General features: G+C 52.5%; 8 protein-coding genes and 1 non-coding gene across 20 annotated transcripts in view; 4 read left to right on the top strand and 5 right to left on the bottom strand.

Annotated features, from left to right (window-relative positions):
* Positions 1-20,358: 20,358 nt before the first annotated feature.
* On the bottom strand, positions 20,359-35,185 carry DHX38 (DEAH-box helicase 38). Of its 2 annotated transcripts, none has more exons than XM_068411026.1 (26): positions 34,617-35,185; positions 33,930-34,117; positions 33,668-33,772; positions 33,085-33,250; positions 32,855-32,973; positions 32,648-32,724; positions 32,354-32,509; positions 31,511-31,672; positions 31,318-31,425; positions 30,347-30,459; positions 30,107-30,244; positions 29,668-29,854; positions 29,400-29,585; positions 28,808-28,948; positions 28,516-28,626; positions 28,327-28,443; positions 27,978-28,085; positions 27,753-27,865; positions 27,046-27,254; positions 26,813-26,967; positions 26,578-26,733; positions 26,367-26,501; positions 26,164-26,289; positions 25,687-25,782; positions 25,414-25,535; positions 20,359-21,247 (listed from the first exon to the last, which is right to left on the bottom strand). In XM_068411026.1, exons 1-26 carry the CDS (start codon positions 34,943-34,945, stop codon positions 21,136-21,138), a joined length of 3,735 nt encoding a protein of 1,244 aa, XP_068267127.1. In that variant the 5' UTR covers positions 34,946-35,185; the 3' UTR covers positions 20,359-21,135. The 2 variants fall into 2 exon arrangements, with proteins under 2 accessions (XP_068267127.1, XP_068267128.1); XM_068411027.1 differs by lacking the exon at positions 20,359-21,247 and adding an exon at positions 24,982-25,269 and having other exon boundaries at positions 34,617-35,184.
* A 303-nt stretch (positions 35,186-35,488) lies between these two features.
* LOC137669369 (haptoglobin-like) lies at positions 35,489-39,685 on the bottom strand. Of its 2 annotated transcripts, none has more exons than XM_068411428.1 (5): positions 37,482-39,685; positions 37,075-37,136; positions 36,806-36,907; positions 36,492-36,566; positions 35,489-36,282 (listed from the first exon to the last, which is right to left on the bottom strand). In XM_068411428.1, the coding sequence occupies exons 1-5, from the start codon at positions 37,484-37,486 to the stop codon at positions 35,516-35,518; spliced, it is 1,011 nt and encodes a 336-aa protein (XP_068267529.1). In that variant the 5' UTR covers positions 37,487-39,685; the 3' UTR covers positions 35,489-35,515. The 2 variants fall into 2 exon arrangements, with proteins under 2 accessions (XP_068267529.1, XP_068267528.1); XM_068411427.1 differs by having other exon boundaries at positions 37,057-37,136.
* A 101-nt stretch (positions 39,686-39,786) lies between these two features.
* DHODH (dihydroorotate dehydrogenase (quinone)) lies at positions 39,787-43,871 on the bottom strand. Its single transcript, XM_068411617.1, has 9 exons — positions 43,662-43,871; positions 43,388-43,588; positions 42,791-42,990; positions 42,510-42,592; positions 41,780-41,967; positions 41,182-41,295; positions 40,707-40,860; positions 40,476-40,635; positions 39,787-40,330 (listed from the first exon to the last, which is right to left on the bottom strand). The coding sequence occupies exons 1-9, from the start codon at positions 43,869-43,871 to the stop codon at positions 40,276-40,278; spliced, it is 1,365 nt and encodes a 454-aa protein (XP_068267718.1). The 3' UTR covers positions 39,787-40,275.
* A 912-nt stretch (positions 43,872-44,783) lies between these two features.
* On the bottom strand, positions 44,784-53,762 carry IST1 (IST1 factor associated with ESCRT-III). 3 transcript variants are annotated; one of them, XM_068411524.1, is made up of 10 exons: positions 53,538-53,760; positions 51,450-51,549; positions 50,600-50,780; positions 50,251-50,338; positions 49,849-49,932; positions 49,341-49,451; positions 48,769-48,975; positions 47,567-47,659; positions 46,360-46,405; positions 44,784-45,224 (listed from the first exon to the last, which is right to left on the bottom strand). In XM_068411524.1, the coding sequence occupies exons 2-10, from the start codon at positions 51,535-51,537 to the stop codon at positions 45,025-45,027; spliced, it is 1,098 nt and encodes a 365-aa protein (XP_068267625.1). In that variant the 5' UTR covers positions 51,538-51,549; positions 53,538-53,760; the 3' UTR covers positions 44,784-45,024. The 3 variants fall into 3 exon arrangements, with proteins under 3 accessions (XP_068267625.1, XP_068267627.1, XP_068267626.1); XM_068411526.1 differs by lacking the exon at positions 53,538-53,760 and adding an exon at positions 53,212-53,422; XM_068411525.1 differs by lacking the exon at positions 47,567-47,659 and having other exon boundaries at positions 53,538-53,762.
* A 177-nt stretch (positions 53,763-53,939) lies between these two features.
* On the top strand, positions 53,940-66,849 carry ZNF821 (zinc finger protein 821). 5 transcript variants are annotated; one of them, XM_068411447.1, is made up of 8 exons: positions 53,940-54,093; positions 54,240-54,427; positions 55,822-55,913; positions 62,771-62,896; positions 63,418-63,560; positions 64,118-64,222; positions 65,075-65,241; positions 65,952-66,849. In XM_068411447.1, the coding sequence occupies exons 3-8, from the start codon at positions 55,874-55,876 to the stop codon at positions 66,604-66,606; spliced, it is 1,236 nt and encodes a 411-aa protein (XP_068267548.1). In that variant the 5' UTR covers positions 53,940-54,093; positions 54,240-54,427; positions 55,822-55,873; the 3' UTR covers positions 66,607-66,849. The 5 variants fall into 5 exon arrangements, 3 of the variants coding, with proteins under 3 accessions (XP_068267548.1, XP_068267549.1, XP_068267547.1); XM_068411448.1 differs by lacking the exons at positions 53,940-54,093; positions 54,240-54,427 and adding an exon at positions 54,612-54,697; XM_068411446.1 differs by lacking the exons at positions 53,940-54,093; positions 54,240-54,427; positions 55,822-55,913 and having other exon boundaries at positions 62,405-62,896.
* An 820-nt stretch (positions 66,850-67,669) lies between these two features.
* On the bottom strand, positions 67,670-74,585 carry ATXN1L (ataxin 1 like). Of its 2 annotated transcripts, XM_068411530.1 has the most exons (3): positions 74,535-74,585; positions 72,557-74,262; positions 72,279-72,449 (listed from the first exon to the last, which is right to left on the bottom strand). In XM_068411530.1, the coding sequence occupies exons 2-3, from the start codon at positions 74,150-74,152 to the stop codon at positions 72,378-72,380; spliced, it is 1,668 nt and encodes a 555-aa protein (XP_068267631.1). In that variant the 5' UTR covers positions 74,153-74,262; positions 74,535-74,585; the 3' UTR covers positions 72,279-72,377. The 2 variants fall into 2 exon arrangements, with proteins under 2 accessions (XP_068267630.1, XP_068267631.1); XM_068411529.1 differs by having other exon boundaries at positions 67,670-74,262.
* A 1,359-nt stretch (positions 74,586-75,944) lies between these two features.
* Positions 75,945-120,129, top strand: AP1G1 (adaptor related protein complex 1 subunit gamma 1). Its single transcript, XM_068411154.1, has 23 exons — positions 75,945-76,033; positions 87,812-88,015; positions 92,101-92,225; positions 94,681-94,822; positions 96,080-96,176; positions 98,016-98,092; positions 102,030-102,125; positions 102,630-102,710; positions 102,962-103,060; positions 103,475-103,530; positions 104,402-104,515; positions 107,646-107,786; positions 108,442-108,496; positions 110,126-110,248; positions 110,571-110,660; positions 111,152-111,279; positions 111,899-112,003; positions 113,676-113,817; positions 114,261-114,387; positions 114,847-114,942; positions 115,183-115,343; positions 116,373-116,471; positions 118,886-120,129. The coding sequence occupies exons 2-23, from the start codon at positions 87,815-87,817 to the stop codon at positions 118,985-118,987; spliced, it is 2,457 nt and encodes an 818-aa protein (XP_068267255.1). The 5' UTR covers positions 75,945-76,033; positions 87,812-87,814; the 3' UTR covers positions 118,988-120,129.
* Positions 105,894-105,980, top strand: LOC137669558 (small nucleolar RNA SNORD71). Its single transcript, XR_011049121.1, has one exon. It is a non-coding gene; the product is annotated as a small nucleolar RNA SNORD71 (small nucleolar RNA).
* A 4,638-nt stretch (positions 120,130-124,767) lies between the features above and the next one.
* Positions 124,768-136,514, top strand: part of PHLPP2 (PH domain and leucine rich repeat protein phosphatase 2) — a 35,003-nt gene continuing 23,256 nt past the window's right edge. Inside the window, exons 1-4 of one of the 3 annotated variants that reach the window (XM_068411119.1) lie at positions 124,768-124,905; positions 125,337-125,581; positions 131,640-131,773; positions 135,562-135,752. In XM_068411119.1, the coding sequence (XP_068267220.1) occupies positions 124,768-124,905; positions 125,337-125,581; positions 131,640-131,773; positions 135,562-135,752 (708 nt within the window). Of the gene's footprint in view, positions 124,906-125,336; positions 125,582-131,639; positions 131,774-135,561; positions 135,753-136,514 lie in introns of those variants that run through there. The other 2 variants (XM_068411120.1, XM_068411121.1) reach the window with 2 other exon arrangements.

Below are 136,514 nucleotides of genomic sequence, written 5' to 3' on the forward strand. Positions count from 1 at the left end.
CTCCCTAGCAAAGACTGTGCCGTTCCTGTGCCATCCCTGTGCTGTCCCTGTGCCATTCCTGTGCCATTCCTGGCCGTTCCTATGCCATTTGCCTGTGTGGCATCATGTGCCCCATACTAAGCGTGCGAACGCTTGGGCACGTAGGCACTGCCCATAGCAAGAGCGTTCTCCCCCGTTTCCACCCAAAGCAGCAGCAGGGTTCCCACCTCCTCAGGCCGATGCCAGTGATCACCTGCCCAGGCTGGATGAGCCCCTCTCCCTTCAGCTGCCGGCTCAGCACCCCCGGCTCTCGCGGCACTCCCTGCGCTGTGACTGCAGAGGTGTGGTCAGGATTTGCCCCTCCAGACGTGGTGGGCCCGGGTTTAGCTTGGATGGTTGTGCTCTGGCTGCAGCAGCCCATGCTGAGTGCAGGGCATGGGCTGTTTGCGTGCAGGAGAGCCGGGAGGGTGCAGCGAGTGCCCATGCTCCACAAAATGCGTGTGCTGCGGGCGTCTGCGGTGCCGCGCGTCGGTGGCCATGAGCAGAACGTCACGTGCCCACGCAGGGACCTGTCGGACTCGGGCGGCTTTAGGCAGCAGTTGGCCTCTGCCCCTCGTCCCAGCACCCTCCTGCCTGCACGGGTGCGTGAGCCTGGTACTCCCGCGGTTGGGTCCCTGTGCTGGTGCCGGCATCTTGCAGCTGAAGCGGAGTGCGGCAGAGACAACGTGCTCCAGCGGTCGGTCTGAGGGGAGTTTGGGGAGGGGGGCAGGGAAAAAGGCTGTTAGATCTATCGCTGGCAATTTAGATTCAGAGACATTTCATCTGCAGTTCCCTCAAGTGTTGAATTGAATAAAACCAGCAGCAGCAGTGGAGAAGGAGGTGGGGGAAGGGCTCTGAGCACTCTCGGCTAAACAAAAAGCGACAGGCAGCTCATAAAAAAAAAAAAATTGCATCCTTGGGCTGAAAATCCAGGTTCCCAAGGCAGGGCAGACGCATGGCAGGGAGGGCCCCGGCCAGGCGCTGCGGAGGGCTCTGGTGTTCCCGCAGCCTGAGCACATCACAGCATTTACTCCTGGGTTTCATGATTTTCTGTGGGTTTTTTGAAGCTCCGGTTGTAGAATCAAGCAGGAAGAGCAGAGTCCCAGGCTTTGTTTGCGGTTTAAAAAAAAATTCTGCTTCACTTTCCACTTCAGGAGAAAAGTGCAAAAGTGAAACCCTCAAGGGGCAAAAGCACAGAAGAAAAAGTACGTTAGCACCTAGGGTTTTGTAAACACTGGCTGTTTGGGGCCTGACTCGTAGTTCCCAAATGCAGTCATGGGATGGCAGAACTGTCCTTGTCATGAGGTGTTTCTGTTCATCTGCCTCAGAGAGGGAACTGATGCTGGTTTTTGTTCTGGCCATGCAGTGTGGTGTTTGTCTGTCTGTCACCCCCCAGGCACCAGGTGAGGACAGCTTCCCCAGAGCCCCTCGGCCCGGCGCATCGGGGAGGAAAGCGGCAGCCATTCGGGGGGGTGGGGTACAGCAGAAAACCCATCCTTGGGGTCTCTGTGCCCGGTGTGAGTGCGGTGCCCCAGCCCGTGGGAGGGAAGGGCCTGGGACAGGGGCTGTGGTGCCACGGGAGAGGACAGGACACACTGCCCCATCTCCATCTCAGCCAGCTCTCTGCCCCTCCTGCAGAGAAGACAGTTGCTTTTCACCCTACTCGAGCAGTCGGTTCCCTCCAGGCAGCCTCCCCAAAGCCCTGCCTCTCCTGTTGTCCTCCAGCAAGCGTCCTGGTGGCCGCGTGGGGAGCAGGGCTTCTCTTGACGTGCTACCCGACTGCTCCATCAGGCACTGCAGCGATTCAATCCAGCACAGCTGCACAGAAAACCTCCCTATGGCCAGGCCAGCGCAGCCCTTCCGCCAACGCTCACGCAGCAGCAGCGCGGCTGACAGCACCTATTCCGGCACAGGGCAGAGTCCCACCGTGTGCTCACCAACGTGCACGTGAAATACGAAGGCAGGAGCGGGGTGAGGAGTCGGGACTCCTCAGGGCAGGCACCGATACGTTCCTTTCAAGTCGTTTCAGCTGTAAAACAGGGGTCAGGATTCTGATCTACGTCACGAGGATTTGGGAGCCTGATTAGCTACAGCCTGTAAGAGGCTGAAGAAGTCTGGCTGCGAATCGAGGACCAAAGAGCAGAGGATGAGAAAGGCTGTCTTATGGGCTTGTGTTGTGCTGCCCTGATTTCCTCCCTGTGTTATCGATCCAGCAGCTTGCTAAGATACAGCCCTGCCTGCTGTGTGGTTTAATTCATTTTTAAGCATCGTTATTTTTCATGTTGTGCTCTTCCTCTGCTTGGGGTGCTTCTTGCTGCCCATCCCCAAAAGCGCCCGTTCCCGTCGGTGTTTCGGGGCGTGCGTGGCTCCCACATATGTGTGTGCACACCAGGGAGACAGAGAGGCAGCTTCAGCTACACTAAGCAATTAAACTCCGGTAGCTCAGGGATGAGCAGGAGGCCGTGATTTTCTTTTCCTTTGCAGTAATTGCCTCTGCAATCAGCTTTGATCACCCGAGAGCAGAGGAGATGAGTGCTGCAAGTTGACATCAGTGGGTTTAATGTATCCATTTACATACACAGGAGCAGTGCAGCATACAGCTTTCCATAGCGCCTCTGACCTGAAACCATCGCCGCTCCATAGACACCTCATTTAATTTAATACTTCACCGCCGCTGCAGAAGCCACAGGATGGGGATGGGAGGGAGGATAATCAAGCCCTCACTCTCCTGCTCTCTGTGAATGTCTGTAGAAATGACGTGAAAGTAATTGCTTTTGAAAAGCAAAGCAGAAATGGCACAATTGATTCCACTTAAATGAGGAGAGAAGGGCTGGGGGTGGGGGATGTTCACCCTAAACATGCCACCTTCTTCCCTGCTGCAAGCAAATCGCGCCGTGGGTCTGTGTGGGGACGAAGGAAGGGTGGGCAGGGGACAGAGGCCAGCTCAGACAGGCAACGCTGCTTTGAGCAGGGTCCCTCCTCAGCTAACTCGGGCCCAAAGACAGACGCTGCTTCATGCCATCCCCTGTTGTCACCGGCATTTCTGTTGCGGGGGAGCTGGTAGGGAGCCTCATTGCATTGACCATCCCGGAACTATTCTGCCTCCAAAACCCCCTCACCTGCCTTGCGGCTGGGGGAAGGGGTGGTTTATCCTGCACGCAGGAGACGTGTTGCTGCTCCTCGGGAGAACACGCACTCCCGAGGTGCTTCACCGCTTTGTCATCTCTTTGTTCTTCACCCTCTCGCACGGCAGCCTGTGCCCCACGCTCCAGCCGCAGCCAGCGTGTGGCTTTGCCGTGTTCCCGCTGCCAGGAATCTCCCTGGCTGTTCATCTGGCCCCTGCGAGCGGGCAGAGGGGTGCGGGCTGCTCTGGAAATGGTGTGCCTGGAGCTGGGAGGGATGGGGCACCTCAGCCCTGCGGCAGAGGAGGGGGAAGGGAGCCTTTTGTCCGTGCCAGCTGGATGAGGTGGCACGTCAGAACTCTGCCATGCCCTGGTGCTTGCTCTGTTCTCTGGCAAGCACAGGAGGAAACCACCGCACGGAGCCTTGGGGAGCCCTCCCTGACCGGGGAGACTCGGGCACGTTTGTGCCAAGGCAGAGCTGAGGACGCGCAGAACGTCTGTGCTCGGCCCGTGCTCCCGGCGCGGTGGCAGCGGCTGTGCTGCCCGCAGAGCAGGCTGGCAGCCGGGGCACGTCCTTGGCTCTTCAGAGCACGCAGCGGCCACTGCCGGATCCCGGAGTCAGCACAAAGACGGTCTCTGCTGTCGCAGCGTACAGGATCCACTTAGCATTTAAACATTTTGGGTGTTTCCTTTCGGTGGGCATTTTGCTGGGCAGCCGTAACCTTTTCCACCGCGTGTTTGAATGGCTGCACACATACAGAGTACAGCTGGGAGGAACGCAGGCTGCTGTGCTAACAACAACGTCTGCAATACATCTTTAATGTAGACATTAACGTCATTTTATGTTCATTACAAGCAAATTGATTATTAATGTATTTATTGAATGTTGACAGCTGGGTGACAGTCTTCAGTAAATATGTTTTACTAATCAGTTAGCATTTAATTAATATCGAAATTCTCTCTAGGTTTAGTAAGACAGTTAGTGAGCATTAATTAGGCCCCGCGGTTGCTGTGTACGTGGCAGGACGTCCCCGGTGCCACTGCCAGGGCTCGGCCGTGCTCGGCAGCTCTGGGGGGTGCCGGGGGGGCGGAGGGGCTGGAGCAGCGGCTCCAGACAGACGGACACGGGGGTTCTCAGGACCTCTGCTCTTCCTGCTTCTGGGAAGAGATGTGTAACCTATATGGGACCTGTAGAGAGGGGAGGAGAATACACTCGGTCTCTGCTAGAAATCTGTTCCCTCTACGTTCTGCCTTGTCCCCACACCCCCATGCAGCGGCTCAGGCACTGCTCCCACCCAGGCACGGCGAGATGTCTGCGGTGCCTGTGCCCTGCGCGTCACCTCGTCGGTGTTACCGGGACGCCCTGGAGAGCCCTTTCCCCACGAAACAAGGCTGCGCCCCGTCACTCCTGAGCAGTCACCGTGCTGCACGTAGGACCCTTGGTTATGGCAAGGCATCGCAGAGCCCCGGCCAGCAGCACAGAGGATTCCTTAATGCTGAATTTAAAACACCGAGCAGATCAATTCTTGGGCTACGTGGCCAGCATTTCCTCCTGACTCCCCGTCATGGATGGGGCAGGAGCCACGCAGAGCCCTTGCCCATCAGAGCAGCATCCCTGAGACACCCATTGCAGCGGCACTGGGGCTGGCCCGGGAGCTGCTCCACCAGGGGCTACAGCACTGCTAGCTCTAGCAGATCGATACCTGAGGCTTGTCATGCTAATTGCTCCTTGGCTGACAGGCAGGATCCTTTCCTGCTCCCTCCCTGCATAAACTCTGTACAGCTGGGACACCAAGAAGGGACCATGGCGAGCCCTCAAAGCCCGCTCCTGTTCAGGTAGGACGAGGGGGTGGGTGACCGAGCTGTGGGGCACCAGAGCTCCCGTCCCCTGAGCTCTGTGGCCGGCGGGCGCGGGGGAGATGCCTGAAGGGTCCTTAGTGCCGGACAGAGGAGCACAGAGCCCCAACACGCTGCTGGATGAGGAGCTGGTTATTCAGTTAGTGGTTAGAGTAACTTTGGGTTTGCTCAGGTGCTCTTTGCTTCCCTCACCCGGCCTGTCTGACACCCCCTCCGTGATACCCCGGCGTGGCAGAGGCTCTGCCTTCCCCGAGTCGGACACATCGCTGCTGCCGCGGGCACGTGTCGGAGCACACCTACCATATTGGCTTCCCGTCCCCACAACATCAGGGTTTGCAGCTCGTGTGCGGGGGGGTGTCTCCTCCCAACAATCCCCACCCCCAGCAGCATCAGGCCTGTGCTGGTCGGGGTTTTGTTAAGCCGTTTAGTATTAATTGATTTTTTTTTCCATTTTTTTCTTTCTTTCCCTGGGCGGGTCAATAGCTGGATGCTCAAGAGCAGAGGATCTATCAACTGCAGACCAAGCGGAGGGAGAGGCAGGCAGAACTGGAGCAGAGATGCAGCCAGATCCAGCCGCTCAGCCGGGACCTGGAGGCCAGCCGCCAGCGCCAGGAGGGAGCTCAGGGCAGGTAGGAGAAGATGCCGGGCCACTCTAGCCTGGCAGCCCAGGCTGGGAAGGGAACTTTATTTAATGCATTCACAGCAATAGTGGTAATCTACTGTTCTTGTTCACGTAGCAGCATAAGGAAGGACTAAGGATGCAGAAGCAGAGTCTGTCAACTCCCAGTGAGGAGGGGACGTCCAGGGAGACAGGGAGACAGCTACGGCTCTGCTGACTGTACATGGGGGCTGGGATTGCACTTGGTTTGAGGGGTGACGGCTGTAAAGCACACACGTCCTGGATGCTGCTCCTGCTGCTGACCTCCTTGGAGAGAAGGGAACAGGGTGGCTGAAGGAGCCGATGGCGCCCAGGACAGCGCTGTCCTAGCTGGTGGTAACAGTGACATGTAGGGAGCCAGGAGATGAGCCTTGTTCAGCTCTGCTCAGCTGTGCTGCTGGGGATGAAATCCTCCGTTTGCTCCAGGACACGCAGACAATTAGGACGGGAGTACCGGTACCCTCACCCATCGCCCTGCGGACTGGCAGGGGCCGTCGGGGCAGCACTCGTGCCAGCCCTCTCGGTGCCAGGTCTGCCCCTGCCCTGCTGCAGCTCCTCTCCGCCGAGCCCTCTATTTCAGAAGCTGCAGGAGCCGGAGTGTTTGCATGTGACCCTGCCTCGGGAGAGCGTGCTGCTGCCCTGACTCCTCAGCTGTAGGGCTCTCTGCCTGATGCCATGTGGGCACTGGTGGTGGGGAGTGGGCTTTGCCCGCAGGCTGGCAGCCAGAGCCGTAAGGCAGAGGTGAGGCGAGCCGATGCTGCACATCTGCGCAGCTGCTGCTGCTGCACACTGCCGGATTACTTGCTTAACCTGTGTCTGTCCTCTGTGGTACCCACTTCTAATCTCTTCCAGCACCACATAAGTGAGAAAAATTATGTCTATTTTAACAATGTGATAGTTAAATATTCTCAGTGTTCTGTAAGACTAAACCAGGTGCTCTCGATACTGGAGTATCAGGTACGAGCATGCTGGACAGCAGGACTGAGCTCAGCACGGCTGGTTTGCCTGAGCAGCAGCTTGGAGGGCAGCAGGTTAAAATCCAGGGCAGGGAGGAGGGGGTGTCCCCTTATTATTTAAAGTGGAAACATTTTGTTTCACTTAATTTGGTGATGATGACTGTGTTCAGATGAATATGAACATATATGAAATATATTATATATATATAAATATATATAGCGTCAGATGTGACTATAATGCAATGATTATGTTCATTGCATTTGAAGGACAATAAAGAGCTCCTGTTCTGTTCACTGCCAAGTCATCCGGGGGGGGGGGTGTGTGTGTGGAGCCGGCGCGGTGCACGGGCTGAACGGCGCAGGACACACGGATCAGTGTCAGCGCGTGCCTACGTTTGTTCTGTGTGTGTGTGTGTGTGTGTGTACAGTGACGGTGTATCGGTCAGGACAGCGTAGCGGGCGGGAATCACACTTCTCTTCTTATAGCTGCTCTGCCTTACTGCCATGCCATCCCTGCAGCCCTGGATGCTGAGCTCAGCCCAGCCTAGCTGCTTGGGTTGGGTGTGGAAGTGGCAGATAGAGCAGCCCAGCTCCAAACTGTCTCTTACAAAGCTCCCAATTAAAGTGCTGACCATCAAGCCCTGTTACATAAACATAATGCTGTGCTGGGTCAGAACCCAGCTCTGTGTCTGGCAGCAGCTTACGCCCATGCCCAGCAAAGACCTCTCTTCCCCTGGGAAAAACGGGCAGCGTGTGATCCTGCCCCAAGATGCTCGCCCACCTCCCTGAGCCCAAGCAGGAGTCCTGGTGTTTAACAGTCCTTGAGGAATTTTCGTCCATAACTTGTCAAACTATTTTTGTAACTAACTCAGATATTATCCGGCTTCTGCAAGGTCTTTCAGCAGCGAGTTCCAGTGCTCAGCCACACGGGGGATGCAGAGCCCCCTCCTTTGGTTTATTTTGAACCTGTCCCCTGACAATTTCTGTGGTTTTATTGGAAAAGACCATGAACAGTCATTCCTTAGTCCCCTTCCCTGCGACACGTCTGATGTTACGGACCTCTGTCATGTTTCCTTTCCATCATCCTTCTCCCACACAGAAGAGCCCCAATCTTTTAGTTTTTTGAGCCAGACATTGTTGCTGATAAATCTCCTGGCCTGGGGGCTCCGGGCTCCCGCGGCGGCAGTCCCAGGGTGCCTGCAGCAGGCTGCACATCCCAGAAGCCCTCTGCAAGGAGTGTCAGGTGTAATTTAGCGCCGGGAGCGTGAGTTATGGTCCTGCCCTTTAAGCAAAGGCCAGCAGCACAGCCCTGCCTGTCAGCCGAGTCCCCACCTGACCACGAGCGCTCCCGGTGAATGAATCAGGATCTGGCGTATCGGTGTTTAATGCAGCTCCCATGCTAATGTCTTTTTGAAATGAAACTGAGAAAGCTGTTAACCCCAGTTAGCCAGCTGTCCTCACCGTGACCCGGATAAATCATAGCGGGGGCTCCGGAGAGCACCGTGGTTGCTGCTTTGGCACGCGGAGCTGGAAGGGAAGGGCCGTGCTGCCGGCCCCTGCGGGAAGGCCCCTGTGCGGCGCGAGGACGGGCGCGCTCTCGTGCCAGGGACCCTGCCGGTGCTCCAGGCTGGGGGTCAGAGCGGGACAACGTGCTGTGTCTTGGGGGGAGAGGGTGGATTTCCACAGTGACCCCAGGGGCTGGCTCCTTCCGCCGCTCAGCCACCGGGCACGTCTCGCCATCAGCCCCTGCTCGTGACCACGCGCCTTTCCATGTCCGTGCAGCTGGAGGCTGGACGTGCTCCAGCGCCGCCTCCTTCACCACATCTGAAGGCAGCTAGCCTTGAGCTGCCTGCCTCTGTGGTGGGAAAGGATGGAGAGAGGACAGTTTGGTGGCTACCACAAGGAGATCTAGATCTACTGGGGCAGGGCGTTTCTCTCCGCAAAGCTGTTTTGGCTCCGGGAGCTGTTAGCTGTACAAAGGCCTCATTACTTTGTCTGTTCTCACAGGGCACTCGGAGCTGCTGTCTCCGTGTGGCAGAGCGTTCCACCAGGCAGGTTTTCTTTTGTTGTTTCTGATCTGGCTGTTTTGTTGGGTTGTTTTTTTTTTTTTCCCCTCCTACACGACCGAGGACAATCACACCACCAGCTGCATTCTGGAAAGAGGAACAAAGCCACCTGTTCTCCATGTCTGTGAAGGCACACACAAGAACTAATGGGCGTAGCCTGCACCAAGAAAGATTCCGGTTAGGAACAGTTTTCTAATGGGCAGGAGAATGAAGCACATGAACAGACTGCAAGGGCCTGAGGATTGTGCATCACGGGAGATCTTTAAGGACAGATAGATAAACAAAAGACAGGGCACTTGTAGGTTCCCCTGTCTTAGAACTGGAACATGGGGTAGGTTCACGCCAGCCTTGCTCATTTCCTAAATCTATCCTTGCTCATACCTTGAAACCCAGCTCTGCCTTCTTCAGAGCCCCCGCAGTCTCCTTCAGCATTCATGTGATAGCAACACATCCTTTCCCAGGCTGATTCCCCTTTCTAGCAAAGTGGCTGCACCTGAGTGTTGGACGTGTGCTCACACCCTACTGTGGTTCACCCCCTCTCCACAAGACTTAGTCCCAGCTTTGTGCTTCAGGGTGGTGTCGCGTCCCCAGTGGTGCTGGCCACGTCCCCGTGCTGGGTAGCAGTGTTGGTTCATGGGAGCATTCTTCCACCTCACTGTCATGCTCCTGCAGGCTTGTTCACAGGGCACTTGCTGGGGAGAACACACTAGTGTTTGCCCATCTAAATTCACCCTTATGTGTCCTCCTCATTAGCGATGTTCCTTCAGCTCTCTCAGGGAGCAGGGTTCTCTGTTCTGAGCGCCGTGGGCTGGAGGTGTCCGTATGCACAGAGGCACTCCCAGCCCTCGGGAAGGACAAGTGGCCCCTGATCTCCCACACTGGAGCCTTGGTGCTCACCTGAACATGCTGGGCTGATGCCTTGGTGCTCCTGCGCACGTCCCAGAGGAGCCTGCTGTCTGCGTGCTCCTGGGTGACGACGTGCTCCACGGGGTGAGCAGAGGCTGAGAACTGGTGCCGGGGCCCTGACTGGAGCAGACGAGGCTCAGGGAGCAGTGCTGCAGCGAGGGCCAGCACTGCCCACCCGCCAGCCTCTGCGCTGCTCCCTTCAGTAGCGCATCCCGCGACCTGCACGGCTTCGGCTGGAGCTGGTGGGTGCCCTGTCTGCTGAGCTGCGCACAGGAACCGCCATGGGGAAAGACCACTGGATTCTGCCCCTTTGACTACCTACTTCTCCGGTCACAGGTTACCCAGTAGCCAGAACATGTGTTTTAACGTATGCTGAAAAGAGCAAGCAAAGCCCGGAGATGTTAGTGGGTGATGAAGGCTCCGATACCACCATCTGCACGACACGTGCTGCTGCGCCTCAGGCTTTGGCCAGAGAGAGTAGATGAGGCAGAGATGGGAGCGTAGATTTGCTATCATCAGGACTTTTGGATTCAATTTCCATCTCAGCAGAATAGCTATGTGCAGTTCCTTACACGTGCTGTTTGCAGATGGGCTGTGCAGGACACGGCTGCCCATCAGAGACCACCTGGAGACCAGGGCACCGTGATGCCCCGCAGTTGTGCCGTGGGGCACGGCACTGCCCAGCACTGCCCCGGCCTGCGTCCTGCTACCTGAGCACCCTCACAGACCTCCAGCAGCCGGGGAGGTGTTGCCTGCACATCCCTGTGGGGGGGTTACCTGCTTTCTTCTCAGTCACCAGCGGGGTGCAGGGCCCAGCGAGACGCGTGCTGCCCACCCGCAGACTGCCCAGGAGCCCCCGCGCCAGCACGGAGCAGCACCCGCCGGGACTGGGGCCTCGGCAGGAGGGGGGGACGTACGCCACGTACGGTATAGCAGGACACAGAGAGCCCACCTCAGCAGACAGCCAGGGCTGGATGCACACAGCCACGACAGCCGGCGGGAGCGGCGAGGGACGGTGGCCTGTGTCGCTGGTGTCAAGGCTGGCGAGGAGCCCCACTGGGTCTGAGAGCCAGTTCTGCAACACAGACTTGAGGGGGGGTTAAAGAAAATAACAGAGCATTGGCTAAAATGGCTTGCAAGGCTGATTGCTCCCCGTGCAGGCTCTGAAGGAGCAGCCTCTGGGGCTGTGGAGAAGGAGGCAGCCTCCAGGCTGCGAGGCTAATGCAGAGCCACGGCTGTTTGTATAGCTGCAGAGCCTTTAAGAGAGACGGGGGAAAACTAGCTTGGATTCCAATGAATATTTACAATTACCCTGCTCCAAAGCTGAATCCAATCACAGCACTGCAGCACACAGGCTTTGTGCATCAAACGAAAACGAGAGGGAAGCAGGGAAGATGGAGTTGCCTTTGGAGAGACTTATAAACACAGAACGCCCTGCTTGTGGCAGAACTAAAATGCTTTATTTCTGATAGGAGCAATTTATTCTTCAGGCATTTTGCTCGATATTAGAAAGTGCCTGGCCGTTTTTTTGAAGTGAGAGTCTTCAGTAGATGGTCTTTAATTCAGAATGAAAGAAAGGAATGGGAAGTGTTGTGGTCGGTAATTTTGATACTGTACTAACAAACTCCAGAAACAGGGGAGCATTTCCAAACGGGAGCTGGGGCCCTCTACACTCACCGCGGTCTCGGGGACCACGTGGAAGCAGGCTGGGCAGAGCTACCCTTGTTAAAACCGTGCTTCTAATATGAGATTTGGCTGATCACCCTGCTCTGCCACTGAACAGGGTGATCTAACAGGGAAACAAAAGGGAAATGCTGCCTGGACACTCATTGCAGCTCAGCGTTGGCCCCTCTGGTTTTGCAGTGGCAGGCACACAAACATGATGGTGTAGGGAGATCACTGCACGCTGAAGAGCAGCCGAGGCAGCGTGTGCCAAAGCAGGGGCACCGCTTGCCATGACACGGGACCAGCACCGAGCAGCTCGCCCCGGGCGCTGCTCTGGGGGCCTGCCCCTGTTGCCGCTGAGCAACACACGGTGCTGAGGGAAATCACCTTGGAGTCTCTGCCTTGCACTCCTTGGTGGTTGGGAGAGCTGTGGGAAAGGTCTCGGCTACAGGGGCACCCAGCTGGATGCTTTAGGGAGACCTACAGTGAGTCCCATCCATCGGGAGCGTTCGGACACTCTGGGGCAGCTGCAGAAGAAGGTAGGTGTGAGGACAACCTGGATCATGGCACGAGCAATTATGCTCCTCACTGCGACACTGTGTGCACAGCACATCAGTCACACCAAAGCATGGCTGCAGCTCTGGTGGCTGCCCGCTGCTCTAACATACAGGGCTGTGAATAACCCGTGGCCTTGGTGTGGTCCTACAGCACCAAAACACCACTGCTCTTCATTAATTACAAATAGCTAACAAACATCCTCGCATTCCACCGGGCAGACATGCCCTAGCACCACGAGGCCACCTCGTCCCAGGGCCCGGCAGGCAGCGTGTCCCCACCCCGAGCGGCGGGCAGCACGCTGCTGTTCTCAGCCTGCTAATCCCTTCGTGTGGTTTGAAGATGATGCTGTTTCCTGGCGCATTTCACCTCGTGCCTGCACAGATCCCTTCTGCTGGATGGCAACCTCAAAGGATGCCGACGGGAAATCCCGGGAAGCGGGTCTCTGATCTGAGCCATGCTGCTGTCACAGGCAGGCATGGCACGGGGTGTTCCCTGCAGCTTGGCACATACTCAAGTCGATAGCCCTCAGCAGGAACTTGCGTTCAGTATTACACTGTCTAAGAGGCTTAAAATTGACTGTGAAGTTTCAGTATAGCTACAAAAAACCCTGTTCTCTGTTTCCCCAGTGGTAGCTTGCTCCAGAAAGCAACAGCACAATTTGGTGATTGATTCTCAGAATCTGGCTAGTGCATCTGTACTGGGGTATTCGGAACCACGTTGTGTGATATGAAAAACAGTCATCCCTTTAATTCATTTGAAGTTGTCTTGTGGGAATGGCAGCTGCCCAAACTCTACATGAAGATGAGGAATGAGACAGAGCGCCCAGTACTGCGTGAAGCAGAAATAAGAGAGCAGTTTTGCACCCACCAGGAAGCCACTGTGATCCATCCTGCTCTCCGCAGCTCGTTGTAGGTTCTGACACCAGTTCTTGACAGGCACCGGTTGCTGTGGCCAAAACCAGCACTCCAGTTGACCGAAGGAGGAATAGCAAGCTTGCACAAACCTGGTAAACCCACAGCCTGCTGGAAACTACCAAATAGCTGCTGGTGTTAGAGGCAGATTAAAGCTCAAAGCAGCAAATGCTGTTGGAGCAGGACTTGGCATGAGAGTCCACAGGAGCTGCGAGGGTCTCCTTTTGCCCCTACTGCGTCTCTCCTCCTCGAGTTGGCTGGGAGGTAAATGAGCTGCTGAGCTCAGTGGGGCTGGAGGGCAGACCTGGAGTGACAGCCGAGCCAACCCCCACCCTGCTGAGGGCAGGCAAAGCCCCGCATCACCTCGGGCCTCCCAGCTGAGCATCCAGGCGTGCAGGGACCGCACGGCAGCGTGTAGCCGTACAGCTCTGCCCGCGTCTTCCAGCTCTCCCCCTCCCCACTACCAGCCTCCCACGCCGTGTGGGGTACGGCTGCCTGCTCTTCAGGACAGGTCCCACACATATAAACTTTGGGAGCCCACCATATCCTGTGCAAAGCAGTCTGACACAACATTCAATATTGAAAAAAAAGAACTGTTTTTTGTTTTGTAGTTGTTACCTGCTAATTTATGGGGTGCTGCCGGTTCTTACACTGAAAGGACAATAAGAAATCACTGCAGACAACCTCTATATGCCAAACTTGATTTTATAATCCTCTTCAGTCATTTATTTTCCAGGCTAAAGAGACTATCTACTTTTTCCTCATATGGAAAATATTCTTTGTATTTGATCACCCTTGTTGCTCTTCTCTGAAACGCTTCCAACTCTGTTTTTCTTGAGAGAGGCAGGCCAGAGCTGCATATGGTCCTCACAATGCAGTTTCCACTGTGGATGTATGCAGTGGCCTAACTGTGATCTGCTCTCCATTATTTTCCTAATAATTCCTAACAGTCAGTTTGCCTCTTGGGCTGCTCCTGGGCACTGAGCAAATGTTTCCACAGAACCATCTCTCCATCTCTATCTGGTTTTATCTAGTGCAGCCCCAAGCCCTCACTGCTGAGGAGGGAATGGAGCTACAGCAGCTGGGACTGCACGTGAAAGCTTGTAAGAAAGAAAGTGCAGATGCCCCAGAACTTTAGCGGGGTTAAGACCACCTGGCTGCATCTCAAACCTTCAAGATCAGGAACAGCTGCTAAACATCTGAAAAACAAGAAATGATGAGTTAAGATCAGCCTCACGGCACTGCAGCCCTGTCCTCTTGCAGGCATGTGTTCTCGCATGCTTCGTGTTTTCCGTCTGCAGGTTCAGTGAGCAGGGAGGGATCGTGCTGTCTGACCTCTGTACCTGCAGTCGAGAAAATTTTGCCATGTTACTGCTGAATCCAGTAACTTGTGTGACAAAGGCAGCTTCAGAAGGGCATTCAACTGGACCTGAAGACACCAAGAGATGGCAAATGCAGTACTTCCTCACTTGGCAGTCAATCCCTTTGCATCACTCCTACTGACCTTTTTTTGGTGATTATTGCTGTGCCAGCGGGGCTAACGAAGCTTCCTGTGCAGCAGCAGTATGGTCTCAGCGTTGTTTCTCCTGGTTTTTATGCTTTATCTTAGAATACTCATTTCTTTTTGGCCAGAGACTTAAGGTTCGCCATAAGGAAAGGGCGGGCACAAGGATCCTCTCCTCCTGCGTTCCCATGCCCACCCACCCTGGGGAGGTTCTTGTGGTCCCCACCACAAGAGCCTTTTTCCACTTACCAGCTCCCTCTGGTTTCTGTCACCCCTCAACCTCCCTATTTCCCCCGCACCTCTTCCCACCCGCTGTTGCCATCGCTGCTGGTTCGGGAGGAGGCCCCGGAGCCGATGCTGTCCAGGTGCACCCTCCATCTCCCAGCAGCTCAGTGGCTGCAACTGCAAGAACCACTGAGGCGTCGTGTTCTGCGGCCGGACCTGAGCAGCGCTGCTTTGCCTTCGCTCGCCCCTCCCTTCTGCCAGCGGGGTCTCCGCTTTCTGATTTCTAGCTCACGGTTCCTTACGGGAACACCTGGCAGCCTCTGTGCAGCTTATGTACATCCTTACCCCGCAGACACAAGAACCCACGGCGCAGCCTGCCGTAGCAGCAGTGGAAATGGTCACCAAGAGAGAGTAAATCAAGGCAGCTCTGAGCGAGGTGCTGCCGGCACAGGGCGCTGGGCAGGAGGGCTGGTGCACACCAGGTTTGCAGGGTCAGTCCCACGCCTGCCTCTGCCTTCCTCTTACCCAGGGCTGGAGGTGTTTAAACCCGACCAGCCACAGCCCCGGGGAGACTGCTCCAGCTGACCCAGCCCGGGCAGGGGGGGCTACGTGATCTCAAGAGCCCCCTGCTCTGTGCTTCTGTGACACCCGGCCTGTCCCCGCAGGGAGCTGGAAGGGCCCAGGAGGCAGCAGCCTCTGCGCTCTCAGCAAAGCCCCCAGCACCCGCAGCGCTGGGCCAGGGACGAGCCGAGGTACCTGGTGTTGGAGCAACAGGAGCGTCAAAGGGTGGCTTCTGTGTGACTGGGCTGGGTGGGCCCCCGCATGCACCGACTGCCTCCACACCTCCCTCCCCCCGAGATCTCCAGGTCACCAGTGGAGGGCTGGAGGGACGGGGGGCACCGAGCGCTTCTGTCCGCTCCAGGATTTGGCCTGGGCACTGCTGGACGTGCGGCAGGGCAGGCTCGCAGCGGTCTTTGCCAGTGTAGCCATTTCCTCCTCTGTTTTTACACATCCAGTTCTTTCTCCCTACCTTCCCTGGAGGAGACCCTCTCCCAAGAGCTGCAATGTTTTTTTAATAAGTATTTTTCAAGTAGCTGGCTGAGACCCTGGAAAGGATAATGAGATCATTTTCATTGCAGAATGCAAAGCCACGCAAGACGTTCCTGTTTGTTATTTCTCCCCTGTAGACTCTGACCACGCTACTGATAATCTATGTTTGCTGATATTCCTCGCCAGCCAAACACACCCGCAGTGCCCCAGACGGTACCCAAGTGTGATCAGAGCGGAGGTACCAGTTTCCTGCGCACAGAGAATGGAAATTGTCACCAGAGCTGCAGAGAAACAACCTTTGAGGCTCATTAAAATTCCACGAACGCAAACGCTGTTCCCGTTTTCCCTTCACGAAACCGGCCGGACGCCGCAGCCGCTCCGGGAGCGGGTGGGACCCCCCGGACCCCTCGTCTGCCCCGGGGGCTCGGGCAGCGCTGCGGCACCTCGTCCCCCCGGCTGGGACCGCAGGGGACAAAGGCGCGTCCCGGGGAGGGCCCCGGGCAGGCGGCGGGGCCGGGGGGACAACGCGCCCCGGTGCCGCCCGGCGGGCGGGGGGTGTCTGCGGCACCCGGGTGCCCCCTGCCCGCCCCAGCCGGCTGCGGCGCCCGCCCGGCCCCGGGAGCGGCAGGACGGGGCCGGAACCGGCCCCCCGGGCCCGGCGAGGCGGCGCGGGGAGAACAAAGGTGCCCGGGGCCGCCCCGCAGCCCCCGCTCCCCCCCCGCCGGCAGCCGCCGCCGCCGCCCCGGCGAGCGCCGCAGCGCGGGCCGAGGGCGACCCCTGCCGGGCGGGCGCGGAGGGACCGGGGCGGGGCGGGGCCTGCCCGCGCCTCCTGCTGAGCCCCCCGGGGCCCCCGCGCCCCCCGGCCTCCCCCGTCCCGTCCCCCGGCCGCGGGCCCGGCCCGCCCGCAGCCCCCCCGGCCGCACCGCGCCCCGCCGGACCTGCCCCGTGTCCCCGTTCAGCCGCACCCGGGACGAAACGATAACCGGTTGTTCTGTCGCCCGAGAACCCCCCCCCGACCGAGGAGGGAGACTCGTGGGCTGGAAGTTAAACAGATTTAATAAAATAAAAAAAACAACATCAATGCTAACACAAAGACACACAGTTATACTCAGCGCACAGCGTGGTGGTGAGTTCCTCCGGGGATCACAACCGTTGAGAAAGAGGAGGAGGAGGAGAAAGAGGAGGAGGAGAGCAGAGCCAAGAGCCCCCCTCCCCAGCAGCTGCCCCATTTACAGTGCCCCTGAGTTCAGTGTCACAGCACACACCTGGGCCAGCCTGGGGCAGCTGCCCGGGGTTTGGCTGCTCATGGCCTCGGTCACCAGCCACAGCTGGGCACACACGGGAACAGCGTGAGGCAGAAAAGGGATTCTGTAAATTTTATCCCCACAAAAGCAGGACACCCCTCCTTTTTGGCCCTTACTTTCCTGTTGGCCTCCCTGCCCTTCTCAGCCTCCCACTTTCGTTTTGCTGAACGACAAGCCCAGGGATGGCTGCGTCTGGCTCAGGGCACCAACGGGCAGTGAGGACCCAGCATGGTGTCTCCCACCCCATCATGGGACCACCAGAATTAGTGTCTGCTTTGGAATCCGTAACTGGGTGGACAGAGATGGAAACAAGCTGTCCAAACTGTTTTAAATGTCCACTGATGGCACGTCTCCTGCAGCACTCAGTTTACTCTGCCAAGAGTTAACTATTAATGCAGATGCTTTATTTCCATCTTAGGTTTGGCTTGTTTCATCGTACAGTGATCAGATTGAGATGTACTTTCGCCTGCTAGATCTAAGGGCTTTCTGTTATTGACTCTGTTCTCCACAAAACTGCTTACACACAGATGTGTGAGCGAATTACCCCTCGCTCTCTTCTCCCCTACACCCCGCACGCAGCATCACTTGAGCCTTGCGGGCTGAGGCAGTGCCCGTGGCTCCACTGCCCCACTCTCTCTCGGGGTGTTGTGGAACCTGCCTTTCCCAGCCCGCAGAGCTGCCCGCTGGCTCCCCGGGCGTCGGAAGAGGCGGCGTTTGCTCCAGGGCCATGCTGCCGGGTCGCTCCAGATGTGTTCCCGTCGTGCAGCTGACCGAGCTGGGACGCTTTGCCCTGCGTTTTTGCTATCTGTCCGCATGGCTGTTGTCAAGCTGCCCCTCGTGGGCACCGGGGCGGATCCTGCCGCAGCCGTGGCCGGACGTGTGGCTGCACAAAGCGGCGTCCAACGCACCACTGCGATGTGCAAATGCAACGGCTGCTGCTGCACGAGGTGTTTATGCATTCACGTAGTTACGAGCGAGACCTTAACCGATCTGTGCTTCGGCTTCCCCCTGCAGAACGGGGATAGTAACACTTGCTCATTTCACAGAAGGGCTCTGCGCTTCGGCCCGTCAGTGTGAAGCAGTTTGAGACCCTCTGACAGGAGGTGCTGGGGATGGACGAAGGGGCACTAACACACAAAGCCGGCCGAATCCCAGGCGCTGGTCTCGCCCCGTTGTACCGTGTTTGCTGCTCCAGGTGCGTGACCAGCACATACGCAGGCGACACGTCGGTTCGGGCTGTGTGACACGCAGCCCCCTCGCCGCACGCTCTCGGCGTGAGCTCACGACGGCCACGACGGGCTGGCGACGCGCTGGTGAAACGGGAGCGTGAGGTGGGTGTACGTGTAAACATGGGCACGGTGCCGCTGCTCGAACAGAGCCCTTCTCCGTCTCCCTCCTCCCTCCCCACCCTGCCCGTCGGCTCTTCCCAGTGAAGCCCCGGCTTTGTTTTCCCGATTGCCATTTTGTATCCTAAAATATTCACTCCAAGTTCCGCTTGACAGACACCCCTAATCTAATCTCCACGTCTGCTTTCTAATTTTCGCAGTCAGGATAAAACAAATCGGCTGGCGTTAATTGCCTGTGCAGCGGCCTGGAGCTTTGAGCCGTGATTTACGAGCTCAGAGCAGGCGCTCCGCAACACATTTTTCTTAATTTATTTTTAATGAGTCTCTCAATTAATTTTCTTGGAAACATCTTAATGATGTTGGAGGCGGGTGTTAATGAGATTTGTACCAGCGCCTCATTTTGCATATTTTAAAGTACTGAATGGCATCACAAGCAAGCTCCTCGTCCTGGAGGGAGATGCCCTCCGCAGCCGATGCTGCTGTCTCGGCTCAGGCTTCCAGGCTGTGTGGGATGGTTGGTGACGCTGAAAGCCAGGAGGCCGAAGCCAGCTGAGCCCGCAGGGACAGAACGATGCCAGCGGTGCGGGAGGGCCGAGGAGCAGCGCGGGGGCACGGCTGGGGGCCACACGCTTCTTAACAGACGAGGTCAAAGCCCAGACACAGCGCCCAGGCACACCGCAGCTCTCCCCGACACCCCCATGCTGGCATCCCCATGACACGGGCACCCTGTCCCTGCGTCCCCCAGCCAGACCCTTTGGGCAGGAACGCTCCGGGGCACAGGGCTGGGCTGCCCGGGGCTGGCGGCTGTGGGGTGCTCCGGGGCATCCCTGCCGGCTCGCGGGGTCCCCCGTAACTGCTGGTGTGTGTGCCGGCGAGAGGCAACAGCTGGATCGCCTTTGTTTTCTCTCAGCACGTCAGTCTTCATTAAACCGGAGGGCAATGAAAAAGGATTCACTTTTGTCCCAGCCAGAACGTGGCAGCTGTTTAATTTCAATTAACGTGGCACTGAAAAGAATAACATTCCGGCAGTAATTAAAGTGAGACAACTCCCACCCCAGCTCTGCGCGGTGCCGGCTCACACAGCGGAGGGTCCAGGTTGGCCCCCCCGTCCTCTCAGCACCAGGCGGGCGGGCAGCTGTGGGTCAGGGCTGTGGGTCAGGGCTGTGGGGCTGCCCCACAGGCTCACAAGGAGCTGTACAGCTCCGTACGGTGTGGCATGCACGGCACAATGCAGCACAGCATTGCATGTTTCACAATGCAACATGGCATGGCACAGCTCAGCACAATGCAGCGCAGCACGGCACAGCACGGCTCGGCACAGCACAGCTCGGCACAGCTCCGCACACATGGCACGATGCAGCGCAGAGCGTCACAGCACGTGCAATACCCATCTGGGCAGCGGGTGCAGCCTGGTGGCACAGCCAGGGCTGCTGTGTGCGGTAACGAGGGCAAACGAGGCAGCAAAGACCCACATAAGCCGTGGCTGCAAGTGGGCCATGGCACTGCAGGTCTGGGTGTGCACTGCTGTGGGACAGCAGAGCCATGCCGAGCCGTGCCGAGCTGTGCTGCCGTGTGCTGGGCAGAGCTGAGCCATGCAGAGCGGCGCAGGCGGCTCTGGGCGCAGCCCCGGCACGTGTGCACACGCAGGGTGCTGCAGGGAGTGCAACCGGCTTTAATTAACGCAGCGATAGGGCCGTGACGGAGCGCCAAGGCGGAGGATGGCAGCCGGGGAGGCTCCGTGTCCGTGTGGGCTCCGTGTCCGTGGGGGCTCCGTGTGTGGGGGGGACCACAAAATGGCAGATGAATGTCTCAAGGTTTGCCATCGTGTGCGTGACTCCCCGTACCCGTCAATCGCCACTGTCACCCTTTGGGGCAGACCGCACGCGCATTTGGTCACATCGGGGTCAGTGCGCACGTTCTATCTCCAGCCACAAGCGCTGGTGCCCCGGCCCGTGGCACGCAGCCGTTGGAGGAGCCCAGCACGGAGGCACGCACCCTTTGGACGAGGCAGCATGGAGACACCTGCCCATCGGATGAAGCACGTGCGCACGCCCGCCCTCTCTCCAAGAAAAGGACCCCCTGGCGCAGCCGCAGGGTCACCGTCGCCCCCCAGCCCGCTTCAGACTCCGGCTCGTGCCCTTCGCCTGCTTTAACTTCAGCTCGCTGTTAGAGAAAATCGGCAGAGTCCGGGTCTCTGGGTTTGCTGATTCTTTATTGAAGCAGCTCAGAGCTGGACCACCACCGCACTGAATGGTACCTGACTCAAATTCACTTATACAGAAACTAATAAGTAGTTACATCACAAACTTCTCACGACCTTCTGTTAGAAATCCACTAACTATTTCAATTCTTCTTCCTTCCTTCGTCAGGAGTCCACGAAAGTCCGTTCTATTCCTTTGCTGAGCTGATCTTTACGCTCTGGTTCCGCTCCGGCTCCGGTCGACACCCCTCATCCTTGATGTTCTTCCTGTAATCGGCATCCCGCCTCGATCCGGGTTGACCAGTCTGGTTTCCACTGCCAGTGTCTCCTAAGTATTAACCTAAAATACCTGAAGTCTACTTAGAACTTTATTTCTATTAATGCTTATTTCTAAGTACCCCATATTTCTTTCAAAGTAAAGGAAAGGTTAACCATACATCCCCTTTACTAAAATCATCAGAAGGTAATACTTGTAGGCCTACTCCTGCTTAGCTGCTCACTAAGCTTTGACTGACGATTGGTTCAGTCATAGGTCAGGATTACACAAGGAGCTTTGAGAACAACATTCAAGGACTGTGAAAGCCCACCCATGTTTCTCAGATAGACTTGTATTTATTATTCTATTCTTAATTCTTTTTCACCTCTATCGATTCTTATCTGCTTAATTCATAAGAACTTCTCCAACAACTTACGTGAAAATTTCTACAACACTCACGCTCCTGATCTGCTTTAACTTTGCCTCGTTTCTCTCGTGTGCCCCGTGTTGGTCTGATCTGTGTTACGTCTGTATCACACGTTCACCTCCAGGGACGTCAGGGCTGGGAGTTCTCGTGTGTGGGGTCCCAGTGCCTGTGTGCGCCTCTCGGGGACGATCGGGGCGTGGGTGGTGTGACAGAAATCCCTGTGCAACCAGAGCCTTGTGCAGATTTACGTGCCCCCTCCCTGAGACGATTCCCCCCCCAGCTTGTTATGTTTATAGCCCAGAACCGTGTGCCGCGGGGGCTCGGCCGCCGCTGGCCCCGCGGGCACCTGGCGCTGGCTGCAGGCGTGCGGCGCATCCCCGGGGCCAGCGACGGGGCCGGGGCACGGCCCCAGGACGGTCACACAGAGAGACGGGGGGCGAGGGCAGCGCGAGGCTGCTGAGGCCTGGCCACAGCACGAGGACGCCGCAAGGCCACGGCACCCACGGGTGTGGGGGTGCCAGCGGGGCGGCACGGGGCCTGCCAGGGGCACCCGCGCCACGAGTCCCCCGGCGCACGGGCTGCCAGGTTACGGTTCTAGGCATTGTCCCCGGAACCGGGCAGGGGCACACGGGTTGCCAGGTTACGGTTCTAGGCACTGTCCCCGGAACCGGGCGCGGGCAGGGGCTGCAGGCAGGGCAGGGGCTTGTGACGTGCCGGGGACAGAGCGCGGCCCGGCAGGAGCTGCCCTAGGCAGGCTGCGGCGAGGGCTGCGGGCAGTGGCAGCAGCAGGGCCGTGCTCTGCAGGGGCAGGTGCTGCTGGAGGGGAGGCCACGGCCCGTGGTGGGGACCCTCTAGCAGCGAGAGTCTCCTAAATACGGCACGGCCGTGGAGGGTCCTGCACCTCTGGGCCAGCCTGAGGGTCACAGAATCACAGAATCAACCACGTTGGAAGAGACCTCAGGGATCATCAAGTCCAACCGTTGCCCTGACACCACCCTGTCAACTAGACCATGGCACTAAGTGCCATATCCAGTCTTTTCAGGTCCATGGCACTAAGTGCCACGTCCAGTCTTTTTCCTGGAGGGCTGCCAGGAGCGGAGGCGGCAGCATCAGAGCAGAGCAACTTCACGCAGTGGCTTAAGCAGGAGACGGAGACCCAGCAGCCCCAGGTGAGCCGCACCCACGCCACTCACACCCCGGGCGCTGGTCGTGGAGCCGCAGGCCACGCTGCCAGCGTTGCAGTCCAGCCCCGGTGCCTGGCACGAGCTGCCAGACGGGCTGGCCACAGCAGCGAGCCACACGGGTGCTGTTCTTGCCGCGTCCTAGGGCCAAAGGCAGGCGCCGGTGATGGAGCCACAGCGAGGGGAGCCCCAAGCATGCCTGGACCTAGAGAAGATGCGTGCCTTGATTCAGGAGCTGCAGCTGGACCTGGACTTGTACAGGAGCCTGAACAGCGAGCAGCTGGTCTGGCTGGAGCAGCGGGAGCGCGATGTGGAGCAGAAGCACCAGGACTTGGCCCTTCTGAGGCAGCAGATGCAGGCCGTGAAGGGCAAGGTACCGCTGCCGGGCACAACAGTCACAGGCCGGGATGCGTGGGTCCCCCACAGCCCTGCCTGTGCAAGAGCTGGTGACAGACCCCCGGGGAGGGCAGGGGCTGTCCCTGCCTCCCACCTGGCGCAGGCCACGTCCCTCTGTCACAGACCCTCCCCAACAGCCCTCTCCCCACGCGTTCTCCCAAACTAGCTGCGTCCCCAGCCCCAGCCTCTCCCTGGCAGGGGCACAGGGCGACCCAGGGGGTCCCGCAGCCTGCTGGGTACCCAGTCACGCACCTCTCCCCAGGACCAGCAGGATAAGGCGGTGCAGACAGAGGTCACCTCCTTCGAGGCTGCCCACGGCCATTCCGACACCAGCGACAACGCCCCGAAGGAGCGCCCAGAGCTGCTGGAGCGGGTCAGCGCCAGCAGCCCCAGTGCCGGGGCCGGGCAGGAGCCGGCAGCCAGCCAGGCTGAGCAGGTGCAGAGCAGGTAGGCAGCCCCGAGGCTGGCTGTCCCCGGCCCAGCCAGGGCCCGACAGGCGTTCTGCCTGCGCCCGCTCCGTCGAGGGAGGGCAGCCTGGGGCTGCCACCGCTCAGACTGTGCCCCTGCCCGCAGGCAGCTGGCGGCGCAGCTCCAGGCAGAGCTGAGCCACTGGCAGCAGAAGCACCAGGTGACCCTCGAGCAGGAGCTGCGACACATGCACGCGGCGGCCTGTGCCCAGGAGCAGCTGCAGAGGAGCCAAGAGCAGCTCCAAGCCCTGAGGGAGCAGGTAGGCAGTGGGCAACACCTGCCGCGGGGTCCCTCCACCAGCCCGGCCCCAGTCTCCCCTGCCGCACGGACAGCCCAGGGCCTGCCCAGAGCCAGGAGCGGGCTGCCACGCCACGGCAGCCGCACGGGGAGCTCTGCTGTCAGCGGGACGGGAGGGAAAAGCTCTAGCAAGAGCTGCAGCAGGCAAAGGAGCACATGAACACCCTCAAAAGAGAGAGAATAAAGCCCTACGGCAAAGCCTGTGCTGCAGGAGTGGGCAGCGAGCCGGGGCCGGCCGCGGGAGGGAGGGCACAGGCCTCGCTCCAGCAGGAAGCAGCACCAGCGCAGCGATGCAGCACCCACTAACGCGTTGCCCTCTCCGCAGCTGCGGGCACAGGCGGAGCAGAGCCAGGGCCTGCAGCACAGCCTGGCACGGCTGCAGGAGGAGCTGGAGGCCACCCAGGCCCGGAAGCAACAAACTCTGCAGCAGCTCAGCCGAGCCAAGGAGACCATCGGAGACCTGCAGCACCAAGTGGCCTCCACGAGACAGCACCTGGCAGAGCTGCTGCAGCAGGTGAGGGCAGGGGCAGGACAGCCCCACGAGGCAGCCAGGCACCACGCAGCCCTCAGTGCCAGAGCAGCCCAGTGCTGCAGAGAGCCCTTTCCTGCTTCTGGGCAGCACTAGCCTGGGGGCAGCCCCAGCCTGCCCCCGCCTTGGCCAACCACCCTCCCTGCCCCACAACTTTGCATGCAGGAGCAGGACACGGCCACCCTGCAGGCAGAGCTGGCCCAAGCCCGGCGAGAGAAAGCCAGGCAGGAGGAGAAGGCAGCAGCCTACAAGGAAGAGGGGCAGCAGCTGCACTGGGAGCTGCGGAAGCTGCAGGGGTCCCAGGAGCAGAGCAAGCAGCAGGTAAGCGTGCCCCAAGCCCTCCCCCAGGGCCCCGGTAGCCTGTCCTCAGCCTGCCTCCCTCTCACTGCCTCTCTGTGCCCCTGGCAGGCCCGCTCCCTCCAGGAGAGGCTGCAGGAGCTGAGCAGCCAAGCCCAACGCTGGCAGCAGCTGCACCAGGCCAGCAAGCGAGCTCTGGCCGCACGAGAAGAGGAGCTGGTGGTTTGCAAGGTGGAGCTGGCTTTCCTCACGGAAGAGCTCCGCAGGGCCAGGGAGCAGGTACAGGACAGAAACAGGCAGCACCCCACCCAAGGGCAGGGGCGCAGCCTGGGCCCCTAGAACCAGGGAACCTCCCACAAGGCCGGCCGAGCACGACTGGCTGAACCCCTGCATCACCTCCTCTCCCCTGCCTTTCCTCCAGGCACCTTCAGGACACTAAGGCACGAGCAGCACCGCAAGTGTGAGCAGCTGAAGGTGAGCAGAGTTCCTGGCATAGCCTGGCCTGAAGCAGGGCTGGGCCTGTGCTCTTGCGTGCACAGGGACAGCTGGGCACCGGCTGCTGGCCCAGGGCACGGGCTGCGGAGAACCCCCTTTGCAGCAGCATGGGCCAGGGACAGGCTGGCTTTGCCCTCTAGGTCAGTGTAACTCTGTGCCTTGTCCCGGGCTCTACAGGGCAACAACTTGACAGCACCAGCAGGCACGACTCTGCAGAGCTGCCTCCACCCCGCGCTCACCTCCAGGACAAGGATCAGTGCAAAACAAAGCAAGGATTAGACAGACAGCCTTTAAACAAATAAAGTTCTTTCTGTTCCCTTCCAATCCCTGACATTCTGTGATTCGGTGAAAACTAGTGCCAAGTATCAAAGTCTTCCTGTGCCACAAGCTGTAGAGAGCCTCAGAGTACAGCGATCAGAGGAGCTGGGCACTCGCCTAAGACTCAGCTGCTTCTGCAAGTCTTTAAGCCCCAAAGCAACAGGCACTGCCTTCCTACAGGCCAAAGCGGGCTGGGGTGCGTCGCGGCGTCAGGGGCTCCCCCTGCTCCTTCCGCCCGGGGGTGTAGATTTTAGTAGATCTGCCAGGAGAGGACAAGGTGGTGAGGGGAAGATGCAACCTCTCCCTGCACCAGAACACACAGGGGGAAGCTGGGATCCTCCACGCAGCTCGCTACTCCTGCTCTTAAGCAGGCAGCCTGTGGCCAGGCAGGGCCAGCACCTACCTGGCGCTGCCCAGGGGGTTTCGGCGCTCCTGCTCCTCCCGGCGGGCACGCAGCTGCTCCTCAGCCAAAGCCATCTCCTCCTCCATGGCAGACACTTCCTCCTTGGCACGGCGGCGGTTCTCCTGGAGCAAGGCAGCAGCAGGTCAGGGACAGGCAGACTCTCTGCAGGCCCACAGGCTGTTCCCCCCATGTCAAAACACACACGCACACTGCACCAGAACAGCCACGCAGCGGGCCTGCTGCCTGCCAGCTCGTCCTGGACACGAGACTCACCTGGCGTGACTTGCCAGCATGTTTGATACTGTAGAACATGGGGCCCAGCTCTGCCAGCCACTCTCCATCCACAGCAGTGACACACTGCATGTATTCCTGCAGGGACAGAAGGAAAGACCAGGGTAGCAGGATGGTGCTCTCGGGGCCTGGGCACCGTTCCCAGAGACATGGCAGCTCACTCCCTCCGTCCTCCACTTGCTGATGGCACCTCTCAGCCTGGGACTACATCCCTTCCAGACAATTCCTCCTCGCCTCAGAAGCTGCTCTGGGCTGCAAAGAGGTTCAAACACATCCTACATATGCCAGGTAAAAGTATTGGGAGGGGACAAATAGGACTCTGCAGGCGACACAGACGTGCCTTAATCGGTATAGATGAGAAAGACTAAGAACTGCCCTTCCGATGGATCCCAGCATCACAGCGGAGCCCTCCCTCAGAGCACTCCTCACCCTTCTGGCTGGCCCTCAGCTCAAGCTCACCTTGGTGGTCATGACCAACTCATGATACACGATGTAGTCTGGTGTGTAGCCCATGCCAAAGAGAGAGCTCGTGGGGTGCAGGTGGCAGGGCATGCCTGTGCGGATGTTCACGTACTCCCCAATGCCCTGCAGAGAGAAGCGGCGTGAGCCCACCGGCTGCCGGACAGGGCCTCAGCCCCCAGACTAGCACAGACACCTCTCACCTTCAGCTTTGCAGCTTGATGGAAATACGCAGCACAGATGCACTTCCTGACAACGTCCCAGTCGGTACCGCAGGACGCCAGGCTCATCCGCTGCTGCACCATGATGTCCTTGAGCTGGGCACGGACCTCCCGCACCTGCAAAGGGACGGGCACTCGGATCCCTCTCCCGCGTAAGGCTCCCTCTCCCCCAGCCCCACTGCCACGGCCTCACCTTCCGCATGGCCTTGGCGTGGATGAAGTGCTGGTTGCACCACAGTGTAGAGTAGCTGTTGTTCTTCCACTGCAGGTAAACATTCAGGTAAGTCAAGTGATCGCTCTCTGGAACAGCAAATTTCTCCCGCACTTGGTCACTCTCCTCCTCTCGGCCCTGAAGGGTGAGCAGAGAACAGAGGTTAGCCAAAGGGCAGGGGGGGGGGGCCCGAACTGCTGACAGAGCAAACAGGTACCTTAGGTCGATAAAAGATAGCAGGCACAGACAACATGGAGACAATGAGCAAGATCTCAGAGCTGCAACCCATGTCGCAGGAGACAATGAGCATTTTGGAGAGTGCAGGATCCAGTGGGAACTCCACCATGAGACGTCCTGTTGAGGTCAGACCACCTGTAGGAACAGCACAGGGATCAGCAGCTGGGCAGGTCCCAGTCCCGTGGGCTGACAGCTTGCCCCAGCAGCCCATACCTGTGTTGTCCAGGGCCCCCAGGATCCACAGCTGGTACATGGAGTTCAGCATGTTGTCCTCGGGGGGCGGATCCATGAAGTGGAACTGCAGCAGGTCCTGCACACCCAGGGACTTGAGCAAAAGCACTACATTGGCAAGGTTGGTGCGCTGGATCTCGGGCACCGTGGTTGTCAGCAGCTCGTTCTTGTAGGCGCTCTGGGTGTAGAGCCTGGGGAACAGATGCCAAGAGCACGCTCCTCCTGTTCGCTGTGCTCCTTACTGACTCGCCAGCCGCTGCCCAACCCAGCCAGCACGGCACAGGGCACACGCTGCACGCGGCCAGGACCCCCGGGAGGAACCCCTGCCCTGGCCAAAGCACGGCCTCCCCAGCACACGGGGTGCCTGGGCTGCAGTACAGTGTACACCTTTCTCAAGCACAGTCCGGTCTCAAAGCAAAGCCTTGAGAAATCTGCCTTTGGCTCGGGTGTTGTCCTGAGAGCATCGAGGGCGGGACAGCCACAAGTGAAGATGGGCAAGGGAAGAAGATGGAGCATATACTCCCTCTGCAGAGGCACTGGCTCCAAAGGAGAAGGCCTCAAGGTCTGCCTACTGCCCTCACCCCCCACAAGTTCAAGATAACGAACAGCTCCAGTGAGAAAAAAAATACGTATAACCTGACGCCAAGCTGCAGACACGACAAGAACAGGAACACCAGTGACGTGCCTACCTGAAGCAGTGGCCTGGGCCTGTTCGGCCAGCTCGGCCAGCCCTCTGATTGGCATTGGCTTGACTGATGGGGTAGATCTGCAGCGCATCCATGCCTATACGGGGGTTGAAAACCTGCAGGGCACAAGAAGAACCGACCGAAGTAAGAGCAAGGCTGGGTTACTACCACAGAACTCCCTCGACCCAACCCCAGAGATCACAGACAGTACAGGAAATCCTGGCTCACCTTCAACTTGCAGTAGCCAGAGTCAATCACAAACATGATGCCGTCCACTGTCAGCGAGGTCTCTGCGATGTTAGTGGCAACGATGCACTTCCTGACCCCGTCCGGAGCCTGCGAGCAAACTGCACGTCAGCCGGACCCCTGGGCAAGGGCCTCGCGCCCCCGCGGAAGAGCAGCAAGACACAACCAGAGGGACGAGGGTGACTCCTGACAAGCTGAGGGGGGGCACGTGCCTTCTCTCGCCCTCCACACGCAATACAAAAGGCACGTCTGCACCTCCCACTCACGCTCAGTAGCCTTCCCTGCGCTAGTTTCCCCGTCCCCACTCCTGTCGCAGAGCACACATCAGCACCTTCTGGAAGATCTTGGCCTGCAAGTCCGATGGTAGCTGAGAATAGATCGGCAGTACAGCAAGAGCAGGCGCCTTCTCCAGCTCCTCAAGGTGCTCCACAATTTGCTCTGAGGTCACCTAGACACAAAGAGGGGTGTAAACACAAGATTAAAACAAGGGGGTAGGAGAGTGCTTGCCCTTCCAGCTCACCTCTATGTCCTCCTGGCCAGGCATGAAGACGAGGATGTCCCCGGGAGCACCAGACAAATGCACCTGCAGGGCTTGTTTCACTGCAGCCTCCACATAATCCTCTTGGGGGGTCTGAAAGGCACAGCTCAGGTTACAGACACCAATGATCTCACCTGCCCCGTCCTGGGTGTAAGGCTGCATCACAGCATGGCTACTCCTCTTCTACCCTTTCTCTCCGCCACAGACTACAGTACACCCAAGTCACAACCCCCTTCTCTCACAACAGAACTTCCCTCTGCAGCTTTGACCATACCTTGCTGAAAAGAATATCAACAGGGAAAGTGCGCCCAGGAATGTGGAAAATAGGAACGTTCCCAAAGAAGGAGGCAAACTTATCTGCATCCATAGTGGCCGAGGTGACAACAAGCTTCAGATCTGAGCGTCGGGCCACCACCTAGAAAGCAGATGAAGGGAACAATAAGGAAGGGGCAGTTGTGCATGGCTGCAGGCTGCTTCCATTATTACTGAGACAACAGCACAGGACAGAGCTTCTGCTGTGCTCCAGAGGCACTGGCCACTAATGCCAGGGAACACAGACGCTGTATGATCTGTGCAGTTAAGAAGACCTGCCACCTTGGTCCGGGAAGCCTTAAGCCAGCAAAGATCTCTGTACCTAGTTTCTGACAGTTAGCCAGCAAGCCTCTGGCAGCACTTAGGCACTAGGAGAGGTTTAACCCCCCACAACCAGGGACCAGGATGTTGGAGCAGCAAGCGCAGATGGACGTGTGGCAGCTCTGCTTCCCTCTCCCAGACCTGGTAGAGAAGGGCTGTCCCTGCCAACACTCTGCTTTAAGACCAGCTCGTGTGCCCTGTGCTGCTGCCCTCTGGCGCAGGCTCACACGCACCTCCCGAAGCAGCCCGAAGAGCACGTCGGTATTGAGCGAGCGCTCGTGGGCCTCATCCATGATGATGGCACTGTAGTTGTCCAGGTCAGCCTCTCGCAGTGACTCACGAAGAAGGATCCCATCTGTCATGTATTTGATCACTGTGTTCTCGGACGTGCAGTCCTCAAAGCGGATGGCATAGCCCACCTGGGAGGGCAGAGGTACCAGCAAGTCTTCCAACAGCCCCACGCACTCGCTGTCACCAGGCTGCACCCCCTGCCAGACTCACCTCCTCCCCCAGACGCACGCCCATCTCTTCACTGACCCGCTTGGCGACTGACATGGCCGCCACTCTGCGGGGCTGGGTGCAGCCAATCATGCCATAGTCCGTGTAGCGATCCTCATGGAGGTACTGCGTCAGCTGAGTCGTCTTCCCACTCCCCGTCTCCCCCACCACAATCACAATGCTGTTGTCTCTGGAGAGAGGGGAAAAGTATTTCTTCACACACCACAAAGAGGGGCTTTTGCATTCACAGCCCTGGCTGGCCACCCAAGCGTCATCCTGCTCAGACAGGAGAGCTGCCACCACCCACACAAAGCAATGGGCTTTGTTTCCTGAGGGTACGGCTTCCAAACGGGCCGTATCTAGCAGAATTTCTCACTCGGGTTCCTGAGACGTAGGCCGATGCCCTGGGGTTGCTCTGTGACCAGCTCCCTAGCAGCCATACCTGAGGATGGAGAGCAGCTCCTGCTGCACAGCAAAGATGGGCAGGTATTGTCTCTGCTCCAGGATCGATTTCTTCTTGGCAAACTCACTGCTGGCTTCACTTTTTTCTTTCATGTGCTCGGCAAACTTCTGCTCAGTCCTAAGGAAACACCAGAAGTCCTGAAACTGCCTCTCCACATACTTTGCTATGCCTACTGCCCCATGACTGGCTGAGCGGGAGTAACTCAAAGCAAGCTCCTACTTGTAATCCACTTTGCCATCTTCTGTCACCATCTCATCCTTCTCCTCCTCTTTCTTGATCCCCATAATGTCTCCCAGTTTTGTGCCTGCCAGCTCCCAGTGTTTATGCTGAGCCTGGAAGGACAGAGAGCAGCGTAACGTTGCCACGGCAAGCACTGACAAATCATTCTTCTCCAGTCCTACTCATAGGACTAGAAAAGCACATTAGCCCCACAACTCCCCAATGCTACAACACAGAAGGCACTTCCCATTCCCACATCAAGTCTCCCTCTTCCAAGGGAACTGGAGCAGAGCTTTTAGACACTGGTCTGGACAGAGACCTCAGGCACAGGATGACCAACCGCCTCCTAAAAAATGGTCCCAGCTGCTGACTCTTCTGTTAAATTTGGACTTAAACCGACACAAATCTGAACCAGAGATAATCTTCCCGCTCTTGACAGGTGCTCACAGGCCTCTCTCCCAACTCTGTTCCACTCATAGTACACACAGCTCAAATCCAGCTCCGTTTCAATTTACAAGGAACACATCTGTGCCTTCCCCACAGCTACCACATAAGCTTTAGAGAAAGTCCCTAGAAAACACCCCCAATAACTAATATGCGACCTTACTGCATACTCCTCCTCACCACTCCTGTGCTGAGACATGACAATTACACACTGCCTGCTGACTGTCCCTAAGCTGCCTCGTGTTCTTCCACCTGCTCTCTTCTCCCCGATCCCAATGTCCTTTGGATCAGACTCCTCCGCACAAGCGCGGTGATTCCTGTCCCAGCCAGTGCCCCAGGAAATCACAGCACAGCAGCTGCTTATGAGACAACGCCATGAGCTGGGCTGCCAGGATACCCCAGGTCATAAACACATGAGCTCCTTATCGCCATCGCTGCCAAAGCCTGTGCTCTGCAGAGCCCAAAGGCTGCGAGACACTACGTAACACGTACGCAGTGGGGTGGTAAGCCAAAAGATCACAGCGTACCCTCTTACGCTCCTTTTGCTCCCTGTGCTTGCGCACCAGCTGGCTGCCTTTCCGGGCTATGATGGCCAAATCTGAGGTGGCATCCTTGACAGGGATGACTGGCTCTGGCTAGAGGAAAGAGGCATTGCTTCAGTACAGAGAGCTCACGCTTGTGGAGTTCCCTGCCATCAGCACCTTCAGCCACAGTCTCTACCTGCTTGGTGAAGACAATCCTTCCATCTAGGAACGGGGGCACCAGGTTGTGCACCAGCAGGTGCACTTTAGCAGAGTTATCCTCCTCAAAATCTTCGTCCACTTCAATGCGGTGTACCACACCGCTGGTCAGCATGCGGTTTGTCTCCCAGCGCTCGTTGTCCTGCAGGAAACAGCGTATTCGAAAATACACAGAAGCCCCACAGAGAGCCTGAGAGCTCACACCAGAACACCGCACCCAGGTCTGGGCCCCGCGCTGACAACAGCATGAAAGCGATGGTTCCAGCCTGGGGAGCCTGAAAGGAAGCACTAGGGAAGGAAGAGCAACTGGGAGCAGCAGGGTGTGGGGAACGCAGACTGGCCGTGTGAAGCACGTGGCCAACAGGACTGTCTCCAAGGAAATGCAGGGCAGGCATCGTCCACAAGGCCCCTGCCACACTCAGAATATGCCAGGAAGCCTGGACATAATCCTGCTCACGTGCTGAGGGCAGCAGCCCCCGGCATCCACAGGGCCAACAGCAGACAACCCTAGTAACGTAACTGGGAATAGCAGGAGCACAGCAGGAGCAGAGCCCTCTGCGTGCCGGCTGCCCTGGCCACCGCCACCCGCTGCAGCCGCTCCGACTGCGAATCCTGCCCCACGCAGGGACGCGGGGCTGCGCTCCCCAGGGGAGCACAACAGCAGTTTCCCTGGGAGTCCTCCTTCAGTCTGGGCCGGGACACAGACGGTCCTTCTGCACCTGAGAGCAAGGGCGCGGGCTTCGCTGCCAGCGAGTCTCTCAAGGGGCAGCAACACGAGCAGCGCCCGCGCGTTCAGAGCAGCGACCCCGCCTCTCGCCCCCACCTCGTTGATCTGCCGCCGCTGCGCTGAGATGCGCTTCTGCCTCTGCTTGTGCAAGTGCTGCTCCCGCTTCTTCACGTACTCCTCAGAGGAGTAGGCCAACGGGTTGTGGAACTCGTCATAGCCCTCGTCCATCATGTACCAGTCCCGGTCAGCTTGCTGGGAGGGGAGAGGTGCGGCCCTGAGCTCTGCCAGCCCCGCGGGCTGGGCCCTCCTGCCGTCCCCCACCCCGCAGCCCCCCACCGGCTGTCCAAGCCCGCTGTCCGCCCCGCTCCTCGCCCGCCTTTGGGCTCTCACCCGCTGGTCGTCCTCCCACTGCTGCCGCTCCTCCTCTGTCTCAAAGGCGATGCCCTCCTCCCCATCTCCATGCCGCCCTGGAGGGGGTGAGCGGGTCAGCGCGGGCGCCAGCCCCGCTGCCACTCCAGAGAAAATCCCACCTTGTGCTGCGCAGGGGAAGGGGGTCCCGCCGCTGCCCAGCCCAGGCAGCTCAGCCAGGCTCCTCACCTCTCCCTCTGGACAGCCGTGGCGTGGCCCCCAGGTGTCTCCGGTCGTCAGCCCACTCGTTGTATTTGTACGACGGGGTGGGCAACGGCGTCTTGTCGGAGTACCTGCTTCTCACAGACCTGAAAAAACAGGAGAGGGGACTTGGTGCCCACAGCCAGGAGCTACCCTTACACACACCCTCCCCTTCCTGCAGCTCAACAGCGTGCAGCCGCAGCCCCAGGCACCGGTACCTGTCCCGGTCTCTCCGGTCCGTGTCCCGCAGTGATGGTGGCCGGTGGCTGCGCTCCGAGTCTCGGCAGGAAGGCACGGGTGAGGGGGATTCCCACTGCGAGCGGCGGGCACTGCTGTAGCCACTATCATCTTCCTCCCAGCTGGAGCGAGACGGCGTGGCTGCATCTAGCAGAGGAGATGGGGTTCGACACCTGATGGTCAAACAGTGACCCCAGGCACCTGGAGCCACCTTACACCTTCTAGCCAGGAGAACAGAGGGAAGGTTCTCATTTGCGCTCCCTCTAAGAGAAGGGGCTGACACAGCGACTCCAAGGAAAATCAGCAAAAGACCCCATCTCTATTGCACAGATCCAGAACACGTCCCACCGCACAGAGATCAGCCAGATTTTCATGCACACAGCTGGGAGACTGCTCCCAGACCCAGGCTGAGCTAGGAGTTTTACACTTGCCCTAACCACAAACATTAGAAGATACAGGCTGTTCTACCCACGCTTGTCCTGACAAAAACAGCAAGAAACAAAAAAAAGAACAAGCCCTTCCTGTTAGGTCTCACATGAGAACTCTGTCGGGTCCCAGACCTACCTTTGGGCCGATGTCTGGGACTCTCCGGTTCGCTCCTCCTGCTGCTCCGCTCTGACGAGCCATCTCTCTCTGATCTGCTGCTGTGACGACCTCTGTCCCGCTCCTCTGCAAAAAGAAAGGAAGGTCAGGTGTCCAGTGCACAAACGGGCTTCCCAAGTCTGCTGCAGAAAACACCATGAGCGTTAGCTAAGGACTACAAACAGCCTAAGAGACGAGCCCAAGGCCTAAGCAGGAAGGGTCGCGAAGGTCTCTGAGCAGTTACCGCGGTCCCGTTTACGATCGTGGTCCCGATCCCTGCTGCGTTCCTTCTTTCGCTCCTTCTCCTCCTTGGATGAGGCAAAGACGCCGTGTTCCCGACGCTCCCTCTCCCGCTGCCGGCTGCGTTCCCAAAACTCCTCGCTGACACCCCCCGTGTAGGAAGGTGTTTCCACATGGACAGAGCGGTAGTGCCTGGAAAGGCGGAGCGGAGAGAAGGAAAGCTCAACAGTGCTGAGGAACAGCTGGCCCTTGACTTGTCTCGGACAACTCCAGTTCTAACCTCTGCTATAGCAGAAGCTTATGGTTCAAAGCGCGCCCTCCATCCTTTGCGAACAGCCCACCAAGCCTGCTGATGCACCTCTGAGCACGCACTGCCTGAGGCACCAGGAGGCAGTCGGCCTCTTGACGGGGACGGCTGGTGCTTGCTGGTGCTTGCAGGGCTAACAGCACCCCGCAGCACCCCGGCCCACAGCGCCTCCGGGAGGGCACCAGCCAAAGAGCCTTTCCCGGACCTCCTCACACCTGCGGGGGTGCCCCCGCCCTCCCCGAGGAGATCCCCGGACCCCCCCCCACGCAGCGCTCGCCCCCGCTCACACCCCCCCCGCTCCCGCCCGTCACCCCGGCGGGGCTGCAGCGGCTGCCGAGCGCCCCGCGCCGCCGCCAACACCCGGAGCCCCCCCGCAGCCCCCACCTGTCCCTGCGGGCGCTCCGGCTGCCCCGATCGCTCCCCTCCTCCTCCTCATCGTCCTCCGCGGGGCTGCCCGCCTCGTCGCGGCCCTCCTCCCAGTCCTTGTAGGAGCACACCCGGGACCGCTTGCCCCCGGCCGCCTCCTCCTCGCGCTCCCGCCGCTTCTGGGCCGCCAGCACGTCCAGGCCCAGCAGGGAGGTCCGCGGCGCCGGCGCCTTGAAGACGTGCTGCTGGGCGGCGGCGCTGCGGCCCCGCAGGACCAGCCCGCCGGCCTCGGCCTCGGGGCTCGTCCCCGCGAGCCGGTGCAGCGACTCCTCGCTCGCCTCGGCCATCGCCGCCGGGCCGGGCGGACAGGCGTCAGCGGCAGGGCAGGCCCGGAGCGCTGCCCCGGCCCCGCCGCCCCCCGCCCCGCTCCCGCGATCCAGGCTTGCAGTTGCTTCAGCGACCGTAAACTCGCGCCCCGAGCGCCGCCATGGCCGTCCCACAGTGCTCCGCGAGAGGAGCCGCTCTAGCCACTACCACCATAGACAGAGCGGCCAGAGCCTATGGGAGTGGCAGCCACCATAGAGTCCAACGACCACCAGACAAGACGTGCTGCCCGTCCCTTGGCGGACTTCCTGTGTGGGGGTCACGTGGCTTCGGGAGGACTTCCGGCCGCGGAGGGGGTGGCCGGAAGAGGCGGGAAGCGGGCGGGCACATTCGCGGGGCGGGGGGGGACACCCACGGACACCCCCACACGGACGGGGGGACCCACCGACACCGCCCCCGCGGGGGGAGCCCCCGCCGCCCCCCGGGGCAGCCCAGCGCGGCCCCCGCCCCCCCCACCGCGGGGCGGGCGCACGGACAGACGGACAGACAGGGCCTGCGGCCGCGTGCAGCGTTTTTATTCCCCCCCGGCGCCCTCAGCCCGCCGCCACCGTCTCCCTGAGCCAGGCCAGGACGCGCCGCACGTCCACGTACACGCCGAACTTGGCGGCCGTGCAGGTCTTGTCGTAGCTGAGGATGCCGGCCGCGTACCAGGCGTCGTCGTCGGGGTCCCGCACGGCGAAGGCGCCGCCGGCGTCCCCGTAGCACGTGTCCTCCCGCAGCTCGCTCATGCCCACGCAGAAGGTGTCGTCGCTGAGCAGGGGCTGCACCCAGTGGGTCGCGTTCCGCGCCCCGTAGTACTGCCGGCACTCCTCCTTGCTCTCCGCCACCGGCAGCATCACGTACTTCAGCATGTCGGGGAAGGCAAAGGTGGCGCCGCGGCCCCAGCCCGAGACGTAGCCCACCCGCCTGGGCTGCACGTAGTCCTTCTGGGGCAGGCAGATGGGCATCACCTCCTCTCCCAGGCGCACCTTCTGCTTGAGCTTCAGCAGGGCCAGGTCCACAGACTCGGGGTAGCCGGGGTGCAGCACCACGTGCTCGATGCCCAGGGCAGGCTGCTCCCGGCCGCCCAGGAAGAGCTGCAGCGTAGGGGCGATCTCCTCAGGCTTGGTGTCCTCGCTGTGGTTTAGGTAGACGTTCCTGCCCGTGGTCAGCAGCCACTGGTCCCCGATGAGCGTGGCCCCCACGGTGAGGTTGTGGCGCGTCACCAGACGGCCCTGCCAAGGGAAGCTGCCCTTCCTGGCCAGCAGACCCCCGATGATGCGCTGCATCGGCTTGGGGGGGTTCTTCGGCTTCCCACACACTGCATGGGGCAGAGCAGGGCCCTGGTGAGCCCTCCGGGCCAGCCGGCACTGATGCCCCCCGGTCCGCAGCGCAGCAGCCCCAGCAGCAGCACTGCAGAGGGGCGTTGCGAGCAGCCCCTGCAGCCCCCTTCGGCTGCCCAGACAGGCCGCCCGCAGCCCCCAGCCGCCCTGCCCCTCGCAGCCCCGGCCCCTGCTGCTCCGCTCTCACCTGGCTCGCAGACGGGAGCCTCCTCGCCAGCTTCAGGACTCACCCACGTGTGATCCTTGTCACACTTGTACGTGCCTTTGGAGGGAAAACAGAGTCAGCACCCCGGCCCTGCATGGGAGGGGAAGGGCCCCCCAGCCAGGGAGGTGCGGAGGTGCTTGTGCCTCCCCAGGGCCTGGGTGAGCAGGGTGGCTCCTCATGCCCCCGGGGAAGGCAGGGACGAAAGAGCATCACCGGCACTGGGGCAGCCCCGTGCATCCCCTGGAGCTGGGGACAAGCCCTGTCCCTGGGTGCTGTGTCCGCGCCACGAGCCTCACCATCACCGGAGCCGCGCAGGCGGTAGTGCGGGTCGCAGCGGTACCGGATCAGGTGCTCCACGTAGCCATGTTCAATCTCCGCGGGCTTCGCGCAGCTCCACTCTGCGGGCAGAGGATGCTCAGCGGGCCCAGAGGGCCCAGACCAGGATGTCACCCCACCGCCGGCCGGTCCCTCCCCACTCCCGTCTCCCCTGCCCCGTGCTGCTCCCTCCTCCGCTGCCCCGGTTTCGCCCCAGCCCCAGCGCTCCCACCCTTGCCCGGGAAGGTACCGCCGGCAGCCGCAGACTCCAGCACGCTCCAGGCCAGGCCAGCAATCAGCAGCACCGCCGGTCTGCGGGGAAGAGAGGGCACACTCAGCGCTCCCCGCCCGGCTCCCAGCCCGTGGGCTCCACCAGGACCAGCGCCCCGGCCGGGCTCATGCCCTGTCCCAGGGGCTCCCTCCCCAGGAGGGCGGGGGGCTGACCCTGCACCCCCGGGCTGCCCATGGGGGACAACTGGAGAGGCCACCTGGGCCAGACCCGGACCCCGCTGCTGCGGAGGACACGGCTCCAGCGCTGGGACCTGGAGCGCTTCGACCCAGCGCGGGCCCTGCCCCAGCCACAGCAGGGCCGGGTCCCCGGCCAGGCGAGCAGGACACAGCACCAGGCACGTGCAGGGACACGTCAGCGGCACTCACCCCATGCTCACAGCTCGCTCTCCTCACAGCAGCCTCCTTCTGCACGTCGGTGCTGTTCGGCGCTCCCTCCTCATCCCTTTTATTGCCGCCTCTCTCGCCCTGGCGCAGCCCCGTGTGCTCTGGACCTCCTGACCCTGCCGCACGCAGCCAGCACCTTTCCCAGAAGAAGGAGCACAAAAATCCCCCCCTGGCTCGCCGCCGGCCTGGCAGAGGCTCCCGGCAGCCCGCCAAGCCCCCGTGGGATGCCCCGGTGCCAAGAGGTTCCGGGATTTTGCAGCTACAAACACACGGGGAGGGACCTGGCTGCAGGCGCTGGTGCCCTGGCGCCGTGACACCAGCCGAGGCTCACAGAGAGCAGGGCCAGCCGCTGCCCCTGCAAACTGCCCTGCGCCACCGCCCAGCGCAGCCCCGAGGGGCACAGGAGCCGAGCCCCGTCCCGTGCCCGGCTCTGCCCACGGCTGGGTGCGCCCCGCCAGCCCCCCGCACAGCTGGGGCACAGCGGGGCTCGGTGCCACCGGCGCCCTGGGCAGCGCCAGCCCGGCTGGCCGAGGGGCACCACGTCCCGTGCCAGCGCGCTGCGAGCTCCGAGGGGCCGCGGCCAAGCCGCCCCCTTCCCACGCGCGCCCGCCCTTTCCCGGCCGGCGGCTCCGGCCCGGATTCCCGGCAGCCCCGGCCCCTTGAGCGCAGGTTGTTTGCCAGCGGGGGCGAAGGCCTGGCCCAGCCTAACAGGAACTCGCCACAGCGGCCGCTGGCCCGTGCCCAGCTGGACGCGGCCGGCACAAGGGCGCAGGGCAGAGCACGCCAGCCTGCTCCGGCGAGCGGAGGAGCCGGCTTCCCGCAGGAGCTCAACCCTGGGACAGGCACCCGCCCTCTTACCCACCCCAGGGTGCCCGTGGTGCAGTGGGGCCACCCCAAAACCGCCACGGAAGCCTGGCCTGCGGGGGGGTCCCCCCAGCACCACTCCAGCCCCTCGGACACCCCAGGCCCTCAGGCTCAGGAAGGACACCCGCGCCTGGTCCCAGACACCCCAAAGGCGGCTCTCCCATCCTGCGCGAGCTCCTTCCCCTCTCACGGGGTGCCTGTGCCCCTAAGCAGTGCGGGGCACAACGCCCCTGGCCCAGCAGCAGCCATACTCATGCAGCCACACTGGAAACAGGAGGCTGGAGCCCAGCACGGGAGGCATCGGGGTGTGACAGCTCCGATCCATGACCCACGGCGGCGCTTAGAGAGCTGCTGTGGCGCTTCACGACAGCAGGCTCAGGTAGCCCTGTCCCACCGCAGCAGGCTCGTCCCTCCAGAGACTGCCACGGCTGGGCAGGGGGGAAAACAACACGGGACTGTGCCCCAGTGCCCCCACCCACCTCAAGGTCGGCTTGGACACAGGGACAGCCTGCAGGAAGGTGGAGGACGCTGCCCCAGCCTGCCCACGGGGCACGGACTGCAGCCCACGCACCGGCTACGGCAGCGCGGGGCCACGCTCGAGGCCAACGCTGCCAGCGACTGCCGCGGCACTGCAGGGCACGGAGCACCTCCGGCCCCGAGTCAGCCGCAGAGCACAGACAAGGTGCCCCGGGACAAGGCGAAGCAAGCTCACGCTGACAGCCGCCTTCAGAGCGGGTGAGAGCCTCCCTGCCCCTCTCCAGAGAAAGCACAGCAACACCTCGGCCCACGGAGCAGGTCACGCCCCTGCCAGGGCAGCAGCAAGCACCCCCTGCCCGAAGCAGAGCGTCTGGGGGACGAGGCTGGCGCAGGGCTGCGGAAGCGGGGGAGCAGGTGGGTGACAGCGCTGACGTGAGCCAGGGCCGGCGACAGCGGGGTCAGCAGTCGTGCTCCTCGGGTGAACGGGTCGGTGAAGCGCTGCGGTGCAATCCTGCTGGGCAGGGTGGGTTGCGAGAGGCTGCGGAGGGAACGCTGCGTCCCGGCCGAGCCGCGTTGCTCAAGAACGGCCCGAGGCGATGGCAGGGAGCCCGGGGCAAAGCAGCAGCCAGCAAAACTGACGGCCTCCAGCGTGAAGGAGCAGGGCCCTTCCGCGTGACCGCAGCCATCGCCAAACATCTCCGTACCGGCAGCAAAGGGAAGGAACAGCACCCAGCCCCTCCCGGCGCCCAGCCCCAGGCAGAGGTCCCTGCGAGGGGAGCCCTGGTGAGCTCTGCGGGGGTCTGTCCCGGAGCACAGCTCCCCTGCAGCTTCTCCCAGCGGGAAAAGGCGCCGCTGGCCGGGAAGAGCACAGAGAGCTGCTCCCGCCGGCTGAGGGGAGCGGGCTGCGTCCCCCCGCCCCGGGGCGTCCCCAGAGCGGCACACAGCACCGGGTGAGCCAGACGTTTATTGATGCTCAGACAGGACCCCCGGCCTGCAGGCTTGTTACAGCACCACGATGGAGGGGCAGGGAGGGCCGACCCTCCTGCGGAGGCAGCAGTGAAGGACCAAGCGCCAGCGGAGCAGGGACACGGGCTGCAGGGTCCCTGGAGAAGGGACACCCCATAGCTGCCTGGACAGGGCTGCCCGCCGCCCGCGGGGCCGTCCCCTCGCTGCCCAGCACAGCCTGACCCAGTGCCAGTCTCTGCTGGGGAGCCCAGCCCTCGGGACAGCCAAGTACAGCCCTGGGCAGCGGCACCCGAGTGGAGACCTGTCCCCTGCTCCCCACCAGCGCAGCCCCAGCTTCACCCGTCACTGGCCCGTCTCGGGGGCCGGGGCCGGGACCTCAGCTCAGCCCCAGCCTGCCCAGCACGGACGTGTCAGACCTGTCCCTGCTCGGCCACAGCTCCTCCCAGCCAGGCCTTGGCTTTGCAGTGCGTCAGCGCCGGTGGTCGGCTCCAACCGCCTCCATGACGTTCTTGAACCCCTGCTCCCTACCCGGGGACAGCGCGTGACGGCGGGGCCGGCCCGGCACTGCAGCTTGGCCCCACGGCGGCACCGCTCCTGCACCAGCCTGCAGCTACCCAGAGCCACCCGGGCCCAGCGACACCCCGGGGAGGTGCCCGGCCCCCCACTCACCTCAGCAGCTCCTCCAGCTCCTGCTTCACCGCCCGCACCACCGGCGGCCCGCGGTACACGAGCGCCGTGTACAGCTGCACGAGCGAGGCTCCAGCGCGGATCTTCTCCAGGGCATCGCGCCCGCTGCTCACCCCCCCCACCCCGATGATGGGCACGCGGCCTGCGGGCAGGCGCGGGGTCAGGACAGCGCGGGGACGCCAGCGCGCGCCCCCGGGCCCGGCTCTGCCCTACCTCGGGTGAGGGCGTACATCTCCCTGACGGTCTGCGTGGAGAGCTCCCGCAGGGGCCTCCCGCTGAGGCCCCCGGGCTCCGTGCGCTGCGGGCTCCGGAGGCTGCCGGGGCGGCTCACCGTGGTGTTGCTGACAATCAGCCCGTCCACACCCAGCTGAGGGGCAGCGGCATGAGGGCTCAGCTGCCACCAGCAGCCGCCGGCTCTCTTCCCCAGGCTGCCAGGCCAGGACCCCCTTGACAAGCACCCCAGCAACGTGCCCAGGGACGAAGCAGCTGCCCCCACTGCCTGGACCGTCCCCAAGTTCCGGGTGACGCACACAGGCCCTCACGGACTCAGAGCTACCCAGGACACCGTCCCCACGGCAGCCAGAGGGCTGCAGGTCTGCCCATCCCTTCAGAGAGGCGACTCTCAGGAGCACGGCAGCCCTGCCCCTGCGCCGTGGAGGCATGCCGGCCCTGCTGCCCGCCCCCTCACCTCACAGACCACGCTAGCGACGTCCTGCTTGTCCTGCGCGGTGAGGTCGGGGGCGATCTTCACCAGCACGGCCGGCCTGTGCGCGCAGGGCAGCGCGTCCCGCTCTGCCAGCACCTGCAGGGGCACGCGGGGGGCACAAGGCTGCAGGTGGGGGGGCACAGAGCTGTGCGGTGGGGGGGCACCTCCCACCCCGGACCAGGGAGACACGTGCACCCGCCGTGGCAGCCTGGGGACAGGCCCTGCTCCCCCTACACGGCGCCGCCGCTGGGACGGGCACCCCGCGGTGCAGGGCCTGGGGCACACGACCTGCATGGGACCGCGGTGACTCCCGTGCCATGGAGCGGTGGCTCGCTGCCCCCTCGCAGGAGCAGAGCGGGGGCAACGCCTCGCTGCTGGCATGCCCTTTGCTGGGGCACAGCGCCTGGAGAGCACGGCTGCCCCAGCAGCTGGTCGGGGACACCTCGGTGGCTCTGCACACCTCTGGGGAGCCACCACGCTCCTCCCTGTGCTGGGGCAAAGCCCAGGGCAGGCGCTGCCGGGGGACAGGACGCACCCAGTGCTGCAGGAGCGGTCTGGGCTGGCTGCGAGGGTCACCCACCTTGGTCAGCAGGTCCCGCAGCTCAGCCTTGCCCTGCAGGTCGCGCAGCCCTGGGGTGTTGGGGCTGGACACGTTCACAACCAGGTAGTCAGCCAAAGGGCCCAGCGTCCGGACCCCGGCCACGTAGTCAGCTGCAGCATCCGTAGAGCTCTTGTTCTTGCCCAGGTTGACTCCGAGGGGCATCCCCGCTGGAACACAGACACGGCTGGACCAGGGCAGCAGGACCGACCACCGCCCAAGGGGCCAGAGCGCCCGACAAGGGAGGCCCCAGGACCAGCCAAAATCAAGCCGGGGGTGTGCAGCCCACGTGTTTCACAGGGGTGGGCCTGGGACTGTCCCGCAGCCACAGGAGCGGCACCACAGCTGCCCCCGTCAGCACCCCCAGCCCTGCAGCCTCCAGCCTGGCCACCCGGCAGAGGCTGCCCTCGGAAACTGCCCAGCTGGGGCCTGTTGGCTTTGGCCAGGCTCAGCAGACACGTCCTGCCCAAAGCAGCAGGCAGAGCCTCCATTGCAGAGAAAACAGCAGGAGAAAGGCGCCTGGTCACAGTCCCACGGGGGAGAGGCTACAGCCCCAAGAGGGTTCCAGCTGTCCAAGTGCACCTTGCTCTAGCCAGGACCTTCCCGTGCCTGGACACCAGTGTCACACACCTTTCCTGGCCTACAGCTACCTGGGAGACCCCCAGACTCACCCTGCAGACCCCAAGAACAAAGGCTCGTAGCCTTGTCTCACCACCAGTGAGCCTGAGCTGTGTCTGCTGGCGCGCCCGCAGCCTGTGCTCCACCGCAGCGTGGCCGTGGCTGTTGAATCCGTACCTGCACCAGAACAGACAAGGTTCAGGGCTGGGCTGGTGTCCACAAGCCTGAGCAGGACCCAGGAGAAACAGGAGGCAGACACATGGTCTCTGCAGCTCTGCCCGGCACACCCAACCCCAGAGCCACGGCAGCACAGACCCAGAGCCGGGACCGCCCAAGTGAACGCCGTCCCCCTGGGCAGCCCCCCGCAGATCCCACCTGTTAATGACCGCCTCGTCCTCCGCCAGCCGGAACACCCTGGGCCTGGGGTTCCCCTCCTGGGGCTGGGGCGTTACCGTCCCGACTTCCACAAAGCCAAAGCCCATCTTGTACAGCCCGTCCACGGCCTCGCCCTGCTTGTCGAAGCCGGCTGCCAGGCCCACCGGGTTGCGGAAGCGCTGCCCCAGGACTCGCACCTCCTGCGGGGCAGGGGCTGGGTCACGCACCGCCGAGCCGGGAGGGCCAGAGCCCACCGATGCCAGGAGCCATGGCCGGGGCCCTGCTCCAGCCCCCGCAGGGGCCGCCCGGACCCCTCCCCTCCACCCCCTCTGCCCACAGGGTGTCCTCACCAGGTACCTGCCCCGGGGACCCATGGCTGCCACTGGGGCCACCTCCCGCGCCCCCCAGGAGCCTGCTGGGCACCCCCCTGGCTGGCAGCGCTCATCACCCCCCGCGGGCCGCGACAGGTCCGGGGTCACCCTGGGGCCCGGCCGCCTGCCCACCCCCCGGACCCTGCGATCCCCCCGCCACGCTGACTGCCCCCCCCCGCCACCCCGGCCCCCGAATCCCCCCGGTGCCCCCCGCACAGAGCCGCACCAGCGCGGGGCCGTCCGGACGGGAGCGGGGCAGCAGCCCCAGGGCAGCGACGCGCAGGGCCAGGCCGTGGGCGGCCTCGGGAGGGAGGGCGCGGAGCGCGGGCATCGCCGCCGCGCAGAGCCGCTCGTCGCCCGCCGCCAGCGCCGCGCCCAGCAGCAGCCCGCACCCGCCCAGCGCCGCCGCCAGCGCCCGCAGCCGCCCCTGGAACGGGCCGTCAGCACCGCACCGGCACCGCGTCCGCACCGCCCGCCCCGGGCCCCCACACCCATCCCACCCCGGCCCGCGCCCCGGCACTGCCCGCTCCAGCCCCAGCCGCCCCCGCCAAGCCCGGCCCTCCGCGGGACCCCGCCAGCACGCCCGGCCCGGCCGGGTCCCGGCTCCTCCCGGCACCCCCCGCCCCGGGCACCCCCGCCCCGCGGCCCGGCTCCTCCCGGCTCCCCCGCCCCGGGGCCCGCCGGCCGCTCACGCGCAGCGCCGCCGCCATCCACTCAGCCCAACACGTGACGGGCACTTCCGGGAGCCCGCCCCGCTGATTGGCGGAGGCGGGGCCCTGCCAGCCAATAGAGGCGCAGCAGGACTCGGGGCGGGCGGATCGCGGGACAAACGGCCCGGCCGGCCCCGGCCCCCCCCGGCACGAACCGGCCCGTCGCGGTGCAGCCCCCGGAGAGCGCCCCGCGGCAGCGCCCGGGCCCGGGGAACGGACCGGAGGGTACAGACCCGCCGACGCCGAGGGGAGGGGGGTGACAGCACGCCCTCAGCCCGCAGCCCCCCGCCTCACGGCCGCGGCCCCGCCTCCGCCCCCTCAGGCAGACCGAGTCGTGCCCAGGGAGCGACCCACCTTTCCTGCCCCCGCCGCCGCAGAGGCGCAGCTTGTGCACAACCCGCGGGGAGCAGAGCGCCCCGTCCCGCCCCAGCCCCCCGCTCCCCTCGGTGGGAGGGGGCGCAGAGCCGCTGCGGGGGCAGCCAGGATCAGCAGCCAGAGCGTCACCAGCGGCTACCCGGGCTGACACGGGCTGTTCCCTGCCTCAGGCTCACATGGGGGATTACAAAAGCTAGAGGGAGCTGGGAGGGAAAGCACCGGGGAGCTGGTTACCCTGATGGGAGGACGACCTTGGGAGCGACAGATAAAGAGAAGCTGAGTTAGTGTTTATGCCAAAGTCTGCACGGAGCTTGGCTGAAGAATAAGGAAACGTAGCAAGACGAGCAAACTGCCTCCGCACAGACAGCGCCTGATCAGCATCGTGACGGGACTGCTTCGTGTGTGGGGTGTTGCGAGGTCCAACCAGCTTTGATGGCTTCTTTGTGCGTACGGGATGGGAAAGCCTGATTAACTGGGAAAGTACCGAAGTGTATAAAAAGTGAATGCGCCACAGAATAAAGGTCTCCGCCCGCTAACGTCATTTGGAGTCCGTGCCTTTAATTGCCGCACTCACACGCTTCCCCACAGTCACCTCCTGGAGCAACAAAGATCGGGAAAGCGGCAGCATTTGGTTTAAGTACAGCAGGAAGAGAGCTCAAAAAGAAGAGCGCGTTCATCGAGGTTAATACAGAAAACCGATTTCAAGGGGAGTGTGTTTCAGGGAGAAGGCGCTGTCACAGCTCCTGCCCCTCACGCTGGACTTACAGCCCAGTCAGTTTTATGTTTTCTTCTTTAGCTCCTCAAATCTCCGAGATAGATCATCAAAGTCAATGTCCTCAGAGGCAGAAGAGTTGGCGCCGGCCGATGCTGTCGGCAGCGTATCCGGCACGGATGGTAATTCAGGCAGCACAAAGTTATCAACGGTCTTGGGAGCTCCAGCTCTTGGTTTAGGAGAAGCTTCTGACTTGGGCCCAGGCCCTGTTTAGAATAAGAGAAATATGGTTTCACCTCACCATCATCACGCTCTCACCACGCCGGAGCCACACAACAGAAAGGCCGCCCCACCACAAAGGCAGAACCAGTGTGCTTCTGAACAGGACGAGCAGTCACACACCCCCAGCTGCACGTGGACTCCACGGTTTCAGGTGTATATGGCTGCCAGGGGCTGAAGCCATGGCAGATCCAGCCTGGTGTCCCTATCCTGGGTGCACCAACAGCAGGAGATCCCCCTCTACTGCCCACAGCCAGCTGCAGCTGGGCTGAGCTCCCGCATGCCTACGCTGGCTGGGCGGCACCACAGGGATCCAAAGTCCTGGCTCTCTCCATTCCAGCACCTCCCAAGACACACGCAGGTACCACACGCTGTCACCCCGCTGTCAAACAGAAGCATACAGCCAGATCCAGAGCACCCACAGGCCTGTCTTCTTCAGCACGCACCACCAACACGCCCCAGAGGGCTCCATCAGATGGTCAGAAATCCTTGCTGGAGCGGGCCAGGGTCTACTTGCTCTAAAAACTCTCTCCACCCTTATCAAGTGCTAGAGACAACAAGTGCTTTCAGAACACACAGAGCGGAATCGACTGTACAAGGCAGGAGAACTTTGTTATGATCCAATTACGATGCATGAAGCATCTCATCGGCCTTTAGGCAGATGGACCAAGGGATAACAGCTATCCCTACTAGTCCTGCTCTGCTGTATGCAACCTCAACACTAATACAAACCTACCACCCTCTCAGGGCTCACTCCTCTCATTCTGTTGCTGCAGAACAGCATTATTTAACATCATGTAATCACTTAGACCTGTTGTTTTCTCATTTTATCCCGCAATGCCCTATACTGGTCTGATGAGACAGCTTAAGCTGGAGATCCAGCACCGACTCTGAAGTCAAATGCTAGTTCTTAAGTTTCCCAGTGGAAGTCTGGATCCTCCCTGTTTTGAGAGGATACTCTCCATTTCCATCAGTCCTCTCCAAACTCAAACCTTGCTCTCAAGATGTGTCACGTTCTACACACGGCTCCCTATAGGAAAGCTTCCTCCCAGGGGCACTGGGATCCCAAGCCACCCACAGCCCCTACCACCCTCGGCTTCCCGCACCTCCTGACATACTCACCAGCCACCGGCGCAGAAGCGTCCCTGTCAGCGTTAGGCTCATCAATCTGCAAAAGACTCTCGGTTACTACAGCTCTGTCCTAGCAGGCACAGCAGCACGCGGGTGGCCCACGCAGAGCAGTGCGTACCCACCCCTCCCCGAAGGGCAGACAACCCTGGCGTCCAGCACGCTCTGGAGAATCTGCCTCTTCCCAAGAAAAGGAGGCAGGGCTTCGCCTTTCCCTGCTCTCCCTGTCCATCACAGCAGCTTCACTGGCCACACTCTGGAACCGGATAAACAGAGCGTACCCACTAGAGGTCGGAAATATTTACCAAGGATGTAAGCAGCAGAAGACTGCCACCTTCACCCACGGCTGCTGCTTCCTTTCTTTCATAAACAACAGCTAGGTCCTTGCAACCAGCAGCAAGGTATGAAACGACCCCATCTCAGGCCTTGGTCCAGCTGGGACAAAGGCGCACGGCACGGTCAGTCGTGCTGGTACAAGCCCTCACTCCTGTGGGCTGCAGTCAGGGCCATCTATCTCTGACCAGCTCACACCTGCTGCAGCTGTGCCTGCACCTCCCGGCCCCAGGGGCTGCTGCGCAGCTCACCAGGTGTTAGCACACGCGGGTGCTGGGCCGCGCTCGTCCCTGCTCAGGATACTGCAAAAACAAGCAGCACGTCACTGAAAGCAAATGAGAGGCGTGACCATGAACTGCAGCAGAAAAACACAGACAAGCATGGAAAGAGAAGAGCCCAGCCCCTTCTTCGTTGTCCACAAGGACTGAGACAAGTCTGGGAAAGGAAGAGTGTCTAAACACACGTCATCTGGGTCAGCCACAATTATCACCCAGGCTAACGAGGAATTAAGTTCAAAAGCCATAATTAAACAGACTGAAGGTGATAAACCCTTCGCATTGCAAAAAAACACAGAATTTGTGGACTCTACTTGTTAACTGTTTATCACCATTTTAACACCACAGTAAAAGAGATCTTGGCTTTCCTTTGCAGCCAAAGCACACAGCTGAACGAGGAACTTCTCCCGAGTCATTCTCCCATCACATGCACTGATTCACCACACCCACAGGCAATGCCAAGCACCACCCCAAAAGCTCCGAAGGTTGACAGCAACGTGCCTAACAAATATTTGCCTTTCCCATGGCTACCACTGCCCTCTTTTCGAGGTTCCCTCCGCTGCCTACAGCGGTGATCCAGCCCAGGCACTTACAGACTCGTATGTCGGTGGGGTTGCCGGAATTGGCGGTGGATGGATGTTAGTGAAAGGCTGGTAGGTCCCCACTGGCAGGCCACTGAAGTTCTCCTGCACAGAGAGATTACAGTCATGCACCAGACTACTCATCTGGGAGAGCAACCATGGGACACCAAACACCTACAGCTGCTGTGGGACTCAGAGAAAGTAGCAGCCTAAGATAAATGCAGGCAAGTATCCAACCTGATACAGTTTACACTTACTAGGAAAAGATTCCCAAGTATTAAGGCAGATGTAGCCACCTGGTGCAACCAGACCCAGCTAACAGGACTGTGGGTTATTCTAAAGAACCAGCACGACTAAACACTTCATCTTTCAAGGCATTAGAAGTACCAGGACAAAAAGGGTAACACCCTGCCTTAAGCACACCTGAGCCACTTCTCCTCAGTGCAGCATCACAGAACAGGAAGGAGGTCTCTGGCTCACTCCAGGCTTTGTATTGCCCTTACTGTAACACAACAGTGCCTCAAAGAGCTGGACTTGGCACAAGTCCTCAGCGTATTCATGCCTGGGCCTTCAGCCAAGCTGATGGTACCGGGCCCAGACTGTCCACAAAAAACACTGCAGCATTGCTGGGGCCATAGTAAGGCTCCAAGTCATCCCACTGTTCTGCACTCTCCGGCCTACACAGATATCCTGTAAACGACCCAGCTCAGAGAACGGTGCTCTCTTCAGCTCCCACCTTCCACCCTCACAACAAACCAAGAGCCATCGGCCTGTCTCCTCCCCTTGCGGGTCTGAAGGCAGGGCACTTCTGCATTCTTCTGTGCTGTTCCCACCCCACAAAACTCACCTGATTTCCTTGACTGAATCTTGGCACACTACCAGCCTACCAACTTCAAAGTGCAGCTCCAACCCCTGGTCAAAAGCCTGACAGTCAGCAGACTGCCTCAGGAGTTAAGTGTGGACTCCTCTGTTCCCTGAAGGCAAAGAGGGCTGGCTGGAGAACAGGGGTAGGAACCTCCACAGTCAAGAAGCAACACGAAGCTTCAGCTACAGTGCCAACAGTTTCCATCCCATGCAGTCTCACAGCACCACAACGGCCTCCTGACACATCCAGCCGTCAGGCACAGACACTCCCCAAGCAGCAGGCACAGGACTAAGCACCACGGTCGGAGCCTTCCACAGAAAAAGGGAACGCTCAAAGCAAAGGCACTCACCGGTCCCTTCGGAGGCGGATAGGAGAAGGGCGGATTCGGTGTTGGCATGGGCATAGGCATCATCACGGGCATGGGTACCAGTCCATCATGACCAACCAGGGGGGCTGTAAACCCACCACCTCCTCCCCCTCCCTGGCCGCCCTTCTTCACATCATCTGTGAATCCCACATCAATCAGATCGGCCTCTCCGCCTGCAGGGGCTTCAGCCTGGAGAGGGTGGAAGAGTTCTGCTCACCAACACGTCTCTGTTCTCATCACAGCCCTCTGAACAGCGTTAGATGCAGCGTCTGTCGCGCGAGGACAGAACAGACAGCAGCTACACAGCGATATCAGTGGGAATCGGAACGGGAAGCAGACTGTAACACCACTAGGTACAGCCACGTGCCGCAGGGCGGTGGGAGGGAGCAGGGATCGTGCTATGCTGGGGCTGTCTAGAAGGCACCAAGGCACAATTACCACCGAGTTCGCTGCGATGCCAAGCCCTGTGCTCCAAAAGCCCGCGCAGCACCAAGGGGACACCGCAGCCACTGGAACACAGTGGGGAGCTCCAGACGTGCAGGTGCCTCACTCACCATCACCACCGAGTCAGGCTCATAGGGCACGTTGTAGTTCTTGGCAATCTCGATGAGGTATCTCTCCACCAGGATCTTGGGCGGTGCCTCCACGCTCAGCTTGTGCATCAGCTGGAACACAAGGGTGAAGAGATGCTCAGCGGGACTGGGGCGGTGCAGCACAGCGGAGCCCCATCCCAGCCAGGGCCTCCTGCTGTGGGGAGCACAGTGGGGCCTGGGGGAGGCCCTTCCTCCCAGTATGGCACTGCTGCAGAGGAGGCCGCTGGCAATCCCAGGCCAGGGCTCCATCTGCTCTGCCCCTCTCCATCCACAGCCAGCACAGCAGGGCCCCGCCTGCCAGGGACCTCAGCACTACGCTCCCACGCAGGCCGGCCCCCAGCAGCACAGCTGGCCCACGCTGCTCCGCAGTGAGCCACAGGCATCAGCCACTGGCCGCAGGAAAAAGGGGCAGCGAGACACAGCAGGCACGTCTGTTCTGCCAGCTCCAGCTGTTCCACCAGCTCCTTACCCTGTCATTGACTGTCCCGATTTGGTTCGTCCGGCACAGCTTCCCATACTCCTTGCTGTACTTGGCACACAGCTGGTCAGCAACCTGCAGCAGGAGAGAAACTCTGGGAACACGCACACCTTTGCTTTCCCCCACCACCCACTGCACGTCTGCTGTAGCCCCTACAGCTGCCTGCCTCCCCACCCCCATCACCCTCAATTCTGCCACTGAGCACCGCAGCTGAGCGGCCTCAGCCACCCCTGATGCTCCAGGGACACCCATACTGGGTCCCCATCTGCAGAGCACATAAAAACATGTCCTCTGCCTTAATGACACAGAGTCCCCGACAAAGGCTTCCACCAGCTTTTGGCAGCATCACCCCCACCCTGCACGCGTTAACACCCCTCGAACAACCCTACTCACAATCTTCAGCTCTGCCACTTCTGACTGGAGTCGTGGTGCAGCCCAAACCAGTGTAGATACTGCTTCTGCCAGGCCAGAGTCCAGCTCCCTAAGGACAAGAGAAGACAATGCTGTCTCCACACCAACCACCTAGTCTTTGCTGCCCTCAATCTGCTTAGCCTCAAAGTCCCCCTCCTCCATGCTGGGCTCCAGTCTTCCCTGCCTGGGGAAGAAAAGGTCTCTGGAGGCCCCAGGACACCGAGGCAATCAGGTGCCCTTCTGCACCCCAGGCCTGCCCCCAGCAGTACCCGCCCTGAGCCCAGGGGGCCTGGACCCTCTACCACAGCACACCCTCTAGGCCAGAGCTTACTTCATGGACTGAATCAAGCCAAAGCGGGCTAGCAGCAGATCGCAGTACAGCTCCAGGATCTCCATGGCCTCCACGAGGTAATCTTCACGGATGATGTGCTCCACACGAATCCTGGCCCGCTCATCTTTCCCGGCTGCCAAATAATCTGCAATCTCCTTCCTCGCCTTCTGGGCCAGCTCGGCTACAGCACATATCCCCAAGGCCAGTCACCGTGCTGGCCGGGGCTGCTGCCTCCGTACCCACCCACAGTCCCCACCACACACAAAGCCATCACGAGCTTCTCCCTCTCCATCATCGAGCCTCCGCAGTGCAAGACAGAGCCACGGCTTGGTGGAGCCCTCGTGTCTAGGACCCAGCACACTAACTCACGGGAGAAAGGAGTGTGGGCTTTTAGCTGCTAGAAACACTCCTACACCTTCAGCTTCCCTGCAGAGTCAATCAGAACCACGGACCTTATCTGTGGGCCAGGCAGGACGGCACAAGTGGGGAGAGCCTCCCACAGCACCCAGGAAGTTCCCCACTACGCTGTGGGCACAGAAGGCCCAGGAAAGGCCCTCTGGGGCAAACTGGCAGGTCCCTCCACACACGTCCCACAGCCACCACCCCACGCACCCCACAAATTGCACTCCGACACCCGTCAGGAAGGTGGACAGGGGCCACGCTCGGGCCAGCCTGCTCCTCTGGGTACTCACACACCAGGCGGGCTGCAAGGCCTGGCTCCAGCAACGAAGCGCAAAAGGCTGCTCCATACTCAGCCCATGAAAGTACCCTGACTCCAGAAAAATCTTCTCCTCAAGTCTCCTGAGCCCCAAAAGCATCCTGGGTCACACCTGCCCCCTCAGATACTCACTCTTCTTTTTCTCCAGCAGTTTGAGGCGATTGATGACAAGGCGCAGGTTGACTCGCAGGCGCTCAGCCTTGAACCCAGAGCCCAACATGATAAACACTTTCTGTGGGAGAAGAGGGGAAGGTCATTGGAACCAGGCGCTGTTGGTCACACCAGAAGGACACCAGTCACTGTTTTACTTGGGGGAAAAAAAACCTGACCACGAAAGAGGGGAGATTTCGATTAGATATCAGGAAGAAATTCTTTTGCTGTGAGGGTGGTGAGACCCTGGCCCAGGCTGCCCAGAGCAGCTGTGGCTGCCCCCTCCCTGGCAGTGTTCAAGGCCAGGTTGGATGGGGCTTGGAGCAGCCTGGTCTGGTGGAAGGTGTCCCTGTCTGTGGCAGGGGGGGGGTTGGAACTAGATGATCTTTAAGGTCCCTTCCAACCCAAACCATTCTGTGATTCTGTGTGATTTCTCCAAAAAACAACAGGTACACGCCTGCTATTCCTGAATCTGGTTATTTACAGATGACTGGACCTACAGCACTCATCACTCCCTTTCCCAATTTACAACCCTGCACCTAACCATAGCCAACAGGGCATAGAAAACTGCTGGATATTCCCATTCTGACAGACTGAATCTCAACCCCAGAAACAGATGCAAGATGATCAAAACCTGGGACGACTCTACAAATATGAACACGGTTAGAAAACACACCCTAAAACACGAAGCTAAAGGCCTGGGTCTATTTAATCTAGAGAAGTGACCCTAGCCAGTTCAGTATGCTGAGCTTACCAAGAATGTATTTTGAGGTTCCGTTCAGCCCAAGTGGCAAAACCCTTCAGATTTCACAATAAACAGCACAGCTGTTAGGAGACACGCTTTCATTCCCTTACTTCAAAAGGTGAGGGAAGTAAAACAACGCCTCCAGATGCCATCTGTGACAACTACCACACAGTCAAATCCTCCCTCTCTCTCTGTTACTTCACTGACAAAACCACACTTTTAAAGAAACACGAAAGTAACTGCAAGAACCAAGCCAACCTCTGTCCCATTAACAGGCAAGCTGTAAGACAGCTGTGTGGTTAACTCAAGGACTGCACCAGCTAGGGTTGTAACAGTCCTGTCATCAGGAGGAAAAAGCTGCCATTCCACATTCCCCACACTCTTCCTGCTTGCTGAACACGCAGCACTTCTCCAGCCTCTCATGAGCCAGTTCAACTCATCAGTCCTACAGAAAACTAACGCAGAAGATGCTTTATGACAGCATTTTGTTATGCCAAGAAGCGTTCATCGAAAAATCCTCCCTTAAGAGCTATCACATAGAAAGACCTTGGTTTGTACCTGAAAGGCACATTGGGGCAGAGTTTTGGAAAGTGAGAGCATTTTGTGTATAACTAGTGGTTGGCATAAGATGCATTACTATCTAGAGTATGTCCAGTTTATTTAGCTACTATGCGCACATCAATACAGTTATTTCAGTGATGCACACAACCAACCAAGCTCAAAAAGCATTGCTACAGAAATATATATACACGATATAAGTCTGATGCCATAAAAAAACCCAAGTTTTGCCCTTCTGGAACATACTCCTACGACATTACAATGACTTTATAGTGCTACAATACACAGTCTCAGCACGAGTTGCAACGTCTCTGTACAAGTATCTATTAAACAACTGTTCCGATTAACATCACCCTGTTTGCACACACTAGTTCAAGGTACGGCCGCGCCTTCCCATCCCTCCTGCAGACGGGCGGCTGCTCCGACCACACCGAAACTCACCTTTGCTCGCACAGCAACCAGCCTGTTGCTCGCGCGGTCTCCAGGGGCACTAGTCACCTGGGAGACTGGCCGCGCAGCCGCCCACGGCCGGGGCTCGTTCAGAGCGGCGCGGGAGGCCCCGGGACAGCGGTACCGGCGCGGCTGCGCGACGACGGGGCCGAGGGGTGAGACCCCTCTGCCCGCTGCCGGCCCAGCGAGCCGGCGCCGCGGGGCAGGCCCGGGCCTGCCCTCAGCCCAGCCAGCGGGCACCCGGGGCGAGGCGCCCCCCCGGCCACGGAGCGCGCCCCCCGCCCGAGCCCGGCCGCCCCCCCCCCAGCCCCGCTCACCCGCCTCGCTCCGCGCAGGCCTCAGGGACGCAAAATGGCGCGTCCCCGGCCGTGCCGCCTCACCGCTGCGGAGGGATCCACAGGGCCGGCGCTCCCCGCTCCTTCCCCGGGCCACGACAGGGCCGGAGCGGCAGCTCCGGCGGCAAGGCCGCACCGGTTGCCGACCGCAGGAGTTGCCGGCCGCACCGACGCGGCGGCGCCCCGGGAAGTAGCGGCCGCGGCACCAGCGAGGAGGGCGGTGCTAAGGGACTAAGTGGCCCAGCGGAGGGATCCTTTTCCGTTTCAGCCTACTGGTGCTGCCCCTCGTAGCCCGCCGGTACCCGCACCCGGCGCGGAGGTTCCGGCAGCGCAGCGTTCCGCCCGCGGCTCCGCCCGCCCGCTGCCCCGAGCCCCGCCTCTACGGGCGCCGGGAGCCGCTCGGCTGGACGCGCCGCGGCGGCGGGCCTGGGGGGTCTCCGGTTCTCCGAGGGCCAGGCGGCGGGGGCGCCTCCGCGAGGGAGCGTCGGGCTGAGCCCGGTGCCGGGCGCTGCAGTCCCGCCGCCGCGTCCCCCCGCGGGTGAGCTGGGCCGGGCGGTGCCCGGGGCCCCTTGGAGGCGGCCGCGCTGCGGGGCGAAGCGGTTCATCTCCGAGCGTTTGCCTGAGCTCGTAACGCACGTGGCGGCTTTTAAATTAATAGTAAAATCGTGATTTTTGACCTTGCAGGGTAGGCGAGGCCCCGGTGATCCCGGGTAACCAGGGGCAGCCGCTCCCCGAGCCGGGCGTGGGCAGAGCAGCTGCCGGCGGAGGGGCCGGGGCTCGGCGCCGGTGCCCGCGACCCCGCAGCTGGCGGGAATGGCCTCCCGCTCCGGGCGGCCCGGAGCCGCCGGCTGCGGCGGACCCATGAAGAACAGGTGAGATGCGCCAGGTAACGAGCAGCGGGCGCCTGGGGCCTGCGAGCGCGGCCTGCGGCGGCCGGCACCGCGCTGCCGCCGCCGGCCCGGGGTTACCGGGGCGGGCCGTGCGGGCTTTCCCGTGCCGGGCCGCTCCGTGCCGTGCCAGGGCCTTCCCGGGCCGTGCCCGTGCCCGCGCCGCGCGCTCCGGCGGCGCCGCCATCTTGCCCGTCTGTCTGTCCGGCGGCCCTTTGTGTGTCCGCGGCTCCCCGGCGCCTGCAGCGGGACCGGGTAAGGCGGGACGGGCCGCGGGCCGCGTCCCCCCGTCCGCCTGAGGGCCGGCAGCGAGGCGCCGGTCTGGCTGTCGGGCGGGCTCCCTCGGTCGGCCGTCGGCACCCTCGGGAGCCCGGGCTGGGTCCCTTCGTCTGTCCCGCTGCCAGGGGAGCGGCGCCTGTTTGTCTGTGTGTCCGTCCGCTTGCGGGCTGGATCCCCCCTGCCGCCTCCCCTGTCCTGGGACTGCCGGCTGGATCCCTCTGAGGAGGGTGACGGGATCCCTGTGTCCGTCTGGGGGGAAACGGGTTCAGCTTCTCCTTTTGTCCGTCTGTCTGAGGGGACTGTTGGGGTTGATTCCTCCTCTGTCAGCCTGAGGACAAGGAGTCTATGTTTCCCCCCTTTACAAGTTTGAGGGGGTCGGTGTGTCCCCACCCGTGAGGGACAAGGGGGGTGCGTCCCTGCCCATGTCAGGGCAGGAGCTGTGTCTCCACCTGCCCGGCCCCGGCCCTGCCCGCCCAGGGAGGTCCTGGCAGCAGGGAGGGCGCCGCAGCCCATTCCCCTCTCCCTGTGCCTGCCTGCGGGGGCGGTGAGGTCAGTCCCTTTGAGGGGCATCTGTCCGGGGTGAGACCTGCCCTGGACGGGCCATACCGTCCCGTCAGCTGCTGCCACCGTCTCTGGAGCTGTGACCGTAGGGCGGCCGGTCCCTTATCTCCCTGGGCTGGGTTATCCAGCACCCGTCGCCAGCCTTCTGGGCGTGGTGGGGCCTTGTGTCCCCTCAGTCTCTCTCAGGGTGAGGGGCCGGAGACAGGACAGGGTCTGCAGGTTTGATGAGGCTCTTGCCATATCGGCCGTGGGAATGGACAGGAGGGAGAAGGTGTTTGGACTGAGGTTGCAGTCACTCCTGGAGTGGGGCGCTCTTAGCTTTTTGTGTGCTGAGGGCAGGATTGCGTATACCTTTGCTTGAGAACTGGGTGGGACCACCCGTACACGGTGGTTTGTGAAATGCTTGTGGATCGTGTGGGGTGCTGCAGAAGGAGCCCTGTAGGCAGAAGGGTGGGGAATGACCCTGAGACAGCCAGCTGCGTCTGGCCAGAGGCTCAGAAGGTTCCAGTGGTGTGTGTGACAGGCTCTTCTCTTCTCAGGTGAGCCCTCTGCTAAGGGAACGACCACTCTCTGCTCCCAGGTCAGGGAAACATGTCCCGTCGGAAACAGACCACTCCTAACAAAGTTCACTGTGAGTATGACGTTACGGAGCATTGTGGGATCCTTGCCCTAGCTGGATTGTCGTGGGGTGAGACAGGGAGGAGGGGAACGAGGAAAAGGTACAGTTTGTGGGGGAATGGTGGTTACTCACGTTTTGTCTTGGGGACTGTAAGAAGAGAATTGAGCTCTGTGCATCAGGGGAGCTGGCTGTGTCCTGGCGTGGCAGGGCAGGGGTAGGCTTGAACAAACAACTAATGCGGTGGAGGTAGGTGTGTATGTGCAGGGCCTGCGGCTGTGCTTTGCGTTCACAGTCACAAGGGCAAGTCAGCGTGCTCAGAAATGTGGCACTGGGGCTCTGGCCCGTCTTGGGTGGCAAAGGGAGTTCTAGGCAAGGTGGTTTGAGTGTGTGGCTGAAGGCCAGGAAGTCCTGGGTTCTGGTCTTTGCCCTGCCACAAACTCAACTGGCTGGCCTTGGACATGTTACTTAAGCTCCCTGTACCTCAGTTTCCTACCAGGTAATGTGAGTAAAGCCGTTTGCTCTTCCCTCGCAGGGAACGGGCAGTGGCTCAGTAATTTACTGGACAGGTAGATGCTATCTGTCAGGTCATTCTTGAGCTGAGCTGATAGGGCAGATCTCTGTTTCTCGTGGTGCAGTCCCTGGTGTTTGACAGTGAAAGGGCTGAAGATGCTGTACATCAGCACTTCTTGTGGGCAGGCTACAGCGAGGTGTTAGTGGAGCTGGGGGACACGTATGGGTGTTTGGCTGCAAAGGGGAAACTAGACATACACAGCTTTTGTTTGACTGATTGCAGCAGAGGGAAGTTGGGGGCACTGAAGCTATGCCCTTGTACATACCCAGCTTTGTGGCTGGAGATGTTTAGAATTTGGGCTGGAATGAGGAAAACAAATTTCCGCTTGTGTAGACATGTGAAGGCAAGGCTGATGAGAGGGCCCTGGGTACTGCTAAGCTGTAGTAGCTGCCAGGAGTATGGGAGAGCGAGCTGAACGCTGCAGCCCTAACACTGCCTCACTTTGCTGGTGCTGCTGGCCTGCATGTCTCTGTGTGTTTCTCTGTGCTGCCTTTTTGTGTGGGTATGGCAACAGGAATCCACGCGTGCCGCTCGCTGTGCTAGGGGAAGGTACATGGTGCCATAGCCTAACGCTTTGCACGTTCGGCGAGTGAGCTGGGGAGAATTACCCCTGACTGGGACTTGAAAGCCCCACTGGCTGCTAGAGCTAGGCGTGGGAGAGCTGGCAGAGCTTCCCGTGGCGGCCAGCGTGAGGCTCTTGAGGCGTGGCGTTTGGCATCTGCACTGACTTGTGCTCTCCCGTTCCTGATTCTGGGCGCTGGGTTCTGCAGTGGGCACAGTGTAGCTTTGATTTGCCTGGTAGCACAGTAATGACTTCGGAATTGTCTTCCTTATAGAAATTCGATGTGTCCCGTGTTTTGTCCTATGGTGCTAGTAACACATCTTGTGTCCACACACATTTGCTTCCGAGAGTGCCCAGATATTACCGCTGCCCTTTAGATCAGACTCGTGTGAGGCATACACTGTCTCCCCTGGTGTAGAGTCAGGGTCCGTCATATATGGAAACCAAGGGGTACACAGCTCTAATGGTGCAGGTAGAGTTTGCACAGTGTTTAGGTGGGCTGTTTTCTGCACTCACTGCAGAAGGGTTATGTTCTTCAGAAGCTTGTACTGTTATATACAAAACTATGCATATTATGGAGTTCAGTTGTGCACTATTTTCACAGTCAAAGTGCATTTTTATCTGCAGTGCAAGTGGTTATATCTCGCATTTTGGTCTCAGGGGAAACTCTGACAAACATGCTACCAGTGGGCATGAGGTTGAGGTTATGGCATCTGGTATGCCCTAGAGAGGAATTCTGGGACCTGTTCACCTCCTTTACATGCGGTACATTGCTACAGAGCAACTATTCAACAGGAGCCATCAGGAGCAGCAAGTAGGACCACAAGAAAATAAAGGGACTGAAAGATACAAGAAACACGTCAATGGTGACGTCTCCACCTTGGGATGGAAAATCTTGTCTGTCTTATGATGAACACCACCAAATCGTTGGGACTTCTCTGTCTGCCTAGCCTGCTGTGTATGTGGAGGGCCCAGAAATGCCATGCAGTGCACTGACGAGGATAATCGGAGAGAGCATCGGCTCCAAGAACTGGGTGAGCCAGCAGAACGAGGAGTCAGGCTGAGACATAGCAGACACGTTACTGAGACTTCTTCGCAGGGACTGGAGTGGTTGGGAGGAGAGGAATAAGAGGGACAGCAGGTATGCAGCTTTTTCGCAGTGGTCTGCAGCTGGGGTCTGATCTGGCAGGCTGCGGGGCTGGCGAAGTGCTTTTCGGATTTGCATAAATACCACTGTGAATATCTGACTGGACAGATCTGTGGGAGGACGGTGCCTACTTCTTCCTTGCATGGCCACTCCGTGTTATCTTCCTTCTTGGATTCACTAGGGCAAGCGACAGCTGCAGATCTCCTCTCCCTGGCTTGCTTGGTGCTGCCTCTTTCCAGGGTTACTTTCCAGGCTTGGCATGGCCCTCATTTAACCTTGCTCTCACAATAACATGGTTTGCTGTCCTCATTAGCACAGAATCACTTTCTTTGGCATGCAGAGCAACCAGCTGGGAAATTGTGTGGTTACAAGTCAGAACAGTTTTAAATGGAAGTTGATGTGCAAGGAAATCCAAAATAACACAGAAACAATGATAAAAATACTATCATCACAAAAGTCTCATTGTGCATGATGGCCAGTCCTTCTCCAGTTTTAATTGTAGTCATTTCCCCTTTGGCGGGGCTGCAGCACATAACTGGCTCTTAAAAAAATTAATTTCGTTTTACCACATCGTGTATGAAAAACACTGACACCTGACAAAGTGGTAACAAATAAAACTGTAATACTGGAATATACTTATTGCATTGCCCATTCCACACTGGATTGAAAAATGCAATGCAGTTACTTTGTTCCTGTGGAGATATCTTAGTTGGTTCAATTTGGTCTTTATTTTCTCCCAGACTCTAAAAGTATAAAATCTCTCTAAGAAATCCATCTGATCTTGCATTCAAGCCCATCCATTGCTGCACTGTCACTCCATCAGTTATGGGCTACTCACTGTTCTTGTGCTTACCAAAACTCGCTGCAGGTGCTGGCGTGCACTTTTATTTTCTCTTCCTGCTGTCCCATGAGCTGCTTTTCTTTCTGTTGCTTGTGCCCTTTGCAAGTGATGCTTATTTCAGAACTCTTGAGAACAGCTTTTGTTGGTCAAATTAACTCCTGCTTCCTAGCTCTATTTATCATGGTCCCAACACCCATTAATCTTCTATTCCCTTCCCTCTCCCTCTGACACACACACATTCTGTGCTCTTCAGTGTTCCTTGACTTCCACTGTCTATAATATTCCCAGTCTGAAGAGAAAGTATCTTGCAAGAAATAGCACCCAGCATTCAAAACTGAGCAGAAACGTTACTTGCATCAAAATCCTTGGTTCTTAAAGGGCTCTGTGGGCTGCCGTTGTTAACTCGTTCAATTGTGTTGTTTTTCATTTCAGTAACCACTACAGCAGTGTGGACAACCCAGAATAGCGATGGGGCAGGTGGACTAGATCCACAGTGGTGGAAAGACTTGCAAATTTCAGGTCCAGGAAAGGAACACAGAGAAGACCTACATGAACAGGGACTTTAAATTGATGTACAAGGAGGGGATAAAGTCGCTCATCTCTGAGAGACCTTTCTGTTTAGGAAGAAAGACAGGGGAATGATGCAGTTTCTTTTGATTTTGTTTTGTGGATTTGGGGGTGGGGTTGTTTGTTTGTGTGTTTATTTTCCAGAACACCTGGGAGTTACCCTGCATTCATACAGTTCAAGAAGGGAAGGGCTCAGGAAAAAAAATCCTTTCTGGCTACCAAGTCGATATCCCACCAGATCCTAGCAGTCCTAACTGCCCCTGTTGCACAGTACCCCAGGGCTGCCCCCTTCCTCCACAGCTGCTCACCTGGCATCCCACTCATTTGCAAGATTACGGAGAGGAGAACTGGAATGCAAAGCAGAGGCATTTGTGTGACCTTCTCACTGTCCTGCGTCTCTAGCTGTTTGTAAAACAAATACAGTGACTTGTTTTGGTGTTGTGGTCAGCCTGCAGCCCTTTTTGTATTTAATAAAGAAACTTCTGGAGAAGAGTCTCTGAATTCACTATTGAGCATAACATCCTTTACTGATAGCAGTGATCCTACAGCTGCTGCCTGTCTTACTCCATTTCCGAATGAATGTATCTGAAGTGGGGTGGAGATGGGGGTGTAAGTGTCTGTGTGAGCATGTGTGTGCAGAAACAATACAAGAATAACCCTGTACCCATCAAACATTAAAGCTCTAAAGCTTCACCAAAGTAGGACTGGATGAACAGGACACTCTTCCCTAAGTTCTTTTGGAGACAATGTTAGTTTGATACGTAAGAAATTCCGTATAAGCTAAAGGTAGCATTTTTAAAAGTCTGTCTTGCCCAATGCCATGATGCCTTTTAGATCGAGGCTAGTGGAGAATGCACAAGATGTCATTGCTAACAGCACGGGTTTGGCTAACAGTTTGCGTTGCTGGCTGTAAGCTGGTAGTTCTCTGAACTGCGCTGAATCAACGCTAGCGTGGCTGTGGGTACGTTGTACAGAAAGGCCACCGGCAGACGTGATCGCTCTCTTGTTGCTGGTAGGAGGAGTTCCCTCCTCAGTCACCTCGTGTAAAGATCACAGCTTTCAAACTCCCGCAGACTGTCTGCGCAGCCTGTACGTCTGAGCAGGAACCTGCCTGCCGCTAGACTCCGGGCTGCTGCTGAGCGCAAACGCGAGCCAGGGGGAAGGGGGAAGGAAACAAACACGGAGCTGCTCCCACCAGCAGCTGCAGTGGTGTCTGGGAATGCTGTTGGTAGCTCTGTCGCAGGTAGCACGTCTCCCACCGCCTCTGTTTTACCTCTGTCCTGCGTCCTGCAGGCTTCCTCATTTCAGCACACTTTGTCTTTGTCTTGCAATGCTTTTCTGGTCTCTGGGCTTTTATCCTGGTGGTTCGTGGGTGTCTGTAATTCTGTCGTGCCTGCTGCTCATACAGTCTGTATCTCCATCCCACCAACGTGAGGCTGTGGTCCAGACATAAAAGCAGCACTCCAGATTATGAAAACCATTCAGAGCTGGAATGGCTTCTGATGGGGGTACACGTGTCGCAGCAATCACCATGGTACCTGCTGCTTCCAGTGACAAAGAGCTTTAGAGTGCTCCTCAGCACCTCTCTTCAGCCTGCATGGATTGTGTTCCCAAGTCCTCTCTACAGACACCTTTCTCACATTTCTGGAACAGAATGAGAAATGCCTTCAAATGCTTTTGGAAACCTCCACGGGGATGTTGGGAACTAAAACTCTTCTCCCACACTCTCCGTGAAACTTCTGAAGGTCTTTGAAGTCTCCCATAAATTAGTGCTTTTTAAAGCACTGCTGGAAATTGAGAGGTAAGCACCAGAAAGGCAGTGTGAGTACGAATGTGGGGCAAAGCTGGCTGAAGTGGTTTGGCATGTGGGAACGTACCTGTCCTCGTAACAGGACTGGTGCTCTCCCAGTGGGTCAAGAATCCAATTCCCTGGTTATACTGATGCCAGTTGTGGCTTACACTAAAAGGTACAATTTTGTTACGAAAGCTTTTGTTTTAGGTGAAAAATGCACTGAGTCTTCCTTAGCATTTTCACGCTTTGAGTGGTTCTGGAGAATGTACAAATCAGTTGATAAAGTTAACCCAAAAGCTAGCTCGCTGGGAGCTTCAGCACCTTGTCCCAGGCGCTCCCAGCTCATCACTGCGACGCAAATCACGACTGCACCTGGAACAAAGTCATTTGTTTGATTTAATATGAACATTAATGGTTGCCTTTTATTGTTGTTCTTTGGAACCAAAAGCTCTCCTTAGCAGGGATTGCTGTAAGAAGTTTTCTTTCAGAGAAGCACAAGTAATTGCTTTATTTCAATGTGTTTGCCATCTCCTGTTGAGTCGAGGTACTAGTGATCAGCGTCTTTCAACAAAACAGACTGTAAGCTACCCTAAACAAGCACCTCAGCTTTTGGGGTTCATCCCCTTAGTTTTCTGTTGGAGCATATGAAGTGTCACTGAGATTTATTTCAGCCAGAGCCACTCCTGGGCCAGGCAAGGCAGTGAGGCGAGTTGTCCATCATGTGAGCAGAACACCAGCTCCGAGCAAACACCTCCTTGATAGGCAGCTTGTCCTCAGTCCTCCTGGGACAGAAGGTGGTGGCAGAGCATGCCAAGGACAGCCCCTGGCTTTAGTGTCACTGTGGAGAGCGTGCGAGGTGCCAGGCACTCAGGGAGATCCTATTTTTGTGCAAGTTGCCTGTTACAGCAGGGAAAAGGACTTAATGATTTAGAAGAGCCATATAGCACTGTGCCTGGTTTGGGATAGTGTCACAGTCCCCGAGTGGCTGCCCCTCTGCCTAGAGCTGTGCTGTAGCTCTGCTGGCAGGTAGCTTGGTAGCAGAGAAAGCCACCTGGCTACACGTGGCAGACATGGGATCTCGCATTTTTTTTTCGTGGCTTTAGTGGTATATAAAGAGTGTGCAGAGAGCAGCCTGGTGCTGGACATTTCCAGGAGCGAGGCTCTTCTAGACACAGGGCCTGGACTCACACCAGCAGGTACCAGAGGCTGGCGTTGCAGGGTAGGCAAGCAGAGAGGTTACCTAAAAGCCTTCTGAGAGGTGACTTCAGAGGTTCTGCACCGTGCAGGTGAGCAGCCCCACACCTGCAGTCCTGCTGTGTTTTTGGTAAGCCTTGGCAGGGAAAGCAATGGAACAGAACCAGTCTGACTCTTTGTCCTTGTGGCTGCCAGGGGAGCAAGTCTTTGCAGGGCTGGAGGAGCAAGCCCGCCAAGCCATGATGAAAAACAACTTTCCTGGAGCTCTTGGGGACCAAAGGCCAGCCATTCATCCGCTGCAAGACCCCGACTCCAGCAGCAGTGAGTTCTGCCCCTTCCAATAATGGCAAGGTAGTGGACTGGGGGGACTCTGACAAGGGGTGAGGCTAGGTGCTGCACAGCTTGTGGGGGTCCTCTGAGGACCATCTTACTCATCTCCTCCTCTGGGTTAGCCCCTGGCTCTCGTGTAGGACTTAGCGTCAGCAAACACCAAGAGCAGGGCTGCTCCCTAGGGGAAGGCAAGCCCAGAGCCAAGGACCACCACAACACAGACTGGGCAACAACCTCACCACCAGGATGGAGTCCCAACTTACCAGAGCAGGGTGGCAACAGCAGTGGGTCCAGCTGGTGGTCCAGTGATTGTCAAGCAAGGCAGGGTAACAGGCCAGGTCCAGGGACTCCACAGAGCACTTCAGGGACTGAACTGCCCCAGCCTGAGTTTAAATGGAGCCCCTGGTTGGAGGGTGTGGGGAGAGGCCCCAGGTGATGCTGGTCAGGACAATTAAGGCCTGTGCCTGCCCTCGGGGTCCTGACGCTTGGAGTAACTGCTCTTCGTGTTCCAGGTGGCAGCGATGACGAGGAAACCACCCAGGATGAAGTCTCTTCCCATACCTCTGAGGAGGATGGCTCCGTGGTGAAAGTGAAGAAAGAACTAGAGAATGCAGAACAACCTGTGGCTGGAACCCCACTGATGAGAGAAAATGAGGCAAGTGTGTACTGGCTCTGCACTCACTTCAGCCTCCCAGGGAGAGGGAAGGATGCTGTCCGAACAGCTCCTCTCCCCACCATCGTTTCTTATCTGTTTTTCCCTCCCGCCTCCTCCAAACAATGTCTCCTGGCAGGAGGAAAGGGTATGAAGAGCTCTTGGGCTGCCAGGAACAGGAGACAGCAGGCACAAGCTGCCATTCTCCTGGCTGGCCAAGATGATTGTGCAGAAGGTGCCCCTTCCCTTCAGTTCTGGTGCCTTTCCCTGCCTGCCTTCCCCTCAGAGCAGGCCCTGCCTGCCACAGCCACCGCGCTGGCAAGAGCCTGCGTGTGAGCGGAGGCCGTGGGGCCCCGGCCTCGTCTCCCCGAGACAGCGGGAGTTTTGCTCAGAGGCTCCTTAGAGGAAGTTTCAGACTGCAGGAACACAAACCAGCCCCCGCGGGACTGGGCCACAGCACTCGGTGGGGCCGAGGCCTGCGCGGGGCTGACTGGATCTAAGGGGGGGGGGTGTCTGGAGGGTCTGTGTGCCTCACACAAAGTGGCTTTTCCTCCCTGTAGGCGCCTGGGAGTTTGAATGCTGACCCTGCGCTGGGACTGTCGAAGTGCCCCCTCTGCCAGCTGGAGTGTGGCAGCAGAGAGCAGGTCATTGCTCACGTGTACCAGGTAGGGGATGGTTCCAGCTATGGGATCTCTCTGGCCTTAAGCTCCAAATCCAGAAACAACCCAAAGCACGGGGTGGCTTTGTTCTGGTCTTTGCAGTCACAGAACGGAGCTTCTAGCTTCTAGCTAGTCACCAAGGCACCAGTCTGCAGATCTAGAAAACACAACTCTGTCCCAAGGCAGCTTCTGCAGGCAGGTGCAGACTAAGGCCAGGCAGTTCCTTCAGGTTAAACATGGAAGCAACTTCTACGTCATTCAGTGAGATAAGAAACCCTCCTCCTAATCACCCAGTTCTTTATTTTGTACCTTTATCGTAGTTCCTATCCATGAAAACAGCTGTTCTTCCTCTGAAACGATTCCAGTATTGCAGGAAATCTGTGCTGGAATCCCACAGGTTTTGTTGTCAGTACTCTGTCCACCCATCAAAGTCTGTAAAAGAAGGAATGAAGCAGAACTGAATTGGCCACTTACCTGCACCAGCTGACCGTCTCCATCTAACCGCTTCCCCACCAGCACCCTGCCTACTGTTAGTCCAGTCATGCTTTGTCCAGCAACAGCAGCTCCTCAGATGCATTCCTGAAAACAAGGGACAGGTCTTATGATCCAAGGGTTTTGGCCTTAATCGTTTCACTTGCACTGGAGTGGAGCTGTAGAAAGGTTTCCTCCTTGCTGTTTGGCCTGTGACACCCCAGATGTCTTCAGCTTGGTCGAGGAGCTGTCAGACAGAGGTTTGGTGGTAAAGCGTTCCCACCCCAGGAGGCTGAGCTGAGTGGTTTGCCGTGTCTGTTGAGTGTGGCTCAGCCTGGGCAGGGAGCTGGGCAATCTGTAACCAACAATCTAGCGGTTGTTTTGCAGCACACTGCGGCTGTGGTGAGCGCCAAGAGCTACATGTGTCCTGTATGTGGCAGAGCCCTCAGCTCGCCAGGATCCCTTGGGCGACATCTCCTGATCCACTCAGAGGACCAGCTGTCAAACTGCGCAGTGTGTGGAGCACGCTTCACCAGCCACGCCACGTTCAACAGGTCAGGGTCACCCTGGCTGGTGAGTGGGCGAGGGTACCCACGTTAGAGATTAGGTGGGTTGCCTTCAGTGACACAGAAGTCATGGCTCTGGACCCACTAAGGCCTGTAGGAGAGTTGTGAACCCCCCCGTGAGTGAGATTCCCTCGATCCCTTCCTGCCTGCAGCTCTGCATCACCTGCCAAGACCTCCCCGGTCTGTGCTGCCAAAAGGGTGTTCCTGAGCTCTGTGGAGAACTAGAACTGTGCAGAAAGCACTGGGGTCTCCAGACGCTGGAGAACAACCAGCGGCTTCCCTTGCCCAGCACTCCACCAGAGTAGGTCTCTACTGCCCAGATGGGTTCATCGTTTCCAGAGCAGGACTACAGGCAGAAACCAAAGTGTTCCTTGTTTGTGTCCTGCCTGGTGGAAGATTATCCACTGACTAGTGGAACAGGGCTGAAAGGAGAAATCCAGAGATGATGGGGAGGAGCAGCTTGCTGGCTAATTCCTGCTCTTGCAACCCAGATACTGCTCTGGGTAACCCGCTTCCTACCCCTGGATGTGACGTTGCTGCATTTTAGATATTCAGACATGTCTGTGGGCAGGAATGGTTTAGCAGAGGGACATGGGCCTGTAGTAGGGCACTGTTCATTGCAGCCCCCCGGGCAGTCTGAGCTGGGAACCCTTCCGCCAGCACCAAGTCGCTGACTCTCTGCTCTTTCTGCTTTCCAGCGAGAAGCTGCCAGAGGTGCTCAGCGCCGATCGCCTGCCGGCACCACAGAGCGAGGGCCCCTCCAGCGCCGAGGGGAAGGACGCTGCCTTTCACAGCCCTGTGTACCCCGCGGGCATCCTCCTCGTGTGCAACAACTGCGCTGCTTACCGCAGGCTGCTGGAGGCACAGGCGCCCGGCGTGCGCAGGTGGGCGCTTCGGCGGCAGAACGAGCCCCTGGAGGTGCGGCTGCAGCGCCTGGAGCGGGAGCGCACGGCCAAGAAGAGCCGGCGGGACAACGAGACCCCCGAGGAGCGGGAGGTGAGGCGCATGCGGGACCGGGAAGCCAAGCGCCTGCAGCGCATGCAGGAGACGGACGAGCAGCGGGCGCGGCGGCTGCAGAGGGACCGGGAAGCGATGCGGCTGAAACGCGCCAACGAGACCCCGGAGAAACGACAGGCCCGGCTCATCCGGGAGCGCGAGGCCAAGAGGCTCAAGCGGCGCCTGGAGAAAATGGACATGATGCTGCGGGCACAGTTTGGCCAGGACCCCTCTGCCATGGCTGCTTTGGCAGCTGAAATGAACTTTTTCCAGCTGCCAGTGAGCAACGTGGAGCTGGAGAGCCAGCTGCTGGGCAAAATGGCCTTTGAGGAGCAGAGCAGCAGCGCGCTGCACTAAGCTACAGCCGAGCACCAGCCACGGGAGCGCTGGCAGGCTTCCACGCTCAGGAGGCTGCTGTGGGTCCCCGGCTGACTCTCCCTGACGGAGGGTTCTGGTTTTCTCCTGAACGCAGGAGGAGAACAGAGCTGAGAGATGTCTGCCAAAGTAGCCCTGGTGGGAGCAGATCCTGAGGGTACAGCCTGCTCTGGGGCCAAGTCACGGCCCGCGAACAGAGGGAAAATAAATTAATGTTCATGTTCATTTAGTCCTTCTTTACCTTTGTGCTTCGTCCTGTCCTTGGACCCTTGCCACACAGATGGGTTTGGGCTGCTGCAGTTCTGCTGTAGGTGAAAGCCTACCTCACTAAAAAGGGACCTTGTCTACTGCAGCATGAATTGTGGAGCTGAGGACTTTGATAGTCCACGGCTCCTCCAGGAGTGAATCCCTCACAGTTTGTGCCCATAAAAAGGAAGCAAAGGAGGATGTTGTCTCCCCGGAAATGGCTGCGCACACTTAACACTCGTGCTTATTTGCAGTAGGATCCCTGGAAAAACTAAGAGGAAACTGAGTCCCTGTTCTGAGATACCCCATATAAACACTAACAGAGAGGCTGCCTGAGGTAAGCAAACAAGTTTGAACCTCACTTTTATCTTACCTCTGTCCGTTTTCACACTCAAACCGACAGTTTGCTTCTCGCAATATTTGCTGTTGCTCTATCCTGTGTGTTTTGCTTGGCCAGCAGAGATGTAGCTTCACTCTGCACACTGTAGCTGAAGCTTTCCCTGCAGCATCACTGGCACCTGATCATTATTCCAAGGGATTCAAGAGAGAGACCACATAAAAGCAAAAGTATTCAAACACAGAATTACGGCTTATAATCCGCCTGTCAGACAGCCTTTACCTTGTCACAAGTCTTCAGATCACTCTGTGTAAGCCCAGAGAAGCCACATCCTAATGATCACTGATGCTACAGGCGAGCAAAAAGTCTCAAACACCAAAGGAAAAGCTATTGGTTTATATATAGATATATATATATAGATATATACTGTGTTTACAGAGTCAACAAGTTAAATGCAATATTCATAAGAGCATTAACAATAAAAATACAATCTGTGTGTAGCCAAGTACAGACTTAAAATGGTAAAACAGGAAAAAGGATCTCACCAAAAGTACAAATATACAGTACAAATTGATTTATTTAAAACAGTTACAAAAAAAGCACAACAAAATAGAGATTATCCTTAGAATTATTAATGCTTTGTTAAAGATCAGGTAGGAGGCAGGGGGCAGGAACAAGGTCGGAGGGGAGCACCTGACTAGTTCTAAGGCTTTAGATACAATGCGGTCGGTTACATGTTCATACAGCCATTACATAACTGGGGTTATAGTCGAGGGATCAGCACGTATCTACAGAGACCTCCTTGCCTCAGGGCAGCCCAGCCGGTGCCCCCGGTGCGGTTCCTCTGCTTTGCCTGGGCAGACCCTCCCCGGCGCTAAGGTGCCACGAGAGCGGAGAACAAGGGGAACGCGCACGGGTGCACCGGCGGGTGGGGCGGCGGCAGCCTCGAAGCACCTCGGGCGAGTCCTGGCCTCCACGGACCAGGAGAGCGTGGAAGGGCCCTGACCACCAGCACTTTAAGCCATACGTGGACCACGCCCTGGGCAAACTGTGCAGAACGTGCATTCGTGGCCACCTTAGCAGCTTCTGCAGAGTGTGAGGCCCTGGGACAGCCCGAAGGACAAGGAGCAGTTGCGAGCGGCGCTAGGGAAAGGCACGTGTACGGCTGCGGGCAGGAACTAGCGTTTGGGCTACTCAAGCTGCTGTAGTTTCTTTTACAATATTTTCTGAGTAACAAGGACTGTTAGTTCTCTACGGGGGAAAGTGACTTCAAGTGTGGGGTGGGGGCGGGGGGCGGGGACACGTAATGTGAAAAGTGCATTATACTGGGGCACCTGCCGGCAAGGGGAGGCAGGGGGCTCGGCACCTGCCCTCCTTCCAGACAGAGCTTCCTCTGCATAGTCTGGGAGCGACGAGCGCTCGGCGCCTGGAGCAAGTCTCGTGTTCCTGGAGCGAGGGTGCAGGCACAGCCTGGAACCAGGCCTGGCCCCCGCCGGGCAGCTGGCCCGAGGAACGCTGCCTGCGATGGGACGGACGGCTACAGACACCCCTTACTGCGTCCTACGGACCTGCCACAGAGCGCGAGCTGGATAAGTCCACGGCCAGGAGGCCTCCTCCTCCGGGTAGGACAGACCACAGCTCTCCTCCCCTCCACAATAGCAGCAGGAAAACAGTCTATTTCTCCGAGAAGCCTGTCACATCTCTGCCAGCAGAAAAGCCTGGATCACCATCTCATTCCACAATGTCTTCCCGGCTTTATCTCCTCCTTTCCCTGTAAACCTAAGAAGTAAAAGCCTCCTCCACGGGCTCATTCGTAGCCTTTCTGCCTACAGCAGAGCCTGCCTCACACACTCCCTGTCTCAGGACAGCCTCAACGCTCCACACAACCACCACCACAGGCATGGACCAACTAAGCCCAGCCCAGTAAGGACAGATTCCAGTGACTACGAGTGCTGCTAAGCTGGGCTCAAGGGCCACCACTGGCCCCCTCCTGCCCACCGCCTTTGGGGCAAGCAGCCAGATGCCCAGATGCTTCATCTCAATGCCCCACCATGAGATGTGCCCCAAACCGTCGCTTCCATAGAAGAGCTGGCAGCTGAAACACGCACGACAGTGGGGCTGACAGGGAGTCTGGGTAGAAGCACCAAGGTCAGATTCACCCTGGCCTGTTCCACGGAGCTCAGAGCTGCGCAGCCAAAGGCCAGGGCGAGCACCTTCGCAGCCCGTCGGCTGCCTACAGTACAAAGCTCTTCTAGCCACACGGCATCTTGCCTCACGCATCAGTGTCTGCCCTGTCAGACCACTGTTCGGTGCGGCTGAGATCGAGGCGTAGCAGTTACAGTAACACCGTGGGATAAGGCAGGCTCTCCAAACCCTCTCTCTGAAGGACAGAGACTTCTGTGTTCACAGACGCACGAGGGGCTCCGCACCCTCAGCTGCTCAGCGTGCAACCAGCCCGCCTACATTCACACGCCATACGTCTGTGAGATCCCTTTCTTAGCTGCCTGCCACAGCTCTGAATTCCTCTGCATGTGCCATGCAAAGAACAGGCAAGAGAACCTGGGCTCCTCTGCCTTCTGCCTTTGGCCACAGACACCCCGGGTATCCTGAGCGTTAAGTACTCACCAACATTACTCGAGGTCTTTGCGTAGGAGAGTCCGATGAACAGCAACTGCGAAACACACGAGGTGATGGGGCCGGCACTGGGGCCCAGACAGTACATTTTACTGACAAACAGTGCCAGGAAAACAGCATCTGTTCCCACAGCTGCTGCACCCCAGGAGGCAGAATCTTCACACGACAGCATCGCCATGACTTCATACATGTCAAATGGAGAGATGAGATGGGAAGGGCTGTGTGATTTGGGGGAGCCACCTGTGACACAGGCAGCATCCTCATTCTGGAGAAGCCCCCGTGAGGCACAAACACTGAAGGCATGAGTAACACCTATCTCACCTAAGGCCTGAACACAAACTGTCCCGGTGCAGGCATTTCAAAGGCAACAGAAATGGCCAGCAATGTGCTGGGGAACAGGGCTGGCGGCCTGGGTGAGAGGGGAGTCCTGGAGAGCCTCTAACCTGCCTAACCCCCAGGCAGAGCACCCCTCCGTCTCACAGACAACTGAAGCCAACCAGTTACAGGACACGTTCCTGGAGAGCGTGCAGGACAGCCCTGAGACCCCACCACTGCAAGCTGACCACAGGACGGCTACGCCGAGGAGGGGTGCTGAGACCCAGCCGCTCAGGGAAGGAGAGCAGCAGTGCCCCAGCAGCCAGGGGGGGAGAGGAGACGGGAACGGCGTGCTGAACGTCAGGAGCAGCATGAGGACTCTAGCGGGGACCTGCACACTGAAGAGAAACCCTCTCAAAAGCCTGGTCCTAGCACAGAGACGGGCACCTTAATACAAGGAATACTTAACCCAAGTTAAGCCAGTGAAGACTCTTATCCTCCACGTAATAGTGACTATTTTTTATTCCGGCTAAGCAGTTAGAGCTGGTGTCGTGACACACCATCAGAGAGGGCAAATTAGTGTAACTACAGGAGCCTTCGCTTGAATGGAGTGTTATTACCATAACGAGGTATTAATATACATTTGTATTAAATCTCACCGTGAAAAAGACTACTCTTGATTTTACCATGTTGTTCTACAGAGGAACTCCAAAGTGAAGCATCAGAAAAACTAACACAAAAACTCCCCAAATGCCCTGTGATGCTGTGATATTTTTAGAGTCCCTGCATTAATCATGGAACTGTACTTAGCAGAAACTTTGTACCTTGCCTGCACATGCACAAACACTCATCTCTTGTTTGGAGCTTATTCAGGAAACTGCCTGCAGGGAAGAATTAGCCATCTGGAAAGTTTTCTTCTGATTTAATTACAAAATAGTCTCGGTCTTCTCACAGAACAAGGATGTGTTTCCATCCTTCCTAGAGAAGGCTTAATATATTTTACTCCAGCTTAAAAAAAAAAACAAACACCAAAACCGAAAATCCAACCAACCAAAACCACCCAACCCCATTCACCCATAGGCTAAGCCTCTGCAAAAGCTGTAAGCCCAAGAGATTTTCTTTTCTTTAAAGTTATTAACATGGGAAGAAAGATTTGATTTGGTGGCAAATAATTAAGTGTATTTTATAGCAGGAAACTGATGCCTCCCATCCGAACCTGCGTCCCATCCCAAGTGCTCAAGTTCCCTATTCACCTACACCCACACCCATCCTTTTGGTCCTTCCTCTTGAAGTTCTGTGATTCATTCAAATCCGTACATTCTTTGCAAGAAGAAAGAGCAGTTGGATTCAGTGGAAGAGACATTAAACAGAACCACCAGAGAAGCATCTCTGTCCTGCCCTCAAGAGCTCCGTCGGTGAACGGTCCTTTTAAAGTGCATATGTGAAGGAAAGGGATACTGGGAGTAGAGCCCCCTAAACTCCAGTGGGGACCCGTCTCTCCCCATCATGAGAAAGGAGGAATAAATTCTTCAGCAATTTTATCTGCTACCTTAAACCGTGTCTGCCCTCCTCATCTCCCCACCTACCCTGAATGCTCAGACCCTGCCCTGCAGGGAATCAGTTACTCAGGGAGGTGTGAGAAAGCCCCAGCCTCCAGCCTCTGGAATGCTCTCATCGCAAGCTCACGAGCACATCCCCGCTCTCTACCCCAGCTAGCCTGTTGCTGCTCCCCGAGGCACTGGAGCCCTCCTGGTTCCCCAAGAGGAGCTGGTCAGCCACTGAACTGGATGGAACGCGTCCAGTCCCGCAGGGCAGAAAGCAGCCTTGCTGGTGAACCTGTCACAAAGTCTGTGCAATTTCTCCACCTGACAGCGCGGCTCACCTCCAGGGATGCCCTAGCTCACCGCCTCAAAGGGATCACTTCCCTGCATTAGAACGCCCTTCGATAGACAGCTTGACCTCCTGGGGAATGAAAGAGGGACGGAGCAGAGAGGGCCGAGGCTCCTCTGCCTGCGTGCTGTATCTTTGGAAGCCTGGGGCCGTCCAGCTGTGCTGACTGCCAGTCTCAGGCTGAGAGGGTTCTGCGTGGGAGCTCTGGGCTGCGCTGTCCCTGTCTGTGTGGCTCTTCCTTTCAGCAGCTCTGTCAGACGGTTCTCTGGACCCCTGAGCTGTTCGTTCAGATCTCTCCCTAGTAGATATCAACTCGTCTTCGAGGGGGTAGTTAGCCTGAGAAGCGGAGTTGCCGTTCATGCTCTGTAAACTGATTGATATGCAGACATCGCCCACTTGCAACCTGTGACAGGGCAAAGCAAAGAGCTGAGCAGTCCGCCCCGGGCTGCAGGAGGACCAGCCCTGGCCGTACACAAAGAAGGGATGCTCTGGGGGTACATCAATGCTCACTTTACTTTGTTGCTCCCCAACCACAAAATGCAGCGTGACAAGCCCAGGCCACTGGCTTTCCTGAATATCCACCACGGTGCTGGAGTCGATCTTCAGGCCCCCGCTCACCTCTGCGCTGCGAACGAAGTCTTGAGTCTGCAGGTCCTCTACCCGCTTCAGCTCTCCTGTAGCCAGCTGGATGATGGCTCCTTTCATGAAGTGAGAGGGCAAGCGTGAGGAGCTGGGTGGCTGCAGCTGGGCCAGGTCCTTCTCAAGCATGCTTCCTTGAGCCCGTGCCTCTGGGCTCCGCCTCACCAGGGTTTCTGAAGTGGAAGACCTGATGGGCTCAGATCCAACGGGAACCAGGACTGGCTTGCCGTTGGCTACCACCATTCCTTTGGTCAACTGTCTTTGTCTAACCGGCTCTTCGGGGGACAGTACATAGGGACTCCTGGACTGGCTTTTCTCGGCAGCAGCCCTCTCCACCGTGTTCCTCAGCGCGTCCTTTGACTCCCCGTGCTGATCAGGGATATTATGGCAAAGGTTTAAAGGGCTCGGGTCATCTTTCCTCTGGGCTGCCAGAACATGGTAATCCTGAGACGCCAACACCCCCACCACCCTCTGAACCTCCAGATCCGTGTCTGGGGTGCTTCTGTGAGCTGGCACAGAGACCTCTGTTCCCAACGTCTGGTAACCTGAAAAGAACTGTCCATCGACCACACATCCCGCTGCAGCCCCTGGCAGACAGTCTTCAGCTTTACTGCTGGCAGAGTCCACAGCCTCGTTGGTCCTCCTCGCCACATTATGCTCCTCATGTCTCTGTCCACCATTGGCAGCAGCTACCTCTGAACTCAGCTGACTGTCTTGCTGAGGAGACTCTGGGCTTGCACCTGCCGTAGGCGTCTCATATGCTGAATACCCTGGTGGGAGGCGGGACATCTGATAATAAACAGGAATTCTACCTGGTGCAACATCTAACGGCTGGGTCCCAGCATGGTGCTGCATCTGGCCAGAAGGAGAGGCTGCAGAAGCAGATTTGTTGAAGGTGTGCGTAGGAGAGGTAGTCTGGGGGGAAGGAGCGGCTTCTTCCGTGAAGAGAGAGGCATATGGCACAAAGTGGGGGACATGGGAGGCGGTGAGGTTGGTGGAAGGAGACAGGAGAGGACTAGGCAGGAAGCCAGGAGGGACAGCATAGGGCACCGTGTAATGCGAGCCGATGAACTGTAGGGACGTTGGAGGGATCTGCGCGTAGTGGATGGGAGGGTAGGGCACCCCCGGGTGCTGGATTATTGGCGAGGTCACGTTGAAGGCAGGGGGCAGGGGGCTCACGTTCACCACGGGGTGCAGACCCGTGGGGGAGAAGGTGGCGGGTGGCACTGCCACTTTGTAGAGCATCCCGTACTGGTCCACCGTCAGCCCCGCTACCGCTTCTGCGGCCTCGCCAGGGCCATAGCGCAGGGCCGCGGGACCCGGCCCGGCTGTCCGGGCCCACTCGGGGCCCTCGCCCGCGGCCCGGGCACCCCCCGCCCGTCCCGCCTCGGCGCCGGTGCTGGCGGCGGGAAGCTCCCGCTTCTTTGGCGGGAGGCACTCCTGGCTCCGCTCGTGGCCCGCTCTCATGGTGCCCCGCGGTGTCCCGGCAGCCCCGGCCGCGACGCTCGTTCATGGGGGCACCCGCAGGGGCTGCCGCACGCCGGCTCCCAGCTCCGCGCCGCCGGCCGCCGCCTCACCTGCGCCAGAACAGAGGGAGCCGTGAGAGCCGGCCCTGCAACGGCCCGCCGCGGGTCCCGGGACCCCGCCAGCCGCGGGGACAGCGGGAGCCCCGAGCCCCGGCCCTGAGCGCGAACAAGGCGAGGGCCCCCGGCCCTGCTCCGGGCTCCGGGGACGGCGGGCGCCGCAGCCCAGTCGCCAGCCCCACCCCCGGCCCCGGCCGCGCCCCGCCGAGCCCGAGGCGCCGCAGACGCGCCCCGTCCCCGCGCGGTGCCCCCCGGCCGCGGCTCACCCGCCATCGCCCGGCTCCTCCTCCGCGACCCCCGCCGGCCCCTGCGCCGCCCGCGGCCGCCTCCGGCCCGACCCCTCCCCGCGCCGCGGCGCAGGGGGATGACGCCCGCCCCGCGCGCCGGAAGTGCCGCACCGGCGGGCAGGGGGCGTGACGCCGCCACGCCCGCGGCGCCCGGGGCTGACGTCACGGGACGCCCGCCGCGCCGGTTGTCGTGGCAACCAGCCAGGCCCGAGGGCGCCGCCCCCAGCCGCCGGGTGCAGGGGCCCTCCCGGCCCAGAACCGGCCGGGCGTGCTCCCGCGGCGGGGCGCGCTGCCAGGCGGGCGGGGCAGGGCGCCACCTGCACGTGAGGGACGCGCCCGTCCCCGTCGCGAGCGGGGTCACCGGAGGTCGCGCGCCGCGCTGCGTCTGGCGCGCCTGGGGCGGCTTCCCCGGTGCCGCCGCTGGCAGGACGCCCCGCCCTGCTCCCCTGCGCGGCCTTTCGCCTTCGGCCTGATCACGCCCCTCGTCCCGTCCTGCCCCCGCGCTCCCGGCAGCCGCTCGTCTCGGTGCTGCCAGCGGGTCCCCGCGAGCCGGCAGCTTCTGGGCGTTCGCTGGTTTTTGAGGTGACAGAAGATCCTGCGGGGCGCAGACAGAGGAGCGGCCCGGAGCGGGGCCGGCTCTGGGTGCCCTGCTCGGGAGCCGCCTTTCGTGGTCACACGCTCCGCGGCGCAGAGCCCGGGCCCGAGCAGCACCCGCCTTGCGCCGAGCAGCGCCCGCCCCGCCTGTCCCGTAAGGGCAACTTGGCTCCCCTCCCCGAGGGGAAAACCGGCCCGGGGCGCGCCTTAGCGCTCGGCCGGCCCCGCCGCGGGTCTGCTCTCGCAGTCGTCGCCCCACACGGTTTCTACACCGGACGCGCTGCCGCTGACTGCTGCGGCGGCACAGGCGTGCGGCGGAGCCTCCGATGTCGGGAACGCGTGACGCCGTCCCCGGGTCAACGGTGAGCGCCTAACAGGAGCGCAGGACACCGGCAGCCTAAGACCGCGCTGCTGCAGCGGCTGCCGCTGCCCCCCGCCGCCGGGCCGGCCCCCCCCGGGCGGCGGAACCCCGTCTGCGGGCGGCGCGACCCGCCCGGCCTCACCACGGGGCAGCGCTCGCCCCGGGGACCGCCCCGCGCGTGACGTCATCAGTGACTGCCACGGTGCGTACGTACCGCTCCTCGCAAGACCGGTACCGCGGCTGCTTCCGCCAAGAAAAATAGTGCGACCGGCCCTTCCGGCGCCTCCGTCGCGGCCGCCGCCCCGACCTCGCGCTGCCCCCGCCGCCCCGACCTCGCGCTGCCCCCGCCGCGGCCGCCGCCGCTGTGCGCCCCGCCCGCCGCCGGCGGAGGCCGGGAGGCCGAGCGGAGCGTGCCGGCGCGCGGATCCCTCCGCCTGCGGTGGGGGTGCTGCGGCCGCGCCGCCGCCATTTTGAATGCCTGGCTCCGGCCGCTGCCGCTTCCTCCGCTGCAGGGACCGGCCCGGTGAGTGTGGCCGCGGCGCCCGCCGCCCGCAGCCCCAGCCCACCTCCGCGCCCGCTGCCCGCCCGCTCCCCTCCCTGCGCCGCCGGCCGGGCTGGGTCTCCGCTGCCGCGGCCCGCGAGGTTCTGACCGCCTGGGCCCCCCGCGTGCCTTCGCTGCCTCTGCCCGCCGCCGGGCTCCGCGGCGGGGCTGCGGCCCCGCGATGGTGCCGCTGGCTTTGCTGCCGGCGGGGGCCGCCCGGTGCCCTCCTGCGGCCCCCGCCTCTCGCGGGCCGCCCGCCCGCACCGGCCGCGGCCTGCGCCCTCCGCCCGGGCCCGGGCCCGGCCCGGACTCTGCCCCGCGCTCCCGGGCTGGCCCGCTGCCGCACAGGCCGTGCTGGCAGGATCCTCGCTGCTCCCCTCGCCCGCCGCTGCCGGCACTCGGGGGATCCCGCACAGCGGTTTCGGAGCGGGAGCCCTGTCCGCGCAGGGTGTCGCGCCGGCGGCCCGCGGCCTCCGGGCAGCAGCTGGGACGCCGGCGCCCGTCCCTTGGCTGGCGTCCGCGGCCGGTGCCGCTGGGCTCCGCGGAGCGGTACCGCGGGCGCCTCTGGGGTTACGGCGTTCGCCTGGTGTGTTACTGTTGCGTGGGTTTTAATGGAAGCGAAAACGTTGTGATTTCTGGCCAAAGGCAGCTGCAATAAACTGCAGGTGTGGGTTTGTGTTAGTGGTGGAATCGATCTGTAAAGACAGTTTCAGGTCCCTTCTTCAAGGCTGGTCAAGTTCTCTCTCTTCTTTCATGACAAATTATAAGTTTCCTCATAGTAAGCATTGTTTTTAAAGTTTGTAGACAGAACAGGTGTGTGTTTTCATTACATTGTAAATGATGCTTAAAAATGCTTAGTGATGTATTTTAGTTTCTGAACCTTGCAATGTTAGTGGAACGGTGTGGAATCCCAGCGAACGCCTTTGGAAGAGTGACATTTCATGGACGTGATGACGAGGTGTATTTGGCCCATATTGCCTTAAAAAAGGCAAAATATATGTCTGTTTTCCCCTGCATAGTACCCCTGGTATCTTACATTTAAAATGGCAGAGACTTTTGTGTTGTTTCTGTGTGACTGTGCACAGCTGTTTTCTGTGTGCCTGTCCCCCCTCCCTTCTCTAAACTCCACTTGTTATTTTTTCCTTTGTTTATTTGCATGTCCCGTTCTATTGCCAAATACTTTCTTTTGCCTACTCATGTGTACTCTGATGTTTGGCACAGGGTTTGAAAACTTTACTGGGTACCTGAGAGCTCAGCAAAGGCAAGAGATACTGTGTGTTTTCTGAGGGGTTCACTGTGAACCACTCGATTCTTCCATGGTGGGAGAAGGAGGAGAAAGTATTTAAATTCCTGTGAGTTGGGAAGGGGAAAGTCTGGGGTAAGTGTTTTGTGAAGTGATCCAGCTTTTCTGTCTCCAGTGTGTAAGATAACTTTCAGACTTCCTCCTTTTTTTATAAAAAAGCATTTTCTTCCTTATGTTTTGGGTTTTTTTGTTGTTGTTGTTCCTGTGACTGCTGATCTGATTGTTTTCCTAAAGGTGGTGTGATAGGAGTGGAGGGCTCCTGCGGTACCTTTGTTGCAGTGTCCTGGCCAGAGAGTAAGGGATACAAAAATGTTCTGATTCTTGATAGTTCGTTTGCATACAGAGTTTTGCATTGGCATCGTTGTAAACTAACATGAGATCAATGGTTTGTCAGGCAATAGTGTAAAAAAGTTGTCAACAGCAGCCAAGGAGCTGACGTTGTCTGTTCTTACGCATGCAGACAGACAGCACTGGTTAATGCAGTTCAGATTTGGAAAGTTGCCTTTCAAAGTGTAAGGGCTCATAAAAGTCTTAACTGCTTCTAAAGTTGATGGCATTCAGTGAAGCTTCTTGTGCCTCTTTACTGTGGATATTTGGTTTTATTTTTGAGTCGGCAGTGTATGTAACTTCAGGAGATGGGTTGTTTGATTTCTTTGTATTTTTTAATAACAGGGCAAACTCTTCTGACTGAAAGTGGTGTTAAACTGTTCTAGATGATACTCAGCTGTTCTCTGGGGAAATGGGTCTGGTCTGCCTTGGTAGCAGTATTGCTTCATTGGATGAGAGGTTTGGACTTAAGAAGGGAATATATGATGAGGCTGTAACTCAAAGAACAGAGTTAAGGTAACGTGAGTACAAGTGAATCTGCTAATACCGTGAGTAGTAGTATTAGCCTTTATCTGCTGTTTGGCAAAGATACTATAGGTAAAATCTAAGATGAGAACTTCTTAGGGCATAGCTGAACTTACCTGGTGTATTGTAAAGTTTATATTAATGAACGTAAGAATGCAGCATCTCGTCTTTCATCTGGTATTAATGAAGGTAAAGAAAGGTGTCAGGTATTTGGTCACAAAGTAGTAGCTATTTTTTTTTCAATTTAAACTCTACAGGGGCGTGAACAGGAAGTAAAGTAACCAGATAACCTTACAGATCAAAATAGTTAGGAAACTAGAAGCAGGTGAGAAATACAAAGGTAATGTAGGTCAGCGGTGATTGAAGTGTAGAAACAGAAGCCAGGAAATCTGGAATTCCGATCTCACCTGTCACGCTGATCAGCTAGTAGATGTGCTAACTCTTCTTCCAGTGCTTCATTCGTTAGCTTCTAAGAAAAGGGAAATACCTATTTTCTTCTTTGGCCGATGTTGAAGTTAATATTTGTAACGGTTGAAAGCTCAGCGCGTCTTTTGCAGCCAGTTCAGGAGTAGTTTGGTTTGGTGTGTACGTGCTGTCGTGCAGGAGCGGGAACCTCATCAAAAGTGCTTACCTGGTCTCGCTGAATTCTGTTGTTGGGCTCCAGCCACGGGAAGCAAAGAAAAGAGAGGCAGAGCTGCGCTGGGTGGGCGAGCTGGCAGGCCCTGTGCGAGCTGAAGGTCTGTAGGGACAGGGTCACCTCCTCTGCCACTGTCCTGTCTCTCCTCCTCTCGGCTTCTGAACCGCAGGGTGCCTTGCCTCTTGAATACTCTTGTGCTACATTTCTTGTTTTTTGAATGTAACTGGAAATAGGACCATCACTTCTTCTGAGACTATTTTTTAGCTCTTGTTTGGGGGCATTTTTTCCTTCCTTGACCTTCCCTCCCACCCCGCTGTCTTTGTATAATGCAAAGCCTTTTATTATCATACTGTCTTTTGAAGCCTCCTGCTGCCTTAATTTCTTTCTGATTTTCTGATGTTAGTTACTTTCTAGTTCTCTGTTGTATTAAATAACTTTTTCTCAAGAGAGATTGTTTTTCCACTTGGGATGTTGTATGGTTGGTTGCTTTTTCTCTCAACTCTTTTGTGTTTCCTTTGCCCTTCTTTGCCCTCCTTGATGATGGTGGTGCTCCTTGGGGAGGTGTTTACTGTTTTCTGCATAAATATTGATAATACTGGACTATATGCCAATACCTCTGCTTTTGTTCACAGCTTCATCTCTATTTGTGGTGTATATTTCTGGTTTTACTGCCAATATTACTCTTTTTTTTTTAAGTGTCTGATAGCAGTGTGAGGCCCACTGAGTTGAGGCCATCAGCGTTTTGTAGTTAACCATTGCAGTTATTCCTTTCACGTAGGCCAGACGTATCTTCTGCTTTTGTGTACAGGAGGCTTGACTCAGTTATACTGAAGCAAGTAGGGGCGTTCTGCTGCTGATTTCAGTTGGGAGTTGGGTCAGGCTTTAATTGTGTAACTTCCCAAAAGCTGTTTTTGCTTGAGGAATGTGATTACTTATGGGTGCGTTGGGGTGGAGCGACTGGAGTTGTGTATTTCGGACGTGTTTGAAAGTGCGTGCTGCTTCAGCCTTGGGTTGCGTTCTGGGATGAACCAAGTTCAGAAATACTATTTACAGGAAAAGCCATAACTGGGTGTGTATCTTGAATTGAAAATTCAGACAGTTTCCCCAAAGAGTAAAGCCCTTCTGTGAATAATTCCATGAGCATTGATGGGTTTTGTGTCTTAATGTTTCCAGAATTCAAGGCTAAATAATAGCGGAATTTTAAAACATGTCTGATAATTTGTCCTAAACAAGTTGTTAAACAACTTTTTTTTAAAATTTCACTAATTTATCGAGCATTTTTTTTTTTAGACATAAGCTAACATTTCTGAATAGTTTCCAGAGGGAAGGATCTCAACTCAATCACACGTTTAAGGATAGTAAATGCTCTTGTCTTTACACTGCAGTTCCTGGTGGAGTAGTATAACTTGGCTGAAGAACTTGAGCATTTTACACGTAGGTTTTGGTAATATTAGGTGCTTCTTGTAAATATAAAAGGTTATTTGGTGAACAATCATATTTGAATATGATTGTATTCTAAGAAAGACTTTTAGTAAGATTTTATACTTAAATATTTTTGGCATAATGGCATGTTGAATAAAATCTTTAACTTTGAAACGTGACAAGCTTAACTAGTAAAAGACTATAAAAGGGGATAAAATAGTGATTTAGAAGCATAACTTAGATGAAAACAAAATGTTTTTAATACATTACGATTTTTGTTGATTAATTTTTTTCACTTTTGCATAGTTTACTAGGAATGAATTGCATAAAAAAGAATGCTTTTTTTTTTGTTGCTTCGAGGGAAGAATTAATGAATAGCAGAGGGAGGAGGATCACTGAGCTAACACCTTTCATGCAATCCAGAGACTAGGAAAAAAAAATGGAATTCTTTTGTTAAAGGAACTTGGCCACCTGCCACCTATACCATTGGAACTAATCCGAGCTGGATATCTAACTCTTTCAGAAGCTTTGATCTTGATAGTAGGTTACTCTAATGAGCAAGGCCTTCAAAATGAGAAGAGGGAAACGACCTCGTGAGGTGGGAGCATTGCGTGTTCAACCCTACCATACTGTAAATATTAACTGGTAGGCTCTCTCCAGGTACTCGGGGATGATCCCCGATTTCTAGAGCTTGCAGTTAGCAAAGCCGTGGCAGAGGGAAACGGCTGCTGTAAACAAAATGAGGAAACAGGTAACTACTTTTGAAAATTGCCTTGTCATTTATGTTAATATGCAAAGAACAAAAACACGTGCCTGTACTGGTGAGAAACGTTAACTAACCCTGAAGAACAAGACCTGCTGCTTTGAAGGAAGTTCTAAACAGCATTTAGCCAGCTAAAGTTAAACTTCAGGTCTGCTGTTACTAGATGGTGTGGTTGTCCTCTCTCTGTTAGTGATCTTGTGCAATAAAATGCAGTTCTGTAACACAGAGAAGTCTGTAGAATTTAATTTTTCATGGCAGTTTGTGATTTGATAGCTTTGTAGTTGTCAGCTGAAGCTGACTTTTCTTACCTTTCACAGGGTTCATAGTGTGAATTTCAAGATTCTGTCTCATTTCAAGACAAATTATGTAGTTAAAATTAGATGATCACTTAAGTGTTTCAATTCTTCTGAGCTCTAAATTGTTTAATTCTATTTATATTTTGCTTTTGTACTTCTTTAGTATTCTTTTTGTTTTAACTCTCATTATTAATCTCCTCTAGAAAGGAACAAGAAAAGTGGAGCCAGTGCGGTCTTCTCCCTTTCAGTTAGTAGGGTGGTTTTTTCTTTAGCTGTACATCTGCGAGCGTATACTGGTTTGAACCACATCATGTGGAGTGGTTGCTATCTTGTGTGAATTAATGTTTTCTGTCCTGTAGGAATATCTCACTGCCTCCGCTCTACCCGTTCTGCCTGTTTTTCCACCAAGTCTGCAAAATGCATGCTTCTGGCCTGCAGTCATGCTGCTTCAAGTTGTAGCGTTGTGGGCTTAATGGTTAAGTTACAGCCTGCCCCTGGGCAGGAGTCATCCAGGTGAACACGGGATTGTCTGGGAAGTGGTGTGGGTGATTTATTGGGTCACCTTTCCGAGTATGAAAATGCATGGACCTCAGAAAGCTCAAGGAATTTTCTTGAGGGGTGGGAGTGAAACTGAGATTCTGAATGACTTTATGAAGTCTTGTGATACCTGTACAAAAGCTGGTTTGTTTGCTCAGATGGCTTGGATTCAGGCTACCTTCCTGTCATTATTGTTCTTCTCAGTTGGTGTTTGTAATTCATTTTCTCAGTAACTCAGCATGGATGAGATGCTGCTTTTTGCCCCCCCCAAGTGTTCCAGTGACACCTGAAGACCACGTGCCTGGATAGGACTCTTTTGTTGCCCAGTATAGGAATATGACACATAGCAGAGACATATGCTAGAAGTCAGACTGATAAGCAATGTGTAAAGAAAACAAATCCATAGCAAAAAAAAACCAACCCATGTTATTTACATCAATACTTTATATGGAAAAACTCACTGGGATTCTCATGTTGAAATCTGTGAGAAATACTCTCAAACTGACATGTCACAAGAAGAACACTTGGAACAAATAGGTAAAATTACTTTCTATTGGCAATTTATTACTAAAGTTCACCAGTATCTCTGAAGGAACTCAAAATTGTTCAACTTTTAAATGTAGTACATCACTACCTTAATCAACACTTTATTTACAACAAGGGTGGGTGGTAGTTTGTGTGATGCCAGCTTTTTAAAAGGGCTCCAGGAGAGGACCCAGGAACTGCATGGTCCTTGACAAGTTCTTAGTAAGTGGGTGAAGGTTGTCTGGATTATAAAATTGTTGGATTTTTCAGAAATCTTGACAGAGCCTCTAACCAAAGGTTTTTATTGCGTTATAGTGCAGTTTTTCAAGGGAGATCTTATTGTGAATTAATAACTAGCTAAGGAAGAAAAAAAAGTCGCCAGACAATGATAGAAACTATCTGTCTGCCTTTGTAATAGGAAGGGGTTATTGAGAGGCACTCTGTGGAACTGTGCCGTTAAGCGTGTCCATAAAGAGACCTGGAGAAGAGGAGTGAATAGTGAGGCGGCAGTTTCATCCGAAAGCTGTGAAAGGATTTTGTGATACTAAGGAAGTATGCAATAAGATGGTAAAATGAATTCATTGTCAATAAATGCAAAGCAATGCCTATGCTGAAAAGAAATTACTGTGAAGATAAATACTCAGTGAAAGGCTCTAAATAAGTTGCCACTTAAGCCAGAGGCCCTAGAGCTATCTGTAGGATCTTTATAAAAAATGTCAGCTCAACAGTAGCCAAACAGGCAAAGTGAGTTTAAACGTTTTTAACTTTATAAGTGCAAAGAAAAAAAAAAAAATCTGTGTAAACTCATGGTGCACCCATTGCTTGAACACTTTTTATAGGTCTACTTTTTGTTTGATTTTTTTTTTTTTAAAAAAAAAGTGGAATTCTGAGAGGTAGAGAGCGATATGAAGGAATTGTGCAATGGCTCCATACAGGAAGAGATTAGAGTGGGACTCTACTGCCTAGAAGGAGAGGTGGCTCAGGGGTAGATGCAATTAAAGGCTGTGAAATCATAGAATGATAAAATCAATTAATAGGTTATGAATATTTACTTTTTCATGGTGTAAGAATTTAATTTAGGATTCCTGACTTGGTCAGACAGCAGGTTTAAAGCAGAAGATAATTTTTCACGGAATTCATAGTTAAACTGTGCAAATTGTCACCATGGGTATGAATGGGAAAAAGGTTGGATGACTTCAAAAAGTGATTAGATAAATCCATAGATGTGTGGAGAGGTGCTGTGCAGAAAGATACTCTCTGTGGCTCAGGACGTCCCGCGAGTTGCAGCAAACCTTGGAAGCAGCGAAGGTACCGAGGAGACGTACTTTCTGTTAGTTCCTCTGTACGCCCGCTGCCTCCCATCCTGAGCCAGGACGCTGGGTTGGATCAGTGTTGTGCCTTACCTGGCACGGCTGCTGCTCTTCTCTGCAGTCTCCCCTTTTGCCCCGCAGTGCATCAGTACAGGGCAGCAGATGTTTGACCGTGCAGTCGGTTAGTGAGAAAGCTCTCACCATATTCCTTAAATTGTTTGGGTGTATGCGTATCGTGTCATGTGAACAGTGGTGCTTAACAGAAAATCAGCAGGGATTACCCAAGGTGTATCACATTAATAGGCTTTGGAATAGTTGAGAGTAGGTAAATGCTAATCTGTTCTGGAATGTGTCTGAGTTTAAGTGTTCCCGTGTCCAAAGCTTCTTCACACCCGCAATGCCTACCGCTTACACTGGCTTGAAATGTCTGAAACTTAGAAATGAGATTTCCAGTGTATTAGCATGCAAAAGAATCTTAAAGTTGCTGAAGGCAGGAATCAAATACCTGATGTAAAAATGTCTTGGTAGTAAGAGAACGCTTTCTTGTGGAGGGGTGGGAAAGCCAACCTCATAGGTTGCACGGGAATTAATGCAACGTGCATCGAAATGCTAGAACAGTGTGTGCACAAGAAAGGAGCTCAAGCCCCTGGGAACAAGCATGTGAAGTGATTTGTGAGGGGGAGACACTATTTTATATGGGTGGGTGCAAAACTTTTTTTTAATGGGAAGAATTCAAAGGTATATTTTTAAAAAAGCTGAATGATTTAATATTGGTTAAAAAAAGACTGAGTGTGGAGTTGCAGCACAAGGATGGAAGTTCTGAATGTTGGAAAATAAATCATAGCTTTGTCTTTTGCCCTTCACGTTGTCCTCCATCAGAGCAGTTCTGAATTGTTATGTCCTTATCAGGTAGGAAGGTGTGTGAGATACAGTTGCTCTTAGGAGGTAGTTCAGATTGGGCTGGGTCTGTAGTAGCTGCTTAGTGTGTTACACAGTTAGACAAAAGCAGGAGGTAGCCTCATAATTTGGCTGTCATCTGATTGAGTCTGTCTTTAATTCTTTGCTTTCCCAAATGCTGGTTTCTGCTTGCTTTCCCGTGGTTGTGATGTGCGGAGGAAAAATAATCTTTACAGTGTAGCTCGCTGATAGTTTATTTATGCAAGGGCATTTGTAAATATAGACTGTTCATTTTGTTCATTGACTAGATGAGGTTAGAGTGAAATCATGTTAAAGCTTCAGTGTTTGTTTTGGTTTTACTGCGTTCTCAGTGAGGTAGGAAGTCCTGCCTAAGCACTGGTGAGGGATGCAAAATATATGTTCATGAAAAGCTGCACTTAGAACATACGATAACTCGTTCAGTGCTGTTTTCCCATCGACTAAACCTATTTAGGCAGTCTGTCCTTTTACTGTCTGTTGTCCAGGGCCAAACTTCACGTACTGAAGCCCGCTATGGGCATACCTACAGAGCGTTTTGGTCCCGTGGCAAGCAAAGCAGGGCAATTGTGCAAGTCACAGACTGAAAATATCGGTGTTCAGCAGTTTATAAACCCTTCAAATACAGAGTGGGAGCAAAAGGACTTGTGGTATCAAAGCAAGTTGCTGCCAGACTTCATTTTGTTTGCAGACTGTGTATTAGTGTTTCAAAAAGTTTCCAAAGAATTATTTCTTTAAAATAAAAAAAGTCAATCATGGGTTTAAGTTGTGATAGCCACTGTCTGGCTTCTCAGGAACATTCAAGTTTTAGATCAACTTAACCAGGGTGCAGAACCATAGCGTAAGCGTGGCTTGCTGCTGGAGGGAGCGCTTCACCTCTTTCCCACTCCGTCTCGGGTCTCCCAGAGCTGTATGTTCTCGCTGCCACCTTTGTGTCTGCACAAGCTGAACTGATGTGTCTGAAGACGATGGCTCCTGGGAGGAAAGCAGCAAGCTGGTTCTCAGATGTGCAGGTTGCCTCACGCGGTGCACTGTCCCAGGAATGCCAGCGTCAGCACAACGGAAGGACTGGAACCACCTCTTTCAGCTGGTTCCACGCAGGAGTTTGGAAAAGTATTTTGCTCTCTTAGGGTGGGAAAAGTATTTTATTATGTGTGGATAGGAGGGATGTGGCAGGAAATTGATAGAATTAAACTACCTTTTATTTGAAAAGCTTTGGAACCTTCATGCTTCTGGCTGAGTTCCTGTGTGAGTGCTGGGGACTTGTCCTTTTATTTTGAGGATGTGTGTTTTGTTGCACTGGTGAAAATAGTCTTCCAATTTGGCCGAATGATTTTTGCAAAAATGATTTGTACATGCTCCTTTGAGACTTGCACTTCAGCATCTGAACTCTCCGGAGACTCTACAGTAGGTGTGTCTCAGTGTACTGCTCCTAACGCTCTGCGGGGTTTTCATGTTGTTTGTCGTGATCCCACAGTCTTGCTGCTGAAAGATCAGTTCTACCACTATCGCTTGCACTGTTGGCTGAAGAGCAGAGGTCTGCGTTAAGGGTTTGAAGACTGCGTCTAACTCAAGGCTTCCCCATACACGTGCAGACACGATGCTGTGTGAGGAGGATCTTTGTGTTGTAGGAGCGTTACAAGCTGCGTTAAAAGAACGTGACTGCCACATTCAAAAGCCTTATCTATTGCATGTTCAAATACTGTTCTGGAGACAGATTTCTTACTTCCCCGTGACCATTTCTGTGATGGTTGTTAGTGCAGCATCTGGATGCATAATAACCATTGATTTATTCATATCACAGTAATGTGAGGAAGTGTTATAATCCACACGGAGAGGCAAGGGAAGACTAAGGATTAACATGTCCAATAATCTTGATCCTACGTGTGTCAGCATTTTGGGGCAGAGTTTCCTTATGCAGTAAGAACATCTGTACTCTTCCATTTTAAAAATTGAATGCTTTGTGTCTCTGTAAACTGAAACTTTCTAGGTATGAACATGGGGAGCTGGAATATGAGGGGTCTACATGGTTTCACTGAAGAGACTTAGTGTTGTGTATGAATTCTGTGGGAGACCAGATTTATAATCCAGACCTATAGAGCTGCATTCAGCAGTCTTACTGTTAGGCAAACACCGTTTTGGGAGGATGGTGGCCCAGGTGAAAACCTGTAGCAGACTGCCATGGCAACTTTTTACAAGTTGGTGTGACGTTATCTGTTGTCAGAATGGCTTCATTATATTCACAGTCTAGCGTGGACGAAGACTGTAGAGATGCTCGCATAGTCTGATCTCCTAGAAAGTCAAAAGTCTGCTTTGGTGAGCATTAGTTCAGCTGTTGTTGAACATAATTCGAAAGTTTGGGTTTTGTTTGAGAGCTGTTTTCTCTTGAGGGATACTCAGAAGACTAAATTGCTCTCTAGGTCAGATGGCTCCATCAGAGCGTTCCATCTGGTGAAGTGAAACTATGTGGAGTGCACGTAGAATACACTTTTCTTGCACACTCTTTTCATACCAGTGCCACCAGACAGTAGTGTGACAGAATTGTTTGTTTTAGAAAGGATTGTTCTGTTTGGTGTGTAATAAAGGGACGGTGTCAACTTGATTTATTTATTTTTAAAAGAAGATTTTCTGAAATATCCACACAACTAGGATGGCTCTTCTGTCTGCTTTTTCTGCTGACTTCCACACCTCAAAGAAAGAAGTTTGTATGGCACAAGTTTGCAGGATGTTTGAAGTGTGGCTATCTGAAACACTTGCCTGAAGTCTTGTACAAGTTATTAAACAGCATTGCTTTTTGTAAAGGATTTCTGTCCCAAGTTGTCATGATTTTGGGGTCAGCTCTCTTTGGAGCCTGACTTTTCTGGAGAGGCAGATGACATGAATATGAGAGCATACCTTGCAGAGTGCCGTTTCTGCCTGTTTCAGGTGGGGAGTCATGTTAGCTAGCTCAGAGCATAGCAGTTCCTGTTTCTAATGTTCTGGAAAAGCAAATGTGAGGTACAAGGAATTCCTCTGGTTTTGAAGTTTACTTTTAACCATGCTACTGAAGCAGTCTGCATTTTCTTAATTATTCTACTTATATAATTGTTGAGTGAGAAAGAAAAAACAATATGCAAAAGTATAAGACTATTATGAAGCCTTTAGGTACAGTACAGGGTTTACAGATGTCTCTCTTCTCCCAGAGGATGCCAGCCCCCATCAGACTGCGGGAGTTGATCCGGACCATCCGGACAGCAAGAACCCAGGCAGAAGAGCGTGAGATGATCCAAAAGGAATGTGCTGCTATCCGGTCATCCTTCCGAGAGGAAGATAACACATACCGATGCAGAAATGTGGCAAAGCTGCTGTATATGCACATGCTGGGATACCCTGCACATTTTGGACAGGTAGGTCAGAGATCAATGCTCTCTGTGCTACGTGCGTATGCCAGTCTGCTTTGTGTGTTTTGGGCACAATGACTTGTTCTGAGCATTCCTAGCTGCACTTTTGCCATCTGCTCTTTGGGATGTTTTGAGGTCCATCTTCACATACATTCTTAACCTACATTAGTTTTGACTTTGTTAGTGAGATCTGCTGTTTGGAGACTTACATATTGTGTTATGAAACGTAGGGCTAGTCTGCTGTTGCCAGACTGTCTGCTCCTCACCACCCATGTTTCTGCAGAGCAGTAGTTCTTAAACCACAGTCCAGTACATATGGATATTTCTAGATGGGTTCAAAACACTACTTTGGAGTTCTGTGTCTGATGGAAAATACCAGATGCTCCAAAGGAGGTTCTATACCCTTTCCTTTCTAAAGCAGTCTATTCTAGGCAGATAAGATCTGGTCTGTTCCCAGCAATAAAAAATCGGCATTCCTTATCCCCATCTTAGTGAGGTGACTTGGAGAATGCTGCTATGAGTTTTGCATCTCTTGGCTTATTTTTGATGCGCTATTTTTCACACAGATAGATTGTGGAAAAGGGAGACAGGAAGATGGGAGTTCTTGATCTACAAGATGTCCTTTAGGTTGAGCTTTGCTTAGTCTTTGCGGCATAGTCTGTTTTGCTTAGAAGTCAGTAAGTGTCCTCTTAGGAGTAATCTAACCTAGGCCTTCCATAAAGCTAAGTAAAATGTCAGTCAAATTGCTGTATCCGTTAAAGTAGCTTCATCTCTTGGGAGTCTATCCATTCATGAATTGTTTTACTTATCCTGACATATCTCACAGAAACAGTAAACTCAAACCACTGAAATCAAATTCCAAAATAGTCTTAATGTTAGGGAGTCTGGGCTGTGCTATTGCATCTAAAGTGCATCATCTTACTTCTGCGTCATTGGATCCTTCTCATAGGAGAACGAGTTGTTGCATGAGAGCAAGTGCATTTGTGTATCATCCTGTTCTTAACACTTCACACAGCCAGGCATCCTGGTCCAAGAGAGAAACTTCCTGTCACAAAAATTAGGGCATAGTATCTAAGAGCTGCAAGAAGAATAAAAAATGTTACAGATAAGTGTCAACTAGAATTTCTACCTCTGGCCTATGTTAGGAACATGTTTAAATTTTATTGGGATTATTTTGTCTTGTTACTCAAGTATTTAATCCCATATATAGAAGATTAGACCAGATATCTAATAGTTTTTCAGTTTCTGCTTTGGTCAGTAACAGTAATTTACCTCTTCACTCTCAGTGGAAGAAGGATAAAACAGATTATTCGATGTCTGTTATTGCTGGGCTTGCTGCATGTCAAACAGAAGCATCTATCCTGACTATTTTGAGAACAGAGTACTTCATCCGATGGCCTCGGTTCTCATGTAGTTTATGAGCTGGCCTTTCAGGAAGGTATAGGGCCCAAGGCTGAGAAGGAATTTGAAGAAGTGTTCTCCAAGTGAGTGAGTTGCAGACTTTTGCATGTCCTCAATGCTTATAATCTTTCAAAGTGCTAATGTGTAGGTGGAGTATAGTTTGTGTGAGCTGGGGACCTGTTGAAGACCTATGCTGTTCCAGCAGTGCAGTCTTGTAGATAGACAGTCCAGCGTTGTAGACGGGAAGTTTCTGAGAGTGACAGAATAAATACACAGGAAATATGTTTTGGGGAGAAACTGAAGAGAGCCACAGGCTGTGTTAGACAGTGTCTTTTAAAGATGCAAGCAGACATCTGACAAGCTAACAGTGTGGATGGGGTAACCAATAATAAAAGAGAATTTAGAGAAGGTGTCAGAAGTAGTGGATCATTGATCTGCTTCTTTCCAAGCCAGGGATTATCAGCTTTGACCCAGGATATCTTGTACAGAAATATGAGCGTGAGCACCGTATTTAGCCCGTGCATGCTGAGATGCACTGGATGGCAAGCTGTCTCCTGAGCGTGTGCAAACACCATTTGTGCAAGTTCAGAAGGTGTCAGGCAGCCTGAGCAAGTGGTCAAATAACTTTATTATTATTGTCATTATTTCTACTTGCAAAAAAATTCCAGTTGGAAGAGTAACTATGCAGTAAAGACTTGGGTAAATTGTAGTCTGGCTATATGCCTGTATCATACCTGGCTTTACTAATGTATGTTACAGTACTGATGTAGCAGACTTTAATTGTTCCTTTGAATGAAATGGATATAATAGTATCAAGATTTCTTCCACTAATTAGACCTAGTAAGAGCTTCAGCTGATCATGTTTCTCTGTATTGCTCTGTGTGAAGCGTGTTTGCGTGTACTTGTATACAACTGAAACAAGAACTCATCAGCCTTTCATGGGGTAAATTTCAATAATATCTTTCAAATTCAAAAGTACTAGAAATGTATCTTACAATATCTCTTGCAGGCATTAGTTTCCTTCTGCTTTTTCTTAGTTGTTCGTCTTCTGCCTTTGTTGGCTCTTACACTGTAGCTTAGATGTCATCAGTTCTACATTGCGTTTTTGCAGAGACTCGTATAAGAAAGTATCTTGTAAACCTGGGGAAGAAAGTTGGTTCAGGGGTGCATTATTCTCTTATAGAAAGCACTGGAAAGATAAGAGGTCAATATCTGGTGTTCTGTGCCTTATCCCTGGTTGATCTTACCCATTTGTGCAAGTTCAGTTATCCTTGTGGATGGCTGATCTTGTTCAGAGGTGTTTCTTTATTCTAGATTTTCAGCCCCTTTAAACCTAGCAAACTGAACTCGCTTTCTTTCAAGCATTCTCTTATCAGTTTGTCACCCTGCACTAGCTGGGTGTGTGTACATGACAACTTCTTGCAGAGCTGAGGTGTGTGTGTTGATGCCATGCATCAGTGGCTAGGCCATAGCACTTACTTTCTCTGGCACTTCAACTTTAATTTTCTTATCAGAATCCTGTACAGCTTTACCCTCCTGACGTGTGTGTGCTTCTCGCATCTCGCCTGTGTCTGTCGCCCTGTTCAAGCTTCCCTGTAGCTAGGGACCATGAAAAGCTTTTCATGACGCCCTGTCTTTTTGCCTGTGCATGCCCCCTTTACTTCCTTTAAAATGGATCTGTTGCAAGCTTTGACCCCTCCTTAAGCCCATGGTGTATGCTTACCTGCTGCCCCAGGTAATGTGTAAAACAGACTTAGGGGATGTGTTTGTGAGGGATAGGTCTCTCACCTGTTTTGAGAAGCCATTCCTGCTACTTCCTATCTGGAAGGTAGAGTTTGATTATACTTGATTAGTTATCCGTTAGAGAAAAGTATTTTAGTGCCTACTAATGTCAGAATATCTCTGTGATTGATGTCTTTTTTTTTTCAGTAAGAAAGTGTTAAGTTTAAAAATGGGCTAGCAATTAGTTCCTTAATCAGCTGAGTGCAAGTGGCAGCTATGCGTGTTATCTTAGAGATCTCCCTCATGCTGTTGAACACAGTTGGCCTTTCTGCACGGTGAAAGGGAAACTCATAGTGGCTACAGTGCATAAGACTTTAGTCAAACTTCAGGTGTTCAGATAGAGACTACAGAGCAGCACAAAAACTTATCTCTGAGTGTATCTAAGGTTTGCCTAGCCAGCAAGGCAGTAACAGATCATAATACACAAAAACTGGTTTTGACAACTTAATTTACAGAGCATTGATCCTCTCTCTGGTAGGTACATGGACCCATTTAAGCCTGGTTCAGAGGTTTCCAGTGCATATCAAACATGACACATGATATAGATTTCCAGTTCTTTACTATTTTGTTTTTAATGATGGATCTCTTGTCTCTATAAATATGTTATCTTTTACCGTTGTGATCTGGCATAAACCCACGTATCTGGGGTCATGAAAGGCCAACAGTGTCTGGCTGCTTCAAGATGCAGGAGCTGCTAATGACTTTCCTGCTGGCTTGCTGGGAGCTCTGGGCAGGTCATTTAACATTTCTTTGTTTTCTACATCACCAAAATGGGAATAAAAAATACCTTTAAAGATGCATTCTGAGAGACCTAAATGAGTAAACATCAAAATTCAAACTATTTCTTCTCTAGCTAAGAAGTAGTTTAAGCTAATTCTCTCTTTTTTTTTTCCCTTTTTTTTTTCCAGTTGGAGTGCCTCAAGCTCATTGCCTCTCAGAAATTCACAGACAAGCGCATTGGGTATTTAGGTGCCATGTTGCTGCTGGATGAGAGACAGGATGTCCATCTTCTTATGACCAATTGCATCAAGAAGTAAGGGTACCACCTCTCTCTCCATCAACACATGCTTTGAGGTTTCAAGATCTGAAAGTATACTCCTGACAGTGACATTCTGAGTACTTCAATTTTTTTCCCTTGTGTTAGAAAACTGGTATCTTCAGTTTGTTGTATGCTGTTGACCGTACAAGACTGTTCTAGTACTGTAGTGTATTGGATGATACTGTCTAGCTTCCGTAAAGGGAAGAGAATATAAAATTGCATTGGTCCTGAAGAGGTGTATGTGGCAAACAACACTTCGTGTAACTACTGTTACAGAATGGTAGTACGTGTTTCTGGAGGTCATGTTGAGATAAATAAAATCAGGACGATGAAAGGAATCAGTAGGAAAGAGCCAGGCGAGCAGCAATGCAGCATTAATAAAGGTCCATGCACCTTTTAAATACGATTGAATCAGGAGGTTTTTATAACACTGTCAAAACTTTGTAGGCTGGACTGGCCATCGTATGTCACAAAGTCATATATATTGCTGCAGCCTTGTTGTCCTGTGTTTGTTTACTTGACTTCTGCTGACGAGCTCTGAAGAGTCGTCTGACTTCAAGGATCGAGGCTGTGTATGCTGCTTTCGTTGAAGGTTGGCCTCACGGTCCTGATGAATGGTTTCCCTCGAAAGCAAGGCAGCAACTTGAGATGTGCTGTCTGCTTGGCATCTTGCTGAAAACGGACAAGAGGGGATAGGAAATAATATTTTTTGGTTTTAACTTTTTCTCTCTCTCAGCAAAATGCTGTTAAACTGGAACTGTTTTACATTATAGTTTAGTAGATGATGATGGGACATTTCCAGTAACACTCATTTTCAAGGTGGATGGGAGCAGGAGTGGAACAACTGGGTTCTAGTTGGTTTATCCAGATGCCTGCTCGGTTGTGTGTGATGTGTCTGTTTTTGTTATTATTTACTTTTAGAACATAAACCTCCCAGATACTAGCAAGTAAAGTATTGATCTTCAGTTAGACTGTGGCCTCAAAATGCTTGGAAAGGAACTTGACAAATCTGCGGGCCTGAGGATCTGCTAACTTTGGACCTAGAGTCCAGGAGAGAAGAGACATTTGGCTAAAGATTTTTCATTGAAATGTCATACCTGTGGGGCTCTTCCATTAGAACCGGGCTGCTAGGTTAACACCTCTCTTGACTGTTTATGCTAAAATGAATTTGTGTGGTTAGGGTGTAGTGAGTTTGAACTGGAAATGGATCAGACTGAAACTGAGCAAAACTGGTGGACAGCTTCTCACCATCTCAGTGGGTGGTTTATTGCTTTCTCCTTTGCCTTCTGTATCTACCAATTCATCTAGCTTTTGTCTAGACATTAAGGTATTTTATTTATGGCATTGTCTTTCATTATTTTATAGCAAGACCTAGATTTTTGATACAAAAAAAACTGAGCACCCTTGTGAAGCGCATACTTGCTATACACAGAGCTTTATATAGCTGCCACAAATTTGTTAAAGGAAGGAAACAAAAACCCAACCCATTTAGTGGCATGTGCTGTCTGTTCCTTCATCTGCATGTTGCCATAGCTGCTTGACGTTACAACCAGAATACTGTCTCTTGCTTTTCTGCACGTTGTGCACATTTGGTTACATACCACTCGTTTCCCCAGCCCTCCTGTCATGCAATCCCCATCTCCCCTCGCCCCCCAAACCAGGAACCATGTTTTTTACTTTCTTCAACATTGAATCCTGGATACTGTGGTGACATGAGTCTGATGGAAAAGTGCTGTAGAAATCAGTTTTAAAGGCCGATGGGATTGCCATGTGTACATTGTCTTGTACTTAGTGTGACGTTGGTGGCTGGCCTCACGAATAGCATCTACTGTTAGGTGGTTTAACTTCTTATTGACTGCTTTTCGCAGCTTCCTTAGGCGTATGAGTAGTTAGGATTGCTAAACAAAATTCCTGTATGGATTATTTTCAAGGTGTGTGAGTGGTGAGGTTTGTGGTTTTTACTCGGGATATTTTTACATAGGTTTTTATATACTGTTTGGTTTGTAAATGCAGAAGCTAAAGCCTGTGCTAGAACATGTTTAAACTGGGACAACCCACAGAGTCACTGCAGGACTGTACTTCACGTTAGGTTCTTTTCTGCATGCAAGTTCCAAAATACGTTTTGTCTTTGCTTTAGAAGTTGAATGGAATTCTGTGTGGTCTTCCATTTTCTCGGCTCAATCTATAGATACCCACCTGACAGCTTTAACCAAGTATTTTATCTTTGTAATTGAGGATTCTGAGTAGAAGTAGTGGCAAACCCTGTGGTACGTGCACTCAAAGCTGCAATTGCTCCTAAGTCATGCTCCCAAATAGCTGAGAATCTGGAGAGTTCTTCTGGGCCATGTGTGCAGCTGGTTAGATGACTGTAGATATAGATGCTTTTTATTTGTGTGTTCAGGTTCTCTGTGTGCATGCTGACCGGCTTTTTTTTTGTTCTCCTTTACAGTGACCTTAATCACAGCACTCAATATGTGCAGGGGCTGGCACTCTGCACTCTTGGCTGCATGGGCTCCTCAGAAATGTGCAGAGACCTTGCAGGAGAGGTGGAAAAGCTCCTCAAAACTTCCAACTCCTATCTTAGGAAGAAGGTACTTCAGGGAACTTTTGAATACTTTGTTATGGATTAAAACGCAAGATTGGTGGGATATCTTGCTCATATCTGGAATACTAGATGGCTTGGATCACACTGGATGAGTATTTTCCTAGTGTGCAAGACAGAGGTCAAAACTCCCTGTCTGTCTATAGCAGGAATGTGTGTAAGCCCCAAAAAGACAAGCCTCCAACAGGTGAGGCAGTTGTTTCTATCTTCATACTCTCTACCTTGAGGTTATTTATGGTAATGTGAACACCTGCCTGTTCACAGACGTTAACCCCACACTTATAGTCATCAGTTTTATTTCTGTATCTTCTCAGATAAGTCCAGAGAAACTTTGGTCATTAACAGTGCAGGCTGATATCTGAAGATTTGAACCTGTTTGATATCTTGTGTTGATGATGACAGTAGTATGTGAGATAGAAAGTTAAGGGCTTGAAACAGGCACACAATTATAAATTGTCTCGTTTCCATACCAAGTGTGCCATAGCAAGTGCAAAGTGTGATCACCCTTGTTCTTTTAAATTTATTTCATCGTTAAGTCTTGGGGAGGGTGGGAAGCAGTAAGATTTAGGAAGAGATGCAGTTACTTCTTTGTCTAGTGCTGGATCTAGAGAGAGATTGGAGAGAAAGCAACGCTAAGAGGTATTGCTGTATTCTGGGAAGAGGCCCTCAGTGCACTTGAATCTCACGCAGCTGCACAGAATAGTGTCTCCTGTTGCTTCTGCACCCTAGAAGAAGTAGGCAATTTTTTTGCAGTATACTTTTGTTTGTCGTAGGACCCATCACCTGCAGCGGGAAGTTATTTTGTGGGGAAGGAGATGATATTCAAGGGAAAGAAAATGAGATGTAAATTTGACAGATTTCATTATTTGCTTCCAATGCGTTATCACTTCCCTAGCAACAGGAAGACAGACTGAAGTAGCCCTATTAAAGGCAGAGCTGCTTTGCAGTTAATATCGCTTCTGAAGTGAATAATGTAAAAATGAACCACTGCTAGTGGGAGTGTTACTTTGTAGCTCAGTGCTTTGTTTTTTTTTCCCCCCTCCTTGCTCATGGTAGTTTTATTGGACTTTTCTCTGTGGTGCTGTTTAGTATCACTTGTAGTAGAGAGATGGAAAAATACACCATAAACTTTCCAGACCTTTGTATATAACGAAATTTGTGTTCGTTCTCACTGTGCTAGATGTTCTCAAAAATGTGTATTGTTGTCATTACAGTATGTACTAACAGAGCTGCTCTTCCTGTACAGGCAGCATTGTGCGCTGTTCACGTCATTAGAAAGGTGCCTGAACTCATGGAGATGTTCCTGCCAGCCACCAAAAACTTGCTGAATGAGAAGAACCATGGTAATATCCGAGACTCTACTTAGCAAGGCTATGCCATTACAGGAGGGTGCACTTGCTACCTAAGCCGTTTGTTTGGAAGGAACTCTTGAGGTGTATTTGTGTGATTTGTTTCTTCCCATTCCTGTGCAGTGAAAGCAAATGTCGTTCAGAAGGAGGGGATGTGTATGACTCTGCTAGGCAGCAGGACTTTTGCGTGGCATAGGTGACAAAAGGAACTCTTTCACTGTTCTTTGGTACACTTCAGAGTGGGTACAATGGAAAAGTATGTGATTTTTTTATCTGATGCACTGCCTAAAGGGACTCTGAAGTGCACTTTTTGGTGGTTTTTTTCTTTTTTTGTTAATATAGCACTACAGGATTCTCTGACATCACTTTAGCAGGTATGCCCAGGACTGAGGTACCTACGTCACTGTCAGGAAAGAGTCTTTCTTCAGTGCTGCTTTTCATCAGAACTGCATCATAGAACAGATTCTCACTTTAATGTTTTTTTGTGAGATTATTCTGTTTTAATACATTTTCTTTCACAAGTGCTTCTAGAAAATTAAAGATAAATATTAACACTCTGACTGATTTGTGTCAAGCCTAGTGCTCACCTCCCAAAGTCTTAGCCCTGTGGCACATCTGCAATGGACATGTGCCTTAAGAAAATAGGCGGGTGTAGTAGGATTTCTACAGTAGATGTTTTCAGTGCTAAAAGCCCATTACAGGGAGGAGTTCTGTCTCAAGACAGGGTAGGTGTAGGTGCCAGCAGTACTAATGGACCACAGTAGCTTCCTGAGAAGCTGTTGTTTCTTTTTTTTTTTTTTCCTGCATGTGTTATAAACCTTTTAGGTACAGGACAGTTTGCATGTGGAATATAGTTTGTGTGTGTGCAGCTAGTTGACCTTGATTTAAAATGTGGTGATCATCACATTTAGACCAGGCACTGCTTCAAATAGGTGATGGTCGGTAAGAGTCTTTGTCAGGAAGTGATGCCTACGTGATCCAACTTGGCAGCGTGAGATCCTCTGTCTTTGTCTTATGAAACCCTGAAAAGCTGAGAGCTGTTCTGTTCCCTCTTTAAAGATGGGAATGCTCCTCTTCAAACCTTGGCCAAGCAGAGAATTGAGTCTAGGTTCTCCTGAATTCAAGAACTGGATCATCCTTTCTACTTTCCTCATCCTTAAAAATCAGCATCTCGTTTCCAGCAGTCGTAGCCATGGGCTTTGTGTTGGGCTTTCTCTGAAGCAGAATATATATGAAACCCTTTTAGCAGCCTCTTGGGAGGTCTCAGTGATGAGTAAGCAGTGTCTGTGTTAAGAAAGCTGTGACACAAGCTTTATAGATAGATATTTATGTAGACCTGAGTTCTGAGAGTTTTGAGTTCTTCCCAATTCAGGTCACATAAGGTTGGCTGGGGTACGCAGATCAGAAGAGATCAGGAAGCGCGAGGAACCCAACACCTACAATGCAATTAATACATGTCGTCCTTCTAGAGTCTTATGTTTGTATAGAATCATTGAATGGTTTGGGTTGGAGGGGACCTTGAAGATCATCTAGTCCAACTCTGTCTATTAGCATCTGACTGTGTGTTTAGTATGCAAGGTTCTGCAGACAAAGCCCAATTTCTCTCCTCCTTTGGCCTTTAGCTGCCGCTTTAAGACATGAGCACATTGCTGTCTCCTTTACCTTGGGCACAGTTGCAAGTGCAAATGTATTTTGGGGTAGATATGTTGGATTCAAGAATAATATTTTTAAATTATTTCCTGTTGTTTCCTTATGATCTTTGTCACATGTCTGGAGCCAATGGAATTATGTTAAATGTAGATATTTTTTTCTTTTTTCCCTCCTCACCTTTAGGTGTTCTTCACACATCAGTGGTCCTCCTCACAGAGATGTGTGAGAGAAGCCCAGACATGCTTGCCCACTTTAGAAAGGTGAGTGTGAACTGGTAATATTGCAGAGTTAATGTTCATGGTTTTGTTTGTGGTGGGTTGGGGGTTTTTGATTTTTTTTTCACCGATGCATCCTCTTAGTCTCCCTTGTGAAAGCAGTGTGCACATCTTCTAATAAAATCCTTACAACTGTTTGCGTGAAGAATTTAATGATACTGTCTGCTTGTTACCAAAATTTTTTTTAAAAATCATGAAAATTGAATTTGGGAATTTTGTGTGTATCTAACCCTAATCCCCTTCAATAAGTAAGTTAAAAAAAAACAGCAGTCTTAAGACTGTGCAGTGTGAAACTCATCCTGAAGTTAGACTTAAAGTGTCCTCTTTGATGTTCCCTTAGGGTTTTTCCCACCCTTTGTAGGTAATTACATAGTGATATTGGAATCACAAATGTAATAGACATAAAGAAGCGAAGATGAAAAACCGAGGCTTATACCAACGTGCCTTAACCACAGCCACACAATTTTATAACCTCAGGTCAAAAATACCAATGGAAGTCCTAGTTCTGTAAATTTTTTATCTCTGGTGCATGCCATATTACATCATTTTCCATTTTAACTTAAGGGTTTGAGAGTCAATGTCACTCTTCATCCTCTGGTTAGGAATGTTTGCTTCTCCTTCCCACCCCCAGCACAACCTTCCTTATGCTGTTTGCTATGATTTGCTGTGCGGTATTATTGCCATATGAAAGACTGCCAATAGCAGGTCATCTGAGAATTGCACTGATTATGTCATTCTGACTTCTTGGTCAAAGGAGAAATTGAACAAAGCTGGTAGAACAGAACTGGCCGTTTGCTCCTCTGAAAAGTCTTAAAGGTGCTTATTTATTTGCATGCCCAGTTTACTGTTCTTCCTTGGCTTGTCTATATCATTAGGGATTTCAAACGGTACATCCTTTGATGCATCTTAGCATTTTGGCATGCATCTTCCCTTGCCCTGATTGTACATGTCAAAGCAGGAGTGAAAGTGGGACTAGGGTCTTCTTGAAGGGAGCCATCTCTGCTACTAATTGCTCGGTTAAGATGATAGTCGTGGGAAAGGAGAGAAAAGCTGAGCCCACAAAATCTAGTACTAGGTACCTTCTCTTCTAGCTCTCTCTTGTAGTTGTTTATGCTGTGACTGGTATAACATTGATCTATCCCTAATGCCTGCTTCGTCTGTTTTGTCCCATTTGTCTGTTTGGAATCCCGCTGTGTGTTAGAATGAAAAGGTAAGAGTTAATTCTTCTAGACGGTGCATGCTTGCATTCAATCTGTAGATGTTTGTCTCTTGTGAGGCAGTGCCTCTTAATGCCACGTTTGTGATTGATGCCACATGCTTAGATCAATCGTACTTGTCTAATGCTTTTTGTGTGCTGGTCTTGTCTTGTCACTAAACCTCTACACCCATGGCAGCCCTGAATCTCAGTTGTGGCCTTCTCCAAACACGAGCCTGCTTTCCTGAAGCTCCCTTTTATTTGAGCAATACTTTAGGGAATTTTTTTGTGCCTATGCAAACTGTAGTCCTGGGCTTTCTTCTGATCACAAACTGGCCTTTGCGTTTGGCCTGAATCATGGGGCAACTTTGGGTGATTCCCAAAAGGGAGCAGGAAAGCCAGTTGCTTAGCTGCCTGTAAGTGGACTTACTGTGCTGCAAAGAGCAACTGAGGACAGCTGCATTGCTGGTATTTTTCATGGGTGTAATTTGACTACAGAAGACTGGGGGGAAGGTGGCCCTCAACCGATCTCCATGGCTGTAATGTTTCCCTTTGTTTGTCCTGTCCTCAGTCTTGGTAACTCTTGCATGTTAAAAGGCAAAGAAAATGTTAATTAGGGTTCCAGGAATGCTCCAGCAGGTCACTCCACTTGTCTATTACTCTGTCTTGAGGGAAGATGTTGCAGCACCCTTTGGTTTCCTGTTTCAGGCAGATAATAGGAAATTCGTGGCTCCTTTTGTTTGTGTTTTTATGAAATGCATGTTTTCAGAGGAGTATGTTATTCCTGAAGAGCAAAGGTAGGAATAAAAAGAGATGATGGGGGGACTCAGCTGGTTTTCCTCTTGCACTGTACCACAGATGTGCAGGACTTCAGTCCAGAAAGCATTGCCCATTTAGTATGTCCACACACAGCTGTTGTCCTTTATGTCGCGTTGTGCTTTTGGCACCTTCTGCTGCTGTCTGGCCGGAATCTGAAGCACCCTCTTGATTTGATGTGCTCAGAAGTGGCAACTTTACTATAAGCAATTTCTGATCTGGTAAAAATTTAGCGTGAATGCAATCCCTGACTCACAGTAGGCTTTCACGAATGCAGGAGCAGCCCGTCTCAAGGATGGGAAAATTTGTTAAATCTTAAGGGTGAATTGTTGGAAGGGTTTTGTAGAGAACATTTTGATAAAGTCTGATTGTCATGCATGGAGATGAGATAAAGAGTGATGATGTCCTGGTGCTAGCCATGCTTCAGGAATGAAAAATCCACTTAGTGCAGCCCCTGCAGTACCTCTTGTCTAGTTTGTCACCTCATCTCCAGCCAGCGTCTGGATTATTTTAATAATACCAGCACTGAGAGGGATAGAAGAAACTTTCTATGAAAGGAGTAAAGCTTGTAGAGATCTTCATCTCTACGTCACCCACCAGGAATGGTTTTTCTCTTACAGTTCAAGGAAAATTAGTCCAGTTTCTGTCTTTCAGCCTTAAGATTTTTCACAGGATGTGTTGAAAATGAGCTTCCATTTCACCCCTGAGACTATTTAGTTACTCATAGCTGCTATGAAGGTTTTTGCAGATAAATAGTAAGTTTGTCATAGCTTGTCTGCTTTAATGATTGGCTTATTTGCCACGTTCTGCCCTGAACTGATTATATGCTCAGCATGTGTGAGATACTATGGACAAATTCTATTATGGTTCCTCCAAGTTGCCCTGACAGATGAAGTGCATTGATAGAGATGCCTAAGATGGAGAGAGTTGCACCAAACTTTTGCAAATAAGTAGCATTTCTTCAAAGCTGTGTACAAGTCTTGAAAGATAACTTATTCCTATGGGTAGGTGTCTACTGGGAGACCGGTGCCATCAACATCTGAGGAATCTGAACTGCTTCTGAAAGTTTTTTAGCCTGCACAGTTGGAAAGAAACTTTAAAATATGAACAGTGAGAGCTGATACGATTTTGTGCTCCTGAATCTGGCATAGTAGCAGCGCTTCCATCAATTTCTCTGCTATTATGCAGAACCCTTCTAACAGCAGTGAAGCAAAGAATTTGGTCAGTTCAGTGTTGCTGCTATTGCCGAGAAGTTTGGTATGAAGAGGAGGGAGAATAGACCCTGGAGTTACTTTCAGGGAAGAAGTAGTCTAACAGTAGAGCCCTGGGGGAAAGCTGGAGGGAAATCCATTCTCTGCCCTATTTGGAAACTCTTGGAGAAGCAGCAGATCGCAAAGCTTTTCTTTCTAGAAGCTAGGTTGGATGGAGTATCAAACTTGAAGGAATTTGTAATAATTTAATCATAGTAGTACAACACTGGAAAAGATCAAAACTCTTGGCTATGCCTGATGCTTCTGTGGAGATGTATGCTAAAAATGAGTCAGGAGCTAATGTAAAGCCCCCAAGCGAAGTCCTAGAATTACACCGTTTGAGTAGTCGCAGCACATCCCCTTTTCATGAAGACAGGAATTTAAGTTGGTATTTTTTCTCAGGTCTCAGCTGCCAAGCTCTGGTAGACTTAGTACTTTAAAGGTACAATATGGTGCTCAGGACCCAGCTTAACTGTTTCTAGTTGTGCCCTAGCTAAGCTGTAGGTATTCCTGTTGCATCAGCTCTAGATGTGCAGGTTGAACTTTGTGGAAGAATCCACAGACTGACTTGCTTTCAAATACAAGATTTGTTCTTGGACCTGTGCTTCAAAGCTGGGGGGGAAGGAACAACACCCTAATAGGACAACTGTCTTCTTCGCAGCTTGTTCCCCAATTAGTTCGTATTCTGAAGAACCTTATCATGTCTGGATATTCACCAGAGCATGATGTGTCTGGGATCAGTGACCCCTTTTTGCAGGTAAGAACTGATGCAAACAATGATTGATAGCTTTAATTCTATACTGTGTTTTGAGACTTAGGTATGATGAGGTGGTTACCTCAGGGTGGCTGTGTTGATTTTAAGATTTTGTGTCTTTGTTAGAGCTGATTGTGCAAATGCTCTTCATCTACCTTAGTGAAAGCCACCTGCCTTAGCTTAAACAGCAGTTGTAGTGCCTCATCATATTGTGTGCAGTTGTGACAAAAGGGAGAAGGAGCAACATGGGCTGGTCTTTCAAGGCTGTGACCAGTGGGTAGTGGGGCTACTATTAACAGTTCTGGCTAGTGGGAAGAAAATGAGCACAGCATAAGCCCATTCTTGTTGGTAAAGGTCTTATTAAGGATAAGCATTTTGCTTAGGAATGGAAATCAACAGCTTGTTTTGCTGCTTTGCCACGCCTCAGGGAGTGCACTGCGCATCTCATGCCCCCCATGTAAAACCCTGCCATCAATGAGATTTTCTTTGCTTTATTTTGTCAAATAGGTACGAATCCTGCGGTTACTAAGAATTTTAGGGCGAAATGATGACGATTCTAGCGAAGCAATGAATGACATACTTGCACAGGTGAGGTCTGCAAGGTTGATGAGCAGCTTCAGCTTTCTCTTTTGGTTTCTTAACAATTTTGATTCAGCAGCACTGGTGGGGACAGAGCTGGCTGCTGTGCTGGGTTGGATGTGGCTGCAAGAGACACACGTTCATAGGTGTGATGCTTGTTTGCTAGGGGCTGGTTAGCTTCACTGCCTGCTCTGCAGAGCAGCACAAAGGGGATCTCTTTTGGATGCATTGGACTCACTCATTTTGTTTCTTTTCTCCAGGTTGCCACTAACACAGAAACAAGTAAAAACGTGGGAAATGCCATTCTCTATGAAACTGTGCTGACTATTATGGACATAAAATCTGAGAGTGGACTGAGAGTAAGTTGCCTTTGCTATGGCTTTTTCTTTTCCTAGGCTTGTATTAGGGTCATTTGCATAGATGGCATGAAGCAAAGTTGTTTCACCCAAACATAGCTCCACAGTTGGCTCTAGATAAGACTGTAGCCTCTTCAGAAAGTGGTGTTTGTGTTTATTTGTTTTTTTTTTCTAAATAACAAAAATAAAAAGGCAAACCTTCCTGCAGACTGTGTTCCCTTGAGTGCAGAAGAGAGCCTGTGCTGCGTTCGTCTCAGCTTTTCCTCTGCTTAGTCAGCTTCTGGACTTCTTTAGGTTACGCTTTTGGCCAAGAACCACAATGGTAGCTTTGACACGTTGGCTTTAAAACCATATTGAAACAATGAAGATGACCAGCAGCCTTTTCTGATCACTGACCTTCCCTAACTCTTTCTGCAGGTGTTAGCCATTAACATCCTAGGCCGTTTCTTGTTAAACAACGACAAAAACATTAGGTAAGTTGTTTAAAGTGTGTTTTGGCAACACCCAGTTTAAAATATGTGAGAAGCAGTGACACAAAGATTGTGCTGAAGTAGAGCTTTCCAGAAGACCATATTGGGAAGTACTGTTGTTGGGGTTAGTAGGACTAACTATGTCTAGCTTTCTTCTTTCTTGGTGCATTCTTCTCTCTGTGAAAATATTAACTGTGGCCCTGCCCTTCGTAGTAGATGAGTCTGGGTGTATGACCTAAATCTTAACATGTCATTTCTTAATCTAGTCAAGTGTTTTTTCCAATAACCTGTGGATCTCCTGTCTGTCCCAACTGGTGGTGACATTCAGATCAGAGTTGGCATTGGAGATCTGACAAATTAGGAAAAGGCTGTGGTTTTTCTGATTGTGTGCTGTTGGCAACAAGGAAGTTTGGTTGTGCTTTGGTCGCTATGAATCTGGACATGGAATGGCTGCAACTGCTAGAATTAAGTCCCATCTCTTGGCATTATGATTGCAAATCATGGTGTAGGTAGAAGACTCTAGCCTTGGGAACTGCAACTCGTGCTAGTTTGAGCGTATGATCTGCAGGGGTCTAATCTTTAATTGCCTTGTCTTTTCAAAACCTTCGTGAAGGCTGGACAACTGGCATGAGTCCAGGAACTGGGACAGGTGCTTGTCCGGGCAGCAGGGTGTTTTTAGGCATGTTACAGTTTAGTATGGTAACTCACCTTTGAAGACAGGCCAGGCAGTCCCCTGAAGATTTCCGTTCGTCACTGCGTACAAGAGAACCCTGTTCTGTTGCAAAATAAGACTAAGTTTGGGGGGTGTGAGTGTCTGTGCATGGAAATTAAGTGCCTGCTGTCAGCTATTTATTACTCTGTGTGCTTATCCCAGATATGTAGCTTTGACGTCATTGTTGAAAACTGTGCAGACAGACCATAATGCAGTACAGCGGCACAGAAGCACGATTGTGGACTGCCTGAAGGATCTGGATGTCTCCATCAAAAGGTAATTGAAATACCAGTGAAACAGACTCTCAAGGTTGACAGCTTGTGGAAAGTGAGCAGGGCATAGGGGAAAATGACAGTAATCTTGGGGAACTGTAAGCGAGACAACATTAATGCGTAGTATGGTTCATGCTTCAAAGGAGGTAATGAAGATGTGCAGCCACCTTCTTTGGGAAGCTGCTTTTGCATTTTATGCATCTTAGAAAAATCTTTTTTTCCAGTCCATTTGCCTGAATTTTTCCAAAATGAAGTCAATGGAGATCAGATTGTGTGCTCATAACAAGATGGAAAGCCTCCATAAAGTGTGATTCTAATCAAAGCTACTCTGACATACTCTGAATTGCTCTTTCCCAGACAAACAGGCAGTGCCATCTTGTCTTGAAGCAGTGTTAAGACATTCAAATAATGTATCCTAGATTAAAATTGATTAGGCAGTGGTAGAATTCAGACTTACTTGATTGTTCACATAATTTGCTTACAAACCATGTCCTTTTATGCGTTCTTGAGACTCATTTGTCATTTAAGTAGTGGTATGTTGCTACTTCTCTGGGCAATGGGAGAGCTTGCAACCTTACTTCTCACTACAGGAGGACTTTTTTTCTGATACTCAGTCTAAACTTCTTCCTCTATTTCTTCTCATTACTTCAATTATGTTCCTTTTACTCATGGTAGTAACTTTCTCCTGTTTCTGTCAGACACTCATACTCTTGAATTACTTGATCTCGCTTTTGCCCAACCTGTATGGAATATTGCTCTTCTAAATTGAGTCTTTCAGCCCGTTGATTGCTTGCTCTTTGTTTCAGAACTCTCTTCCTTGTCGTTATTCTTTCTGTAACTGGTGATCTGAGCTCAGTGCAGCATATGATATGTCAGTGATGGGGGCAGTTGCATCCCTGTTGCTTCTTGTGGAATCTGTCTGCTGCAGGCCCAAATTTCATTGAGCTCTTGTCATAGCGTGAATATACTTTCAAAATTGCTCACCCTCTTTTTTTCCTTGTTGTCAAACTGATTAGATACGTCTTAATACTTGTTCTGGTAGACATTCTTCAAATTTATGCCCATCTTTGAATCAGATCTAGATTTTTAACAGCACTACTCAGTCTAATATGTACAGAATAGGAAAGAAATTGGATCTATCTCACTTCTGAAATTTAGTTTTAACTGTTACGTAATGGGTATCGTGTAATCTGTTTTTACAGTTGCGATCTATCCTAAAACACAAATTTGTATCTCATATGCTGAGCAAGTCAGGCTGCTGTTGCTGTTCGGTGCCAGAGCCAGCACAAAGATAGACTGACCCCATCTAGGTTTTGGATACATTTTATTGGTGTCTGCTAGGAAAACATAGGTGTGCTACAAAGGACAGAGCTTCATATCTGAGTGCTGTTGGAGGATGAAGCCTTTGAGTGATCCATCAGCAGAGCATGATGTTGCCGTGCTGACACTCGTGCTGCTGACAACGCACTGTCTTCATTGAAGTGATATATTGACTGGATGTCAGAGTCCCCAGGTAGCAAGGTTCAAGGGCGGGGACTTGAGGGAAAGACACAATACCTGGTTTTGGTTATCTGAAGCATGGCCTGTTATCATCTTTTAACCATTGCAGTGCATCTTTGGTCCATGTAGTATAATTCAGAATGGCTTCGCCATTTAATTTGAGTCTTTGCTTAATACGATCAAAGTACATGATTAGGAAATTCGGGACAGAAATGAGCCATGTGATATGATTGAAGGTGAGCAATATGTGTTGAGATAAATGCCTGCTATGAAGACTGCAGAGTACCTTTGTGCACCTGCAGCTTTGGTATATCTGCTATAATGTGACTGAAAAGTTAAACATAAAAGTGGAAAACTTGTAACTCAGTAGGGTTAGGTGTAAGGAGTTGGGAACTAATTGGAGGGCTGAAAACAATTCTAATAATGGTGTAGGTCTTCAACCAGCCACAGATCTAGATGATAAAAGGTAATAATTTAGTTGTGTATTTCCACCCTAATTCTGAACGCCTCTGTGTTTTCTAGGTCCCTGGGTGTTAGTTGGGTAAAAAGAAAAATAACACATTTACAGTTCACAATTCTGCAGAAATCCTTCTTATTATAATAATAACTAGGGAGATGTTGAGGAGCAGTGTCGGGTAATATGCCTGGTCTAAGTTGTCGATGTTTCATGAACATTGGGAAGATATTCAGCAATGGGAAAAAATAACTGTGCCCACGTAGCGGTAGGTTGGCAAGGTTGACACTGGAGCAAGACAGAATCAGTGGGACTGTTGATGGGTTTGCTGCCAGTAAATATTTGAAAGGATGACAGCATAACTCAGGCGTCTCAACATTATGATTTTAACGAAAATTGCTGGAGTTAAACACATTGAAGTCTGATCTATTTGAAGAAAGTATATATTACAAAATAGACTTCAGGCCTTTTGGCATAATTTTGGACATAATCTGTTGCACATCAAGCAATACAGAATCATTGTACACATGAAATATTTCAGCAGCTATCCAGATGACTTCAGAAAAGTGAAATGGGAGAGGAAGTTTTTGATGTGCCATGAGGATCTGTCTTGTCTTCTAGTAGGCTCTCTCAGTGACAGGCAGAGAATAAAGTTCCTGACGGTATGAAGAGGACACAACTTGGAGGTTGGGGTTCTGGATTACAGCAAATGCTCAGTTTTAAAGAATAGTCAGGGTTGTTTAGTGAGGCTGTTTTAATGCATTTTAACATAACTAATTGCCAGCACTGTGCAGAAATCAATCACATTTGAAGATAGTAGTCTTCATTCAAAAAATGTCAGAAGAATGGGAGAGTTGTGCTAGAATCAACTACAGAAGCTTCGAGTAGAAAGGCTAAGGACTAGCCTCCGACCTCTCGATGTATACAAGAAGGAATAGCAAAGAGCCAGTACTCTGTCTAGTTGTGGTTGGGAGTTGGGGAGGAATGGGTTCTGAGAAGAGCACTAGGGTAATTCTGGGTTCTAGAAGTCTAATTTAATGTGGAAGGCTGTTCTCACGGGATTAATAAATGTTGCTCTCTTCTTAATTAAAAGATAAGTGCATTTGAGTAGCTGGACTTGGTTGGGTTTTTTACTTCACTAGGCGAAGATACTTTATTGGTTTTCTGTCTCTTGCCCTAGGCGTGCAATGGAACTGAGTTTTGCCCTTGTTAATGGGAACAATGTCCGTGGAATGATGAAGGAGTTGCTATATTTCCTAGATTCCTGTGAGCCAGAGTTCAAGGCAGACTGTGCATCTGGAATATTCCTTGCAGCTGAGAAGTATGGGGTCATTTTACTTGCTATTAATTTTTTGTGCATCCTCAGAATTATGAGCATTTTGTGTGTTGTTCCTCCCCCTCCTCACTCCCCAAGAGAGAATATGTTGATCATCTCTTCTCCATTTGCTGATCTGTGTGTGGTTTGTCAGTTTTAACCCACTCTGAGGAACAGGACACACTGGTGCCTTGATTTGATATAGATAGTCCTCATATCACTAAACCAGCCTGGTATATTGATTTCTGCTGCACTGTGGAACAGGTGTTGGGCTGACATGCTGGCCCTGCTCCCCCTCCACACACACAGATTCTCTCTGGTTAGTTGCACGGGTGAGATGATCTCATTACTGTTGAGCCATCGTAATCAGCAGCCTGACTTTGGGGTATGGTATGTGCAAGGTATGGCTGTGCTGTGTTATACAGACCTGTGTATTCATCCAGTTTTCCGATGTCGGCGTTAGTACAGAAAAGTCAAAGAACGTGAAGTGTGTGGTGGTCTGTTTTGTGGGGGTTTTTGGTGTGTGTTTTGTTGGTGTCCCCCCCTCAGGAAACAGTAGGCCAGGAAGTAACTGAATGGGGAGGTTCTGGTGATGGTGGGGTTCTTGCTGGTGTTGAAGGCTAGCAGTTATTGCTCTAACTTGTTCTCTTCATTTTGTCAGATATGCTCCTTCCAAACGCTGGCACATAGACACAATTATGAGAGTCTTAACCACGGTAAGTGAGATTGCCTCTCTTGTGTGTGGCTACATAAAAATTTTTTAGTTCTGTAGCAAGTTACTCATAATCAAGTTGGAGATGGCTATAAAGGCTGGCAGATAACAAATGCTACAATACACAGAGGAAGCGTACTTATATGGTAGTGACCCAAGGCAGCCAGTCAGAAATATGTAAACTCAGTAAATGACTGAGTGGTTTTTTTAGAAGAAATGTATGATTTCAGAAGCACAGGAATGCGTTGTGCAGCAGAGTTTTTTTTACTGCAGTAATCACATTAGCTTCTAAGGTAGGACAGCTCTTGTACTGTGTGTGATTTCAATATGCAGTGCTTTCAGGGCAGAGTGAACACAGCATTAAGTGACTTGCAAAGAGAAAGGGGGTGAAACAATTCCTTGGAATTATTCCAAGTTGAGTTTATCAAAGCGTTTTTAATGAAACTGTATCAGCAGCTTTCTAGTTCCTCTTCTTTGGGTTTAATTATTACTCTCTACCTACATGAACTTCTTTATAAACGTCACAGCTGAGGTGGAACGGGACTAGTGTTTTGGCAAACAAGAGGGAAGAGATTCTGGTAACTTGGGTAGGCAGTGTGTTCCCTGAGGCAAAGGAGTGGGAAGAGATTTATTTTATCAGTATGAGTGCTCAAATTTAAGAAAGTCATCAAGAAACGAGTCTGGCTTGTGTGCTATTTTGCCACCCTGAAACAGAGAAAAGTAGATTCCTCTGAACTGAGAATTGATTTCCATTAGAAGGTTGGCTGTGAGAATTGTTCTCAGGTTACTTCTTTCAAGAAAGTAACTTCCTTCCCTTGGCTGCTGGAGAAGCCATTTATAAAGCTGTATTCGTGAGACTACCTCCTGCAGACTCTTACAGATAAACATCCTTTTCAGTTTAGCAGATTTATGAGGACTAACAGAGAAAGATGGCATCAGCCATCTTTGGCTAGGTGGATTCTCACTTAGTTGACCTAGCTGGGCTCACTTAATTTCTATCTTTTTGCATGCTCTGCTCTCAGTGCCAGAGGAGTGCCTAAACAGAACAGGTTTTGAACAGCATACATCTTCCCTTCAGTGCCAAAGCTGGGTGATTGTGTTTTGCCCCACATACTTTCCTGGCCTTAAAATTAGCTTTTCCCTCTGAGCTCTGTGTTCCTGTCCTCTGACCAAAGAGTGATATGCAGGCAAGGTCCTGGGTCCTGTGCTTGTTTGGCATAGAGTCTGACTTTGAGGAAGTGATTGAATAAGCTGCGTTCTGCCCCCAGGGTGTCTTTGACTTAAACCTTCCATTTGACAGAGCAGTTTTCTGTGTTGCTTTTTTGTTCCTTCTGTAGGACAGGCTTCTTATGTCCACACTCTGTCCTCTTGACAATTTCAGGATATCTATAGTATGGATTTCTCTGGGTATAGTTGTGTTCATTGGGAAAATGTGCTGTCCTGTACTTCTACCCATCTGAGCCTGCTCAAAATCAACCATAAAGTGCTTGGGGATGAGGAGGTTGATTTTTATTTCTGTGCACATCAGGTGGCTTTGTAAAGGATATCAGCAGATGCTGAGTGTTGCTGAGAAGTTGGATAGTGACACCTCATAACTTTTATTTGTCTCTTGAATACACAATTGTTCTTGCAGGCAGGAAGTTATGTTCGTGATGATGCTGTTCCCAATCTGATTCAGCTAATAACTAATAGTGTGGAGATGCATGCCTACACTGTGCAGAGACTCTACAAAGCCATCCTCGGGGATTACTCCCAGGTAATACCAAATGTGTGGATTTCCTTGTTGTACTGCAATAAGCGTGTTTACTAAGCATCTCAAGGTAAGTCAGCATCACACTGTCTAGCTCCAAGGGACGGATTGCAGAGGAGGCATGTCTCCTATAAGTTTGTGTTCTTTTGATTTTCTCCAATTCTCTTATGGAATTCTTGACCGAATCAAACATTTGTATTTCTTCTGTTGTGGAGAACTTCCTTGGCTGGAAGGAGGGCTAAAATTGCTCTGGGAAATACTGATGGTTTAGTTTGTCATACAGGCATCCATTTATCTCTGAGGCATATGATTTTTCTTCTTCTAACAGCAGCCCCTGGTGCAGGTGGCCTCTTGGTGCATAGGAGAGTACGGAGATCTTCTGGTATCTGGTCAGTGTGAAGAGGAGGAACCAATACAGGTATAGCTTCGTAAAGAACAACTGTGTACCTGGCTGAGGCTGGAGCTGCTTGATGCTGGCTATGTGAGGGGAATGCTTGCAACAGTTACTTAGCACTGATGTCCGTGATGGACCCTGGACAGGAATCTCCTTCCCATGCTACAGGCATGGGCTGTGTAAACACTCACTGTGAGGAGTGCAGCTACAACTGGCAAAGTGGTGTGGTTTCGTGCTAACCTAGCTTGCAGCATATCTGCTAGGGTCTTAGCTGTGTGTTTTGGTGATAAACCTGCTCTTCAATGCGTGGAACAGGAACGGTATTTTAAAGCTAATATCGTAAGATCTCCACCTAGATGTATCTGTCTCATACACTCTGAACGTATGCTACAGGCTCACAGAGTTGTGGAGGAGGTATGACACTGCCATTGAGAGACAGGTTTTTACAGTATGCCCTGGAAGGCTTGCTGCAGAGCTTCTCTCTGTCTCAGCCTAACCTTTCTGTACCTTTTCAGGTAACGGAGGATGAAGTTCTTGATATTTTAGAAAGCGTCCTGATATCTAATATGTCTGCATCTGTTACACGAGGCTATGCTCTCACTGCCATCATGAAGCTTTCCACGAGGTTCACCTGCACTGTCAAGTGAGTTCTCATTGATGTTGTACTGCACAGGGCTGTGTTGCAAATATGCTGGCATCAGTTGCCTTCAGTAGAAATATTCCTTGGACATGTTCTGCTTCCATGGTTTACAAGAGTCATCTTGTTGTTTGTTGGCTCTTACAGCCCTCGTTTGCTTGCAGGGTGGAAGGCTTCCACTGATGCGTGCTGTTTTCTCTGTGGATGTCCTCTACTGTGTAGGGACTTAATCCATGGTGCTGTTGCTTGAAAACTTCTTTATGGGGAAGATAAGTCCTTACTTTCAGTGGACTGTTCTTTCCAGTTCCTTTTTTGGATGATGGAGAGAAAAATAGCCTTATTTCCTACTGATGGCTTCTCAGTGTGGGTAGTTGAGCTTTCTTATGATATACCTTGTGGTGGTATATTAACCACCTGCTGATGCTGTTGTGAAGGGACAGTTCAAAAATGGCTGTTGCATGGATAGTCCAGGAAACCAGCAGTGGCTACTGTTTTAAATGAGTCACAGAGGACACCTGTTGAGCAGAGGCCAGATAGTGTCTTTTGGATGACACATGCTAATCCCTTGCTTATTGCTGCTAATTCCATGGTGTGTTTTTTTTGTTTCCCCCGTGCCCCCACACAGCCGCATTAAGAAGGTGGTTTCCATTTACGGCAGCAGCATTGACGTGGAGCTACAGCAGAGGGCAGTGGAATATAATGCACTTTTCAAGAAATACGATCACATGAGGTAAGTGCCGATGAGTTTTGGTGTTTGAAAAGGATCATTATAATCTACTCTGATCTCCTGTGTACCACGCTTTGTGCTTTGAGAGCTTTGTCTGGTGATTTTGGTAGGATTCTAGAGGAACTCGTTACACCTTATCATTGAGAGGTCCCCATTCATCATTGCTTTGCTCAAGCGATTGTTTCTCTATGAGAAAGTCAAACCCCTGCTTTGTTGCAATAACTAAAGCAGTAATTCTTTGCAGAATAGTCATGAATCTGCTATGTGCAATAGTTAATTGTTGATATATAGGAGCACCACAGATTCTGTTCAGTGAGGATCATAAGATTGGAGGAGATCTAGGGATTAACTTCATCCACCCTTGAAAACTTTCCATAAGATTCCATTGGATAGAGGAGCATCCATTTTAGAGTCTAGATGAGAGGACAGAGGAAAAGGGTGCCACTGGACTAAATATTGCCTGTGTTTGTAGGGGCCTCCAAACCTTGTTTCAGAGGCTCCTCACAATCATCTTTTTTCTATAGGTACCATCCTATTCAGTATGTGCAGGACACAACATCCTTGTGATTTCCTCTTTTCTCTCTGCCCATGGGATCCATGCAGCAACTCAAAATATTCTGGAAAAGTCGTGTTAATGAGTTAGGGCGCGTGAGCTGCCTAGGGCTTCACGTGAAGCCTTACGAAGGAGTTGAGAAAAGTCATGAGAGGCTTTTGGTCTGAGTTGACCATTGCAGAGAACAGTGTCTGGCCATCAGCTTCATAGTTTTGGGAAGCATTGCACTTCAGAAAAACGTATGTGAACTTTATTCAGTTTTACGAGAGAGCATCTGTGTTCCCCCCCGCCCCCAGTATATTCTGGTGTTCGTTACAGTGTTAAGGTCAATGTTTAATAGTTTCTGCTCACTAAGACTTTGTTCGTGGTCAAAAATGTGGCCCATTGTTGGGTTTATTGGCACTGGAACACTTTTTCAGCCCAAAAGATGTGTAGACAGTGTGGTTTACCCCTCTTACATGCAGTGCTTTGTGGCTTGATCTGCAAGGGTAGTGGCCTTTCTTGTATTACAGACTAGTTTTACCCCTATACAGGTTTTCCTAGTCTTTTGTTTTGATGTCAGGATTCTGGATCCCGTGCCTCTTCTTCAGTCTCCATATCATTTCAGGAGGGTACTCTCAAGGGCTGAACTTAATGTCTTTGGAAACTTAATTTGGCTAAATGAGAGCATGGTAATTTGCTTTTCCAACTTTGTTACCTGTTCTACGTTGTTAACTCTTCTGCAAAGAGAAGTCAAATGAGCTGACTCTGACTCAGCTGCGTATGGAACAGAGCAGTCGAGTGTCCCATGTCTGCAGTTAATCCACCATTGCTCAATTACTTAATCTTTGTCTTGGGTTTGTTATCCTAGCCCTACAGTGGAAACTCTGTCAAGTACTAGGGGAAAACAGGAGGCAGGAGGGCTTATTTGGCTTTCAGCTGTTGGCTAATGTATTTACACTGGCACAGAATGCCAGGGATTGCTTCTGACCACCTCAAGCTGTCATGCAGTCTTACGGTTCCTCTGCCTTGGAACTAAAAGGAAAAGGCAGGTTTCCCTGTGTATATCATCTCCTGAATGTCTGAGTGTTTGGATTGGGATCCAGAAAGATGGCACAGTGTAACTATGTCAGCTTCTTTCAGGCCAGCCCTGCTTGAGAGAATGCCAGTAATGGAGAAAATCACCACGAATGGCCCTACTGAGATTGTACAGACCAACGGAGAGACAGAGCCAGCGGTACTGGAAACCAAACCTCCACCCTCCGGATTGCAGCCTGCTAGCCAGGTAATAGAAGCTCATCCAGGATAAGTTTCCACTGCCTGTCAGACCACTCCACTAGCCACTGCCAACAGTAAGCTGAGACCATCTCCCTCCCCCTCTCTGCCTCTTTGCTAGTTCTGGCCTGGTGATGATTGCATCATCTCTCTGTTCTGATGGCTCTAGTGTCAAGAACACGTGTGTGGAAGAGGTCATTGTGGGGAGCCAAGAGCAGGGTGGGGTAAAGCCATATATTCCCCAGCCTGTCTCAGTGTGCACGAACTTCATGTTTCTCTATCTCGGTGGTCCCAAGAGCATGGAAACTTCATCTCCCATGGAGCATGGGACCATAGCCAAACTAAGAACCTCTCTGTTGGTCTTCAATCTGAGAGCAAGCAGAATCCATTACCTTTGCAAGGGAAAGTAGCAGGAAGTTGAATATGTAACTATTACATCCACTCTCTTATCAGGCAAATGATTTGTTGGACTTGTTGGGGGGAAGTGATATAACACCTGTAATCCCTACTGCACCTACAAGCAAGCCATCCTCTGCTGGTGGGGAGCTCCTTGACCTCCTGGGAGACCTCAACCTAACAGGTGAGCAGGCTGCATCTCTTAAAAGTCTACATTCTTAGTCCTGGGGTGGGATGAGGGCTGGTTGGTTCTTCACTTCCTATCAAATCCTAGTCTTCACACTTATTCTTACCAAGATCCATATTAGCATACAGATGGGAGTCAAGGAACGAAGTCACGGGTTGACTCTGCATGATTAGCTGGTGAGACTTGAGCATTTTCGTGCTCCAGCCTGGGAATGCTGTGAGCCTTTCCAGAGAGGACTGGGAGATGTGAGGAATTCATTCCGTTTGAATGCCTGCTATCTCAAGAGGAGCCAGTCCTTGTTAGTGAAAGCAGAGAAGGGGAGGATGACAACATAGATGATTTGTAGAGCTTCATGTACAGAAATGTGATATGCAGCAGTTGATGTTTGGAGAAGGAGTAATTAATTACCCTTTGTTTCATGACAGCTAAGTAATAATCCTTCAACATTTCTTGTAGGTTCTCCAGTATCTGCCCCTGCGCCTCAGATAGCACAGCCTCCATTCCTGCTTGATGGACTTTCATCACAGCCTCTCTTCAATGATATTGCTGCAGGTTAGGGATGTGTAAAACCTTAGCATAAGGTTCCACAGCACTCAACTAGAAGAGGAAAGAACGGGTAGTAAAAAAAAAAGGGGGGATTTGGGAGTGAAGTGTGGCACACACACTGGAGCAGGAGGAGGGGGTGTGTTTAATTTTCAGAAGAGTTCATGTCTGGGGTGAAGTAAATGTGTTCCATGATGTTGAGAATGATCTCCAGATTCTGTAGGTCTGCTGCTTTTTTGTTTTCTGCAGGAATCCCCTCAATTACTGCATACAACAAGAACGGGCTGAAGATTGACTTCACCTTTGAGAGGTCAAACACCAACCCTAGCGTCACTGTAATCACAATACAGGCCTCCAACAGCACAGAGCTGGATATGACAGATTTTGTTTTCCAAGCTGCAGTACCAAAGGTAGAGCCACTTAGGGCAGCTACAGTGATAGGTTGAGGGCCAGCTGCAAATACTTCCTGATCGGGGCTTTCATGTAGGCAGAAACTTGCAGCATGGTAAGCAAGGCTGAGAGTTGTTCGCAGGTTCTCTTAGTGCTCAGTTTGGTCATCTCTTTCTAGTCTGAAAGTAAATGTTATAAAAGCAATAGAACACTGGTTCCTATCACACTGGATGGCTACTGCTTGGACAAAGTCTTGTTTTAAAATCACCACTTTCTAGGAAGGTTGCTAAACCACACGCAGAATAATGTTGGGTCAAAAAAGAAAAAGTGAAGACACTAATCTTTCCTTTTATTCTTAGTTTCTAAGAAATATGCCATGCTCTTTGCCACTATGAATACATGAAAAAAAATCTTTTGAACCTGTTAGCTGCTTATAAAAGTTTAAATGAGTCCCACATGGTGATTAGTGACGGTCCTCCTTTAAGCAGTGAATCGTCTCGCCTTGCACCTAGCTGCAGCACAAAATATGGGAGACGGGTATTGCCTAGTTCATAGTAGAGCAGACCATTTAAGCAGGGTGTGATTGGAATGTTCTTCAAGTTTGGGAAAATACATTCACTTCTGTGAGTTTCACTTTTAGGAATTAGTAATGCTTTGACTTTAATCCGGATAGGTTTCATACCTGCTGTCGGAAGGGATTAGGGAAAGAATGGGCCTCCTGAAGTGTGCTGAGCAGTCTTGACTGTTCCTCTGCATGTGACACTTGGAACAATGCATCGCTGCTGATCTCGGTGCACTACAGTAAGCCCTCGCCCCCTAGTATTTGTGCTACCTGGATCTTGTGTAGAAAGCAGGTGGGGCAGTGAATATTTTGTTCTTTACAGGTAGGGAATTGAAGAACTGATTATTTGACTTTATTGTGGCTGTGCATATACTGTGAGGGCCAGGAACTGAACTCTTAATTTTCTTGCTTTCTCTCAGTGCAAACAAATCACTTTATGTTCTTACTTGATTAAGCATGAAATCGTTTTCTCTCTGCCTTTCTTCAGACGTTCCAGCTGCAGCTCCTGTCTCCCAGCAGCAGTGTCATCCCTGCATTTAACTCGGGGACCATCACACAGGTCATTAAAGTCCTGAATCCACAAAAGGTGAGTGATTCCAAGAACAGTTATTAAAGATGTTGTCTTGGAATCATGCATTTAGTGGTGGTCGGTTAGGGATGCATCTCTGAGAGACAGGGAGTGATGGTGGTGAATGATGTGTTTTTAATGACAGTCATTTTGGTTCAGACTAGGAAAAAGTTATGAAAAAGGAGGTCCTGGGCATGGGTTTGGCCTTCTATTTGGTAATACTCTAAAACGGATTCACAGCCTTGCTATCTTCTTGAATGCATGAATGTCTTTTGCAACTGAATGGTTGTTAAACAAGTTCTTAGAAGGCCTTTCTAGAGGAGCTCAACCTGGTGTTTGTACATGTTGTAAAGTGATGTCTGAAAGGCAAGCATCTTGCCTATAAATATATTTAACATTCGTTCTTGCAATCTGCAGCAGCGTTACTTGAAATCCTTGTTACACAAAAAATAGCTTGATCCATAATCTTAACAAAATTGTCTGTTTTCTCAAGCAGTGTCATTTGTTTTTAATGTTATGAGTGTAGTTTTAAACAGTTGATGGAAAGAATCTTTAGGTGTGACTTAATCATAATTCCATTTGTTTTACAGCCTTCAGAGACAGGCTGCAAGACTGGGATACAACAGACTTGAGGGGAGGGAGGGGTGTGCCCACATGTCCTCCTTAAGAGGCTTTGCAAGTATTCAGATGGCATCAGAAAGAAAAATAAATTGAGATCACGTATTTCTTCCCTTGTGGGACACCCTTAAGATCTTAAACATCTTTAAGAACTTAAAACAAGTTTTTCTAGGTTAACACTTATGTACTGCTCTAGATGTTAAGTGTTGCTGCTAGACTGGTGTGCAAAGCAGAAAAATTCCCAAGTCTCAGCCCAAGATTTCACTGAAATGGCCGCCTTCTAGTGCGTAGTTTTTGTGGTTTCCTTGCGTCTCCTCTCATCTCCGTGTAGTGTGCTTCCCTCTGGCTATGTTAAGGCAGAAGACTAATTATTCTCTTTGTCTTGTATACACGTGATATTAGTTTCTCTGTGGTGCTGTAGAGCGCCTTTCAAAGATCACCTTGAAAGTTATTTTCTGAACTTGGGAGGGTTTAGGAGTTTCCCTGTAAGGTGCCAGAAGTCCACAATATACCCACCTCAGATGGGCCCCCCAAGGCGGAATGCACCTAGACAGGGGGATGCTTTCTTGTTGGAACACTAGAACTCATGTGAACACTTCAGAATACAGAGGTGCAAAATAGTATTTTACTGCCCTCTTCTTTTGCCCATTGTTTTCTAACTCTTCCACCTCGGGCATTTGTGCATCTCTTACTGTCGGTTAGATTGCTGCTGCCTGAAGTGTGGCTTTACAGAACCCTGCCCATGAGACAGTGTAGTTACCTGCAGTACTCTGAGGGAGGCAGCCCTGGAACAGCCTTGCTGTTTGGGAGGTAGCTGTTTGTCTTGTCAGTGTTGTAGCAAAGTCTGCTCACCTGGACACCGACTGTTGTTATGCTGGATTGAAACTGATGGCCAGTTTCCCAAAACACCACCACATATAACAACAACTGACACTGATTGTATTGATCTGTTGGTGATAAAGCATAGCTTCTTTATCCTGGGGCTGGTTGGAGCGGTCGTCCTCCTCCTTTCCTCCCTCTGCTATCCCTTTTGTGTATTTCCCTGTAGGTGTGGGCAAAAAGGCCAGAAATAGCCAACTTTTTGCTGCTTCTTTTAGGGTTTTTGGGAAGCAAGTTTTTTTGAGAGTGAGGAGAATAGGGAACCCGGCTGGAGCATGCTGTGTCTGGCTATTAGTAAGGGCCACCTAGTATCTGGATGACAGCAAAATGAAGGAGTGTAAAACGACTTCTGAGCTATTCTGTCATTTGCACACAGCAGGAGGAAATGTTCTTAGAGACTCTGTTTTCAGTCTGTCTTAGGCTATTTCCTTCATAGTGCTACTGAGCTATGCAATACGTGAAGTTTCCAGACTGCTGCTTTGAGTGAACAGCTAGCATGGGAAATGACACCTCTCCCTGCAAGCCTGAGTGCAGAGCAGCAGGGTCGGGATCTGCCTCCTGCTTTCTTCCATTGTTAACTGGGATTTTAAGGCAGTTATTTTTGTGTTTAAGGACTGCAGCGCTTGTGAGAGCAGGGCCAGTGCAGAGAGAGATGTGGGTAGGAGCTGTGCTGTAGCTTTTCTGAGAGCTTGTACCTGATCTGAGAACTGCAGTGACCAGTCGATGTCCTACTAGATTAAGCGTTTACCTCCAGTGTCAGAGCTTACCCTGGACATCCTTCCAGCAAGCTCTTGTGGTGAGGAAAGGTCTGTGTTTTGTGTTCATGGGGTAAGGGAGGGGAGTTGATTGTGGGGGGATTTGCCGACCTTTAATGAAGACCTGAATTTGTTTTGTGTTTTGGTTTTTGATTTTTTTTTCCCCCTTTTCTCTTGTAGCAACAACTACGTATGCGGATCAAGTTGACATATAATCACAAGGGCTCAGCAATGCAGGATCTAGCAGAAGTCAACAACTTCCCCCCTCAGTCTTGGCAGTGAGGCTCTGGCACCATTCTTATTCTCACCCCACCCAATCAAAAGAACTCTGGGAAGAAGGTTGTGATCCTTGGCAGTCCCCCAAACTGCACCGTGGGCATGGGGAACAGATGAGACCTGCTGATGAGGAGGAATTTTCCTAAAGTGATTGCTGACTTTGAAGCATATCTGTTAAGACTAATCTCCTCTCCTCCGCTGATGAGGCTGGCGGCTTGTGGAGGCTACTGTGCACTCCCTCACACATGCATTCACAGCCAGAAGCAACATTCCCTTCTCCCCTCCCACCCACCCCCCCTCAAAGAAACACAGCCTGGTTGGAAGAGAAGTCTGGAATTTCTAGCAGGGAAACTTTCTTCTCTCTGCAGCAAGTGAACAGCTGCCCCTTCTTTCTGCTGTCTTTTTCCCCTGGGGTGGGCAAGGCGTGTTGTCATTCATTGCTAGCTGGATTCCTTCAGGCACTTTCATCTGCGGCTCAGACTGGGGCCCTGGGGAATGTCAGGCTGCCCTGCCTCTTTCTTCTCGTACCCCTGTGTCTGAAGGGGCTGGAGGCTTCTTATGGCCTATTCAGTGCATTATTGTATACACCCACCTCTTAGTTATGTGATACATCCCAAGAGCAAGTTCGGCCTTGGGAGTTCATCTGCAAACCTGGGACAGTGCAGGAAAAGAGGTGCTGGTGAGAGCTGATAAAATTGCTTTGGTGCTGTACTTGGAAATGAAGACCTTACACTTGAATTTTCTTTCCTTCCATCAATAGCTACAGCCATGCAGATTCACAGACAGTCTTCTGTAGCTTCCCCAGAAAGTGTGGTGATATGAGAGATGTAGAGATCCAAGGAGCAGCTGGTTTTCTATCACAGACTGTTTCAAAGCCTTTTAACCCATCTGTTGTGGTTTATGGGTAGAAAAGACATATTCAATTTTGTAGATCAGTCTTTGAGCAAGGGCTCTGTTCCTGCTGGGAGACTCATCAGGGACTATGCTGCAAAGTTGCTCTTCCCAGTTATTCCAGACCTTCTCCCCAGTTTAATTTCCAGAGCCTGTTGTAGACCCCCCTGGACTCCATTTGAGTTACTTCTGACTGAGATATTTGTGTTGTATCTGTAATATTGGCACTGAAATAAAGACCATGCGGTTTAAAGAGACCTTTTCCCATTTTGTTACTTAATTGATCCTTGTAGTTTGCTCCTTGCTCCCCTTTCAGAGATATGTGCTAGTTCAGGTTCAGACTGAAAGTGACGAAACTGTTTTTTGAATGGAAGCCAGGCGTTTGAGTATTTGGCTCCAAAGATGTGAGGCCCAGTACTCTTCTTAGATTACTGAAAGCTGTGTTCAGTTTTGCTTCCTAGTGTGAACTGTTGTCGAGGTAGTACGGTTCTGTGAATGAGGCAATGTGTAGGACATAAAGCACAGTGTGACAAAACTGTTCAGATGTTCAGCACTCTTCAGGGAGGGAGAGGGGACGATATATCTTATATCTTCATCCATGAGTGTGCTGGTAAGCTGAAGGTACTCCAGCTTCCAGCCCAGTGCTTTCTCAAAGGAAACGGGTGGCACATCTGCTCTATTTCTGTTACAGGGCTTTCCAGGTGGTGATCATGGAGTGCTCTCATGGCAGGCTTAGAAACAGCTTTTTGTGTCTGCAAAAGTGCTAACAGTAGGGTCCAGTCCTTGCCAAAAACATTGCAAGAGTGGTGCACAGTGTACTTGGGGAAAATTGCAGACCTCTTCTGCCCTTGAATTGGGAGCAGGAGGCCACTGAAGGTTGTTGGTCTGCTTTGGATTTAACTGCAGGAAGTGATGTACCATCGGGCTGACAAGCACTGTCTGTGTAGTGGAATAAGTTTAGCTTCTCTTGGAGGGCATTTTCGCTGCCTTGTTGATTAAACAGGTTTAGGCCTTTGGATTAGCAAAAAGCTTTATTATTCTACTGGAACTGGCATCAGCATGGGGTTGTGAAATCTAGAAGAATGATGTATGATTTCCTTAAAAGGGTTGTGGCAGGGTCATGGCTTGGCTATCAGTGGTGAGATAGATACTGTGCTTCAGCTAGAAGTATCATGGAGCAGGCAGTCCTGCAGAAAATGGATGAAGCGAAGTCCGTTTGTAGGTGCTGAGCATTTACCTTTGTTGCTTTCACTGCAGTTGTGACTATTCACCACCCCACTGGCTCGAACTCCGTAGTGCTGAAGGCTGAGCGTTTTAAATCTAGACTCCGGTGAGCTCTGAGGGTGTCCCAGGTACGAAGCTAATGGAAAGTCTTTGCCTTAGCTCCTGAAGGCCCCATACGCTCTCCCATTCTGCTCACAGATTTGTACGTGGTCACTTGTGCTGAAAGCTGGCACACCTCAATCTCCTTTTTTCTGAGAAAGAGCACTGGTGCAGGAGACTAGGTGGGGAGAAAGAAGTAAATGGTCTCTCGCCTGGCCGATTTGCTGCAGCATAGTTGGGCACAGTTTATCTTGTCCCTCTTGTTGAGCTTGTTTTCTGTCCCCTAGAGCAGGTGGGTTTTGTTGTTGGTCTCTGTCTGGTAAGCTTGTAGGGTAAATTCCTACTCTGTTCTTGGCGCCTTCAGCCACCCTTGCACAGCGTGTTTGTGTTTTGGGAAACGGGCTTTGCCATTGATTTCCGAGTTGAGCTGAAGGAGGTGGCACATGTGCCTGAAACACGTTTTGCTTCAAGCCATCCCCTGGCTATGAAGTACTCCCTTGTAGCAGCTGAACATTCCTGTTGTCCTTGGAGCTCTTTGCCTTCCCCTTGCTGAAGGACAGGGCACTAACATTACGCTGGAGGGAAGGGCAGGTTTCACACGTTCCTGTATCTGCAGTCCTAGAGACCATCGCTTGCTCCCTGACCCCTACGTGCATCTCTTAAGCTCTGTGCTGCTGCTTCGTCTCCTCACTGGAGGGTACTTGCACGTCCACATCTGGGGTGCTCCGAGGATAGGGTGAGTCTTTTTTCCAACAGTTGAATGCAACAATTCTTACAAGTCTAGTCAACGTTTTCCGTGCTTCAGTGTAAGGAGAATATAAGGGGAGCAAGATACAGACTTCATGGCTAATCTTGCTACTATCTGCATTGGAGACTTTGGAGCTGGGAAGATTGAATGTCTGTTTTTTCAAGTGAATGTATTTTGTGTCAAAAAATGACAGAATAGTGACCATAATGAGCCTGAAGGGGGGAGAAGACATGGGAAGGTCCTAAAATTCAACTTTGTCCAGGTTTTGATGGGACAAAATATGGCCTTGAACAACCTTTTGAAGCAATAGCAGTGAGGGGACTGCCACCTGTACAGTACCTTGGATATATAACTCAGAAGATGCTGAAACAGCTGGGAGAGGTGACGTAGTGCCTTCCCCAGGGCTGGTACTAGCTGCAAGGTGGAACAGCAAAGATGGCTTTTTTTTAGATCTGCTGGTGTGCTTTCTATGTGTTCATTTTCTACTTGGGGGCTGTGAGGGAAGGAGCCACTGGACTGCTTCCCTCTGGACTTTCACTCTATTCCTGTATATTCCTTTTTCTTTCCTGATGTTGTAATTTACATTTTACATAGAGCCCCATCCCACCTCTTCGACAGTATAGTAAAAAAAAATACAAACCACACCACCCAACCCCAAAACAAAACCCCAACAAACCCAACCAAATTTAAAGTAAAAACATGCCATTGGAGCGGGGAGCCCGGTGGCATTCGAACTTCTGCAGACCTATTTTTGAGATGTGAAAAATTTAAATAAATGCTGAGTCTTAGGTGAGTGAGGAGCATAACGGATGTAAACATTTACATGGGATGCATTAGACTTCTGCTGTGTGTATTGTCTTTTGGTTGAAACAAATTATGAAGTGACTAATAAAATGAGTCAATATTCAATGATTTAAAACTGTGCCTTGTTGCTTTTTGCAAGTACAGTGGGATAGGACTTACTGATTGCTAATGTTTGGCCATGACGAGGTCAGATGATGTGAAATAATCAGGGCAGAATTTGAAAAACTTGCCAGGAAATTTTTGAGAGCAAAATGAGCAGACAATTACCAAACTCTTAAACAGTTCATGTGAAACATCACCCTCAAAGAGAGCTTGCCAAGTACTATGAGGAATGTTTTTCGCTTGTGATTGCAGCCAGCCCTTGGAGTTGGCTGTGATTCCCTTGCTGATTAAAAGCCCCCTTTCACACTCCATGTGCCTCTGGGACAAGGATTGTTGTAATCTCATTGTCCCGTAAAGCAACACACGTGCCTGCTGTAAGGTTCTTGCGTTTTCTAGTCGTAGTAACGTTTTATTGGTAACTTTTTGTGTGTTTTCTAACACACAGTTGCACTTCTTTCTGCAAAGTACAATCTCCTCTGTGTTCCCACGTGTCCTTCCTTTATGGAAATTCTTTGGAGAACTACAAAGCTGTAGCTAGAAATGCATCGTAATCGTGCCTTTCTGTAGAGAAAACCCAATGAAAATTTCCTTTATTTTTAAAGACTTCTCAGCTCGTGTGTATAGTCTGGAAATGTTGAGAATGAGGTGGCCTTTCCTCTGACTGCCGTGGTTTAATGACATGAATTAATACAAAGCACCGGGAGCACTTTTAACCCTGCTGGTAAGATGGTTGTCAGTCTGTACCTTGTTTTTAAACAGGAGAGCCCTCCAGATGCCAGAGAATTCAGAAATGGCACCGGGAGCTGCCCGTTTGCATGGCAGCAAACGGCCAGTCATGGCAGGCCCTGGGCCTGGAGCCGGACAGAGCGTTGGGAAGCTGTTCCTTGGCGTTCCTCAGTGCGGGGGCCCAAGCCCGGGCAGCGCTGCGTGGGCGATGATGCGGGCAGCACCTGTGCCCAGGAGCACGTCTGCGACGCTGCGTAGCAGAACGCGGGTGGAGCAGGAGGAGGCAGGAAAGGGTTCAAGGAAACACATAATAGAGTTGGAAGTGTTTGGTGCAGTAATAACACCAAGTGAGACTGTGGAAAGCATGTCTGGACTTAACGCTGAAATAAGACCAGGAATTAGTGTAGCAAGAGAGAAATGCGATGATGACAGGCTGAAGTGTTTTAAAGTTGGAACCATTGGTGGTAACGGGGAAGGCGGGAGGCTTTTGTTTTGCTTTTCAGGTGCTTGATCCTGCTCAGGCATGAACAGTAGCCGTCTTAAAACACTGATCAAATTCTGGTGAACTGCACAGTGATGATGACGATTATTAGCAGACAATAATTAAGACTGCCTGAGCTGACGTGATGGACCTGCACAGCAGCTGGAGGAAGATGATGTTCAGCTCCTCAGCTGTGTAACTTCAGCCGTGGGAGGCTGATGGGTAACGGACACCGGAGGGAAGCGAAGGAAACTCGTGTCAGACAGCTGAGGACGCAGGTGGGCTGTGAAACTTTCCTCATCAGACCCTGCACTTGTTAAGCAGCAGCTGCGCCGCTGGCACTGATGAAACTACACGAACTCACGGCTCGGGGAGCCGGGCGGGGGGAGCTCGGCAGCCGCCGCTGTGCTCTGCCGTGCCCTGACGGGCGGATGCTTCGGGACCGTCCCAGCGCTCGCCCCGAGGTGAGGGGCGGGGGGAGGTGAAACCAGGCCGTGCGCAGGTGAATGGGGCCGCGCTCACCGGGACATTCCCCCTCGCCTCCCCGGGGGAGCCGCCACGGACCGGGCCGGGACCGCGACAGACACCGGGCGGCAGCGCGGCCGCGGGCGGGCCCTCGGGCGGCGGAAGCCGGCGCGCTTCCGGGGCGGGGCCTGCGCGGGGCGGGGCGGGGCCGCCGCCGCTGCCCGGGGTCTCGCCGTCCGCCCGGCGATGGGGGAGGCCGGGCCGGGGCCGGCGCCGGGGCCCAGGGAGGCGCCGGAGCCCGACGAGGACGAGGCGGCGGCGCCGGGGCCGGGCGGCGCGCGGGGGGGCTGGGCCGGGCCCCGCGGCGGCATCCGGGTGCTGAAGGTGAGGAGGGGGCCGGGGCCTGCGCCGGGCGGGGACCGCTCGGCGGGGCGGGGGCGAGGGGCCGCAGCGGGGCCGCCTCGGCAGCTCGGCGCCTCGACCTGGCGGGGCGGCCGGGAGGGGCCGGGGTCTCTCCGTGCCCGCATCCGAGCGGGGCAGCCCGGCCCGGCCCGGCCCGGCCCGGCCCGGCCCGAGGAGCCCCTGGCGGCTCATCGCGAGCGGTCCCGAGGGGGCGCCGGCGGCGCGGCAGCCCCCGGCCGAGCGGGGCGACAGGCCCGGCCCCGGCCGCCCCCCGGGCCCTGTGCCGAGGGGCTGCCCGCGAGGCCGGCGGCCGGGCCCGGTCGGAGCGGTGAGCTGCGGCCCTCGGGGGAGGAGGGCAGCCGGGCGCCGGCTCCGAGGCAGCTGCTGACGCTCCGGTTCGCGCTGCCTTGCAGAGAAACGTGAAGCGCAACGGGAGCAGGAGCTGTTTGAACCGGAGTCGGTTTGGTTCCCGCGAGAGGGACTGGCTGAAAGAGGACGTCGGACGAGGCTGCGTGTGTGTGTACGGAGGAGATTCTGCAGCCGCTGCTCCGTCAGACCTGCGCTTGGTCCTCTGTACCGTGGACACCCCGGCGGCCGAGATATGCGATGGAGAAGGGAGGAGTAACCTCTTCTTGCAACTTCATGGAGACCTGGTCAGGTGAGGGCTGAGAAAGGTTAAATCTGTTTGAGAAACGTTTGCTTTAGTCTTGTAGGGCTCTGTTCGCTCTGTGGCTGCGTACGTTAGCAGGGCAGGTGTGGAGCAGACAGAGGTGGTAGGTAGCAGTTAGATACAGCCTTGAGTAACACAATTCATAAAAATGAAGTAGTGGTGCGTCTTTTACACGTCTCTTAGGCTATAGGTGTTTTAGCTGGGAGGGTTTGGCTGGTGCTCCAACCAGAAATACGTCCTCATTTTGTAGGTAGAGGCTGCTGTTCATATATTCCCTTATTATGTTCTATGTTATGGACATTTTAGTGTCCAGAAAACTCAAGCTATTTAAGAGACTGTAAACAGTTACTCTGAGTCAGTGAAACACATAAGGTACTTTCACAGTTATGTCATGTAATATTTATGCGTTAGTAATTTTTTTCCTAAGAAGAGTTGCCAGGTAAATAATTAAAGAGACAGAAAGATAGTGTAGTAAGGGTTATATAAAGAAGGGTTAAGCATCAGATTATGTTTTATGCCTGCAGTTGATTTAGGCTGAAAAGAGACAGCTCAGGGTTTAATATGCGTAAACTTAATGCTGTGGGTGTATTATGGACTGCTTTAGGTCTGCAGGCTCCTGTTAGGTTTGTTAGGATTTAGACTTTGCATTGATTCTTCGGGACTTAAGATTCAGTTATAAAGTTGCCACTCCTGTTCTAAGGGGAAAAAAAAAATTGGTGTGGTCTCCTTACTTGCAGGCTAAGCAGTAGAGACGACACACACTGAACAGGACTAGGAGCTGGTTCTCTGATAGCGAAGTCGTAAGTTGCACATGTCCGAATTTTAAACCTGTGGCGTGTGTTCGATCAGGTAGAGGGAGGGAGTGCTAGTGATGAGAGATGCAGAGAACAGGATGTGGTTAAAACTGACTGTTGAAAAAAGTTATTCAGACCTGTTTGCCTTGTCCAGCCTGGGTTATGGGAACCAGGGCAGGTTAGTTAGAAATACTGTGTGAGAACAGATGGACACTTGAACGTAGCCCTCGAGAGGCGTCTGAAGATCTCCATTCATTGCTTGGAGAATTTATAAGGAAATTGGCTTGTTTTGGACACTAACAGCGTGCAGATTTTCTAGCATTTAGAAAGAAGAGCAGACCATTTACTGCAGATCATCAAAAAGGCTAACGTAAAGCTTGTGGATGTGTTTAGAGAGGAACGTTTTGACTTTTTTTTAGCTCTTTGAATGGCTTTTGTGTTTGAATTCTTTTACATATCTGTCCCTCTTCTCGTGCTATGTAGCCGTGCCTGTTGTTAATTTGTGGCAGGCTTTGCACTGGATTAGCAAACTGGTCCTGCTGCCAGTGTTTTGGAAGCAAGGACCGAGTTGTAGGTGTTTACTTCCCACTCTTGTTGCCTCTTGGTGTGTCGAGCACTTTGTCAGGCTTTGTCATAAATTCCATGAAGAGTTCTTGATTACAGCGTGTCTGATCCTTGCAATTCTCAGAATGCATTTGCCACAGAAGAGGTCTCTGAATTTCTTCCCACTGGGGGTGTCCCCAGTAGAGAATGGGGGTTACCAGTATTGCTTCAGTACCATCTGTGCCAGCACAGGCAGCAGCCCGGAAAGGTACCTGCGTGCCTGTCCGCAGGAAGATGACAGAATGCTCAAGATATCCCCATGCCCTGTTGAGATAATTCCTTCCTTGAACAAGGTTTGCTGATTAATATAATGTGTTTACAAATACGAATTACTCTGTTAAGCACCTGATTGCGTTTTACCGCAGGTACGCTTGTCTCCCAACCACCTTCCGAATTCTTCACCCTTTTAATGTCAGTAGGTGACTTTCTTTCAGAAGCTGAGTATGGCAAAGATTGATTTGGCTCCTGCCTCGGAAGACTGAAAGCTGGGCAGTAAATGGAAGAATAACAGAAACTTTTTTTTCTTTTATTTCGCTTTAAATATTCAGTGCTGTCTTTGTGATTATTCTGCGTTCCCCTTTCAAGTCCCTGTACAGGGGAGTCAGTTTCTGTCAGAACTTTTAATTTCTTCTCCACAGTGCACCTCGAGGATCTTTAGAGTCCTCCTAGCTAGTTTCTTTCCATATGTTAGCATCCTTTCATATTCAGAAATTATGCCTTCTTGCAGAGGCGGGGATTAAACAAAAATAGCATGGATACCTTCTTTGGTCTGGACACCCCTCACAACAAAAATGTAAACTGCAAAGATTTGAAAACTTGACTGTTGCTTATGAAGAAGAGCTACAGTTGCAGCAGGAGTTGTGGAACTGTTGCTGCTTTTTGTTGACTTTTCTGTCTCCTTACCCTTTGCACCTTTGCTTAACGGAGCTGCTTCTCCGACTACTGGAAGTGCCCAGTACCTGACAGGTGATATTGATGTGGGTATAATGGGCTGCTTGTGTCAGACAGCAGCTGCTGTGACAGCCAGGGTGTTCTCCGTGTGTGCTGGCATTTGGTGTGTGTTGCACTGGCTACGAGATGAATTTTTTTGAAAGATGAGAAGGATAAAAGTAATGAAAAAAACAGATCTCATCTCCAGAGGGGGCAAGAATGGTGGGATAGAGTATCCAGCTTTTTCAGGAAGGTAAACCACAGTGCTGTGCCTCAGAGAGTATTGAGCAACCTGTAGAACTGTGATTTAATTTGTGTCATGTGAAAAGCGCTTGTCCCTTTACTGTATTAAGGTTCTTCCTGAATTCTGATGTGCAAGAAGTATACTGTTCAGTGCATACCTGCAAAAGCCTCAGTCCATTCAGCAACTAAATTGTAATGTTTGAGTGGTGTGGTTTTTTTCCTCCTAGGAAATCTAGATGCAGACTACTTGAAGTGTTCTCTTTGTGAGTGACATTCAAGCATTTACGGTTTCTGAGCCATGGGTCACATGCTGGAAAAGCTGTTTTCTGGCAAGCATAAGGCTTTAATAGCAGAAGAATTGGAATCTAGAGGTAGTCAAGGGAAACTTGGGCAAGGTATTTGGAGATCCAGTCAAATCTCTCATGTTCTTGGATTCCGCACTAAAGGATACAGAATACATCAGGGTTTACTGTGTTGGAAGTCAGCATTGTTCAGTGCAATTTATTATTTATTCCAGTTTCTAGTAGCTTGCCTGTTACAGGAGACGGATACACAGGTTTGTAATTTCCAAGATTACCTCAGAAAGCTCTTTTGAAAGTTTGGTGTCATGTTCACCGCTATCTGTACCAAAAAAAAGTGATAATGTAAACCTCAGTTACTTATTTATAGAAGTGCTTGGCTCTAAGCTTGTAGAGCTCAGCAGAAGGTCCTAAAGAAGACTGAGAGCCTGCGTTCAAACTGAAGAAATCTCTGCAAAGAGAGCAGCATTGATGGCATTATACTCTTTTGAACCAACCTCTTGTCCTGTGTCCATCTCGCAAAGCAGGGAAAGAAAAAGCATTTCATAAATGAGCTTTTCGTGCTGATTGTACAAAGCTCTATCTTAGCTGGACTAGGATCTTTTCCCAGGAGCTGCAAGAAGATGAGCAGTGTCAGAGTGATTGGTGGTGGTGCAGGTGGCCAGCACTGTTTGAATTTCCATTCTCGACTGCTGTTTTCCTTTTCTTTACTGGTTTAAAGAAGGGGCAGAAGGAAAAGGCAGTTTTCCAAACGTTTCTTCTATTTAAACAAAGCAGCACCACAAAAGACCACAACAGACCAGAAGTGGCAGTGGCAATAGCACGCATCGCTGACAGTCACCTCATTACATCCTGATCTTGACATTGATGCTTGAATATTATTCTCATGTGTGAGTTCTGAAGTGTACTTACAGTACGTGTCAGATTGCTGTCTCTGACATTGCTTTTAGTCACATTGGAAGCTTCATGAAATTAGGATAACTCCTAAAAATCAACTAAAAATTATGACCAGTGATAGACATTGCTATGAATAAATAATGTCTTCTATTGGTTAAGGCAGCTGATGTTTCATAAACTAAAATTTAAATCCTACTAGTCCAATCAAGGAAGGAATAAGAACAGATTTCCAAGCGAGCCAGCTCTATCAGGGAGTGATCCTTTGTGTGGATTTGAAGATACAGATGAGGTTTTCCTCCTTTATCTAATAAAACCTACTTATGGGTTGAAATTTGCCAATAACTTTCTGATTCTGTTTAGGGCTGACTAGAGGCTACAGTCTGCAAGGCCTGACATCAGTGTATTAGTCAGCAGAAGCTCCAGGAGACAATTTCTGAAGCGAGAGGAAGGGGATTATTTCATGTACAGCCTTCTGGCTAGCAAGTTGATGTATTTCCATGTAAAACAAAAGCAGGGGAAGCAAAGTTGCCCTAATCAGGCTTAGCAAACATTGAGCGGTGAGAACTGGTTCTCAGGATCAGCTGTATATCAACTACATTGACTTTCCAGGCTAGAAGTGTTGTTCTTTTGGACCGTAACTTTGAGAGTAATCCTGTTTCTGATCCAGAGGTCCTATGTGCGAGTTGAAAGAGTTGCAATGTATGTGCTTGAAATACCTGAGGTCGTTTTACTTCTTGAGGTGTGTCCTGTTGACTACAAAGGAAGTCTGGATGACTAGACACTTGTAAATGGTGCATGTTTTATGAAATCAGTCCTGCCTTAATTATGAGATGGCATTTGTAAAGCTGTCAGTAATAGTGGAAATACTATAGTATAATCATTAAAAAGAATCAGAAATATTTTTGTTCTTCAGTCGAGAAGAAGTTGAAAGGTTTGGTACATACAGTAATAAAAGATTTCACGTTAAGACATGTAGTATAAATGATGAACGCAAGTCAACAAGTTAAGTAGGAAACAGGTCTTACCAAACAAACTTGATCTTGATGCTTTGAAATCTCAAGCTTGGTCGCCAAAGGCATTAGTCATTTGTTGCAGTGTGTGATGTTGGACAGGGCTCTGAGCAACCTGATCTGGTCGAAGATGTCCCTGCTCATGGCAGGAGGGTTGGACTAGGTGACCTTCAAAGGTCCCTTCCAACCCAAACCCTTCTGTGATTCTGTGTTCTGATGTCATTGGTAGAAGAGCAATGCACAAACCAGTAAAGCTGATACCTTACAAATCTGAAAGTGTCACTCAGTGTGAGCAGTTAGTGTGTGTTTGAATGAAGAAAGGTAAACTTGCACTGTTCAGTTGCTCTGTTAATAATCTGTGGCTAAAAGAAAGGTAGCAGCTCAGGAAGGCATAGATGGAGGGAGTGATGAGTACTGAGAAGTCAGTGCAACAGGTTGATCTGGATGGTTTAGCATACAGTATTCTCTGGAAAACACTGCTTTTCAGTATCACTGGGTATATTTATGTAAAAGCCAAGTGTGCTAAATACTAAAGAGGAGAGGAAGGAGGCGGTAACTTGCAAAAACTGCAGTTCAGGAGGACTTGTGGATTGAAGGGGTATGAGTGAATGTGCCAAACAGTAAGGAGCAGGTTTGATCCAGGAATATAAATACTGTTGAGCAGAACCAAGAAGTATCTGTATGGTTTTGTGTGGTCAGTGCATGGATACAGCGAACAGTCATCGTGCTAGTGCTTACAGAATGTTGGTAAGCTAAAAAAAAAAATCAGTGGTAAAAATTATTTTGAGTCAAAGTAGACCCACCCTACTGCAAGAAAATTTCAAAAGCACGTGGAGCCTCATCCTGAGAAGGAAGTTTGAAATGGTTAATCTTGTGATTTATAAACACCTGTTTAAAGAATACTTGACAAGTTGAGGTCTGGTGACCATAATGTGAAGCTTTTTGTGCAGTATTTCTGGGTTTGTTTCTTGTCATTGTTTCCTCCTGGTGCTCCTTAAATCGTGGAATGGAAATGATCACCATGGATTGTACGGTTTATGCCTATTGCTTTTCCTCTCCCTTTCCCTTCTGCAATGTAATTCTTGAAGTGCTACTGTTCTTACGTGCTCCTTGGCACGCAGGGAGCACAGCCCCCAAGGATGCATGCTTGCCAGCCCTTTTCAGAGGAGCAGAACCACCAGTATGTCAGTATTCCTTACGCTTTAGCTGCAATGAGACTTGTTTAATCTTTTTTTGCATTCTCAAAGTACTTTCTTGTATGTTTTGACAGGAGGCTGGAGCCCACAGAAAAACCCCTTCAGATTGTGTATGACTACTTGGCTGGGTTGGGTTTTGATGATCCTGTCAGAATGCAGGAAGAGGCAGCAAACGCTGATCTCAGCTGTATGATTCGCTTTTACAGTGGTAAGAAATTGTGTGTGTGCACACTGTCGCTGTTCTTGTAGCTTTAACTACGAGGTGGAACTCAGCTGAAGCCCAAGTCATTGACCTGTTGGGTTTATGATGGCTGCATCAAACACCCAAAGTACCAGTGAGCATTTCTTCAAATAATGAGTTTTCAAGATTAATAGACAAAAACACAATTCTGTAGTTCTCTTGATCCTACGTATGGCTTGAGAAAAGACAGCTCCACAGGAAGACACAAGATTGCTCTGTTGTCTGTAGCTTCCAGGGTTACAACAGATGCCTTAGAGCTCCTAACGGGATCAGGAACATATTGTGGTTCAGTCTAGGTGTGCTGAAGATTTTATTTCCAAAAGGTGTGTGGATATGGGCAAGGAAGGTCCTGGTCAAATACCTCCGCAGCCTGTAAACCGAGAGTGAAAGTGCCAGCTGGTTAATAATCATGCAGGCTACTGCTGGAAACCCAGCGCATTTCATGGCAGAAGAGAGACTTGTGAGTGGCCTGTTGTGTCGCGTCAGTTTGGGCAGGATACCATGTGCGCAGGGAGCAACAGAATGATGGTCACAGGCCTGTTGGCGTGTGGTGCCAGCAGTCGGAAAAGAACTTCACTGAAGTGAAGAGGAAATGTAAAACAAATAAGGGGGAGGAAAGCTGATAATTAACTTATTTCATTACTTTTAAATACTTCACCTGTCTATTTTTTGCATTTCAGAAAAAAAAAACAAAGTGCTTTTAATGGAAAATTGTTCTTGCATAGCGGAGCTGTGTAGCCTGACTAAGCTGCTAGCCATAATTTGTTTATTCAGTGTCAAAAAATAGAATCATAAGAACTCAGCTTCTCCACCCCTTGACCTGAGACAAACCCCTTCTGTCTGGGAGCTGTGTGCAGAACAGGCAAAACAGTGCAGAAGTGTCATGGAGATGGAAAGAAGCATGACATGCTTACAGCCTGGATTTATAGGGCGAGGAGTAGGGAGTCAGAAGTTGCTTCAGCTGGAAGGAGGAGAGGCATCAAGTGTAGGGCTGTGGAGACCTTTTGAGGACAAAATGAGCAACTCAGTTTGGTTATGTCAAGTAGAAACTGCTGAAGATTCAGGAACAGTGACTCAACTTCATGGAAGCAGGTAGGTAGAAAATGGAATTGAGTGGTTTCAGTCAGCATGGGAGGGTAGTCCTGATTAGAAGGAGGCTGTGAAGGAAGAAGTAGGAGGATTGAAGTGTTCAGGAGACTTGTTTTAAGAAAGTAAAAGTGAATGCTGACAAAGTGGTTCTTAAAGGTAGGGAATGCTGTGGAGGATTATGTGGTGATTTTGCAAAGCCTGCAGCTGAGAACATAAGGGACGAAGTCATGCATTTTAGCCAGAGAAACATTACTTAGTTTATATAATCATTGAATGGTTTGGGTTGGGAGAGACCTTTAAAGATCATCTAGTCCAACCCCCCTGCCAGGGGCAGGGCCATCTTTCACTAGACCAGGTTGCTCAAAGCCCCATCCAACCTGACCTTGAATGCTTCCAGGGATGAGGCATCCCCAGCTTCTCTGGGCAACCTGTGCCAGTGTCTCACCACCCTCATCGTAAAACATTCCTTCCTCATGTCCAACCTAAATCTACCCTCTTTCAGTTTAAAACCACTGCCCCTTGTCCTGTCACTCCTGCCTCGGTAAGGAGTCTCTCCGTGCCTTTCTTACAAGCCCCCTTTATACACTGAGAGGCCGCAGGAAGGTCTTCCCGGAGCCTGCTCTTCTCCAGGCTGAACAACCCCAGCTCTCTCAGCCTGTCTTCATAGCAGAGGTGTTCCAGCCACCTGATGGTTTCCATGGCCTCCTCTGGACCTGCCAGAGTGCAGAGAGCAGCCTTCATATTTCACTCCTTGGGGATGTGTGTTGGATTTCTCTGCTCTCTTCCCACATTTCTGTCTGCCTTTCTCATGTGATATCTTGAGTTTTTTTGTTTCCCTGGTGCACGGTGAGTACTTATGTCCAGTTGGGGTGATGGGAATACAAGTGGATTAACAGAAATCTCACATTAAACAGCAGTGAGAGCAGAGTATGCTTCCTGAAGCCTGTCTGTTGAGGTACTTGTAGGAGCCCATGAGTTTTATGAAGGGAGAGGATGTGTTAGATTGGCTGGGAGAATGGGGGGAGGGCTTCCTCTCAATGGAAGTTGCTTGGAGAATGGAGGCCAGTGACCCAGGCTGGATGGGGCAAGCTCAGAGACCAAATGTTACGGGGTCTTTACATGCTTCAACAACCGATCAAATGGAAGAAGCTCTCCAGGGCCATCAAACTGTTCATCTGTGTCAGGTGTGATGGGCGTGAGTTGTAGAGGGTCACACACTTTCTTTGGTGGGGAATTGTCTTCATTCCTTGTATTGCTATAGCTGGACTTGTATAACTTCTGAGGTGCTGTTAAAGGTGCTAGCTCTGTCTGTTAATGACCTGTATCCTTGCCCTCCGTGGGAAAGCCTGTGCTTGCTAATTGGAGCATGGAGTTAAGCACAGTCACGGTGACACTCAAGGCCAAGCTCGGGAGGTGCAGAGTGACAGGAGCTTGCCTATCACTAGAGGTTAAGACCGTTCTTACATATAGCTTGAGGAGTTGTGAAATAGCTGGGGTTCAGAGTAGAAGTCCTTGAACGTTGCCCCTGGATGTTTCCTTAGCACTAGGACATAGGTGTCACAGAAGTTTTGGAGAAGGTAGGGAAACTGGAGAATTGGTGTAGCTTCCTGGTAATATCTGGTGCTTGGAACAATGCTGCTGTGGCAGTCAGTAGGATACCACTTTTGGTCCCATAATACTGTTTTCTTACAACTTCAGCAGGGATGGAATATAAATGCCTGCTGGTTCGTGCTGCTTATGGATATCAGGACACTTGCAGGACAGTTCAAGACAGAAGCAGCATGTCAGTAACAACTTCAAAAAAAAGGATTCTTTCCAAAGTAAAACAAAGGACCTGTTTCCAGGATCTGTCTTGGGGATTATTTAGGGTAAAATGAAATATAAATTTAATATGAGGAGATTCTTAACACTTGAAATTCATAAGTCCATCAGGTCAGGCTTTATACCTGTTCTTTAAAGTATTCAATTAAGTTACTATTGGAAACTTTTCCTAGCCAGTAAGACCATATAAGCAGTGGACAGAATCTTGAAAAGCATCTGGGAGATTTGTCGTTATCTTGGAAGAAAAAAAAAAGTTAAAAGGGGCAAGGAGGTAGGATAACCTAAAAGTAAGTGTATGTGCATGAGAAGCCTGAAGTAGCATTCCGCTTTGCTGGTTAGAGTCACAGCTAGCAGGGCACACAGCACAGCTCTAACAGTCAGCGCTCGAGTCCTTTCACTTGACTCGTCTTCAGGGAAATAACTTTATTCTGCAGCTGATTTTCCAGGCCTTCCTTTAAAGCCCAGTAGAAGCCACGTGTTTGGTGGTTTCTGTGACTTCAGCTGACTTGACAAGAGTTTGAAATTGCATTTCTGTTGCATCTGGATGAAGGGTGTTTGGCAAGTGTGTAAGTTTGCCAAGGTCCGTACTTACCCGTGGGTTAAAAACACACCACATGGCAAGCGTTATAACGTACTGAACGGCCTGCAGGGGTTGCTTGTCAGACATTACTGTGCTGACTGGGGTTGCTTGTCTGCAGCTTGAGGTTTTTTTTAAAGTGCAACTTGTCTTTGCTTGTTCTTTACAATAACTGATTTTGCGTGTTGTAGCTGTGTTGCTATTTGTACTCACAGCTGAGAATGAAGAACAAATGGAAAGTAAATGCTAACGTCTCATTTTTCTTCAGAAAAGCCGTGTCAAGTGGAACAGTTAGATCGCATCCTGCTCTCTGGAGTCTATAACGTACGCAAAGGAAAGACCCAGCTGCACAAGTGGGCAGAGCGCTTGGTAATTCTCTGTGGTACGTGCCTCATCGTGTCCTCTGTGAAGGATAGCCACGCAGGGAAGATGCACGTCTTGCCTCTCGTTGGAGGGAAGGTAAGACTTTGTTTTGGTTAGCTTCCCGTGGCTTAGAAAGGAAGAAGGGATTATAATGATGCGTGTTTATCCACAGGAGCTTAATCTCGGCTTTGGTAACAAATGACTGCATTAACATGTGCGGAGAGTTGTACAGCCCCTTTCTACTTGCTTTGCTTAGGTAGTAGTCTTAAGGCTAATAAAATGAAGAGACACTAGTTCTGCTTTCACGTTAATAGCCGATGTTGTGAATGGGCATTCTGGAAATTGGTACTTCTTGGATCTGCTTCAGCAGAAAGGTGTTGAGAAGGATTTGGCCTTTCAATACTTAAAGGAGGCTTCTAAGAAAGATGGGGACAAACATTTTAGTAGGGCCTGTTGCAATGGCCCAGGACTAATTGCCCTTGCAACAGACAAGGGCTGATGGTTTTAAACTAAAAGAGGGTAGATTTAGACTAGATAGGAGGAAGAAATTTTTTACAATGAGGGTGGGGAAACACTACCACAGGTTGCCCGGAGAGGTGTAGATGCCCCATCCCTGGAAAACACGCAAGGTCAGGTTGGACAGGAGTCTGAGCAACCTGATCGAATTGAAGATGTCCCTGCTCATGGCAGGGGGGTTGGACTAGATGGCCTTTAAAGGTCCCTTCCAACCCAAACTGTTCTATGATTCTATGATTTCTTTCCATGTTTCTCTCCAGTAACTTTACAACTGTGTTGTCAGAAAAATGTAACGTTACTGGTGGTTGGTTATACTTCACCATAGACTTCAGATCCATTGTA

This window comes from Nyctibius grandis, chromosome 12 (genome assembly GCF_013368605.1).
Source record: "Nyctibius grandis isolate bNycGra1 chromosome 12, bNycGra1.pri, whole genome shotgun sequence".
Lineage (NCBI taxonomy): Eukaryota > Metazoa > Chordata > Aves > Nyctibiiformes > Nyctibiidae > Nyctibius > Nyctibius grandis.

Bases quoted from the DNA above. Each gene is read 5' to 3' on its own strand.
- DHX38 (XM_068411026.1), bottom strand. From the start codon at position 34,945: ATGGCCGAGGCGAGCGAGGAGTCGCTGCACCGGCTCGCGGGGACGAGC. The intron at 32,725-32,854 runs GTGAGGAGCCTG...CACCCCCTCCAG, and splicing joins ACGGCTGTCCAGAGGGAGAG to GGCGGCATGGAGATGGGGAG. The intron at 25,536-25,686 runs GTGAGTCTCGTG...GCCTTGCTCCAG, and splicing joins ATGCTGGCAAGTCACGCCAG to GAGAACCGCCGCCGTGCCAA.
- LOC137669369 (XM_068411427.1), bottom strand. The intron at 36,908-37,056 runs GTGGGAGCGCTG...CTCTGCCCGCAG, and splicing joins CGGTACCTTCCCGGGCAAGG to AGTGGAGCTGCGCGAAGCCC. The intron at 36,283-36,491 runs GTGAGAGCGGAG...TGCCCCATGCAG, and splicing joins GGCTCCCGTCTGCGAGCCAG to TGTGTGGGAAGCCGAAGAAC.
- DHODH (XM_068411617.1), bottom strand. From the start codon at position 43,871: ATGGCGGCGGCGCTGCGCGTGAGCGGCCGGCGGGCCCCGGGGCGGGGG. The intron at 42,593-42,790 runs GTGGGATCTGCG...GTTCTGGTGCAG, and splicing joins GACGAGGCGGTCATTAACAG to GTACGGATTCAACAGCCACG. The intron at 40,331-40,475 runs GTGAGTGGGGGG...GTCCCCGGGTAG, and splicing joins GAGCTGGAGGAGCTGCTGAG to GGAGCAGGGGTTCAAGAACG.
- IST1 (XM_068411524.1), bottom strand. From the start codon at position 51,537: ATGTTGGGCTCTGGGTTCAAGGCTGAGCGCCTGCGAGTCAACCTGCGC. The intron at 50,781-51,449 runs GTGAGTATCTGA...TATGTGCTGTAG, and splicing joins ACTGCTGGAGAAAAAGAAGA to CCGAGCTGGCCCAGAAGGCG. The intron at 49,933-50,250 runs GTGAGTAGGGTT...CTCCTGCTGCAG, and splicing joins AAGTGGCAGAGCTGAAGATT to GTTGCTGACCAGCTGTGTGC.
- ZNF821 (XM_068411446.1), top strand. From the start codon at position 62,728: ATGGAACAGAACCAGTCTGACTCTTTGTCCTTGTGGCTGCCAGGGGAG. The intron at 64,223-65,074 runs GTAGGGGATGGT...GTTGTTTTGCAG, and splicing joins TCATTGCTCACGTGTACCAG to CACACTGCGGCTGTGGTGAG. The intron at 65,242-65,951 runs GTCAGGGTCACC...TCTGCTTTCCAG, and splicing joins AGCCACGCCACGTTCAACAG to CGAGAAGCTGCCAGAGGTGC.
- ATXN1L (XM_068411529.1), bottom strand. From the start codon at position 74,152: ATGAGAGCGGGCCACGAGCGGAGCCAGGAGTGCCTCCCGCCAAAGAAG.
- AP1G1 (XM_068411154.1), top strand. From the start codon at position 87,815: ATGCCAGCCCCCATCAGACTGCGGGAGTTGATCCGGACCATCCGGACA. The intron at 104,516-107,645 runs GTAATTGAAATA...CTCTTGCCCTAG, and splicing joins CTGGATGTCTCCATCAAAAG to GCGTGCAATGGAACTGAGTT. The intron at 108,497-110,125 runs GTAAGTGAGATT...TTGTTCTTGCAG, and splicing joins TTATGAGAGTCTTAACCACG to GCAGGAAGTTATGTTCGTGA.